General features: G+C 41.8%; 3 protein-coding genes and 1 long non-coding RNA gene across 5 annotated transcripts; 2 read left to right on the forward strand and 2 right to left on the reverse strand.

Annotated features, from left to right (window-relative positions):
• Positions 1–259: 259 nt before the first annotated feature.
• Positions 260–13,704, reverse strand: LOC127476920 (uncharacterized). Its single transcript, XR_007906778.1, has 3 exons — positions 12,958–13,704; positions 6,898–7,007; positions 260–2,233 (listed from the first exon to the last, which is right to left on the reverse strand). It is a non-coding gene; the product is annotated as an uncharacterized LOC127476920 (long non-coding RNA).
• A 185-nt stretch (positions 13,705–13,889) lies between these two features.
• Positions 13,890–55,373, forward strand: INPP5F (inositol polyphosphate-5-phosphatase F). 2 transcript variants are annotated; one of them, XM_051800378.1, is made up of 20 exons: positions 13,890–14,105; positions 28,445–28,525; positions 35,940–36,076; positions 36,705–36,833; positions 37,535–37,702; positions 38,426–38,482; positions 40,007–40,205; positions 41,798–41,977; positions 42,322–42,389; positions 42,832–42,956; positions 44,274–44,351; positions 45,101–45,221; positions 47,152–47,280; positions 48,983–49,100; positions 49,540–49,738; positions 50,720–50,791; positions 50,887–50,960; positions 52,153–52,281; positions 53,023–53,110; positions 53,827–55,373. In XM_051800378.1, the coding sequence occupies exons 1-20, from the start codon at positions 14,009–14,011 to the stop codon at positions 54,959–54,961; spliced, it is 3,384 nt and encodes a 1,127-aa protein (XP_051656338.1). In that variant the 5' UTR covers positions 13,890–14,008; the 3' UTR covers positions 54,962–55,373. The 2 variants fall into 2 exon arrangements, with proteins under 2 accessions (XP_051656338.1, XP_051656339.1); XM_051800379.1 differs by lacking the exon at positions 13,890–14,105 and adding an exon at positions 14,821–14,833.
• Positions 55,374–58,922: 3,549 nt separating this feature from the next.
• MCMBP (minichromosome maintenance complex binding protein) lies at positions 58,923–73,270 on the reverse strand. The gene is made up of 15 exons (XM_051800388.1): positions 73,185–73,270; positions 71,977–72,117; positions 71,630–71,671; positions 71,071–71,172; positions 70,433–70,562; positions 68,940–69,091; positions 68,107–68,207; positions 66,180–66,349; positions 65,173–65,296; positions 63,951–64,068; positions 63,280–63,445; positions 61,398–61,531; positions 60,652–60,816; positions 60,162–60,250; positions 58,923–59,299 (listed from the first exon to the last, which is right to left on the reverse strand). Exons 2-15 carry the CDS (start codon positions 72,049–72,051, stop codon positions 59,173–59,175), a joined length of 1,695 nt encoding a protein of 564 aa, XP_051656348.1. The 5' UTR covers positions 72,052–72,117; positions 73,185–73,270; the 3' UTR covers positions 58,923–59,172.
• A 472-nt stretch (positions 73,271–73,742) lies between these two features.
• On the forward strand, positions 73,743–97,259 carry SEC23IP (SEC23 interacting protein). Its single transcript, XM_051800377.1, has 19 exons — positions 73,743–74,322; positions 77,394–77,920; positions 79,277–79,466; positions 80,939–81,132; positions 81,457–81,546; positions 82,814–82,934; positions 83,228–83,317; positions 83,977–84,118; positions 85,043–85,251; positions 85,863–85,981; positions 86,582–86,752; positions 87,126–87,221; positions 87,388–87,591; positions 88,257–88,412; positions 89,050–89,152; positions 90,351–90,536; positions 91,497–91,659; positions 93,509–93,609; positions 96,161–97,259. Exons 1-18 carry the CDS (start codon positions 73,758–73,760, stop codon positions 93,588–93,590), a joined length of 3,408 nt encoding a protein of 1,135 aa, XP_051656337.1. The 5' UTR covers positions 73,743–73,757; the 3' UTR covers positions 93,591–93,609; positions 96,161–97,259.
• The last annotated feature ends 45,680 nt before the right edge of the window (positions 97,260–142,939 follow it).

A 142,939-nucleotide genomic window follows, 5' to 3' on the forward strand; every position in this document is an offset into this window, starting at 1 on the left:
ATATGGGGCTCTTTATCTCCCCTTCTTTATATTTGACATCTATTCAAGGAATGTGCAACGTTCTCTGACGTGTTCACAACAAATACAGAAATCACTGGTAGAGTTTGCACTACTGGATAACATTGTTGGAAGTCTTGATAAAAAAAGCTGGAGATAGAGATGAAAATAATTAGCTTCTCCTAATGAAATACGGTACCTATTCTAGGAATGAGGTGAGCAGGCAAGAAACTGTAACAAACTGTGAGGTATTACTGCTTCTATTTTATATATTTGGTGTACCATGATCTGTCTGCAGGGCTGTTCAGCTGCCTTCACAAATAGAAAATGATTTTAAAAAATGGGGGGTTATCTGAGTTTTAAAACACTAAAAGAAATACACTGAATTTAGCAACAAAGGGGTGTGGATCCGAGCTTGGCTTTGCTGTGTTTCTGCAGCCCCTGACAGTGAACAGAGAAGATTTGCAAAATCATTTGGTGAACTTTGAGTTCCCACCCAGTCCTGTCTTGTCAGGAAAGCTCAGCTCCTTCCATTTGCAGAAATGAGCAGTGTCTGGAATAATTCCCTCACGCAATTCCCACAGGGTTGGCAGGCAGATAATGTGTTTTCCACAGCCCATATAGATCTGTGGCAAAGAACAGGAGTCATCAGCAGTCTCTCGCCTCTCCAAGTGCACAGCTCAGAGTGCACAGTCTGTTAGTAAGAGCCATAATTTTTAAACTGGGCGAGTTTTTCTATTTTTTTTAATAAAAATGAGATTAAACCAAGGAAAACCTAAAGCAATGTTGCCCAATGGCCAAAAATACAGCAATTTTTACTTCCAAAGGACTGATGAAATGATGACACATACCCTTAATTAGGCATTTGACTGAAATCATATCATTTACTTTAAAACTTTAGAATTCTGTAAGCATCTGCTGATGCTGAAAGTGCACAGAAGCCTGCCAAATTTCAAATTGTATTATTTAAGTATTTAATTCAGTTTCAAATGTTTGAACTGGTAGCTACCAGTGCATCTTGACTAAGGTTAAATCTTGCACATTAGAGGTATTTTATAATTCTTATCAGTAGTTACTTCAGTATGCTACTCAGTGTAGTATCAGGACTGCAATGTAACTGTATGGATATATTAGATTACACTGAATAAAGGATATAAGTAGGGTTGGATAACAATATCATAAACAAATATTGCTGCCTAGAAACAGCTGGCATAGATACATTAAAATATTTAAGGTACCTTTAATATTAACTACCTAGCAACAAGTCCCTGATTACTTCAAGGAAAACAGGCACTACTAGGGAAGGCAGGAATCATAGCAATTATTATTCTTATACTTCTTTTTTTCCCAGTAACTATTAGACACATAACTCTTATTATATAACATACAATTACTTGCATAGGGAATCCCTGCCTTAAATAGTTGGTGCTTGACTACACTAAGAACCAATATATGGCTGTGCAATTACAGGATGTGTATTTGATGGAGCTGAGGAACTGGCTCTCTGCATTACTGGGTCAAGTTCCACCTCTGGCTCTGATTTACAGTGTGACCACAACAGCTCCCGTGCCCACAATCCCTGCTGAGGTGCTTGCAGTGCTAAGGCAGTTGTGGCCCAGCACAGGCAAACACAGTCTAAGGCACCTTACAGGACAAGAGAACCAGGGCAGGAGGTGTCTCACCTGCCCTGACGCTGCTCCTGTCACTTAGTCCAGCCCTGTGTTACCCCCCCAGTGCCCTGGCAGGAGGGGGCACAGCTGGGCACCTGCACCACCATCAGGTGCCCTCGGTGTCCTTGGCAGCTCCCGAAGGCAGAGCTTCCTCCTGCGGGTTTGTAAAACACCCAAAGGACCGTGATGGAAAATGGTTTCCTGTCGTGGTTAAGAGAACTTTCTCATCTCGGGTGTGCTCATCCCAGCAGTGAGTAAACACGTTGGCAGGATGCTTTCCTGCTGTGGTGGCAGGCTCTGGGATGTGCCTGCATTCCTGTGATTTCTTTTCAAAGCTTTAAAAGGTGTCAGGTTAATGCAGGTTTGCAGGGTGTTGGAGGCCTTGGGTTCCTGGTGTTCTAGTTGTAACAAACATTGACACGTCCAGTATTTTAACAGCCAGGACACTTTGAGATTTGGCTTCCAAACTGGGTTTTGTAGAACTCTACTTGTACATGACTCTCTCAAGCTTCCTATAAAACCAATGAACATTTCCACTTCAGGACCTACATGAAGACAGTAATCCCCTAGCAGTTTTACAGTTTATAAATCCCAAAGAAAGCCATTGGCTCATCTCTGCATCTCTTTATTCCATAACCACAACTCTAATCCTCATTCCAAAGCTTAACTTTACCAACAATCCTAATCCATGAATCTCTTTGCTGCCTAAAGAACCCGAGGACATTTATGTAAAAGACTTGATTTTTGTATCAGTTCAAATGGACATTTCAAGTGTGACTCAAGCAGGTCATGTGCAGAAGGCACATCTTGGCAAAACCAAGCTCTGAGAGTCTGTCAAATTTAAAATCTAAGCCCTTGAAGTTACCTGGGCTTGAGCTAAGAAACTTGTTCCTAACTAACTTGATTTGCTAAATAATGCTCTGATAAAGGCAAAACCCACTCAGTGGAAGAACTCACAGTGCCAGTGAATGGCAATTTAGTATTAATCAAACAGGTTTTGAGACAGAGGAGATTCAGATCAGATATCAGAAAAAAATTTCACTGTCAGGGTGCTCAGGCACTGGAATCTGTTGCTCAGGGAGGTGGTGGGGCACACCCTTGACAGGTTCAAGAGGAGCTGGGTGATATGGTTTAGTGCTTTAGTGCTTTAGGGCTAGTGCTGGGTTGACAGTTGGACTTGACCTTAAAGGTCTCTTCCAACCTTGATGATTCCATGATTCTGCACAGGTGCCTCAAGAGAATGGGCAATGACAGCATAATTATCGAACCCAGCACACTCGGGGTCATTCCATACGGTGACAAAGTGGCCTTTCTCAGGGCCGGCTGACACAGGTGCCAAACGGGGCCCGACGGCCCATCCCGCTGTGACGTCACAGGCCGTGACGTAGGAGGGCTGTGGGCAGCAGAGGGCTGTGGGCAGCAGAGGGCTGTGGGCAGCAGAGGGCTGTGGGCAGCAGAGGGCTGTGGGCAGCAGAGGGCTGTGGGCAGCAGAGGGCAGTAGCGCCCCGCGGACGGCGCCGAACGAAAACAGGGATAGGGAATGGGAAAATCCCAGCCGAGGGCAGCCTAGAGAGCACCGGCACTCACTGCATGGCGCTTCTGGCCAGAGCACCTAATGTCATACTGGTCTGATGGCACAGAAGCGTCATTTCCAGCTCAGTGCGGGGGTTCTTATCAGTGTAGCCACAGACGGCTGAAACCCTGCAAACCTCCAAACTGCGAAATATGAGCGGTGTTTAGGCAGTGCCAGCACGATGTATCAGTGATTTTTCCTCCTATAGCCCTGGAAGCTCTATGTGAGGTTTCTGAGGACCAGAAAAATACAAAATTTCAGCCCTGCTGTTTAGCAAAGTGCCACTTGAAGTGGAAGGTTGGACTGAAGATCTCCAGAGGTCCTTTCTGATCCATCTACACTTCAATTTCTGAAAGACCCATCTTAAAGGAACAAGATGTTAAAATCACAGTGAATTATTCAGTACCCCTCTCTATTTTCAAGGGAGCCGTTTGTCCAAGCCAGCCCAGGTCAGAACTCGTATAAGCCACTTTTCCCCTGAGATGCAGTGGTTGCACATTCATTCAAAGTGACCCATGGCACCAACAAAAGCTACCAAGGAGCCACAGCAGCCTGACCCTAAGGATTGCTCCAATCTTTTTGGAATGATAGCTGATGCAGCCTTCTCTTGAGCAAACTGGACTGTGTGAAGAAGATGTGTAAAGCAGAGAGCAAAAATCGGTCTTTGTGTAATGGAGTACTGCCCACACAAATGAATCCTGCTGTCACAATTGTTAGGGATTATTTTTTCACCTGATTTCCATCTCGGGGAACTTTGCACGCTCCTCCGTGTACTTAGGAAGTATTTTAATTACATGATTCCAAAGTGTTTCCAGTCATAAAATATGTGGGTATAGATCACATTCCTATTATTTCAGTTTACAAGCAGCACAGCAAATTAGTTGCAGTGTCAGTAGTATAACATAAAGATGTTGATTCCCAGTGCTTCCCAAATTCTTTTCCCCTAAGCATGATACAGCCATGGCAGGATATATTTTTTATTTTATCTTTTATAAACTGAATTCAAATACATTAAGCAAAACTGATACTTCAAATTACATACTCCAACTGAGAATCAAATCCGTGACCAGAGTTGATTTTGTTAGTGTTAAATTGCCTTTGCCTTTAGATGCTGTATTTGATTAAGAGTAGGGCAGTAGCATCTATTTTTAAGATTGTTAGCAAATTTAACTAGAGTCTGTGTTTATCTTTTTCTCTGTAATTAACATTCCAGCTTGAGGCAAATCAAATCGGCCAAACAGAACAATTGCATGTGTAATGCATCAGTTGGTCTCAGAAACCTTATTTTAAACTCCTTTAGTTGAGCAGGAAAGTTATTTGGGGACTTGCTCATTTGTTTTCTTGGTTTTTTGGGGCATTTTTTTTTGGCACATTCAGTGCTGCTGATTCTGTGAAGAGGTAAGGATGGCTGAGGGGGAAAAATGGAATATCAGCCTTTCTTCCCTTTTTTGGCTGTTCTCTGTGTCAACCTTTTTCCTTGCATTGCTTACAACAGTTGCCTAGTAAAAAAAATGGTAAATGGCAAAAAACTCTTATGAAGGAGGCTTTCTTTTCTTCATTAAAACAATAAATTGGGAGGCTGTGGCCCAAACTTTCTGATGAAGCATCTACAGCCTTAAGGAAGTGCTAGAATCCACTGGCCTAAAATGTGAAAGTCCTAGCATTTCTCAGGTGGGTCTGGATTCTGAAGTCCAATTGGCACATTATTTATAATGAGGCAGGTCCAAATTAAATAACCCCACAAGAGCTGCAGACAGGACATGACACTCAGACTGTCACTGTGGAGACTCAGAACCCAACTGGAAGTGGCACAGAAAGCAGAGAGGGTTAAGTAGGATGAGTGCTGCAATTCCTTGGAGCTGGCAAGCATTGGCAGCTCTGTGGGGTTGCTGCACCTTGGCAGAAGCTTCTACTGCTCCTTGAGAGGTACCTGCAGGAGACAAGAAAGACAGAGTGGAGGATGGATGAAAAGAAGGTCCAGGAAACGTGGAGATGGGCAGACAGACTGAGATTCAAGAAAATAAGATTGCAACAGATCATCCTAGGCTGAGATTAGGAAGAGATCACATTCCCTCCTTCCTGCCTAACCTGTTCTTAAACACTAGTGGTGGATATTGCCCAGCTGATGTCACTGAGCAGTCTATTCCCTTATTTATCCAAAGGCTTTGTTTCTGTCTAACTCATTCTTGCTGTGGTTATGCTCACTACTCCTTGGATTTTCTGGGATAAGACCTGGGATTGTTCAGCCTCAAAAGACTCAGGGAGGATCTTTTCAATGTGTGTAAATACCTGATGGGAGGAAGAAAAGAGGATGGGGCCAGACTCTTCTCAGGAGTATCCAGCGAAAGAATAAGAGGAAATGGGCACAAACTGAAATACAGGAAATTACATTTAAAGTTAAGATTTATTTTTTTTCAGTGTGAAGGTGGTCCAACACTGGCACAGGTTGCCCAGAGCAGCTGTGGAGTCACAGTCTTTGGAGACTCAAACCCCCCTGGGCATGACCTTGGGCAGCCTTCTCTCTCTGATCCCACTGTGAGCAGAGGGGGTGAACCATGAGCACCTTCAACCCCCACCATTCTATGATTCAATGACAGTGGACAAAGAAACCAGTTATTCTTGTCCTCTTTCCAGCAATTCTTATGTATTTCAAGACTGTTCCTGTTTCCCATGAGAAACTAGTATAAAGAATCCTAATTCTTCAAATCACATATCACAGCTTCTAAAATTCAGATTACCCTTGCTTTCCTTTGGCCTGTTTTCTGTTGGTAATTGTTGAAATGATTGTATCAGACTAATAAAGTGTTCCCAGTGAGGTCTGACTCATAGCACAGTAAAAGGATTACAGCACAGGTCTTACGTACAATGCTCCTGTGCCTTCATTGTACACTGGATTTTTTTTAACCTTTTTGTTACTGATTTCTTGGTCAATTTATGATCTAGGATTACCCCAGAACTCCTGATTAACCAACTGTTCCTGTGTTTGTATTTATACAGATGATTATTGCTCTTGGATATTTTTCTCTTGCCAGATATTTCATTTGTTTCAGGTAATTTATTCACCTTACCACAATAATCTCATAATGGAATCCCAGTACCCAGTGGGCTCTCTGACCCTTCCAGCCTGATAAATTTACTGTGTACCCTTGTTATTCCATTATTGGGACATTGATAAAGATACTACCAAACTCATGCACTAACCACTAGTAACCACTCTACAAGAGAAAATTCCCAATTATTGGGACTGTGGAGGTGTCATAACTGGGCTGTGTTTCCTTAGACAGTTATGGGAAAATCACAAAGAACAGGATCAAAGATCATATTGAGTGCAAATGCACACTATTGCCCAGGATTTCTGGACTCTCATAAAAAAGGAAAGGATGTTGATTCAATCTCACATTTTTTATATTAACTGCTTCTTAACACTTGCTCATACTTGAAAGTACACACTTCAAGTATTTTTTCTGTTCTTTCTTTTTTTTTTCATTTAAGAAAAGGGTCTGACTGACCTAAAATTCTGTGAGCCTTCCTTCTTTGCCTTTGTGAAGGTCAGGATGGTGGCACAGATTCCTCAATATGTACAAAGCCAGAACCTCCCACTGGTTTCACAAACATTAGAAAACAAGAGTAAATCAGGAGCCCAAATACTTTTCCTACTTTCTGGGGATTTGCTCATCCTCTGGCAGTTTTCAAAGATCTGAACTCACTTCTCCAAGGTTATCACACCCCCACCTGGTCCTACTGGACTGATGACACACTGTAGACTCCTGCAACAACACATGCTTGTCATTTTTGCCTTCAATAATTACTCAGAGATAGATCTCTCTCCTCCTACATCCTATATGCTGTAATGGTGTATATGGCAGACAGGTTACCTTTATAAATGAAATGGTGCCTTACAATTCTTCCTGTGCCTTCCCCCCAAGAGGTAATGGACTATTTATATGTAGTTTCTAGGATATTTTAATTTTTTTTTTTTAGGAATGGCTTTGACCTTTTCTCAGAAACATCTGGCAAAGCTGAGTCATCCATGTAGCTGCATAACTCATAGCTGTCATAGTGTTATAGCTCTCTGATTTATCACACATAGTCATGCAGCTAGGGTATAAAGCTGTTATAGAAATGCAGTATTAAATGGTTCAAATAGATAGACAGATAGATAAATAAATAAATGTTGTAACATAATTAAAATGTCAAACAAAGTGAAGGCACATTGCCAGGTGTTACACACAGCTCTGATTCCACCTTGATCCACTCCAATCTTGCTTCTCACTGGCATTTCCCTCCACAACTGTAAAACCTGACTGACTCCAACAATAGTACAGAACTTCCCTGATTTGTCTGAGGTGTGATTGTTCATAAATTTTATTTTATTATTATTTACAGAAAAGATAGAACTTGCTTTCATTTATCTGCATATAAATATGAATGTAATGTCTCTCACCATGGCAGTTTAAACATTTTACACTTGTCAATGTAGTCAGGCTCTAACACTTCTGCACAGTAGGGAACAAATGCTACCTTTATGTAAAAGGGAGGTACAGAGACCTTGTTATTTATTCAAGGACAAGGACTCAGATTTTCAGTCCTCTTCAGTTTCATGTCTATCTTCCTTCCCTAGGTTTTACAATGACCTACATATCATTGCCCAAGAAATGCAAAGCCAGCAATAAACACTTTTAGCCTGCATATAGCAATGATCATCTATTCCAGTTACTCAAGTAGAGAACACATAATCTCACAGGAAAATAAAGGTCTTTTAATCTTCTGGTTTAGCCCTTGGAGAGTCATAAGAATTCTAATTACCGGTGGAGTACTTAACTGAGCATCAAGAGCTTGAGGATTGCAAAAGCTATACAGGACTTTTTTATCCACGTGCCACAGATGAAGGAAAAGCTGATAAGTGCTTTTTGCCCTAAATTATTGCCTAGCAGCTAGAGATTCTGCTCTGGGGAGGGAAGGGCTCAGTGTCACTCTTCAAATGTCACACATCCCCACTCCTCTCTTAAGTACTGAGTGTGTATCTGCAGTGTAAATGTGGTGTTACATGGAGGCTGAGGTTCTGCAAGCATGAGTTCTGCTGGAGACCCTTGGGTAGGTGTGGCACTGAGGTTTGATTGTGGCTCTGTCTGACTGAATAACTGTCTGACAGAATAACTTCCCTGCCAGGGTTAAAACCAATCACCTCCTCAGCCATCAGCTCTGTGGTGGTGAATCTGGCTACAGAAGATCTTTGGGAAGGTGATGGCCACTGGACAAGCTCCTTTGGATGGCAACCTGTGAGTGTCACCACAGGGCTCTGCTGCTCTGACATGGATTGGATTCCTTCCAGTTGAAACAAAACCCAGGAGAAGCACTGCAGGACTGCCTCTGGTGTGCTCCAGTTGCTAAGGGGTCTGTAGGACACAACTAGATCTGATCTTAAATAAAGCCCCTGGAATGTGGATACTTCAGAAGCTGGATCCTCAGTGCCAGCTGTTTACTTCTCCAAGTCCTTTCCTACTCTACAGCACAGCTTCCTAGAGTAGGCAAGGTTGGCTTTAGTGTATTTGTAACATAGACATGAGCAGATTTGCTTGGCAACTCAGAGTGAGTGACACTAAAATAAGTCCTGACCCTAAGAATTCAGCTCCCTCTGTTCAGTAAGGACCAGGTAAGTGCACTGTTGCTCCAGTTACTGTGATCTGAAGTCCAGTTTCATAAACAGTGTTTTAGTAGGTTATTCTGCATCTGCAAATTCAGTTCACAATATGCTGCACAAGTGCTTGTGGCTATCCAGTGCTGGCCTGGTACAGGAATAGAAACACACAGCTGGGGAGGAGGAAAGGATTATTTAAGCTGGTTTTAGCAGTATTGTTGCTGAATGTCACAGCATGTCAAACCTTACTCTGAAGAGTTCCTTCTGGAACAACTTCTGGGGTAAGGAAAGGAGGATTTGACCCCAAGGTAATTTATTGCATAGGCTTTTGCTGCAGCTGTACAGGTACATGTGCTATTTTAAAAACACAGTCACAATATGCAGGATGAAGTCAACCAGAGTGATCAATATAAACAATTTGTATTAAAGTTTTATTAATTGAATGGAGTACTAAAGTATGTTTTCCATCACAACATGGTAATGCTTAAACTCTGGAATCCTGAGCCCACTGGCTTCCTAGCTGATCAATAATATCTTGTTATTTTATGTTCCATCCCTTATCATGTCATTCTGCTATTAACTTTGACTTTTGTACTGGTTCTGAATCTCTGGAATGTGAACTGCTCTGGCTTTGCACAGTACTTGGCACAGTGGGGGTCCTTATCCATGACTAGAATTCCCAGGCATGGCACTAATGTAAACCATGCCTAATAATTCATAAATATTGTGTACAGTAATAAGTGCCAGGAGAACATGGAGCAAGAGGAAAGTGGTTTTTAAAAAAACCACTTTTCCTGCATTTATTTCCATCACTTAAAACTGACAGGTTTTTGCACTGAATAACTAATACCTTTCCTTCTCCTCTGACAGCCAAAACCAGTGAAAAGTGGCAAAAAGGAAAGTATAACACTTCAGTACTTGGCAACTCTTGCTGTTCTTCAGGCCCTATTTGATGCTTGGTCTCAGCTGCATTCACAGCACAGGAAGTTACTTATGCAAAGAATGGAACACAGATATTTTGCTATTTTACCACCTAATTGCTGTAATACTAAGAAACTGCGTGGTCATATTCAGAAATAGAAACAGAAAGTATGATATATCTTGAGGGAAAACTAAATCCAGTGAATCCTGGTACCATCAGAAAGATAACAGTGTTGTTTCTATAATATTAAAATAGAAAAAAAATCAGGGAAAGTAAAGCAGCTTCCAAAATTGATTCAAATTGGTTAAATGGTATCAGAAAAAAAAAACAAACCCACTTTTAAAAATCTTTTTTTTCTTAAATGACATTACATTCCAGTGATCCAGAAATTTTACTTTTCGTCTTTTCTAAAGGCAAAAGTTTTGGTGGTTTTAACGTGAAGTATTTTGCTCTTAAAAAATCCAACCCAAATTAAGAGTAAAGAAAGTCAGGCAAGCTCTTCCAAAGGGTAATAAAACCATTATGCTGTTTTTAAATCTTATTTTACTGAATACATCTTCAATGAGTTGCAAATGGATTTCCATCCCATTTTTCATTAAATTTATTCTCCTCCACTCCCAAGACACAGAACTGAGAACTCTGGAATCACCAACAAAATTGTCTTTGAAACATTTCCACAGCAGCCCAAATCGTGACCTTGTGCCACCCTAATAAAGACATAAGTGCTTGTGAGGAAGCCTGTTTTAGAAACATTTCCACTGGAACTTTCTTTATCAAACGCTGGTCTAGAAAGGAAAGTCTCTTGTAAAGCAGATGTGTAAAAGCCCACAAAAAGGAGGCTGTTGTGTAGAGTTCCTGAGTGCTTTCTGGCAATGGTTAATTGGCCTTTAATCAATGAACAGACTGAAATGAGGCTGGGGAGCAAAAACTACAACCTACTTTGGGAAGGACTTTCTCTGCCTGAACTGGTTTATACTCTGTACACTTAGAAAAATCACTGGAAAAGCAGCATGGCCAGGTGATCACATAAGGAAAAGCAAGTAGAACCTGCTTTAAATTAGATGTGAATTTTAAAAGAACGAAGAACAGCCTTGGAGAAATTCTGAATTCAATATGGCCTTGGTATAGTATAAACAGTATTTTAACTGATGAAGGCAGACCAACAGCACAGTAAGGAATCTTTTCATGGGCACTGGCTTGGTAGCCTGCAAAGTGCAATTTGTAAATGTAGAATAAAAGAATCACAGGCAGTCAAAACATTCTCATTTACTTTTTGAAAATGGTCTCATTGATTTGCTCTTAACAGCAAGTGCAACAAAGGGAAATCAATACATTGTCTATATTGCAGATATTAACCACATACACATGGCTTTGCAGGGAAAAGGTTACTGTCTTCCTAGTGCCCAGTGAAATGGAATATTCCCATTGCAAGTAAGAGATTTTCATGGGGAAGGAGGAAATACCACAGTAGCTCTTCCTTTAGAGATAGCTAGAGCTGCCATATGAAACAGTTATTTCAGTGGAAAGAAAGCTAAAAATAAATTCGGGCAAAAATTCTTGTGCTGATCTGCTTTCCCTGTTTTTGAGTGTGTTTTCATTTTCATGCCAAAAGCTAATGTTCATGCCAGTGGTTTTGTGTTTTTCTGTTATAAAACACAACATACAAGTATTTTCCAGAGTATTTAATATTGAAAGTACATTTGCAGGTACTTCTGAAATGTTCTAGTGACCACTGCTGGCTGTCCCAAACAAACCTCTTTTATCTGCTGTATTGCCAGTCAGCAGACTTTTGTTCTGAGGAGGTTCATTCTCAAAACCAGGCTTTTCAGAGGGTCTCTTTAATTCATAACATAACCCCTCTAAAAAGCACACAATAGCCTTTTCAGAAAAGTATTTCAGAAGAGGAAGGTAACTCAAAAGCCCTTCTTGCATCAGAGTTGCAAAGCACAGTTAGATTAAAAACTGACAAGGCGTATGAAGGGTAAGAAAAAAGGCTTCTACAGTTACTACAGCATAAAAAAAAGAGATGACCCACGATTTTTCTGATGTTTGATGGCAGCTACCAGGAGCATGATAGCCAAAAAAACCAAAAAATAATTCCATGACTTCTTAATCACAGGCGTGTAGAAATAAAGTTCCTCACACTCTCTCCAGTGTCATTCCAGAACTGGTATCCTTCATCTCAGGAAGAGCTGGGTGTTCATCCAATCTATCCAGTTAATTGCACTTCCAAGTATGGCCCTTCCCATTAATCAGCATTTAAACTTGAAATCAAGCAGGGGGCAATCAGGTATTACTGAGATAGCTTGACTAATTGTCAGCCTGTGCATTTCCTTACCATTCATTAGCCAGTGACAGTGAATTGCAAAAATGCAAAATTCATTTCCCAGTTTTTTTCCCCCTGTGCTGACAGGCTCACAAAACCAGCACCCAGCTGTGAATCTATGGAAAACACACTGAGTGAAAAAAGAAAACCCAAGGTGGGGGGGAAAGCCCTGATCAAAGCGTGATCAAGGGCAAAACAACGTCTGTCCTTGAAATCCCTGCAAGCATTTTAATGGCAACCCTGCACATTGCACTACAGCACTGAACTGCTCGGGAAACGCACCCAGAATAGAGATGATATTGCAAGTGATAAATATTTAGGGAATGATAGTGCAGACTAAAGGCATGGGAGCAAAAATAAAGGGGTGTGTTTTGACCCATTGAGTCATTCAGTTCTGAGTCTTTAAACCAGAAAAGTTCTGGAACACATGCTCATCTTAGAAGATGTTAATGTCCGATCAAACGTATTTAATTTATATATTTAAAGTTAGGCATGCACTTAAGTGTTTTTCTAGACTGGCTGCTCAGAACTTTCCAAAATCAAGCTCTTTCCTGGGTCTTGGATGTTAACATTCTATAAGGAGATTTCTCATTTCTTACTGTCCTTTAGTCACATGTCTTGTAGCATAAATTATATGAGTAATACATTTAATGGAGAAATGTTGTATGAGAGAGAAAACAACATTTTCAAAGAGTGGTTTGAAGGTAGTGCTGTTTTACTGCTGTGGGTGTTTTAATAATAATTGGTGACTATTTTTATTTGTGAGTTGAAGAGGCCAGCCTCCCCAGCAGCCCACCCCTGGGATGGCAGCACGGCGGCTCTGTCACTCACCTCCCTGGGTGCAGGATAGGATGCTTTCTGTTTGTGTCCACTTCTTTTACAGCCAGGAACTTCAGCTCCTGTAATCAAACAGAAGCTCTGGGACCTGTGGACGAGCCGTCAGCAAGGCTGGAAGGGACTGGGGCAGTGACAAATTTGGTGGCGCATTTCCCAGTGTTGCCCGGAGAGGGGACAGAGGGAACGACTTGCCCTTGTACCAGGAGGTGCTGCCTTCTGTATAAACATCTAAAATGAAAATGAGTCCTGTGCTAAGGTCCTGGGAGATTTCCTTTCACCACTAGTTACCCACTGTATTAACTCCTGCCTGTTTCCACCAATAATTACAGTCGCTCCCCCACGGGAAAAGCTGAGGGGAGATGGGGCTGAAGGGAGTGGGATGAGGGCAGATAGGGCTGAGGGGAATGGGCTGAGGGGAGAAGGGGCTGAGGAGGGATGGGGCTGAGGGGAGATGGATGGGGCTGAGGGGAGATGGGGCTGAGGGGAGTGGGATGAGGGGAGATGGAGCTGAGAGGAGATGGGTGAGAGGAATGGGCTGAGGGGAGACGGGGCTGCGGAGGGATGGGGTTGAGGGGAGATGGATGGTGCTGAGGGGAGATGGTGCTGAGGGAAGATGGAGCTGAGAGGAGATGGGTGAGAGGAGTGAGCTGAGGGGAGATGGGGCTGAAGGGAGATGGGCGAGGGGAGTGAGCTGAGGGGAGATGGAGCTGAGGGGATCTGGCTGACGGGAGCGCGCGCGCGGCCCCGCCCCTCCCAAGCCCCGCCCCCCGGCGCGGTCCCTTTAAGCGCGCGCGGGCGGGGCCGCGCGGTGTCACGTGCGGGGGCGGGGCCGGAGCGGAGCCCGCGCTCGCGCCGGCGGAGGCAGCGCGCGCCCGCGCCGTGCCCGCGCCCCGCAGCGGCCATTCCCCCTTCCGCCCCGGGGGCGCGCGCGGCGGCGGCGGGAGCGGCGGGACAGCCCCGCGCGCCCCTTCCCCGCTCCCTCCTGCCCTGCCCTGCCCTTCCCTTCCCTTCCCTGCCCTTCCCTGCCGGCGGGATCCGCGCGAGGATGGAGCTGTTCCAAGCCAAGGACCACTACATCCTGCAGAGCGGGGAGCGCGCGCTGTGGTGCAGCCGGAGGGACGGCAGCCTGCAGCTGAGAGCCGGTGAGACACACAGACACACAGACACACAGACACAGACACACAGACCCCCGGGCCGCGCCCGCCGCCCGCGCGGGGAGCGCGGCGGGCCGGGACCCCCTCGGAGGGCGGCGTGTCCCCGGCGGTGCCGCCGCCCCGGAGCTCGCGGGACCGGCCGCGGCTGCCCCCGGGCTGCGGGAGCCGCGGCGGGTCACGCGTGTCCCGGTGCGTGTCCCGGTGCGTGTCCCGGAGATCCCGCCGGTCCCACACCTCTCCGTGTGTTGGTTTCTCCCCAAAATGAAGCGGCGCTGCCCGGCTGCGCTGCGGGTGTGACCCCCATAGTTGCCGGTGTCGGGAGGTGTCTGGTCCCCCCCCGCCCCGGGGGAGCATCGTGGGGCGCGAAGGGCCGTGTTTGGGGTGGTGACAGCCTTACATAAGGGATGCTCCTGGCGGACGGGAATCGCGGCTGTGAGCCAATGTGCCCCCTGGTCGCCTCCACCAGGGGAAACCGAACAGGTGGCTCCGCTGGGCTGGGGCTCGCTGATCGTTAAGGTCCGTTCCAACCCCTGCCAGGCTGTGACTTCTGAAGCGCTTCGGAATTTTTTGGTGGCTGTGTGATGGCAATTACAGTGCTGCGTATCACCCACTCTCCGTATTAGTATCAGGCTGAAGGGAACGTTAACAAAAATTGAGACGGAGTTGTGTTAATGGGAATTTTGAAACAGTGGTGGTTATCCTGTCCTGCCCGGGAGGTCGGTCAGTAAAGGTGTCCATAAACCGAAATACCGCCCTTATAAACTGTCTTGCTTTGAGTAATATGGGCTCCCTGCCCATGGCATGGGGCTGGAACAAGATGATCTTTAAGGTCCCTTCCAACCCCAACCACTGTATGACTCCGTGATTCTCACGTGTAGCTTTGATGTAAAGGATCACACTGACCCTGCTTCTGTGTTAAAGGTGCTCTAAATAGCTGTGGGTTTCACCAAACATGTGGCAGGTTGCACAGATGTTGCTCACAGCTTTCTAAAATTGGGATCTGTGCTGTGGCAAAAGCGGTGGCTGAGTGTGCATGTGGCCAGGTTGGTTGTCTGAGTACAGTGCTTTGTGAGCTTTTTTAAAAAGGTTGGACAAATTTATAGGTACACATCAAATGCCATTGTTATCTGTGTTTTCCCAAAGAACTGTTTTTCATACTGCTTGTTTTATGTTTTCATCCTTGAGTTGTGTCTTGTCAATGCAGTCTGTTTGTTTGTGTCTCTTAGACAAAATTACAGTGTGTGTCAAGTTAGCATGACTAATCCTAGTCTATCAGCTCCACTAACCCAGCAGTACTTTGATTGCTAAGTGATCTTACAAAATACTTGATGTTAAGCTAGCAAAAAGCACTGCTGGTCAATGAAATACATGCTCTCACAGGGTGCAAAACCCCCCAGCCCCTCAGGTTTAGATTTGTGATAGCTGTAGTTATCTGCATAGGCATGAAAGCTCTTACTTGACCCAGACTAATAAAGGCACAAACTAATGAGCTGCAGTTCTGGAGACTGGTGTTCCAATACTTTACGAGCATCAATCCCTTGTTTTCATGCAGCCATTGCTGTGTTTGTTTATTTTTTCTTGGTGTCCATTAACTTCCCGGAGGCTTTGCCAGTGCCCAGCAGTTTGTCTGTGCTGCTCAGCAGCATTTTGCCCTTAGCCTGCCTCTCCATTTTCAGCCAGTTCACATGTGATCCCTCTTGTGTGTGACCTGCAGATCAACGAGAGGTAATGTGATATTGGAGTCTCTTGGTCTGCTTGAAACTCTTGATTGTTAGTCACTCTTTCTCATTCCAACCTGTTTGTAGTTTAGTTTTTCCAACCCTGTCTGTGGATCATCTTCTTGGCAGCAGACTTTAGGAGATGAACTCCCTTAGTATGTTAAATGTAAAACCAAGAAAGAAGCAGTTATCTTACAGGAAGTATCTCTTGGATCAATAGCTCTTTCTTGTATTGAGACAAAGCTGCACATCCTCAATTTTACGGTTTTATTACATTTATAATCGAGGCCACTGCCCGGAAATGAGCAAATGGATTTCTGTGTGATGAGTCATTGCCATGTTAAAAAAAACAAACAAAGTCATAACTTGTGTTCGCTGACATGTTTAATAATCTGTCAAAAGGCTGTAATCTAACTATGTGTCTCTGCTTGTTGTTGGAGGCCTTGGTTTTATTCTGTCCCACGGAGGCTGCTCTGAATTAATTGTTGTGCATTCATGGATTGAAATAGATAACAGTGGTAAACCTTGCAAAATATTGCTTTATATGGTAGGTCTGAATCTAAAGGGCTGGTGATAAGCTTTAGAATACTCTCCTCCCTCAACTATGAAGGCATGTTTAGAAATTTGCTAATCTTAAAAGCTGTATTTTGGACCTCTTTGAATCGTGGAGATAACAGCTTGAATAAAAAAAAAGGCAAAAAATCTTGTTAAATATTTGCCTTGAGCAAAGCCTGAGGTCGGCCCTAGTTTGAAGGATGTCTGCTTGTGTTTACAAGATGTTTCTGGTTTTTTTTTTACTCTCTAAAATGAAAGCACTAATGAGTCACCTGCAGGAAATCCATTACTCACTTTGGCATCCTGGATTTTTAAGGAATTTAGCTGCCTACAGTGTATTGTTTTCAGTGTAGTGAAAAAACATGTGTTGTTCAGCCATGCCTTAAATACCTTCCATCAGGTCTTGGTCAGGATTTCACTCTTGAATTACTCTGTGTGGCTACTCCTGACTGGTAGTTGTACCCAGGTTATGCACAGACTTTTATTGATGGTGTTGGTATAATTTATGTGTTTATATTTGCCTGTGTATACATGTATAGAAAGGAGCAAAAGTGTTGAAGGCATTAGATTCTTCTCAGTGTTTTCTTATCAGTAGAAAAAGGAATGAGACTATGTTGTGTCGTGGAAACTTCTATTATCATTGTGTTGGCTCCAGGCAGTAATGTCGTGCTAAATAAGGTTGGGAATAGCTGCCACTAAAACTGTCTCCAGGAGTTATGCTGCCTCCCACCACCCTGGAGAAAAATCCCTGTCAGATACTGAGTGGCACACGGACTGGAATTACTCCAACACAACTTTTAGGGATGTCATGCTCAAAGTCTCCACAGTTTCCTCTGCCTGTAAGAGTGAGGTGGTGTTAAGGCGTGTCTTACTTTGGAATTGTAGATAGAGGCAAATGAACATTTGTCTGTTTTAAATAAACACTTTAGGAATTTATTTTTACAGTATTCATTTTCATCTGTTGAAAATGGTTGTGAACCAGCAACTGAAGCAATGCCTTTTAAATACTTCCAGTGAGGGACATGTTGCCAAACATTATTTTCAGAGTATCAGGGGACAGATTTGAGGATAAGTTTGACACTGTCTAAGTTTGACAGTGTGATATCTTTTCTGAAATAGAAATCGTAAAGCCATCTAATATTCTAGCATTTGCTTGCCTTCTCCTCAAAGGCATTACAGGAGTTGTGTAGAAATCACTTGTCAGGATTCCTGAGCTGTCCTTTGTGGTTGCAGACTGGAGGAGTTCCTTTGTGTGCAGTCTCATGCCTGAAAATGCTCCAGTGAAGGCCTTGAACTAGTGATGAATGGTGTAAGGAGTGAAACCACTGCTACCAATACATATATTGGCAAATTTAAGGCTCCAGAGTAGTCCTGGGCATGGCTCTGAGGGGGTGGTGGCCTGAGTGCTAACTCATGCTGCTGAATGATTTTATGTAAAATTGCCTTCCTGAGTTTCAGCACTATGTCTTGGAAACTGCCTGTCTATTCTGGGAAACAAATTCCACAGGAGGCTGCAGCTTTGGAAAAATCCTCTCCATATTTCAAGTCACTTCATAAGGAACCTCAAGCTGTTTTTTTGACACCTTTTCAGCTGCACTGGTTGCTGCACTGCTTCTCACCCTTGCTTGCTCATCCTGCTCCCTCTCTTCCTTACTCTTCCTGAGCTGTCAGCACCACGTACTCGTGGCATCTGTGACAAACCAGATGTCAGAGCTGATCTCTATTAGCTGCAACCCAGCAAGGATGTGTGCTGAAATCTTGAGCAGCTGGGGCCCTGGTGCTGCTTTCTCCTTCTTGTGCAAGAGAACAGAGGGGACTGGGCTGGGCTGCTCTGTATCCTTTGCAGATTAAATATTATATACACTAGTCAACGTTGTAGCTTCTGACTGTGAGGCAAGATCTTCAAATGTATTTATGAGAGAGAAATTATTTTCTGCTTCTAATAAGTAAGGTCTACTTTGCGATTTTATCCATGATTCTTTTTACAGGGCATACTAAACCTGAAACTGAGACTTAACGTGGGTTAATAGTGTGCTGCAGCCTAACCTGGTGAGAATTAAATAAATCTTGAGGTCAGGGGTTTCTTTACTTTCTTGTTGAGTCTTAGCAGATGACAAGTTGTCTTTCTTCTTCTTCTTTTCCTTCTATGAAGAAGGAAATGCCAAGCTTGTCCCAACTGAGATGCACAGATGTCTTGGAATTCCTGCCTGTGCTGAAATGGTTTTAGGTTTTAAGGACATGAAAAACTTCTCAGGCTTGATATTCTGGTGTTGCTGGTTCCTTCTTTTTTAGATTCATTAAAATGAATCTAATTCAAGTGGATTTTTGTGCCTTGAATTTTGCTAGCAGAGGTTAGGCTCATCTTTGATCTCATGGGTTAGTATTAACTAAATATTGAATGGGAAAGTGCAGACTAACTGCAACTAAAATATTTAGAACAGAAGATACTGACTTCAAATAAGAAAGGTCTGTATCTGTACCAAAGGCTTGTGTCTTTTTTCATCTGAGAATACTGTTATTCTTACTGGGTTCTTTCACAGTTTAACAGTGTGGCTGGTATTTCAGTGCTGGATGTGTGAGGAAACATTAAAACTTTAATGTTTTTAAGTTTTAAACTCTCTGAACTGCATGAAAAGGCAGCCATTTATTTGATGTGCTACCTGGGCTTTTCCAAAACAATTATTGTAGATTGAAATGAGATTTTTTTAATGGTCTTAAACTGATACTGTTAAACACACAGGAGAGCCCTTGAAGTTGTGTTCCAGAAAGGAAGTTCATGCTGTAGATTTTAAGGTGAGAGTTTTTTTAAGACTCTTCCCTGAAGGTTTTGTGTGACTTGGGGGAATGATTTGCCGGGCAGTGGGACATTTGCTGGGTGAAAGAGTGGGACTGACAATAGGAGAATATTTTCCTTTGCTTCTCTTCCAAAGGGCTGCAGCTGCCACAGGAGCCCTGGCATTCAAGAGACTCCAGAGCAACTTCCACTCAATATTTCCCTATGGCACTTCTCAGATGTTTAGAGTTTTTATTTGGAAGAAAATTCTTCAGTGCAGTAGCAAACATGTCTCAAATAAAGCTTAATGGGTTTCAGAAACTCATTCTTTAGGTTTGTATATTGACACTCATGGCCCAGAGTTTGACAGAATGTGCTTTTTACCCTCAAATGTCTCAAAGATTTGAGGCTTCTGATGAAAGCTTTTTTGTTGGTATTTAGAGGCATTGGGTTTCTTTAATGTTATAAAGAACATGAATTTTTAATGTACATTGAAGTTTTTAGAGAAGATGCAAATTTAGAGTTGCCAAATTTGTTTTTCATTAAGTGTTAAACTTGCTGTGAACTTGTGACTCAGAGTGGCTCTGCTTAATGAATATTCTGGATGTTATAAAAATGTATGTTGTTATTCTAATTGAGAATATGCACGACTAAATCTGTGTTTCTTGAAAACCCACTGTCCTGGTGTGGTAATCTCAACTTGATCTAGGATGATTTAACTCCTCTCTTTATTTAACTGAATATCAACAAAACCTTCTCCTAATTGATTTTCAATTGTGATTTAGCCACAGCACTTACTTTTGTGAGAATCACATGCAAAAAATCAGAATCAGGAACTAACACTTGTGAGATAGAAGAGGAAAAAACAGAGTCCACAGAGGAGGGCTGTGCTATGGATATGTGCAGGTTTTTCTCCCTTGATCTGTTTAAACCTTCTGTGAAGTGCTCTAATACCTGTCTGTGGAGTTCACCCAGCTGATGGTCACCAGTTATTTGAACTCATCATCTCCACAACTCCCTAGTTGTGAAAATCATTGCATTTTAATTGTTTTTGTAGAAAGCAAAGTAATGGAAACAGAGTATCAAGAAGAGAAGAAATTATTGGATATGTTTCTAGGGGAGGAATTTGGAAATAGTGCAAAACCTGTTTTTTATGAAAGCTCTGCTTTAGTAAACAGGAGCATTAATACTTAATCCTCAGTTGTGTTTTCTTGTTCCAAACATCTCTAATTACTTCCCCAATAAAAACTGGGAGAGAACTGTTTTCCTGAAAAGCTGAACCAAAATGAATGAAATACCAGTTGAACACTTAGCTTTTCCTTTTAAGGAAGAAGTCTTGCTTGAATAGAGCCCTGAAGCAGTGTCTGCTGTGTCTCTGAAAAACTGAAAGCAAGGCACTTGAACATACTTTGAGCTGGAAAACTTAAGTTCTATTTTGAGCAATTTAGCAAGTCTTTATCTCTGATAAAATATTAGGGATAGTAGGCAAAGTCATGCTGAGATGCTGAAGTAAATGGCACAAAAGATGCCAGCATTGTGCACAACAGAATTCCGAGCCAAATTTGAAAGTATGTGACTTTGCCTGAGAGGTAGTTGCAAAATGTAAATGGCAAATATGCTGGTCTGTCATTAATTGTTAAATTTCAGTTTTTCTCCTTGTCTGTTGCTCAGTTTAGGGAAAAAAGCAACTTTCCTACGTATGACTGATGGTTAAGTTTTTCCCTATATTGACGTGCTTTCCAGTAATGTTTAAATGATATGTTGCTGCTTGTGATTTGATTAACTAGTCAAATTGTCCCTAACAGTTAAAAAAGAAAAGAAAATAAAGAGGGAGGATATGTGTGGTGTGTGTGACACGAAATCCTTTACTCTCTGTTCCTGAAACACATGTGCCAAGTTTTTGAGTATAAGTCCCTTATTTAGTGCTGGCTCTTTCCAATCCATAATTCTTTTTGTGCTTTGAGTCTGATTAGATGGGCAATCAAAGAGGGAAGTTAATTGTGGTGTCAGAAGAACAGGTGACAGCGAGGGAAAACTTCACCTTGCTTAGACTCGGCTCACCACGCCAATGCCAGTAATGCTCTCATGGCTCTTAAGAAGCATTAGCATAAGTCAGCTCAGTGATTAGCAAAACAAACTAATTTCCATAATTGTGAAATCCTTCTGCTCAGTTAGTGTTTATATTTAAATTTTTGGAGGCTAGGATAGCTTTCTTGCATTCGTCTTCAGTGAGCTGCAACTGAGCAAACTTTGAATAGAGTATCCTCAGAATGAGTGAACACAGTGTTTAAGCTGTCAGTTTTGTAAGGAGGTTTGAATAAAATCTTTCTCCTTCCTGTTTGACAGTTTCCTTCTTGCAGAGTAAATAGGATTTAAAAAAAAAATGCAGACAACCTCCTGCTTTCTTAGCTTTCAGGGTATACCCACGAGCAACTTGAGCTTGGCTGAAATACCAGCTGGAAAAGGGAATGTGTGTTGGTGTGTAATAATATTAATCAGTGCAGTGTTGTTGCTTTTAGAAGGGTAAAAGATATTATTTCCTTTCCTGTATTGCTTCTGAGAAAGTGAGTGTTCACTGGTGCAGTTCAGCAGCGTGAAGAATTAAGGGAAGTTCTAAAGTGCATGAAAACCCCAAACCAACCAACCAAAAAACCAACCCTCTGAGCTTCAGTGGCTTGGCACACATTTGCATTTTAGAGTCCCTGTTGGGCAGTTTTCTGAACAGTATTTACAGGTTTGTGGAAGGGTTGGGAGGAGCTGATCCTGATTTCTAGCAGGTGAAATGCATCTGGCAGCTTGTTGCACACTTTTAGCCACCTGCATCAGTGGTTTCTAAAAGGGGGTGCAGGATGAAAATATTTTATACCGTTAAAAAGATAAGAGAAACACCATTTTAGAAGTGTTTTATTTCACCCATCAAAACCTTCTGGGTTTTGTACGTTTTATAATGTGTTTAATATTAGTACAGTAGAGCATGTCAATAATTTATAAATAAATACGTGTGTATTTGGTGTGCATGCTAAAATATTTCTTCTCCTGGCGTGGAAAACTGATAAAGTTTGGAGGCCACTGATCCACAGGGTCAAGTTGTGTTTGGAGCAAACAACTGGGAGCAGCAGTTTGTTGCCACTTGCAGTACAGGAGTTCCTTGTGCAATCCCATGTAACACTGGATACTCTCCAGACAACTGAACATTTTCCGCATGTTTTCCAGTTTCCCAAGCAGTGCCTGGTGACTCGGGGGATTTTATGGCTGCAGCAGAATACAAAGAAGTGTTTCTCTCTCAGAACGAGTAGTAAGGATTCCTTTCTTAGGTGCTTTCTCTGGGACTTGCACCCTGCTTTTGCAGCAGTGACACGAACTTATATTTTCTGCTCCCATCCCCGCTGCTTTTAAAGTTAACACTTTATGACAATTAAGAGCTTGTAATACTAAGTATCTTTCTGCAAGTAGCTTAAATACAAATGTAGCAATCTGTGTTGAAAGGAAAACGCAATTAGCCTAAGTTTCGTTTGCATAAGTAGTACTTTATTTCCTCCAAGAGAAAGAAGTTCAACTTTATACTCTTAAGTCTTCCCAGTTAATTTGTAATCTCTTAATCCTGGCTAATATTTCAGAACACTGTTCAAAGATGAGCTGGAACTTGGAAGCAGACTTTCTTTTGAAAAGCCACAAAAGGTCATAAGGGTCAAATAACTCTAATAATAAAAAGTCTTGCCGTTGTCTTTGATCTAAAGCAGACACAATTTAAAGAAAAAAAAAATCAAATCTATTTAAAAACAGGATTGAAGTTTTCTTCCTGCAAATTAACCCTTCAGGTGCTGAAAGTTACATGAGCAGAGCAGAATGATTTATTTGATATACAGTGAGTTATTTTACTTCTGCTGTGTAAATTTCTATTGCTTGTGCTGAGGGGTGAAAAATGATTGAGATCTGCTGTTCTGTCAGATTGTGGGAAAAGTCTTTAAGCAATGGCTTGTGTTTGTGTGTGTGTTCATACACTCACACATAACCTGGGCTGTGTTCAGGGCCGTGGTGTGTGGTTTTTATCTGAGCACAGTGACAGGAAACACCTTCTAGCTGAGGTCTGTTCCTGAAGGCCAAGGAAGGCTGAGGGAGATAAGAGGTGTATCCCCTCCAAGCTGCAGCAAGGTTGACAGATAAATCATAGAATCACAGAATCAGCTGGGTTGGAAGAGACCTCAGAGATCATCCAGTCCAACCCTTGATCCAACCCCGCCGTGGTTCCCAGCCCATGGCACTGATGCCACATCCAGTCTGTCCTTAAACACCTCCAGGGATGGAGAATCCACCCCTTCCCTGGGCAGCCCATTCCAATGGCTGAGCACCCTCTCTGCAAAGAAATTCTTCCTGATATCCAACCTAAACCTCCCCTGGCACAGCTGCAGACCCAGCCCTCTTGTCTTGCTGATGGTTGCCTGGGAAAAGAGACCAACCCCCCCGGGCTCCCCCCTCCTGGCAGGGAGTTGCAGAGAGTGAGGAGGTCTCCCCTGAGCCTCCTCTTCTCCAGGCTGAGCCCCCCCAGCTCCCTCAGCCTCTCCTCACAGCACTTGTGCTCCAGTCCCTTCACCAGCCTTGTTGCTCTTCTCTGCCCCTGCTCCAGCCCCTCCATGTCCTTCCTGAGCTGAGGGCCCAGAACTGGACACAGCACTCCAGGGGTGGCCTCACCAGCGCTCAGTCCAGGGGCAGAATCACTTCCCTGGCCCTGTTGGCCACCCTGTTCCTGAGCCAGGCCAGGATCCATTGGCCTTCTTGGCCCCCAGGGCACACTCTGGCTCCTGTTCAGCTCCCTATCAATAACTGCAGCTCTGTGATGGACTGAGGCAAACACCAGCTCAGGAGTATGGGCTGGGTTCAAGTGGGTACAAGTGAAATGGTTTTTCCTCCTGCTTTCTCCCCAAAGGAAGCTGAGAGCTCTTCTCCAGACACAATCCTTCTGTGTTTATCCCAAAGCAGCAGTTTGTTTGTTTTCTTGTCAGAATTTGTGCCTGACCTTGGATCAGCTCAGCTGGTGGTGGTGGATCGGAGAAGGAACCAGAAAGCAGTTTTGGCTTTTGATACACTTCCAAGTTGCTTTTGTATCACCTTTATCAGGGTTATGTTTGTGTAACCACAAAGCATTAAAGAAACTTTATCTGGTGTTTGGTGGCCCTGCATGTCTGCTGGTGAGCTCTGAGGGGGGGTGGGGAAGGAATCACATCAAAGCTGCTTTTGTTCAGAATTTGTGACGGAAGCTCCATTGTGCTGCAGCTACAATGCTGATACAATCACTGTGAGTGGTAAATGTGTTGTCAGGGATCCTTAATCTCTGACGGGAATCGGCAAAAAGAGGCAACATTTATTTCAATAGCGTGAATTTAGTTAGTGGGATAAGGGAAGGAATGAGCAATTTTGTGCTTCAGGATGGAGACTTGGTAAGCAAGGACATAGCTCAGAGTGTTGTGGGCATGTGTTCAGGCCTGTCAAACTGGCAGTTCTCTCAAATTAAAATCTACTGAGGACAGCAGAGAACTCCTCCAGTCAGGGAAAATCTTCCAAGGAGCTCGGCTCACTGCTCATAGTGACTCTTTCTGGACATAGATGCTCTGAAGGACAATGACAATTTTGAGACTGCTCCTTATCACCAGCACAATACTGTAAAAAGTCTGTTTCAACAACGTTGTGTTGCAGTTTAAGGTTGATAAGTCTTTGTTCCTGGCTATTTGAGGTTCCAGAGACCACTGGTACGACATCTCTAGGAAGATAAGTTTGTGTGGGGAAACAAGAGTAACTGTGTTGATAAAAATTGTATTTCACGCTATATCTCAAAACATTCAGTCTGTTTTGGGTGTAGAGGAAAGTCTGGTGTTTCCTTTGATAGGGCCTTGGGTAGTTAATTCTTATTGATAGGCATTTCTGTTAAAAAGAAATAAAAATCAAACTCAGAATGTGTTTTTGTTTTTTAGCATTCAGCAGTCAGAAATGTATGCTACCCTAAAACTTTCAACTGAGGATTTTCATTTTTGTTTTGTATGGTTACTTTCCCCCTTGGCTTTAAAAGAATGTGGATACCTTTTGTAACACATCACTGTCTACTAACTTATGCTGCCTCTTAAATTCTGCTGTATTTTACAGTCAAAGACTAATTCCTACAGGAGATATATATAAAATAATTTACATAAGCAAAGATTAATGGTTAAAATTTTCAAAGATGCAAGATACTGGCTGGAGGTTGCTGCTGCCAGATTTGCCAGACAGACTCAGTGGCTGCAAGAGAACAATCTTGAAGAATTTAAAGTGTTAGAAGTTAGAGACAGCTTCTTCCTATCTGGAAAAAATAGGACTGCACTCGACATGAAACCCCATTTTCTTTGGGGGTGTGTGTGGGAATGATATTTAAACCTTTCAGTTTGTTTGGTTCATCCATCCCACATTTCCAGAGTTCACTCTTCAAGAGCAAGAGGTTCATGTGGGTATTTACTGTTGTGGTATTTATTCAGCATGAGTGGGTGTTGGCTCTGAGCTGAGATATGGCTGTCACACAGGAAGCTGAACTATAACCAGTAACAAAGCTCTAATCAGAAGGTTGGAACCAGATATGTTTTTATTTTGTTAAGACAGCTTGCTTGCTTTGATGCTGTCACACATACTTTCCTATAGAAAGTTCTCTGGAAATAGTGTAAGAAAAAAAATAAATCTTGTGACACTTTCACCAAAGGAAGTCAGTGTGATTCCACAATTGGTATTTTTTCCACAGCCAACAGGCATTTCTCTTTGCATCTAAGTTTTCTTGGACACTGAAAAAAAAATGTTAATCTCCTCAAATGTTGCTAAATATGTGTGGGGTTTTTTTCCATATGTCCTGCCTCCCCCATAGAAAACTTTCTTAAAACAGTCAGCCTTCAGCAGTAGTAGTTTGAGAATCACACTTGTCTCAAGAGCTGGTGCTGCCCAGCTGGTGGATCCATATTTGCTGTCTTTAAACTCTTAAAGTGGAATGTGCATTTAACTCCAAATACATGCTCCTCTTTTCCAAAGCTTGTCTGTGCTTTCAGTCAAAGTTTAGAGCCGTTTCTCACTGTGCCTCTACTCCTGTGGAAGTCTTGGATATGGTGTGTTATATCCAGGGCTACCTCTGCTGTCTGTGCAGTCCCTGATACCAGTTTTCTTATGTCCTTTTCTTAGACAAGTCACTCTTGTTTCCTTATACCTGTAATTAGACCAAAATATTTTCTCATTGTTTTAATTGCTTGTAAGCTACTAGAAGAAAACATCACTTGCTCTCCAGAGCTTTCCCACCAATATCTCTTACCATGGCAGGAGTGTTTTAAACAGCCTCAGGTGGTGGTCTGGGTTCCTGGCTTTGTGACTGCCATGGTAGACCTTCCCTGGTTTGGTTCTTTAAATTCCTCCTGTGCCTGGCTTTTTTTTTTTATGGCTGCCTGGTGTCTCTGGCTGGTTTCTGGCTGTCACAGGGGAACCCAAATGTGCAAGGCAGTTGCAAAAGCAGCGAGAAGCAGATGAAGTGTGAGACAGTGCAGCTCTAGGAGAGGCCCGAAAGACCCAGCTGGGATTGTGTGGGTGAACTGGGAAAGAAGGTGGAAGGCTTGGGAGTGAGGGAAGCTGTCTGGGTTCCTCTGCTGTAAATCTGACAGGGAAGATTTCCCTCTCAGCACACAGATGTTGTTGTGTGTCACTGGGAGTGAAACTGGGCTCAGGCTGTTCCAGAACTTGGTCTGTATGAGCACAAGTCTCCGTCAGGAGGATACAAGATGTGTTTTAGTCCTTCAGCAAGGCCTGAGGGCAAATCAAACTGTTCACTGTCATGCCCACTGTCACTGATTTCCTGGTGCTCCACTCTCTGGATTAGTCTCCCAAAGAAGTTCATTTGATTCCTGCATTCTGTGCATCCCAAGTAACTCACCCTGCTCCAGTGGAACGGGAAGAACAGGAGTTTGGTTCAGGCTGGTCCCACACGTTCCCTGCAGCTCTGCCCTGCTCCTGCAAACATTGCTTTAAATTCTGCCACTGGGGGCTTTTAGCTCTTGCCTGTGCACAGGCACATGTGATCTGTCCCATTTAATCAGTTCATTCCAGATCTACCCTGACTTCAGTAGTTTCTGTTGATCTCATGGAAATGCTCATCTTTAATGGGTCTGGTGTATTATTAAAGGTTATGCTGAAAGTTAGAAAAAAAAAAAAGACGTGCTCTTGGAATATCAAATTCTCAATTACAAAGTTTCAAGGAGGGTACAATGCTTTAAAATAAGTGTGTAAAAATAATCACACTATCAGTTGTCACCTGCAGATCTCAGACTTTCAAGAAGAAACCAAGGTCTCATAAATAAAGTATATGTAGGTAGGTGATTTGTACTCTTACACTGTATGACTTTTTCCTTTCAAATATTCATCTACATACACCAATAGCTAAGATACTTAATTTATCTGGGTGTTAAAACTGGAGAAACTCTTTTTACCTTGGAACAAGGGCATTTTGGTTGATAAGAACAAACTTGTCCTTTGTGGTACAGAAAAACCTCTTTGGGCTTTTTCTGTACTACAGAGATATTACTTGCTTTTAAGGATTTGCTTTCACTTTAAAGATTTGAGTTAGGAATTTTATTCTTTCCCCCACTCTTGAATCCTTGAACAGGTACTGCACTGTTAGAAACTCTCATTGCCTTCTGCTTTCTCTTCTGCTTCCTACGTGTTTCACTGGAATTTAACAGCAGGAGAACCAGAAACCTAAACCTTAACTTTGTGTGCTTCGATATTCCATGTAACTGTGGAGAGTTTAACAGAAGAGGAAGTGTGTGTGTGTGCATGTTTATAGAAAGAGGATGTGAAAGTAATAGTGATGGGATACTCTGGGAGGGAGCTGGGGTTGAGAGTTACCATCTGCTGCCTTTTTGAGGCTCTGTAGTTAACTTGGTGACCTGTATTCCATTTCACTATAGCCATGTAAAGTTTTGGTTACATTACAAATTCAACTGGATATTAAAAGAATTAAATCTCCATTAAACACATTACTGTAGCCCTAAGCTACTTCTTTTCCCCCCTCAAACATCTGGGAAATATCTGGGGTAGGGCTTTAAGTTGGAAACTTAGTAATTTGGTCACAGCTAAGCAGAAATGGAAGAGCCTGTGCATCATCTTATTGTGGGAATTATGATGGGTTTTCTACCCTCTGAGGTGGGCAAAGTGGAGAGAATGACCATCACTGGGTTAACTGTCCTGTTGAGTTTGCTTTTCAAAAACAGGAGCTTTGTTCTTTTTTGCAGCCACTGATCTTCTGTTGGCTTGGAATCCCATTTGCCTGGGCCTTGTAGAGGGAGTCATTGGTAAAGTTCAGCTTCATACAGGTATGTGGTTAGTTCTGTTTTGATGGGTTTTTTTTATTTCTGTTATGGTTTTTTTAATATTTATTTTATTTACCACTGAATTTGTTTTAAAGTCTGTGGTATTACAAATAATACTGCATAGCTGAAATGGAATGATGTAGTATTCTATACACTGGAGGAATACTCCCCAAATATATGAACTTGTCAGAGTGATTATATTACAGTTGATTATATTATAATGCAAATTCCCCCTGTTCTCCAGTGTGTGTGTTTTGGTTTGACACTCATGTAAAAATAGAGAACTGCATTTGCAAATAGTAGAAACTTGTATTTGAAGGCCTATCTGAGGCTCTGTGTGAGATTTATAAAATTCTTAAGCCCCTTTTGAATAATCCTTTTGAGGAGATTCTCATTGTTCTACTGTGGTACAAGAACTAATGATGGAAGTTTTAACAAAAGGATAAGGCTTGAATTCTCAGTGCTGTATAAAAACCTGAAGTATAATTGCTACGTTGGTAGATGAATTTTGGAAAGCAAAAGGAACACTTTAAACTTGTTTGTAGGTAAATGACAGAGCTATAAAATTAAAGCAGGTGTAGAATTCATTGCTATTTTAATGATAAGCCTGTTTCTAACTGATAGTAGTAGTGTTTTCCTTTAAAATAAGGTCAGTGCTCCTTTAGCTTTATCAGCTGCAAATCCCTGAAGCTGTAATAAATATTTATTTTGATATAAACCAGCTGATACTTCTACCAGTGGAGCTCTGGATATCTATTTACTGGCAGGTAGGAAAGGCAGCCATAAACACTTGCTGTGTGCCATTCTTTTGGTGAGTGCATTTCAAGTAGTGCCTGGCAATATGATCAATACAGGTAAAGTTTCAAGTGTGTTCCAGGAGAGCAGGATGTGCTGGAATGGATCAGATAGATGTTTGTGTTCTGTTGAATAGAGACAGCTGAGTCAGGGGGGCAGTGTCACAAATGGAAAACAGGGACTGGAACACACGAGCAGTGTTGTTGGTCAGCCCAGTTCTGGGAATCACACAGCTCTGGAGTTACTGTGACCCCAGGGTCACATGGGAGTCATGGTTCAGAGCCCATCTCTCCATGGAGTTCATGATCACATCCTCTTTCCAGCTGCATCTCTCCATCTTCTTTGAATCTCACCTGATATTTTGGTCTGTGCTCGTCCCACAGAGCTGTTCACCCACCCCTTGTAGCCATTTAGATTTGGCTCCCCACCAAGTCCCCAAATCCTGCCAAAAGCCCCCTCCCCTTATATGAAGGAAAGGGAAGAGTGGAAGAGGAACCAAAAGACCCAAAATAAACTGAACTAAAGCAGTGTATATATATATATGTATGTATATATATATATATATATATATATATATATATATATATATATATATATATTTAAACTTATGTACAATTGCAAAAAAAACCCCAAACTATTTACATATAAGAAAGAGAAAACCCCAACACCCCACAGCCAAAACAGAAAACCCCATATACGCAGATATACACAGCTAATAAAGAACTAACAAACCAAAATTTTAATTCTTTCTTCAAGAAGACAAAAGCCACTGTACCAGATCTCTCCAGTCGGATCAGGAAAACAACAGGCCCCAGCAGGGCTCACTCCTGGATAAGGGACCTGCTGTCTGCAAGTCCAGGGGAAGAGAAGAGGGCAGACCCTCCTCTCTCCTTCTTGTTTATGCTCTTGCTTACGTACAAAATAGGATGGAATACTGGGACATGAGCACTTCCCTAGTTTTGACCTGGTCACCAGGAAGGCCTAAAACCCAAAGCACTACACCCCTTTTCAGATCTGATGATATGAAGCAGTTCAGTCTCTGCCATCTCCCTTTCTCTGCTCCTCACCCAGGTTCTCTGTGCTGTTCAGCATGTGCTGGTCATGATGAATGATGGCTGAGCTCCAGTAATGACCTCTCACTGCTCTGGGAAAATGCTCAGTGACTGGTTTTGTTTTTTGTTTGTGTGGGGTGTGGTGTTTTTGTTTTTTAAACCAAGCACTTGGGTGCACAAAAGCCTTGCCCCCCTTTCTCTCTAGGGAGTCTGGTATAAAAGCCTTTTGAGGGGGGAGATCTCAAGTACTTTTTGGAAGGTTTTAGTATATTATGGCAACTGAATGCCCTTGCATGTGTGCTTATTGTGAGGTGCTTCCTCTGCTTATGAAATCTGAGTTGAAACTTTCCCCAGCTGTGACACCTTAACAGGTGTCAGCTTGCTGTTGTCATGCAAATTAAGATTATCAGGTAATAAGCCTGATATCTGCTCTTCTTTCCATGTGTCCTATGGAACTGTTGCATCAATAGTGCTCATCCAGGCATTCCACTCAGCTGCTGCTGAGGGCAGTGGGAATGTTTTGTTTGGTCTCTGCCTTGTGCAGGTGACACCACCACAAACTGTTCTTGTGGTAGATATTCTGGTATTTAGTGATGCCACTGCCCTGCAAACCATGTTTTTTTTCTACCATTAAACATCTGAAGAAAGAGAGCCTCCAGCTGTTTGTCCTTCTCTCCTGCTGCCTTGACCTGGCTGACATTTGCTGATAAGTGTTCTCCCTTAGGTGAAGTCACAACAAGGGGCTGGCTGAGACATCTCACAGAGATCTCTTGAAGCCTGTTATTGTCAATGAACTCTCACTTGATCATGTTCAAGTGTAGTTGGATGTTTCCCTCTGACCAATCCTCCAGCAGTCTGTAATAGTAACCTGTCTTCATTACTTATTCTGGTATCAATCTTTGTCACCTGGAAACTTTATCAGCAGGAGCTGTATAAATATTTAACATTGCTGGACCATTATCTCCAGACTTGGAGCTCTGTGCTGCAGGGGCTGGGTGAAATGTTTTTTTCACAGACCTGACCTGCAACAGGAGGACTTGCTGCTCTGATTTCTTCTCCCCTGCCCTCAGGTTATTAACATCAGAACACTTAATTTGAAATTCTTTTGGTGAACAAGAGTCCTGTATGGGCTTGTCCTACTCAGAATTCTGTTATTAGCTATTATTGGAAAGGAATATTGGTGTGTTTTAAAAATGCTTAGCACATCCTGACTAATGCTGGAAACTTTAAATGCCTTTTTAGGTGTTGAAATTGCTACCAGTAAAGCTGTCACTAACCCTATATGCACTTTAATATCTTGGGCATAGATCCTTATATGTTCTTGAAAGATTTGCTCATGGCAGAAATGCTGGAGTGGTCTAACACAACCTTGAAATGTCCCTGTAACCAATCTTGGGCTGTCTGTAATTTAGCATTGAAACACCCTTGTCAATATGCTGTAACTAGGGATGGGATTTAATTTACTCTTAATCTTACAGGTTTTATTGCTTGACTTGTACAAAAGAATCTGTAGGGCAGCTTCTACCAGGGAAGCAGTCTCATAGGAACCAGCAAGCCAGTATTACATGGCTTATTTTTTTAATTCTTTAAAGAATTTTTGACATGAGTCAGTTGTATAACTGAAAATAACTGTACACTCACACTGGAGAGGAAAGTCTAGTGAAAGTACCATTTGGTTCTTCCCCAAACTGAATTTCCTTAAACATGCAGGTTTTTTGGGTTTTTTTTGGGGGAGGGGGGAATTCCAACCCAAACAATAAACCCTTGATTGAATATTGGAATATAGGGATGTGATTGCTTACCATTTTCTGGCCTTTCCTAAGATAACTTGTAAGAAAACGCAGAGTAACAATGGGAATAGCAGGAAAAGGATTTTAGGATGTACTGTGGAGCTGTTACTGAAGCAGATCACTGCACATTTTCTTGGTAAAGGTGCACAGTTAATTCTATCTTTGCATGATCTTCCCAGATAGAGGCCAGCACATCTCTTGCATAAAGTGTCTCCTTTACAGAATATTAATTTTGTTTTGTGGCCCAGGCAGTGCACATGCATACCCAACATAATTGAAGCTACTCAATTCCTTCCTAATTCTATTTTGGGATTTTGATGAAAGAAGGTTGTGTTACTTGTTCTTAGGATAAAAAGTAGATCCACTAAAATGGTAATGGTAGCCTGAAATGGAATCACTGGTGATCAGAGACTTCTCAGCAAGTTGATCAAACGTTGTAGTGCAAGAATATGCTCAGTTGTATATCCAACTATAACCAAAGTTGGATTCCTTGGCCAGTTCCAGCAACTTCCACTTAACTCCTTCACTGCTGCCCCATTTTCCTGTTTCTTGGTCAAAGGACACTCCTGTGCAGTTTAATCTCTCTGCTTGTATCCATTCTGTGAGTTTTTCCAGTGCTGGTTAATTAAGACCCAGGTTAAATTCTGTTACCAAGGTTCCCTAGACTCTGTAAACAGGAGGGAAGTGGAGTTCTTCCTTCCCTATCCCCAGGAAAGGAAAGCTTTTTTTGTCAGCATGCCTCTGAATCTTGATAGAAACAACTGTTCAGCATCTGAAATCTCTCCAGTGATATGGAACTGAACTTCCAGCAGCTTAAAGCATTCTTTCTGCATGCAGCCAATTTTTAAGTTGTTCAAGTAACAGAAAGGATGAAAGTGGTAGCACAGAATTTCTTGGCTAAAATCAAAATACTTGTAAAAAGCAGCATTTTTAGTAAACTCCTGTACAGTTTAAAAAAAGTTGCTGCAAAGGCATTTGGGGGAAAGTAAATGCTGGATTGTTTGGGAAGTGTTAGAGAAGAACAGCAGTGCTGTGCTGACAGTGTTGAAGCAACAGAGGAACTAAATTTCCATTTCAGTGCAGAATGGGAGGTAATAGCTTCCTTTAGATACAGTATTTTAAGGTAGTTTTTACCATCTGCTCTGCCACAGTCCATGAAACACTACAAATGAACATCTGATTCTGAGAGATGATTTCAAACATGCTCTCCTCTGGACTGGCACACAGCTGGGGTGTTCTCTACACCCCATACCTCACACACTGAGTAGGCAATTGAGTTCTGTGGAACTGCCTTTTTTTTTATTGTGCTGCAGAAGCACATATTCTGTGCTGGGATTCAGTTATTTAGATATTGCTGGTGATTATAATGTGCTGCTTTTATGGCTATTGTTGAAGCTTTTACTTCAGGGCATACTTTATCTACATAATTACTTCCTGACTGTTTGCTTTTGATCTGCTGGGGAATTCTTGTTTTCTTTGAATGTTCTGTGGCTCTGGCTACAATACAAAGAGTTTTGAAATGCACACCAGGATGACATTTGAGTGCATTTTAAAAAATGACAAAGGGATACAGAACTACTTGGTTTATTAAGCTCTTAAGTTCTTGTTTGCTGTTGCCAGGGTTTGTCAATATAAGGTCAAGTGAAGAGTAGGCAGAGATTTTTCTTTTCCATTTTTTTTACTATGGCATATCTGCTCAGAAATACCTTTACCTTATCCTTATTTCCAGTAGAACTCTCCTGGTTAATTCACTGGAGCTCTAGATGGTCTCCTTGCTTAAAAGAGTACCTGTTTTGTCTGACTTACACTGGTGATCTCACAGGAGAAAGTTGTGTGGCCAGCCTTCCATAGGTGGGAATAGATGAGATTATAGGACTCCCCAACAGGAATATCTGTCTGGATGCCCTATTGTATTACCCTTCTGTTAAGCTTGGATTGCCCTGGGCTTCCAGAGACTGTTGTTTTTGCCTACTAAAAAGCAATATAGGAAAGGGCAGGCCTTCTTTTTAGGTGAAGTGATGGGCATCTTCATTGTTGCTGGTGTTTTTGGCAGCATTTCAGTTTCTCCTTTTTAAAAGCATTTTCTTATTCATTGGTCTGTTCACTTGCACAGAACCTGTCCTGTTTTCCTCAGCTTCCTTTTTCTTGTTTCCATCTTACCCCTGTGGTTGCTGGAGGCAAAGGCAGGTGTTCCCCAAGTCATGTTCTCTGTACCTGTACAGAAAAGCTGTTCCAGCACCTGCTTGTCAGTGAGGATGACTGTCTTGGTGGCATTTGCTGTCACTCTCTTGTCCTTATTTGTTATCCTGTGACCAGTTTTTAGGAGACTGTGCCTATGTGACAGCTTTGGAGTAACCTGGTGCAACCTCAGAGCTTGAGCAGGGTGACATCCTGGGATCCCTTCTGGCCTGACTTGTGCCTGATCCTGCAGGGATTAGGATTCCACTGCTGTGTTCAGGAACAGTGCATTTCATTCCCCTTCCCCTCCTCCCTTTTTGGGAGGCACCCTCTGGTTCTCACAGCACATTTGTGACTATGAGGACCTGAAATTTTTAAAGGCTTCTTAATGCCCAACGTAAGCAAGTCTTTTTTTTCTAAAGATAGTGATGTAGAATCAAAGTAAGGAGTGGAGTGTCACAGCACACAGTTGTCTGTTTGCAATGACTATTCCTTTTCTTCAGATAAAAGGCACTGCTGGGTTTTTCTGTGTTTCTCTTAAGCACTCAGAGGATAAAATGCTGTTTAGAATTTACTGAGCAAGGAGAACAGGCTTTGTATTTGCTATAAAGCTGCTAAATAGACTTTTCAAAGGCTGTGTATCGTATTCAAAGGCACAATACATGACACAATCTGCCATCACAAGTGTGGAAGCATATTCAAGTCTACCATAGCAGGCTTTTTATACATGAACTTTTCAGTTCAACTCCGTTGGTTTCTTCTCAGCTGGGAGAAATGCTAAGTGTGTATGTTTTTGTGAAGACTTTCTGTGGCTTTTCCATCTCTCTTAACAGAACTTTTGATTCCAGCATACAACTGACATGCTGCTGCTGTAACCAAGGGATTAAAATCCAGGAATGTCCAGGCCCTATTCAGCAGTCAGTGGGAATGTTTGTTGCTCTGTTTCCCTGTCTCACTGAAGTGTTGATGCTCTAACTGCAAGTGTTGTAAATTAAATGTGTGTATGACATGCACCAATATCTTCATTAATTTTTATCCCATTAATTCCTCTGCCACTTCATGCATATTACTTCAGGAATGATTCATGAGGCTTTTAACATATATAAACTGCTTCATGCTGCAGCCCATGTTTGCCCACCAGATTTCTGAACTCAGGAGCCTTGTGATCAGCTGTTACCTGTGTCTGTCTTGTTTGCTGCTTGATGCACAACAGAGGTTGTAAAGGGCAAATCTTTTATTTCTCTCTGAGCTCCAGCTGTTCTCAAATTTTACTGCCAGTGGTGACTTTGGTGGGGTTGTGCTTCATCCCAGAGATTGCTGGTGGCTGGAGATGAAGCAGGGGTAGCTTTACCTCTAGTAAGTCTATGAAATAGTTAATCTTATTGTATTACAGGCTGAATAAGTATTTTTTAGAGTTTGTTTTTTTTATTGCAATGCATAATGACAAATCACAGCAATAGTGAATCATCACTCACTGGAGTCTTCTGGTCAAATGGTTCCTGGCAGGGGTTTTACACTGGGGAGAAGCTTCTGGCAAACTTATCAAAGTAAATGCCTGACAAGACAAATAAAAGCATCTACTAATCTCTCTTTTTTTTCCAGATTTACCATGGTGGCTGCTTTTAATTCGTCAGAAAGCTTTGATTGGCAAACTCCCTGGAGATCACGAGGTTTGCAAAATAACAAAGATAGCTGTGATTCCTCTCTCTGAAACAGAACCTCAGGACCTGGAGTTGGAGGTATGACAGTGCTCAAGGAATTCTGACCTTCCTCCTTCTGCTTCAGTGAAATTTGAACGTGAAATGAAAGTTATTTTTTTTTCCTGGTTGTGGTTTTTTAAATAACATTTTTCGATTAAAAGTATTTTTTAAAACAGAAATCACAAGTTCTGCTACTGAGGGAAGTTACAATAAAATTGTCCCTAGATTTCATAAAGCTTATTGAGAATACAACACTGAACTAGGAGAAAGTATTTTTTTTTTTTAATAGATGCTCTTGCTCTCATCTGATTTTGGAATCTTAATTCTAGAACTTGGTTATAGAATAACCAAGTTATTATAGAATAACCAAGTGAGTGACACCAATTTACAGTGTAACTTGGGTGGGAAGCTGAGGTGGGTCTGGATGCTCAAGTCATGTCAAACTGAGGCAGACATCCTCACAAGCACAGGAGAAAGTGCCTTTTATAAAAAACACAGTAAGAATGAGGCTCTAGATGGAAACCTGCCTGTTCCTCCTGTATTTCAGAGTGTCTCCCTTAGGTTTGTGAGCATCCAAGTCTTGATTTTTGTGGGCTTTAATTAAATTTCTTTTTGGACTTTTTAAAGAGTATCTAATTCTTGGCTTTAATTCAATGTCATTATTTAGCTTTGTAAAAAGCACCATTTTGGGATAAACAAGCCAGAGAAGATAACACAGTCCCCAGATGACACAAAATTTCTGCTGAAGACTCTGACTCAAATTAAATCAAATGTGTCTGCTCCAAATAAAAAGAAGGTAAAGTTTTCTACTGTTTCCTTGGGGTTTTTTTCATAATGTTTGCTTTATAATTCCAAGGTTGTGATGGATGATCAAATGGAGTACTAAGACCTTAAAGAACTAGTGAAAAACTGCAGAATGTGGAACTGCTGTCTTGATGCTCAGTTTAATTTTTTTTGACTTTATTTAGCTGTGGCAATTCTATGATTTTTTTTGTGTTTTGCAATTACATAATTTTGGCAGAATTGCTGATAGAGTTCCTTCTTACCAGGATTACCTTCTGCTGAGATTCTAAACTTCTGCAGATTGTTCTGCATAAACATCTCTCTTACCACACAGAATTGTAGACGAAATTTGGTGCCCAGTTCCTCAGAGAACACCAAACAATCTCATCAAAATGCTTTTAGCACAACAAATCCAAACAATACTTATTAAAATTAGGATGGGTGGCTGCAGTGTTTCTTAAACTCTTGAGATTGAAACATCCTACTTAAATGTTCAGCTCCAGAAGTTGACTGCTTTGAATGGTAAAAGTAATAACATGATATTTTTTGAGGATGCTGTCCCTTGTTTTTATTGTCTGTGCTGGGATTTTTAAGAGTCTACTCCTCAATGGAAAGAGTTTGTCCTAGAGAGTTAGAGATAGCATTTAGCAAATATGGCCTGGACTCTTTGTCACTCACAGAGAAATAAAAAAAGCCATTTTTTTTTTCTTTCAGATTAAAGAAAGCAAAGAGAAAGAGAGGCTGGAGAAGAGATTACTGGAGGAATTGTTCAAAATGTTCATGGATTCAGACTCCTTTTACTACAGCCTGACCTATGACCTGACAAATTCTGTGCAGAGACAGAGCACGTGTGAGAAAACAAACTTATCCCTGTGGAGAAAAGTGAGTGTGTCCTGTTTGATTCTTCCATCTGGGAGATGTGCTGCTCCATGATGTCTGTGCTCCAAACTTGACTGCAATCTAAAGCAGAAGTTGTAACTCCTTTTTCCACTTCAATGAAAACATATTTTCTTTGCTGAGTTATGCAATACTGTTAAACTGTAACAAACCTTTGTGCTGGCTTGGACCAACGTCATTTGTGTAAATAATGGAAGTGATTTTAAACCAGAAACCTCTTTCTTGGTGTCTTTGAACTGTCTCTTTCCATTTTCAAGGTCTTTCAAGGTAACAAAATCTATCCTTCTGTTATAAAAGTGAGCATCTGTCCCATTCTGCTGTATTTTAAGCAGCCTTTACTTAAAAACATAAAACCTGAGTACGTGTGTAGTTACCAGTGGGTTTGGTTGCTCAGGCAGAATTTTGGTGAGCTGAAGAACTTGAGCTGATAAAAATACTTTATAAAAACCTTTAGTCAAACTTGCTAAAAGCTTCTATGTAGGAACTTTGCCTTGGAACATGTTTCATGGAGACTCTCCAGAAACACCAGGATGTGTCTGGTGCAGGACAGGGCCCAAATTCAGTGCAAGGAAGAGGAACAAAAGCCTCCAGCAGCAAGACTGGAACTGAACTGAACACTTCTGAGAGCTGTGTGTGCACCTGCAGTGAATAAACAACTGAACTCGGGTGTCTGATGTTGCAAAACCTGCCCTTTTTTGTCTCAAACAGGTTGATGACAGATTCTTCTGGAACAAGCACATGATTGAAGATCTCATCAGCATCGATGTGAGTGTTTTATTTCTAAATGTATTATGAGAATCATTCTTTAGTTTTAGTTGAAATGCTTACTTAAGGGTTCAGAAGTTTGCTTGAGAACCTGCTTGGCAGACAGGGCAGGATTAGGGCTGTGCCTTCTTCCCCCAGCCTTCTAGTTAGCCTGTGATTGCTGCTAATGAATGAACTTCAACTGAATTTAAAATTCTACTACTATAAAACAACGTAGAATAACTTGGTGTGATATTTTTGTGCTGACTTCTGAAGTTGAATTTAAGTTGTATTCATCTGTGAAGTGGATTATCCCTGGACAGAGCTGAGCTTGATAATAAGGAGGAGCCAGAACAGAAGTAACTCTGAATTCCAAAGTTTTCTTGAGATGAGATTTTTGTTTTCTGTAGTGGAGAGTAGTGTTTTCTCCTTAAACAGAGTAGCTGATCAATGTAAAAACAGTGTAGAACAAGTTGTTCTGAACAGCTATTCAGAGCAAAGAAAACATTTTCCTGGCTAAGAAACACTTAAAGAAACATAGAACCACCATTCTTTCTTCAATATATGATCTCCCTTCATTTTAAACTAAACTTGGAGATAAAGGATTAAGTTACTAACTATTGTATGCCAGTTTAGGCCAAGTCTTATGTTCTTTAAAGATGACAGCAGACATCTTGCTTTATGCCCTGCATCTTTTTCATTAATAATTTAACATAATCAAATGGTTATGGAGTTACAGCAGGGTAAACCTGGATCCTCTAATAATTTGTGTATGATGCAGAAGTTTAACTAGTTGTATTTTTCATGTTCTAAGATATAAATGGGGATATAAATGGTATAACCTTGGGGAAAGAGCTGACCATTGGAGAATCTGGATCTCAATTCTATTTAAGAAATTGATGTTTTAGGGTGGCAGAACCCTGAACCAGTTGATTTGAGTGCAAAGTTGGCCCCTATGAAGCTTATGCTGGTATGTTTTGCTGAAAACAGGTTAAAAACTACCCACCTATATAAATGTGATATAGTATATGCCCACATAGAGGTTGTAACACTACCTTAAAGCAGAAACTAGGTAATAAGTTACCTGTATTTCCTGTTCTATCTGAACTGACTATCCTTGACATGGGAAATTACTACTTTAAGCTTTTAATGTGATTAAACATCAGATATAATGCTGTATTGAAAACTCTGTTTGGGTAAAATTGAAAAAAAGAATTTCTTTTTTTAAAAGAAATTTTAAAAATTTTTTCTTCTGTCCATGGATAGCTGAGAGCAGAGGAGGGCTTTTTGCCTTGCCTTGATTCAACATGCTCCATCTCCACAGAAAAATCTAAAGTTGTTTTCTTTCTTCCTCCTGATTTAAAAGCCTGCAACTGGTGGAGGAAAAATGCTGGTACCACTTACAGAAATAAGACAAGGATATGGCAAACATTTCTTAAAACACAAAAAGCATGAGAAGCAACTGTTTTATAAACATGAAAAAGGGCAGAAAGAATTGTGGGTGATGTAGAACCAACAGGAATGAATGTCTTTTGTACCCTTCAGAATGCTGAAGTGGACTTCTGGATCATACCCATCATTCAAGGATTTGTGCAGATTGAAGAACTTGTAGTAAACTACAGTGAATCTTCTGATGATGACAAGAGCAGTCCTGAAACTCCTCCCCAGGAATCCACGTGCGTGGATGACGTTCACCCCACCTTCCTGGTGGCCCTGATCTCCCGCCGCAGTCGGCACAGAGCTGGTAGGCAGGCTCAGGTCAAGGCTTTGGGGCTCTTCCTGAGCACTGGAGAGGGATGCTTTGGCCTTGCTGCTGCTGGAATAAGTCAAATAAGGTGCAAGGCAAACATAATTCTTCCCTGTCCTTGGGATCTCGGAAAGAAAGATTGAATGGCTCTACAATTTACTAGGTCCTGTTCAACTTCTGTCTTTTATTGAGACATTCTCCATTGTGTCCAACTGCTTTCCTACACAGTCAGGTTTTCAACATGTCAAAAAAACAGGAAAAAAACCATGGAAAGCTTACCCTGGTATGGGACTGCCCTTTGTACCACTGCTCACTTTTATTTAATTCAGTTCTCAGGAACATTATTTGTCAGAACAACTTGGAGTAAATACTTCAGAGTTTCAGGGTAATATCTAGTTTACAGTATGCCTTTTTAATACTAAATTGTTACACAGATACAGGAACTGAATTGCAGAGGGGTAATTTGTTATTCATTTACTTTTACTGTTAATGTCACTGTGCTCAATTGATTTCTAGTCCAGAGCACAAAGTGTGCAGAACTTTCTCTCTTGACACAAAAAGATTGATTTGATAAATTGAGGCAATAGTTTGAAGAATAGTTATAGGATTGTGTGTTTGATTAATTCTGTAGCACATACTTTTAGCCAAGAGTTCAATGTACCTTTATTTTTGAAATACTATAGTTAACTCCCCCCCCCAAAAAAACCAAAACAGAGGAAACACTGATTTAAAAGCTAAAGATACTTCTGTGTTAAGTATACTTATCTTTTTTATTTATTTGTGAATGATTAAGGTTGGGTTTTGCTGTAAGAGCCACTATTGGTGGCAGAGCATAAGTGAAGGGTATCTGATGCTTTAGTCTAAAAGCCTGTCCGATTAAAGGCTGTAACAGTGCTTTGACAATCCCCCTCTAAAGGTCCCCAAGTAGGTATTTTGCACTCTTTTCACTTCCCTATTTCTCACCTCTTCCCTTCCCTCCCATAGTCCTTAGATAGTGCTGTTGAGCCCTTTTTCCAACCCTCTTATTCCTTCCCTGTCCTTTGCTACCACCTGCTCCCTCCTGAGATAGGAATGTCCTCTCCTTTGAGAAAAGGATCTGCAAACACTTCTCTGTTCAATGAGCAGCTCAGGGCTGGCTGGGCATAAAACTGGGTAGCCAGGAGTGCATTAACTCTTCCTAATGTGCAAATTAAAATAAGGAGGGGGAATATTCTGTTTTGTGGGACTTCCTGGGCTGCTTGTGGGATCTCTGAGAGGTGGAGTAAAAATGGCCTTTTAGGGTCATGGAGATATTGAGCACTAAAGTAAAACTTTATGCTAAATGTGACAGAACAGGAGGGAATGTATCATTAATGGTGGACTAGAGATTATCTTTGACTTTGTGGTGCTGCTCGTAGTATGTCAGTAAATAAACTTTATCCGTATAGTCAAAATAACTTTTGAGAAATAAACCAGGGTAGGAGTGACTTCTACCACTGATGATGGATTTTGGCTAGAGCCTGTGTTAGTGTTGCCAAAAACAGCAACAAAAGTTACTAATGTTTAAGTCAAGCACTTAAATATTCCTTTGGCCATTTCCTTCCTGCCAGGAATGCGGTACAAAAGGAGAGGTGTGGATAAAAATGGAAACGTGGCAAATTACGTTGAGACAGAGCAACTGATTCATGTTCACAACCACACTCTTTCCTACATCCAAACCCGGGGCTCTGTGCCTGTTTTCTGGAGCCAAGTTGGATACAGATACAACCCACGGCCCCGCCTGGACAAGAGTAAGTGTTGGGGTGGGATAGCTGAGGATCAGAGTTCCCTTGGGAAGAGATGCTTATGTGTGTGGTGCACAGGGAAAGGGATTAAGCAGGCCTGTGAAAAATTAAATTTTAGTCCCATCTCCTCTGCACAAAAAGCAAAATTGAAGTTTTTGCCGTGGTGGAACAGCAATGTCAAAGTTGAGCAAATCGATGAAATGCCTTTGAAAGGAATTTTGTACAGTGTGTCTTCAGTGAAGCTGTCTGGGTTTTCTAGAGCACAGATTTGGGCACAGTTTAATACATCAAACAGGGCCTGACTGGCTGCTGAACAGGCTGTTTCTGTCTAACACTGCTCTGCCTTGTAGGTGAGAATGAAACTGTGCCCTGTTTTCGTGCACACTTTGAAGAGCAGCTGAAAAACTACAAAAAGCAGGTGAGTGCTACGTGATAAAATAGTAATCTCATGAAAATGCAGGGGATGAAGGTTAATACTTTCAGTTTGTTTTTATTCCTGATGTGTTGTGGTTTTTTAGAAGCTTGTTTGTGACAGTTTGTGAGGTTGGTCCGTAAATAGAATTTTAATAGGTTTTTCAAGTGTCTGTAAGTAAGCTCTGAAAACAATAACTTGTGGGAATGTGCAAACCCTACTCCTGTGTACCTGTCCTGTGAATTCAGAGCTTCTCTGGGTTAAAGTTTGTGTAGGCAGGTAACTGTTAGAGCTTATTTGTCTTGGGTACAATCTAGCAAAGACTGTAACTTCAGCAAGATTTCCTGCAAATCTTTTAACTCCTGAGCCGTTTGTTATTGCATGGTGTATATATCTGAGCAAGCTGTGTAGCAGATGACAAATGTTAACTAATTGGACTTTTGAACAGGTTATTATTAACTTGGTGGATCAAACAGGTAGAGAGAAGATTATTGGAGATGCTTACCTTAAACAAGTTCTTCTCTACAACAATGCAAACCTGACTTATGTTTCATTTGACTTCCATGAGCACTGGTAAGAAACCTTTTAACAATGACCCTTTGCATCTTTTTCTGTTAGCATGAGAGAAGAGTAGAAGGGAGGAGAAAACATTGTTATTATTATTATTATTGTGATTTCTATTTCTGCATGAAACACTTAAACAGGAAGAATACATTTTGTAAACTAAAGCACTATAAAATTTTGAGTTTGGGTAACCAAGCACTGCCATTTGTCATATTGTGTCCCTGACCTGTTAAATTTGCAGTTATTTATTGGGCAAAGCTTGATTGTCACACATTCTAAGCAAGAGAGTTCCCTTAGACATGCTGTGAATGTAAAGCTGTGGCTGACCTGCTTTTTCAAACTGTGTAGCTTTTAATTCTTCTCCACTTCTGTTTCTCTTTGTTTTTTCTATAACAATATGATGGGTTCTTTCAGGACCCTGCTACTGGTTTTTCACCATAAAATACACTGGATTTTAATTGAATCCAGCCCAAGCAGTGGCTGTTTTCCTGGCTGCACTCTGCCATGCTCTGCTGCAGTGCTCACATGCCCAAGCATTTCATCTGTCCCACAGGCCTGGATTTCTGCTGCTTCCCTCCAACTGCCTCTGTGTGGGAGTCAATATGGGCCCTAAACTGTTTTAATCTTCATTTCTGAACGTAATCTAGGGATTGCATCTGGCCTGGCAGAGCATTACTGACTCAATACGTGTGTCATTAGTAGATATTGGCAGAGGGGTGGGGGAAGGGAACTCCCCCTCAGAACAGGGATGGCCTTGGAGACTCCTCTGGACCTGAATTGATTTGATGCTTAATCTCTTGTTTGAAGGAGCTTCTGTTTTCATTCCTTCACTTTTCTCCTAAAAACTTCTGTGGTGCCCAGGACTGTTTCTTTTTTGCAAACTGAGAGTAAGTGAGTCGAGAACAATCCCAAAAAACCGCCTGTGGGATGGGGGAGGAGGGGTAATGTGTGTGGGTGTGTTGTCTGTGCAGTCACTGGTGGAGCAGGACTCATCCTCCCCACCTCAAATCCACAGTCACTGGTTTCGAGACTGTGACTAAGGTGAGAACAGAATGTTGCACATGATGCTGCACATTTTTATTCTTCCTTATGGAAATAAGGAAATTCTTGAGAATTTAACTATTTTTTTAGCCTTTTTCCTTGGATTTAATGGTGAACTGTACTTTAGAAAAGTTCTGAATATTGGCTTCTGTTTCAAGTTTGCTGCAGGAGAGAATGCTTGTCTCTCCCACTTAGCCAAAACACTACCTTTGTGAACATTACAGATAAAATAATTAAAGTCACTGCTCTAATTCAAACTAACTTTTGTGAAATTCTGCATTTTAGCCGAGGAATGAAGTTTGAGAATGTTCAAACACTGACTGATGCCATTCATGATATTATTCTTGACATGAAGTGGTGCTGGTAGGTACTTAACTCTTCTTAGACCACTATGGAAAATTTGTTAAAAAAAACCAAACAAACCCAAACAACAAAAAAACAGGCAAAAAGCCCCCCAACAAACAGTTGATATTTGGAGGCCTTAATCTTGTCATAACTGGTGTGCTTTATATTTCTTTTCTGGTGCCCAGCTTGTGTGTCACAGTTTGTGTTCTGCAGTGTTGGTGCTCTAGACATGTAACAAAAAATTCTCAGATGTTGATTCCTGCCCAGAGCTTATGTCATTTAACACTTTCAGGGTTTCTTGTATTTAATGTGAAACACTGTATTTGACCCACAAACCCTAGAACACCAACCAGCCTTCTGTTGAAACCAGTAGGTGTGTTTGACCTTTGGTCTGTACTGATTAAAGGACATTAAATGAATGTACTGCAGTCTTCAATCAGTTACTCTGATCTCACTGTTCATTTTTATTGGCTTCTGTATCTGAAATTAAATGCCTTTTCTCTTGAAAGCTTGTATTATATATGCAAGAGTTGGGATGCAATTAGATGCTGAATTCAAGTTTATGGCCCCACTAGGATTTATTTGACATCCAGCCTAGATTGAAGTGGAGGATAGGCTGGAACAAGAGGAGTTAATTCAGAGTGGGGTGTGCCTGGGTGATGAGTGCAACTATAAATAGGGTAAAATCTCCTACTGTTTATAGAAGCTGATAAATTACACTGCATTTTAAGTGTCTCAGTGTGCTTTTGTTCTCTTCCTGTTGAAAGGGTTGACCAGGCTGGAGTGATCTGTAAACAGGAAGGGATTTTTCGAGTGAACTGCATGGACTGCCTGGATCGTACCAACGTCGTGCAGGCTGCCATTGCCAGGGTGGTCATGGAACAGCAGGTGTGTCAACTGGGCACTCTGTCAAGGGCCAAGTACCTCAGAACTTCATTGCTATTCACAGAGAAATCTGGGGGTTTGAAAAATGCTACACTAACCTCTACTGAAAAGAATCTTTGTGAAACACTTGGGGAGCTCGAAGCTGAAAGGAATAACATGTAGAAATACAAAGCTGGAAATCACTGTACAACAGTGATGCCTGGTGTCCTCCTTCAGAAAGGAGGTGACTGACTGTCCACATCTTGGAGAGGATTGTCTTGTTTTGGTTTAGTAATTTTAGGCAGTAATGCAAAGTTTAAAAACAAAACATCACGCCCCCAAATCCCTCCCTGAAATGAGAGATTAAGGGACTAAAATCCAGCTAGAAGTTGGATGCTATTTTAGCTGCTTTGAAGTGAAAGAAATACTGTGATGCAGCAAGCAGGGAGATGAGTTTTCTCTTCTGTGTTTAAAGGAATAATTAATTCATGATGTTAATATCCCTGATTGCTGTGACTGTTGTGATGTGGATGTTAGGGAAGGGATTTCCAAGCAGACTGAGGGTCCTTCCTTTAGTCATGTTCCTCTTTGCCTTGCCCCACATTTGCTTTTTGCTATAGAATCTGTGATTGTCCTCCCATGTGAAGGCTTCATAAATACAGTTCTGTTAGAGACTTAATGCAGATTAATAGTCCTGGAACTGAACTTTAGAAGGCTCAGTTCCAGCCCAGCCCAAGCTGAGCAAACCTGACTGTTTAAAGGGAAGGAGAAAGGACAAAGTGGGTCCTTCAATAGGATGAAAAGTGAGTGGCTCTGACCATTGTATCTGGCAGTTCTTGTTTGTCATCTGCTGTTCTGGTCTCCTGACATGGAGTATGGAGGGCAAGGGGAGGGACCTGCAATCCCACAGTTGTTTGGGAACAGGATTTCTCTCTAGGGTAACTCTCGAGTTCAAAGGCAACCTTTCAAAATCAGGAGTGTTACAGATGGTTGTGAAGAGGCTTCAGTGATCACTGAAGTATTAGTGATGTGCTGCATGATTCTGGTGGTGTAGCTGAAGTGCCTTGGAATCAATTCATGCCAGAGCAATGCCCTGACCTTTGCAGGGTGAGTGACATGAGTGCTCCACGTGCCTCACCTTTGCTCTCCCTTGGAGCCACAGCACTTGCTTTCTCTCACCTGGAAACTTTATAGGGCTCTCAAAGTCAGTGAACAACCTTGTATCAATTGTCATCTAACTTGCAAAGAGTGCTTGAGCATTTGGTTTTGGTTGGGAATTGTTTGCCTGTGATCTATTCCAAGTTATCCTTTACTATTATTCCAAGTTAGTGACTGCATTGCAGTTATGGCTGTGCAGCTTTACCAGTTCAGTGTCTGTAAAAAGCCTAAAGTTTATACTGTACCCAAGGCTTTTATCTTGGGGAAAATGAAGTACTGGTTGTCTTGAAGAATAAGATATCTCACTTTCAGTACCAATGTTAAACAGTAACTGTCCAAAATGTGCAAGCATTAATAATAAACCAACAAAAGAAGCTGTTTTTTATTTTCAGACCCTTGAGGTCATGAATGCCTTTGCAATAGAAGACATATTAACTTGTTTATGCATGTTAAAGTTCTGTGATGCCTGTTCTTTTGATGGTTCTCCTTTGAAAAATTTCCTGTATCTTGAGCAATCTACAGTAACTCCAGCTCATTTTTTTTGATGGTTGGCTCCTACATTCATAATTAATATGTTAATGCTGCCTCCAGTGATATGATGCCTAGCAATGAATTAGTGATTCATTGCTTACAATTAATTTCCTCTGACAAATCAGCAGAATGAGCCCCTTTTTCAGATCACAGAGAGTTTAACGACCAAAGCTTGGCGAGCGTTTGCGTTCCTTTTATCGAGCTCTGACATAGAGAATGACCCTTATCTCGGACGTTTTATTAACACACACATGTCAAATTCCAGCTCAAAAAACTGGGTGTGATGCCCCCTGAGCAGCCTTTGCCCGTGAAGTGCAACAGGATCTACCAGGTGATGTGGGCCAACAACGGCGATGCCATCAGCCGGCAGTACGCCGGCACCGCCGCCCTCAAGGTAACGGGGAGGGGGCCTGGTGGTGCCTGATGATGAGGAGAGGCTGTGACAGGTTTTATGTGCACCAAGAAACTCTTGTCTATGTAATAAAGCCAAATATTCTCCATGGGTTTGTTTTGAAGAGGCTTCAGAGTAGGAGAGTGTTTTGTGTCGCGCTCGGCGCCAACCGGAGAATTCCGATTGCCCGGTGTCCCGTGGCACTGCTGGCTGTGTTTTAACTGCATCCTCCTCATGTCTGCAGCAGAGCATAGCTGAGCTGAGGGTTTAGGATATATATTAACCAGTACATCCATTTCAATTTTAGCAGGGCTGTAGTTACACTTTCAGCACTCCTGAGCAGTTACGGTACTTCAAAAATACTCTGAGGGTCTGAAGATGAGGATGTGTAGGTAGCAGGGTGATATTAATTACTTATACCTTCTAAAGAATTAATTAGTTGTAATTAGGAAGAAGTTCTTTACAGAAAGGGTGCTCAGCCATTGGAATGGGCTGCCCAGGGAAGGGGTGGATTCTCCATCCCTGGAGGTGTTTAAGGACAGACTGGATGTGGCATCAGTGCCATGGGCTGGGAACCACGGCGGGGTTGGATCAAGGGCTGGATTTGATGATCTCAGAGGTCCCTTCCAACCCAGCTGATTCTGTAATTCTATGAATGCAGTCTGTTTACCAAGATCAGGCATGAAACTCCTTACATTTTAATTCCTGCTGCTTTGAAAAGTCACAGAATTTGAGGTACTTGCTGTGTGTTTAAGTCACTGGTGGAACACATTTTACTATTCTTTGTATGTGGCATGAGAAAAATCATTATGGTGGAAATGCTTCTGAGATCCCTCTTTAAACCTCTACTGAACTTTGATTAGTTTATTTTAAAAAATTGTAAAAACCAGCCTGACATGCTTGTCTTCATTATGTATATTTAACTTTATCTGAAGCACAGACCTCCATTTATAGATCTAGATTTTCAGGCCTTCTGTTTGAAGATTTCTCTATTTGCTATTGAGGTTCATGAATTAAATTCCTTTTAATTGTGATATTTCTTTCAATTTGAAAGTGAAACACACTTGAAATGTTCTTCAGAGTAGCTGACATGGCTTTTAGAACTGCTCTGTGCCAGTGCTCAGGGTGTCTCTGAAAATAGAATCCTCTAATGAACTCTAACTACCAAAACAGCTTTTTATTCAAATTCTAAGCCTTCTGTGGCCTAGAAACTGGCTTTTGTTTTTGAGGTTGGGAGGGTATGTACTGTTCTCCTTCAGGATGTTCTGCTTGTCTTGTTCTGGTAGCAAAAACATAAAAGATGAAAACCATTTTTCAGTAAGCTCCAGTCTTCTCTCTTGTTTCAGTGGTGTTCCTTTTAGGTTAAAGGCCAAAACATAAAGGGTTTTCTTGAAGTATTCAAACATCACAATGACTGACATCTTGAATGTTCTACTTTAATGTTAGCTGGCATGTGTGTCCAAATTTCTGTTTCCCATTGAATCCTAAATCTGTTGAACACATAAGATTCCCTGCAGAGTCAATGCCAGAAGTAGATGCCCTTTGAAAAATCAATATTTTCAACTTCTATATGAAGTAGTTACTTGTGGATAGTTTCTGAGTTGTCACCTGTTCAGCTCTGAGTCTCAGAATGCCAAAGGTTTTTGAGCTGAGCCTGCTCCTCTCCAGGTGCATCTGTGCATGATCTGCATGTTCTGTGTGACAGGGGGACTTCACCAGGACTGGGGAGAGGAAGCTGGCAGGGGTGATGAAGGATGGAGTTAATTCTGCAAACAGATACTACTTGAATCGTTTCAGGGATGCTTATAGGCAAGCAGTCATAGGTAAGAGTACAATTTCAACTAAACTGAACTGTGGTATTTAGAAAAGTTCATTAAAATCATCTTGGTTTTATTTTTGGACTGATTTTTTTTTTTTTATTTTCATCCTGAAGCTTAAAAGCACCTTGGGTGTAGATAATGTTCATGTCTGTGTGATGGACACCATGAGAAACAGTGGTTCTCCATCCAGGGTTTGTGTGCAGTGTGACTTTGTTTTAGCATTAAATGTCTTGTAGTGGCTCTTTTTTTAGACTAAGTTAAATTTATGTAGCAGGTGTCTCTTAAAATGTTTTTCACTGAAAGCAGTGTAATACCTACTGAGGCAACATTGTATTCAGAAAGACTACCAAGAGCATCAGTAAATATGAAACATTTGGAAGGAATTTGCTGTCTGTCACTTTTAACTTTCTTTCTGGTTTGGTGTTTGATGGGTTTCATTTAGATTTGATGCAGGGCATCCCTGTCACAGAGGATCTGTACTCCATATTCACCAAAGAGAAGGAACATGAAGCCCTGCACAAGGAGAACCTGAGGAGCCACCAGGAGCTGATCAGCCAGCTGCTGCAGAGCTACATGAAGCTGCTCTTACCAGATGATGAAAAATTCCATGGGGGTTGGGCACTGATTGACTGTGACCCAAGGTGGGTTGGACAGTCAGAACTGCTCAGCTGCTGCTGCTCTGACCTGCCTGTTACTGCTGAGGGGAAATGGTTTTGGTAGCTGGGCTGGCAGAACACCAGTGGACAGTTCCACAGGATGACAAGAGTCCTTGAAGGGTTTGAATACTTGCAATTGGAAAAGAAAAGGTCCTCTAAGCATGTGCTTTTCCCAAAGTGCCATTAAAATGGTGCCCCTTTGAAACATCACCTGGAAATGGCTTCAGTCAGTTCATGTTGCCAAAACTGGGGGGTACCACAGGGAGAACTTCTAACCACCCCTAGTTCTAGAGGGGGCTGCTTGAGGAGCTGTTGCTCCTTATTGATTTATAGGGAAAGTGTGACTTGACTTTGGAGCCAGATTAAATTCTTGGGGAATGATTCAGCATAGGAAAGTCTAGATTTCTCTTTGTGAAAAGTAGTGGGTATGAACTAACTCCCCTCCTTATCAAGTTCAGAGTTCACTGGCTTGTAAAAGAAAAATAGTGGTGAGATCCTCTGCAGGTTAAACTTCAGCATCTAAAAATAGCAGAGCAGGTTGTTGTGACAGCTATTCAGGGCACAGACTCATCACCTTCACTGAGTCTGAGGTATTTTTCCATTTGTCTGCTGGCATTTTTAATAGCTTGAGGGTTTTCTATTTATTTTTGGACCTTCTGCTGACCTATCTGAGCTATTAGGCAACTTCAGGTTTGGGAGAGAGTGTTGCTTACATGGATCCACTTACTGTAGGTGATCACACTGTGGCTTGGGAAGTGGCCACCCAATAACTGACCCCCCTGAGTGGGTTTTTCAGGGATTCTGAGCAGGCAGCAGCACCACACAAGATAATGGACCATAATCCAAACTTCTTGTTGTAACATGTGTTGAATTCTAAAAGAGTGTCCCCAGAATACACTGGGCAGGGGTTACAGCTCTGCAAATAAAACCTTCTCCCCTGTGTTTATTTTTCTTCCCTTTCCTCAGTCTCATCGATGCCACTCACAGGGACGTGGATGTTCTGCTGTTACTTTCCAACTCTGCCTACTATGTGGCCTAGTAAGTCACTGCTTTCTCTTACTATGTGTAGTTTATTTCTAGGAGCTTTGATTTAGATCAGTAGGAAGCATTAAATCCTGTTTCTTTTCTCCTAGTTATGATGATGAAGTCGACAAGGTGAATCAGTACCAAAGGTTAGGTCTTGAAGCTCTGGAAAAAATAGAAATAGGTAAGAAAATAATCACCCTGTATCTTTTTTGAATGCTCTTAACAATAGCTGAGCCCTCATCAAAGCATCCTGCAGATGGATTGAAGCAGCAAGCCTGGATGTGTGGCATAAATGCTGGGCAGTTCACCAGGACTGGACTTTCTTGCTCTTAACAGATGCCAGAATTATCTGTTCCCTCCCAGGCCTGGCTTTTGCTGCTGTTTGAAATGGAAACTTTGATCACTGCTAAGGTTCTAAAGTTTTCCCTCTTTCAAACTCTTAAAAGAACCAGGGAATCATCAAACCCAATTTCATTATTTATCAAACAACTTGATCAACTTGTGTAATGAGTCACAGGTTTGTGCATTCACTGCTCTCTTTCTTTGATCCAAAGGCAGCACCTGGCTTGGAATTGCACTTTAAATCTGCTTCATAGCTTTTAAAGACTTCTTTCTCGAGGCTTGATGATAAACATGCTGTTACAAAATCACCTTGTTATGCTCATTTAACTTGGCTATAGAATGTACCATCTGCAGGCTAAATCCAGCAGCTGCTGCTGAAAGCATTAAAGATGTGATGGCTTTGACTTTTTTGCAGATGAAAAAGAGAGGGAAGAGAGAGAAGGGAGGGAAATTTTGTGGCCCCCTGCTAGAGTTTAACCCTCCATTACACAACAGCCAGTGATTTCATCATGTCCTGGCTGTAACTTTCCCTGTGTCTGTGCAATTTTTAAGAATTCAGTGGCAAGGTCTCTTACACAGCTCTGTGGAGATTTGTGACACATCCTGAAGTACAGAAACATGATGTGGAGTTGAAACATCTTCATCTACAACTTGTGTGGTGCTGTAGATATAAGCAGTGCACTGAAGAGAGCTGAAAACTTCACTGCATCCCCCTGGTAGAAATGTATTAGCTTTCCCTTTAATCCTTGCAAGAGCATTCCCTAAAAAACTGCAGGATGTAGAAGGTGTAAAACTTCTATTTGTTGTAAACCATCAGGCTGGATCATACCAGACATACAGGGAGTCTAATTGCTTTTTTGAAGTAGTTGATTGTTTAGTTATTGTGAAAATCTTTCATTTCAAGTGTCTAAAGAAAACATGAAGCTTTTTGTGCTGACAAAGGCTGTCAACAGGTACATATATTTAGGTGGAGTCTCTGCAGCATCTCTTTAGTGTTTGGTTAAAGATTTCTAATCTGATTTTTCTCTCAGGGCCTGAGCCTACTCTCTTTGGCAAACCCAAGTTCTCTTGCATGAGGCTGCATTACAAGTACAAAGAGCTGAGTGGGTATTTTCACACCCTCAGAGCTGTGGTGAGAAACCCAGAAGAAGATGGAAAAGGTTTGTTTCATATGGAAAAGCTTTAGGCATAAAAGTGCATTCTGTATCCCACTGTTTACCTGGGAAACACTTGTTCCATGGCTCTCAAAACTTGTCCTTCTTCAAAAGTTGTTCTGATATAATCCAGTTGTGCAGAGTGGGGAACCATAGAAAACCCTCTGCGTGGCTTCCTGGGTCAACATGTGGATGTTACTGTTTTAATAGGAAGAAAAATAAATTCCAAATGCAGCTTTAAAAAGCAACATGTCTCCTAGAACTAGAGACATTTCCCTGTCCAGGTCTTTACTGCTCCAAAACCTTGCAAAATGAAGTTAAGATGAGCTCCTAAAAGAGCTGAAGAAATTGATTTTTTTTTTATTTTTTTTAGTGAAATCAGTGTCTGGAAATGTTCTTGCTTGTTGTTTAACTGAATTAAATGAACACTAATAAGGGAAAAAATATCACTTCTTACCTGGAGCACTGAGTTTTGTCAACAGGGATTAGAATAAATACAATTGCTTCTCTTCTTCCTATAAATGAAGCAGTGTGCCAGTGATTCACTAAGAACCAAGTATTTAGGGATCAAGGAGAGTCTATTTAAGTTTATTTGTAAGCTTGAAATCTGAACTGCAACTTGTACGGTGAAAGAAAAAAAAACCCCAACCCCCCAAACTTAATTATGTTAAAATTAGACTTAGATTGTGGACTCTGGGATTTTAGGGGTGTTTTTAAGGGTCTGACAGGCTGCTGCTTGGATTTCAGACACTCTTCAGTGCATTGCAGAGATGCTGAGGATCACAAAGCAGGCAATGGGATTGGATGTGCCCATCATTGAGAAAAAGCTGGAAAGGTGAGTACATAAAGGATGGGGACGTTCTGTGTCCACTCCTGCTCTTCTCAGGGGCAAACCACAGTCATGTGATGCCTAAAAGAAATGTCCTAAAAGGATAATGGGGTAGAAGTAAGAGGATGGTCCTGTTTTACCAGTTCAAGTGCCATCTCTTGCATTATTTTGGACACTTGCAGTTCAGACTGTATGAACTGCTAGAAAATGTGCTCTGTAGCACAGCTGTACTTTGTCAAACAAAAACTATTCAGGCACACATTTCAGTAACTCTTTTTCTGCTCTGGGTTACTGTGGTACTATTTCAGCTTCTTTTCCCAGCTGAGCAGAAAGTGCAGCCAGAAAATTTTGTTATTTTTTTACAGGTATTCCAGAGGGAATATTTGCTAAATCTGACTACTGAATACAGTGTACACAAAGTCAGGGTTACAAAAACGGGGAGTTCAAATCTATTTTCTTCCAAAATTAAAGTGCCTGCAGAAACTGGCTGTTCCTTCTTTGGTTACTGTTCTGTATCAACCCTCCTTTTGCTGGTTTGAGCTTGATTAGCTTATAAGGCTACAATATTAGGTAAGGAAAGGATTAAATTAATTTATTTATGTGAGGAAAGAATAACCTAGTAACTAAATGTCCATCTCTACTGTGGAAATAGACTGGAAGACAGTCAATACTTGGTGTTTATAAAAAAGATTGTACATTAGAGATTTATTTCTCTCTTCTAGGAGGAGCAGTAAACCCCACGAGGACATCATTGGCATTCGGTCTCAGAACAGAGGCTCCCTGGCCCAGGGCAAGAATTATTTGCTCAGCAAGTTCTCCTCCCTCAACCAGAAGGTGAAGCAAACCAAATCCAACGTGAACATGAGCAACCTCCGGAAGCTGGGCAGCTTTGCTAAACCCGACGTGAAAGTCAATTTTTTAAAGCCAAACCTGAAGGTGAACCTGTGGAAATCAGACAGCAGCCTCGAGACTTTGGAGAATCCGGGGGCAGATCCCAAAGCCCAGAGTGAGTCCGACACGGAAGGGTCGGATAATGACTCGTTCCACTCCGATGACTTCCTGACTAACTCCAAATCGGACGAGGACACCCAGCTGACGGACTCCCTGGAGAACATAGGCCCCACAGACTACGTGCTGCCCAGCTGTGGCATCATCGCCTCGGCCCCGCGCCTGGGCAGCCGCTCGCAGTCCCTCAGCAGCACGGACATGAGCCTCAGCATTCCCGTCCCCTGCGAGGGGCAGGACTCCCAGGCCGGCCGCTCCGACGGCGAGGACATTGCCATGCCTTCTGCTGACAGCTCAGACATGGAGTTTACCAAGCCCATGGATGTGTACTGCCACAGGTTTGTGCAGGATGCCCAGAGTAAGGGCTCGGATGTCCTGCAGGCCGAGGCTGGTCCTCGGGAGCCCCGTCCCCCAGCGACCCGAACCAGCAGTGACGCGCCCCAGGCGGCGCAGACCAGGGCAGAACCTGTGGGAGACGTTCCTTCCAGGCCTTCCAAGCTGGATGTCCTGTCTTCTGAGCCAAATGCTCAGCTCTTAGCTGTTGGTGGGACTGACCTCAGTAAATCCCATAAAAGCCCCGGCTCTGTGCCCGGGAACCCTGAGACAGGACTCCACACGACTCCCTCTCCCGCCGACGGCGGCGGCAGCAGAGCCGTGTCTCCCTTCGCTAAAATCCGCAGTTCCATGGTCCAGGTTGCAAACATCACCCAGGCAGGATTGACTCAAGGGATTAACTTTGCTGTGGCAAAGGTCCAGAAGAGCCCTGCAGAACCAGAAGCTTTAAATGAAATCAAACAGAAAGAACTGAGGGAAATGTTTACGCAGTGCCAGACGCGGATAATTCAGATCTAGTCGCTAATTCAGGAAGTGTTCTTCTGGTTGTGGCTCTTAATAAAGTACTAAAAAAAAATGATATCAGGACTCACTGTGGCATGAACAGCTACTGGACACTGGGATCCACAAGAGGTGACTTGTTTACAGGCAATGAGAGGTGCAGATGAATTTGGTTCTGACCAAGCTTGAGAATTCCCTCACGAGGTGAGACACAACGGTGAACCCCCTCGTTAAACAGGTAGCTTAGACACTGGGACCCAATAAGCATGCTGTCTATCTTAGATGTGTTGCACAGTTATTTTTTTTGAGACTAATTTTGTAGCTCTTCTGAATTATGTAGGAAGTATTTATACTACAAAGGTGATACTGCACTTCTCTGACCTTACTTACCTTGCACTACACCAGCAAAATAACCTACCGGTAAATGACATTTTATTTATTTTTGGACTAGAGTTTTTACTTGTTTTCACTGAGGTTTTAGATGCAGCTTTCTCTGAATTGTGCCTCTACAATGGGAACCGATGAGTTTTTGTTGAATTTAAATACTTTAATGAGAAAGTGAGATTTCTTTGCTATCCTTTTCTTTTCACACATCCTGGAACACTTTCATCCTGGAACCCAATCTGAACTATCCGTGATCCTGCAGTGCAGATTTCTTCTGTAGATTGTTTTTTTTTTTCCTCCCTTGAGGTGAGGGGAAATGAAACAAATGCCCTTGAGCTGTTTTGCCCATGTTAAAGCAATTCTTATTTCCTTTTTTTCTGAATTCCAAACTCTGCCAGTTTGCTCTAATTTTTTGTGTCTGTGTAAAGCAAGACAAGATCCCCGCCCGTCAGGCCTTGTGTCCCTCTGTGCTATGACTCTTTTGAAGCTATTCTAACTGCCAAGTCCAGACAACAGCTAAAGCAGAAGGCCAGGGTACTGCTTCCTGAGATCAGTGTTGCATCAGAGCATAGTTGTGAGCATCTAATCAAGACCAAATTCATTCCCTGCTCCAGCTTTGCAGGATAAAGCTAAGCATCAACTCAATGCTGGGATAAAACCTCCCCTTCTCTCCGTGTGTCAAAATCCATCAAAATGCTCTTTCCCATAAATGCCTTGCCATGCCATGCTAGTCTAGGACATGCTCCAAGAGCTGCTGTAAGGCAGGACCTTCCTGTGCTGTGGTTTGTGACTGTGACCACCCTGGCAGCCCCAGTGCCTCCGTGTCTCATCCCTGTGCTGTAGATAACCTGCACGTGGTGTCCCCACAGCCTCCTGTCCTGGGGGTGGGGTAGTTCTGTGTCTTAGGGCTTGTAGTGTGTCTGAAACGACTTTATCATCTAACCCTGACAGTCTGAAACTTTGATAAACAAATTTGATTTATTTATTTTATTAAAAAGTGATGTGGGTTTGGTTTTTTTTTTTTTTTGAGTGTCTATACTTGTGGCGATATTTAAACTTCAACTACTGCTGTATTTTAATGTGAGCAATATACATGAGATATTTTAATAAAAAAAGGTGGAATCAAGGGATGGTTTTGGTATGTGATGTTAAGGGGTGTGGTGCTCCAGAGCTGTGGAGGTTTGTTTCAAAGGTGGGTGGGTTCTCTGGGCTTTCTCTGTGTTAGGAGCCACAGAATGGTTGCAGCTGGAGGGGGTCCTCATCCCTCTGCTCAAGCAGGACCACCTGGAGCTGGTTTGCCATGACTATGTCCAGGTGGGTTTGGGGTAGCACAGGATCAGTTAGAAAAGACCCCAGTTAGATGAGTCCAACTGTTCCCCCAGCACTGCCAAGCCCATCACTAACCCCTGGCCCAAGTGCCAAATCCACAGGGCTTTGAACTCCCTGCAGGGATGGGGACTCTGAGCAGCTGCCCAGTGTTTGACAGCCCTCTTGCTGAAGAAATTTTTCCTTAGATCCAATCTAAACCCCACGTGGTGCAACTTGGGCCCATTTCCTTGTTCTGTTTCCTGTTCCTTGGGAGAAGAGACCAACCCCCACCTCTCCCTACCCTCAGCCTCCACGGATGGAGACTTGACTCCCCTTCTGAGCAACCTCTCCTTGTTCTCAGCCACCCCTGTGTCCAAGTGTGTCCAGAGTTCAGGGGGACCCTCCTGTGGGTGTCTGTCCCAGCCTGGCTCTGGCCCCTCTTTCCTCCCTTCAGCCACCACAGACATTGGGATCCCCTGGCAGGGACACAGACATCAGTTCTTTGTCCTTTCCTGCTGTTCCAGCTCTGGTCTTGGGAAGAAAAAAAGTCACAGACACATTTATGAGGGGACTCCTTAGAAAATGCCTCAGCCTTGGTACTTGTAAAGGTTCTGGTACAGGGAGAGGAAATTGCAAATGCTTTGCTGTTATTTAGGTGGGACAGACACTGATCCCTACAAATACAGGGGGATTTTTAACACAGTCCTGTAGGGCAAAGCAATTAATAGGACTAAAGTCACTCTTGTATTCAAAAAAATATGGCTTAGCCAACAGTCCAGGGCATATCTTGGGAAAGAATTCCTGAGCTGCTGTATTGGGTCATTGCTCAGTGATCCAAAAGTATCATGTCATTGAATCACTGAAGGGTTGGAAGGGACTTCAAAGATCACCCAGTGCCACCCCCTGCCATGGGCAGGGACACCTTCCACTGTCCCAGGTTGCTCCAAGCCCTGTCCAACCTGGCCTTGGACACTTCCAGGGATGGGGCCTCCCCACCCTCACAGGGGAGAATTCCTTCCTAATATCCAACCTAAACCTGCCCTCTGTGACTTTAAAGCCATTCCTCCCTGTCCAGTCACAATCCCTCTCCAGCAAAATGTCCTTCCAGCTTATGAACTATCCACTACTTACATATAAGTATACTCACATACTGGAGATGGCAACATGCACCAAACCATCCTCTAACCCAATCTTGCAACTCTGCATTCCAGCCCTGCTGCCTTTTGAAGAGAGATTTCATTTCCTTCCTGTATTTGTTCAGTTGCTTCACTTCACAGTACAAGGCAGATGAAACCATGAATATTCATTTAGTGATTAAAAAAAAAAAAAAGAAAGAAGCTTTAAGTGTTTTGAAAGGGCTCAAGTTTAGGATACACAAATACTATGTTTCATAATACTCATTGTGCAGAGACAAAATATCCAGATTGGCTGTACAGCAAAACCATCATAATTAGAATGGGAAAAAAGCAGCAAAAAAGGGGCTTCCTGTTCACATGATCTCAGTCATGCAAAAACCACAAGTAAAGGTGGTCTGAGCTTAATGGAAATTAGGCAGGAGCCTTTTTTCTTGTTGAGAAAAGGATTAATTGAAGCAAAATCTAGAAGTGGTTCCATCACGGGCTCCTGCAGGCTGTCTCCATACAGGCAGCCCTACTTACTCCAATACAACTCCCAGCTCTGTGCTGGTTTAACACTTCACTACTTAAACCACCCTTGTTAAACCAGTTCTGCAAGTCCCATCTGGGGCAGCACGGCCCCTGAACACCAGCTCAAAGTGTACAGGAATAAGGGTGGAGAGCCCATTCTTAATGCTTCAATGCTATTATTCAAACCCTCTGAACACACTGCAGTGCTGCTGCTGTAAAAGTAAAGTATGTTTTGTACAAGGATGTGAGTGGCATCAATTCTCCAGTCAATGTGGGGTTTTTTTTTAAGAAGTTGTGCCAGAATAAATCTCATTTAGAGATATTTGAGAAGTTAGTCCTGTTCTGCTCTAAGCACAGTAAAGATGTATTTCATACCTAACCTGGACATGGGTGAGATCAAATCACTTCTTTATCCCACAGTGTGATCAGCATTGTGCTGCCTCAGCTCACAGCACAGCACACAGAGCTCTGTGCTGAAGTCAGCACCTCCTTCAGCTGCAGCTGCTGGCCAGCTGGGAGCTCTGAGCCTCAGAATTCCACCTTTCAGGAATTAGAGCACTCATGTATCCCAGAACAAAGCCCAGCACGGCTGTGGAACAAGGGCTCGGGCTTTAAATTTTCTTATTATGAAAGGAAATAAGTTTATGCGACTTCAGTATTAAAGTTTAATATCAAACAATTTGCTCATTGTTACCAATTTTCAATTACAAAACAGGGTTCCAAAAAAATTCCATAAAATATGTTTAAGTGGCTGAACAGAGTTAAGCGTGTTCAGGCTGCGAGGGTAAATATCCATAACTTTTTGGTATAAATTATCTACAAAAACTGGTATAAACAATATTCCAATCTTAGTAGGGGTTCCATCTAGGGATTAGACAGATTTTCAAGGTGTTAAAGTTCGTTGCCATTGACACATTTCTGCTGCTGCAGCCTGGCTTTGCGTTGTGCCTCCAGTTGTTTTGCTCTCAGCCACCTCTCCCTCGACAGCGTCGTCTGCCCCGCGCTGAGCGACAGGAACCTGGGGGAGCACAGACACAGGGGGGGCTTGGGCAGTGCCAGGGGGGAGAAACCAGCACAGTCCCAAACCCAAACAAGGCAAAGTTAGTCAATAAAGGCAAATTTAATGTTATGGTTTACTTCTGGGACATTTTGCCGTTTGAAATCTCTAAGCTGTAACTTCCGAGAGTCCCAAACCAACACCTGAAGACACTTCTCTAGGATTACATTTTGTTCCCAACTTTGCTATAAGAAATTAAAAATTAAAATCTTTTTACTCTAAATTCAGTAGATAACATCACACCAAAAAGGAAATAAAATTAACAAGCCTTTGTCTGCAATATTTAATACCTACAATATTATTTTTCATTAGATGCTGAGGGGTTTTTTAGACATTATGGACAAATATTTTAGAAAACCTATAAGCCAGCACACCAAGTTTTCCCTGAATGGGAGCTTTTCATGTTTTGACTAATTTTTTTGGAAACAGGCAATGTAAAGTTTGTTACTAGTTTTACTTGAGTGAAATTTTGTAACCTTCCTAAAGCAGAGGAACAAAAAATACTGATGATTCAGGAGCAACAGAGTAATTTCAATGAACAATTTATAAGAGCAGTAATTAAAAAAACCACTGCAGGTTTCTCTAGACAGTATTTTTATTTTTCTTGCAGTAACCTAGGAACTAGAAAGCATGGGAAGGAAGCAGGGAGGAATACTTTGCCTAAGAAAGAATGTGTGCCAAGAGGAACGAAGGGAAAGGAGACTGCATCTTGGAGAGCTGGCCAGCCCGGCACAGCTAAATCCAGCTGCAGGCTGAGCATCCAGCTGCAAACAGCAGCTGTCTGGGCAGGACAGAAACAGGCAGGACAAGCAGCAGCACCCACCTTGCCACGAGCAGTGTCTTGTGCAGGTCATCAGCTGTGATGCTCTCGGGGTCGTTCTTGCGCATCTCTACAAAGTCCTCTTCCACTGCCTGTGGACAACAGCGTGGAGTCATGAGCAAAACAGAACCCCCATGCACAGATCAGTTTGCAAGGAGTTGAACACCTCAACTACCTTTACAAGACAGCATTTCAACTCATTGCTGTGCAGAGCCTGAGCAAAACCAGGCTACTTCTCATCTTTGAAAAAAACTGGTTTTCAAAATCAATGTTCCACGTACTGTTTCTTATTTGTACTCTACTTATTTCTGTGAATACTTTACAAATCCTTAAAGGCATGTTCAGGACATGAAAACGCTCCTGGTTTGGTTGTTAGAAAACTTGAAGGAGAATCACCGACAGGGAGAGCAATGGGAAAGTACAGTAACAGTCTATTAAAGGTGCTTTCTATCCAAATATACAGTTGGAAATGTATTAGTGGAGTCTTCCCTACCTTGGTCACTTCATCAGATATACTGTAGTCCAGCAGCCTCAGCAAACTCAGGTAAATTCGGAATTTGTTGAGCACAGATGGGAGCACTGCTGTCAGGAGGCTGCTCATGTACTCCTCCATGTTTGGGGGGATTATCTGGGGTTGGAGGTGGACTTGGCAATCTGACTGAAAGAGAAAATTACACACCATCTCTTGCCACATCCCATTGTTTTCTATTCCAAACCCAATTTACTCTCAAAGCCAACAGAAGTCACTACTTCCCAGAATAAAGGTAAGACAGTTCTTTAAACATTCCACTCTCAGTGTGCAGTCCTCACTGAAGCAGGAGCCAGCTTCACTCAGAGGTAGGAGAGCAAGGGCTCAGCTGATCGAGCTGGAATGCCAGAGATCAGATGGTGGCAAGCTTAGGCTACTCCAGGGGCAGTGCCAGCTCTGTGGCTCTGCTCCTGTGCCCACCACCTCAGACACTGCTTTGAGAGGGGCCCATATCTGCAGCCTTTGCCCCTCACTGGGACTGTCACTGCCTCACCACCCCCGTTCAGCCGAGGAGGGAAGGCCCATCTCCTGGTTCTCCCATGAACAGGTTTGGGGCTGGGCTGGAGCCAGAGGGAGGAGGCAGGAACCAGTGCCAGTGTCACACGTGCCCTGTCACAAGGCAGGGTTCCTGTCTGCACCTGTCCCTGGCAGGGCTGCTCTGGGCAGGCAGCTGCCACCTGCAGTTCCCACAGTTCCCCCCAAATCCGTACCGGCAGGAGGGATCTGCCCTCCGAGGTGATGAGCACATTAATGTTGCAGGGGAATTCCATCCGGTGGTAATTGAAGTCATAATCCACCTTCTGCCAGGTGATCAGATTGCCCAGTGCTGTCACATTATGGACACCTGGAAAAGGAGGAACAAACTCCCTGAGCACTGGACCTAAACAAATGAAGTCAGACCTGATTCGTGTTTCAACCTGTCTTTAACGAGCAGTTACCAGATAATTCCTGCAAGCTTCCTGTTTCTTCTGGGTCTGTGGTGTCTTCCAGATAGACACAACCATTTCTTAAGATCAAAACTAAGGATTCCTCATTCCAAGTCTAAATTTTATCTGGCTTAGTACATGTGTTCACATGTGTTTTTATTGGCCCTACGAAGCCAGAAAACTATTAACAGAGAAAAACCAAACCAATCTCTCCTCAAAAGTGGACAAAGCACAACCCATTTCATTTCTATAGCATTCACTTGCCTTACATGAGACTAAGTTAGTTAAAATATAAAAAGATTGACAAATTAACTGGTTGACTCTTGGAATTCTCTCTTTGAAATACCAACATGTACCTGACAAATTGAATTTTTCTTCAGCAGTGTTACTGCATCAAATCACTCATCTACTGTTATGGTTTTGCTTTTAATCAGTTAGTATTAATTTACTATACTGTAAATAAAGGCAAAGTTAGTAAAAAAAGGCAAATTTAATATTATGGTTTACTTCTGGGACATTTTGCCATTTGAAATCTCTAAGCTGTAACTTCCAAGAGTTCCAAACATCTGAAGACACTTCTCTAGGATTAAATTTTGTTTTCAGCTTTGCTATAAGAAATTAAAAATGTTTACTTTTTTACTGTAAATTCAGTAGATAACATCACACCAAAAAGGAAATAAAATTAACAAGCCTTTTTTATCTGCAACTTTTAATACCTACAATATTATTTTTCATTAGATGCTGAGGGGTTTTTTAGACATTATGGACAAACATTTTAGAAAACCTATAAACCAGCACACCAAGTTTTCCCTAAATGGGAGCTTTTCATGTTTTGACTATTTTTTTTGGAAATAGACAATGCCAAGTTTGTTACTAGTTTTACTTGAGTGAAATTTTGTAACCTTCCTAAAGCAGAGGAACAAAAAAATCCTGAAGACTCGAGAGCAACTGAATAATTTCAAATAATAATTTATAAGAGCAGTAACTAAAAAAGAACAGAGCAGGTTTCTCAAGAGAGCATTTTAATTTTAAAATGAAGTCACTTGCAGTGATTTCCTCTTCTTTAACAGAATGACAGAATCTCCTGAGCTGGAGGGGACCCACAAGGATCATTCAAGTCCAACTCCAGGCCCTGCACAGCACAGCCCAGGAGTCACCACAGAGACCTGTACTGTGCTTCTCCGTTACTGAACTTTTAATAGGTACAACTCATCTTTTATGTAAGTTAAAATTAAATAAATAGTCTAAAGCTCTGCAGAAAGCACACTACACAGCTTATAAGACAGAACCATCACTTTTTCCCACACAGTAATAGCAATCTTTTTATTTCCAGTTCTTAGCTGAGTTCTCAGGGGATGGTTTCCATATATACAGGAAAAGTGCAGAGCATAAGGCAACAGCATATGCTTCCCCACTTCAAGCATTACCACAGGAAACTGAAAGGCCATTCTAATTAATCAGAGTTATTTTGGTGATAAAGAATTACCCTAATTTGTCCTAAGTTGACTGAGGAGGCTGCAGGCCAGCAGGGAGCTTGTTCAAAGCAATGAACTAAGGACAGAGTTCTGTAACAGATCATCACCACCGGGACACAATTAGCATCAGTCTTAAAACACGTCAACTTTGAACCTCCCAGGTGAGAGCTGAAAACCCAGGAAGTGTCTACCTGTTGTGTCGAGCTGCCCTTGCTCCAGCTGAGTCTCATCCACCACCAGGGAGGTGTTGCTGGCCAGCTGCAGCACCCCAGTGACCAGGCGGTTGGCGGCGTAGTCCTTGTGCGGGATGAAGCGCGAGTGGTTCATGTTCTCGATGGTCATCTGCAGCCGGTGGGACTGCAACAGCAACACACCCAGCACTGAACACCTCCCACAGGAGAACCATGCTGTTCACAGCTCCCATCCCCTGCCCTGCACAGCCAGGAGGAGCTCAACAACAAATGGTTTATTGCAGCAATACCGTTGTTACGACCCCAAATTGAATTACTATAGAGTTTTCTGCAGAGCGGTGTCCACAAACGTGGGAATAAACCAGAATGGCACCCTAATTAAATGACCTAAATGTCAAAATATGAATCCAGAAAGACAGAATAAAGCATGCAGCATCTGTCAGTTCAATACCTCCGAGGAGAGGATTTTATTCCATATTCATTCTAGATGATGTGGCACATAGAGACTTGAACATACAGCCAAGCCACATCTGTGCTGTTACCTGCTCCCTAAAAGGGTAGCGGGAGCCTTCATTTAAGCAGCCTGCCTTAGAAATTAAGGAATCAACTAAAGTGCTGTTTTTTGGTTGAAACAAGAAGAACATGTCTCCCCAGAAACACTGAAGGCTTACTGCTGGCACCAGCTGCTGGATGATGCGGTAGATGTGCTCGGTGAAGATGCTGTTCCTGGGACATCCGCTCAAGTTGACCGTGAATTTTCCCAGGGGAAGCACATCTCGTCTTGCATAACTGCACCAAAACCAACACAGGTTAGACAAGGCTCTGGTTAACACTGAACACAGGTATCACTCAGCTGGAGTGTTGTGTGGCACCTCTGACAGCCAGGATTTCACAGGGGTAACAGCCATCTCTTGTTCCTGCCCCAGCGCCCAAGGACTGAGCCAGGTCGAAGCTGCTCCCGAAGGCTTTGCAGCACTGCACAAAAGTACATTTCCAGTGCCTGGGATCCTGCCATGTGCCTTCCAGACCTTCTGTTCTCCTTGGACTCCATTGGTACTCAGTAAACACACTTTGCTCTTTTCCTTTCTTGTGCCCAATCTCAATATCCCTGCTTATCAACTTGTTCATCTCCTTTACCTGCCCTCAGCTTTCCTCTCCCTCTTCTCCTGTGTATCTTCTCCCCATTCTCGACAACTCTCAACCTTTTTGTGATACCAGCTAAGAAAGAAAATACATTCTAGTCTAAGTGTCAGAGCATTCAGTCCCACTAAAAACAATGAAAGCAGAATCCATTTGAAGACTAAAATGACTAACATTAAATTGGAGCCTGACAACTAAGCAAAACACAGTCTGAAGCTTCACACCTGAGATTTTAACGAGTCATTTCATCCAGTGACAGTTTAAAATCAACATAGAAGTGAATTTCTATCCCATGCTAAATAGGGGTCACTTGAACTTGCCATTAAACATGTTAGCATTTAATTAACAAATTCCCAGAATGTATCTATCAGTATCTTGTAATACCTAAACAGTAATTCCTGCAGTAAATGCTGTCTCTGAGAGGTCAGTTCCATGTCCTACTCATTAGAAAAAGCTAGAGGTAAAAAGATGTTTCCATACCTCTGTTAAGTGAGTCTTAGAGAGTTTGTCCAACTCTCAAAGGAACACCAAAAGGATACACTGGCCTTTTATCAATATTTACTGTTATTTCACACAATGAAATCTGCCTCTGTGTTTACTGTGACAGGTCAACTCTAGCTGGACAAAGTACTGCTGAAAAAAGTACTATTTGAGCTGTTTCTGCCATTTATTTGCAGATTGGTGAAGAACCCCATAAACAGAGATGCCTTTTAAATGTTGAATATTTAAATTCTCAAACATCTAAATACTCACACTGTAGAGATGAGATGCAGGATAAGGTATTCAGCAGCCAAACTGTCTCCCAAGAGGGCATGGGTGAGGAACCCCAGCAACTCTGCTCTCACTGGTGACAGCTCAGACATAAAATTAGAAACAACTGCCAAAAAAACACAAGACAACAAATGTCAGAAAATGTGCTGTTTCTCACCCTCTTCCCTCTAAATCTTACTTTCTATTACAGTTTGATGAGGAAAAATGTTTATTCCAAAGCAGTCGAGGAAAAAGAAACAAACATTCATTGTTTTTTCCAGCTGAGCAATTACTGGCTTTGGATAACCTGAATCACTCAACATTTCCTTGGGAATGTTTTTTTTTTTTAAATTAGATACTGTGTGATACTGTGCATTTGCAGAATGCTACAAAGTTTGGAGCCAAATTTCTAAAATAATAGCCCACCCATTTAATTTTAAAGGTGGGAAAAAACCCCCCTTACATGTGACACAGCTCAGGACAACCAATACAAGGCACTCAAGGAAGAAGATTATAAATATCAAAGGTCTGCAAGCAATAATTCAATGACAAAATCACAGCAGTCAAACAAGCCACAAGGAATAGCACAGTCACTTAAAACAGAATTGCCTTGTTTTCTGCACAGTATTATGATCCTTCATACTGTCAGTATGTTTCTTATTTCCACTGTCATACTGATTTGGAAATCTAATTTTCCAGCAGTTCACAACTCCATCTGAAAACTAATCAAATCTTATGGCTGAACAGCTCAGTAAAATCCTTGGGCACATCGAATGCAAACCCAAGTTTCATATAAATCACATTTATTTCAGACAAGTAAAACCATAACCATGACACAAACACAAACACTTGCATCTTGTTCAGTTCTGCAGCATTGAATGGCTCCTCCATTTAACAAGATTTAAATCCAAAGCCTGTTGTTGAGGCATTTGCCTCTGAGCAAAGCAGTGTTTGTTCAGCTGTGCTAGGAAATGTGCCCAGTCCTGTGTGCCCAGAGCTCAGCTACTCACAGGTTTTACTCTCCTCTTCCTTAAGGCAGGCAGGCAGCAGTGGGTTAATGTGTTGCAACTTCTGGGCCAAAATCACATGGATTCGGGGCACTAAGGAGGCAGGAGGGCTGTGCACTCTCTGTTCCTCTGCTGTGTCCATACACTCCATAGGATCAAGGGCTGAGCTGTCCCTAGGAAAGGGCACAGCACAACTGGGCTTAGAAACATTCCCCAGGAATTCCTCTCCCTCTGACTGAGGGCAGCTGGAACCAGGCCAGGAACGGAACAAACAACATCCGCTCCAGCTCCTGGGAACTCCTCCCACAGGCAAAATACCCTCTTCAGGATTTTTATAGACACCATAAATACCAAATCACAATTATATAATGGTACAGAAATGCCCAGAAAAATCTGGATTCTATTATTTTCAGAAAATAATCAAATAGCACTTTTCTGGAAAAAAACCCCCAAACAACAAAAAACAACAAACCAACCCCCCAAAACCAAACAAACCCACATTTAGTATTTACAGCATTATTTCATAATCTGTAGCTTCAAGTACAATGTTACACACTGTTCTGTACAGCATGTACAGAATGAAGTCCAAACAGTAACTTTCAGGAAAATAAGGTCGTGATTTATTGCATTTGCCTGTGTAGGAACATGTGGGATTTTCTTATTCCACTGGGTTCTGGAGCCTGACAAGATCTTCTAGACTGTCACATAACAGCTCAATCACTGGCTGAGTAAAAAAATTATGAGTAAATTGATCCTAATGTACCTCAGCTCAAACCTGGAGGTATTAGCTCTTAATTTAAAAGTTCAGATACAGGAGCTTTGCTCTCCCAGAAGATGCCTAACAAAATTCCTTCCAGGTGGTTTTCATTTGCCATGTAGAAACTAAAGTCCCTAAAGTGACTACATCAGATGATGCTAAAGTTTAGCACAAATTTCATCAACTTGTACTGGTTCTAAAAGCTGACAGGATTTACAACCTCAAAGCCACTTCAGCAGTTCACCAACACACTGTTCACCCCTTTCCATTAAACTTCTTTTGTTTGCACTCCAAACATTGTTAAATGCCACCAGTTTGTCTCTTTGTGACAGAATGACACTCAGGGAGGGAAAAAAGACAACCTGTGACAGAGCAACTGAGCTGTGAGTCTGGGATTAGCTGTCACACAGATGATAACCAAGAGCAGCTGAGTTAATTTTTAAGAAGTTGGCACTACAAAGGATTCACACTGCACTCTGGATATTGTACTGATCAGAAGGATAAACAAAATCACCAACAGAAATAATTCAGAGTGCAGTGGTTCAAGACATCAGTAGTGTTTATGTTAGACTGGACAAGAGTTTTGTTTTAAAAACTGATTTCTTGGATTAGTTTGTATTTTGTCAGACAAGTAACTGCAGAACAGCAGGTGAAAGGGGAAGTTTCTGTCAGTGGCACAGCATGATGATATACCTGAATTAATGAAAAAATCAGCCCAATTTTTACTCAGTTTGATCACTACCACTCTTCATGCAGACATGCAAACATTTTTTTTTATACTCTTCTGAAATGTTTATGGTAACAACTTTCATGGACTTAACAGTTACTTCAAAAGGACATTTTGTACTTTTAAAGCTTATTTGAAAGCTTGTTCACTATTCACTCATTCACTGAAAGTTTAAGAGGCATGAAAGAATACAAAACATTTAGCTATAGAAGCACTTTCTGCTTTATGGACTGTACAACCTAAAAAAAAAGATGTACTGCATATCCAAGGGTAAGGATGGACCAGAGCACACTGGACTTAGTTTACAAGACACTGATCTAACATTTTCCTTATCAAGTTTTTTTTAAGCAACAAAATTCACCAGTTGAGCAGAACTGTTATGTATTTACACATTTCCTTGTCGGCTCATTGAAACAAACATTTCCTTCACGTGAGGGCAGCCTTACCTCTCCTCACTGTTTACTAAGCTCAGCACTGGATCCACGGACAAAACACCATAAACCTCCAGCACATCGTTGACTTTGAAGCTCTCCCAGCTCTCATAGACCTGTCCCAGAAGGAAACAAAAGACAGAGGCAGATGGGCCAGATGCAGGATGGAAAAATCTCAGGACACTCAAGTGTGAGCTGAGAACAGCCTGTGTGAACAGGTCTCTCCCAGCCCTTGGTTTAACTAAGCTTACATTGGAAAAGTGAGTTTCTATCATCCCATTTTTTTTCTCTTAGCATTCCTTGCCACACAAATGTAAACAACTATATCCTGTTTTATCAAGATCTGCTGAATAAGAGAAGTCAGTACAGAAACAGCACAGAAAGCTTGTGTTGAAGTTTCATAGTCAATATAGCACAGTAGTGAATCAAGGACTATTTTAAATTCAATAAACAAATGTGTAGTTTATTGTTTCTTTCAGCTTGTTCCATCACAACTTTTTTCCTCTAGAGGAAAAATCCTAAAAGCAGAAATTCCAGCTACACCCTCAAGCATCTAGTACTGAAGTTTTGTTTGTTTTTTTTTTTAAACTGTGATGAAAAGGTGCAAACTAAAACATGCTGCTGAGGGATTTCAGCAGTTCAAATGCAGCACTCAAGAAGAGAAACAATGTAATAGTGAAAAGAAAGAAGGCAATGATCTGTAGAAACAAAATTATTGACTGGAGAGACAATTTCTGTGCCCATAAACCTGTCTGCAAGACTAACTACTTACATTCTAACATGGGATTCTGTTTGCCTCACTGAGGGAGACAGAACCCTGCTCATCATCCCCTCTCCACTTCTGTTACCTTGACAAGACATGCTGGTCCCTTCTCTCCTGGCAGTGGAAAATTTAGGTCAAGTGGAGGGGAGCAGTTGGGAGAAATGAGATGATGACCCGCAGGAGCTTCTGTTTCTAATCTCTTTGGCTCCACACATCCATGGATATCAGCTCCACTGCCTGAAAAACACAGGATTTGTAGGCTCTTTAAACAGCAATGCAAAACTGAACAACTTTCTTCAGGGAGCAACATAGAATTAAACTAATTTAACAAGACATTTGAGGCAAAAATGTTTAATAATGCACTATATTTGACATCCAAAAAGTCTCACAAATGCATATTTTATATTGTCAAATTAAGTGTGAGAGTACTGGTAAAGATCTGTGTGTCTTGGAAACCCAAACGTGGCCAGAAATCTGATTTTCAAAATGTAATGTTTATATTGGGTGAGTGATTTTTCTTTAAAGTCCATAAGACTGCAAAGGTAATATATTTCTGCACTTCAAGCTAAAAAACCCAGATAGTTCTTAAAGATATGCATAAAGAATCAGTTTACATTAAAAATCTCTGTAGATTTTCAGCAGTAAAAATCTGTTCTACAATTGATGAGTCCTGGGTACAAAGACAATCCTGTCTATACTATCCTGCAAACTGGTAAGAATACAAAAGGAAAATCCTGAGTCCAGCTAATGAACCCCACAGACACAGAACACTGAACCAAAGAAAGTAATAACTTCTCCATTTTTTTATCTTTAACAGGACCAACAACTTAAACTAACCACTTCCTCTTGTTGAAAAGAAAACTTGCCAAAATCTTCAAGAGCCCCATTCCAGTTTAAGAATCTCCACGGATGAACATCAAAACAAACAGTTCACAGACTGATTACAGCATAAGTAAGAATTGCACACTGCCAGTGTTGAACCTCTGAAAAGGTTCAAATGCTTTCTTCAGGGTGCTACAAGTGCCTGACATGGATCTTGTTCCTCTAGGAAGTTGGATTAGTAAATCACATTGGAAAAAAGGGAAGGCTGGAAGATATTTGTTAGATACACACTCTGTAGCAAAGCAGCACCTAATTGACATGGAGTTCAGCTTCAATGTACACAGTAAGGCCCACACATGGTGTGAGAGACAAAATTTCCCTCCCATTACTGTGAAACCTGTAATGCAGTGGGAAATTAAACACAAACTCCTCAGGTTCAACCTGCTGCTCTAAATTGTTTGCGTGCTGTCCCACACCAGAGGCAGTGCACCAGTGCTGCTGTACAAAGGACTGCTCTCAGGAATGAGCTCCACAAAGTCATGCCAACAAGTCGTACAGCCCACGTGTAACACTGTAGACTCTCCCACTCTGCTTCAGATCAAACCACTGATGACTTCAACAAAGCCACCAAATTAGTTCTGAAGGCTGCACCAACACCAGTGATTCAAAACAGCTGCAAATATTTCAGTTTTTAAACCAGAAATTTTTACAAATTCTGGAAAGACATCATCACTATTCATCAATAGCAACTGTTACCCATATGCTGCTCCTTCTGTTTGGATGGATGCAGGTCCATGTCCTCATCTTCCTCATAGCTCCTCTTGTGGCGACTCGGGGTGTAGGAAGTTGAAGGGCTAACTCGGGCTTGGCTGGCACTGATATAGGCGTGGAATTGGGGGTTAAGGACAACCACAGACTGAGCAGGGACAGCTCAAGCACAGCAAGGTTTGGTTGTTTGCTTTTTTAACAGAATTCTAGTGTTCTCTTTTGAGCAAGATGTTAAAATAATGAATTAAACTGTTACCTAGATGTCACCTCTTCAGACACACAAATAACCTGCTGCAGGAGTCTGGAGAGTCATGGATTTGTTGAAAACAGACACTAAAAACCACCAAGTGCTATTCCACCATCAGCCTCTAAAAAAGGGTTTTTTTTCCCAGAGAACATGCTTGTGGTCAGGAACAAATCAAAAATGCAAGAATTTTCTCTCCCACACCTCATTCATCTGCATCCTCTTTGTGCATATAACACACCATCAGTTTTACCTTTCTTCTCTTTCTACACCTGCCACCTCACCCTGATTCACCGAGAAAAAAGAAACTTTAAGCAAACTTATTCCCTTTAATGTAATTAGTTGGTGATCACTGATTGTATAACAGAGTCAAAAAAGATATTTCTTTCACCCATGCAGATTCCCCAGGCACTGGAACACAGTAGAGAGTCTGTCTCTCTGAGGTGACTGTTTGTGAGGAGTTCAAATCAATCTCCTGCTGAGGCTGGAATACCAAGGGAAATTCTGTTACAAATCTGATTACAGGTTTTTTTAAAGCAATCCAATACATTCAGTTACTCAGCCAGAAGTTACAACTAACATACTCATGAAGCAGTGAATCCAAACAGTCTCTATCTGCAATGTTTTGATTCCAATTGCACAGCACTACCAGAAGGAGCTGTTTCCCACAGCAAACACTTTCAAACTCACAGGCACTCCCCCCTCAAAGCAAGCAAAACAAATTTTAAATAAAACAGGAACAGCTGGAAGCCTCCTGAAATTAGAATGCCAGGGAGCAGTTATGAATACTTTGCTTTCCAAACCTGAGATTAATTCTGCATTTCAAGAGCAGTATCCTCAGGAATCCACAGGCAAGTACCAAAGAAGTCCTATCACACTTATAAATGGCAACTTTCCATCTAATATTTCATCTCAAAATTTGTGTAACTTGTGTAACTTACCCCACATTCTGCCACATCTCTGTATTTGCCAAAATGCAAAACCTGTCAAGAAGGAAAAGGCAATGCAGTCATTCTTTTTCTGAAGGAATCCTGAGCAGGAATCACATTAAAATCACTGCAGTCCAAAATCCCACACGGATACACTGCCAAAGCTTTCCTTATTTTAATATTTTCTTTTCTCAACAGAAATATAACAAGTGATGTATTAGTGATGCTATTTGAGTCAAACACACTTATTACTAAATAGTACCCAAACTCCATAAGTTTAACTTAGGAACTATAGAAATATGAGAACTAGAGTGGACAAAATGATAAGCATTTATTAAAATAATCAGTATTTCACTTACACGTGCATTTGTGTTTGGGTCAACTGTTTCATACACTCCCATGTAAAACTCAGGATCAAACATGTCTTGAACCATGCAGCGAAATTTCACCAGACTGTTGGGTTTTAGGTAATGTACAGGAACATCATTCAGTGATGGAACCTGTAAAAAAAGAGTTTATTCTACACAACTGGTATCTATTAAGCAATGCACTGAACTAAGCCAAAAGCAGGTGGTGTAACTTGAAATATTGAGACTTGCAATATGAGTAGAGTTTTCTAAATCTGAAGATCAACTTGTTGAAAAAACCCACATTCAACATCAAAATGCAACAAAAACCAGAAGTGTCCCTATAGGAAATGGCATTTTAACAAATATATATCACCTCATGTTTCTCTTCAGTAAGAAAATGTGCTTTCAATTCCTTCTAATGTTGTCAGTTTGACTTGATTTTTCCCACTTTGATTAAAACTATGATTGAAAAATGATTAAAAATATGATTGAAATATTAAGTATGGAATCCTCACGAAGAAAAAAAGAAATCAAATAATTTTCATCTGTTTTCTCAGCCATAAGTAGAACAGATTTGATGTGAAACTTTCTAGTCCCCCCAGCAATGTTCCACGATGTCATTTTTGCTACGGCCTTTTAAAAAAGCATCAGCTTTTGAACTCACCTGTGCACGTTTTATTTTTAAACCTTAAGCACAGCTTCCCTGCTGAACTGCACAAAGCCAGCCCAACAAAGCACAGTTTTAGCAGAAAAAGCGTTTTGTCCTAAAACCTGAAAGCCCAGGCAGCTACTCCTTCAACCCACACAGAAGCTTCCAGCATCGCGATAAAAACCTCACGGGAGAAGAGGTTTACAAGCAGCAGTCGGGAAGCTCGTGGGGCACAGAGGGTAGGGACAAACACTCCCAAAAATGACAATATTTGTCAGCTCCTGCCATCTACTGACTGTGCTGCAGAGCGGCAGCGCCCGGCAGGGACGGCCCGGGGCAGGAGCTGTGCCGAAGGCAAGGCTGAAATCCCAGCCGGGAGTTCACAGCCCGGCTTCGCACACAGGTTAAAAAAAGAAAAAAGCAGCCGAGATGTAAATAACATATCCTTAAGCCTGGGCCTGAAATTCGGCCCTGTGCTTATCACGAAAAGGAGGAACTTCTCCAACAAAATGTAAACAACAACGAGACTCGAGGAAAGTGCAAGTCTAAAAGAATCAAACGCTCTTACCCAATTAGTGGCATTATTTTCTTTTAATTTTTCCTTGAAGTATTCGGTTACCTTCTTTTCCCAATCAGAGTTTGGAACATTTTGGGCTACAAAAAAACCACATTTACACACGCATTAGCACCGGTAACAGACCTCTATCCAGCATTCTCACAACACAGCGAACAAAGCAAACTTTTCCTTCTATTCTGGGGAAGCAGGTGCAATTTAGACTACAAATGACTGCATTTTAGTGTAATTTATGCCTCTTGTAACTCATGACTTCACAATTTACAGGCTTCCAGGCCAGACAAGACGCACAGAGCCATTCTCGGGAGCGAGGAAAAGCTCCACAACGCCTCAAGGAGAAAGGGAAGGAGCTGAGGCACCGCTTCCCGCGCGGAAGGTTTTTATTTCCATAACCTTTTAGTTAAGATCGAGCCTAGCACAGAAACAGCCGCGGTGACGGCACTGGTTAACATTAGCAGTGATCGGTGTGGACAGCACGCGTTGTTCCCGAAATCCAAAGATACACAAGATACGCAAGATATACGAGATATAGATGATATATATATATATAAGGTACGTGAGATATATATGAGGTACAGAAGGCACACAAGCAGCCTCGCCGCTCTCCCGCCACCCCCCCGCGAGGGAAAGCCCCGTCCGGTTCCGGGCGCCCTCAGGGCGCTCCCGCTCGGGCCGAGGGGACGCCGGTCCCGCCTCACCGAAGAAGCCCTGCACGATGCTGAGGGGGTTGTTGAGCCAGTCGCCCACGCACGGCATGGCGGGGTCGCCCCTCGCCGCGGGGCTGCCGGCTCCTTGCGGCCGCCGCCTCCCGCTCGCCAGCCCCGGACGGGCACGGGCACTGCCACTGCCGCTTCCTCCTCCTCCCCTTCCTGCGGGAATGGCGGCGGGACCCGCCTTCTCCCCCCTCACGGCTGCGCGCGGCCGCCGCCGCCATCTTGGGTGAGGGCGGAAGGGGCCGGGGCGGGACGTGGCCGGGGCGCGGCCATGGCGGCGGCGAAGGCCGGGGGAGGCACCGCCGGCACCAACACCAACCTGCTCTTCTCCTCCTCCGCCACCGACTTCAGCTTCAACGTGCCCTTCATCCCCGTCAGCCAGGCGCCCGCCGCGCCCGGGCCCGCGCTGCTGCCCACCGGTACGGAGGGAGGGAGGGAGGGAAGGGCGGTGAGGGGTCCCGCCGGTCCCGCAGCCCCCGGGATGGGCTGAGGGGTCGGGGGAGCCCCGGGAGCCGGGCGGGGCTGCCAGGGGGGCTGAGGGCCGGGACGGCTCCGTTCGAGCCGGCCCCGGGGCTCTCCCAGCCCGCTGTCACTCGTGGTGCCTCAGCGCAGACGGGCTGCTTGGGCTCGCATATTCCGCTTTCTTGCGCTTAATTGCTTGTGCTTCCTTGTGTTCGATGATTGTGTGTTCGGTTTTTAGTGTCGGGGCTGAGGAGAGGGGGCGTTTGTGGCGTTTTCAGCTCATCGATGTTTCAGAACGTTCATTTCAGCCATTTAAAGGTCTCAGTGCTGAGGGTGTACTGTCTCAGTGCTTCCATTCAGGGTGTACTGAGTGATTTCACTGTTTTTAAGCTCCTCTCCTATTCTGCCTTCTGCTTTCCCCGTGTGAAAATAGCATGTTAAGCGGGCCCCTAAAATATCCTTGCTAATTTAATCCCGGTTCTGTTATCCTTTCCCTCTAAAGCCCTGATGGTGTTCCCAGCACAGCTTAAAATCTGGTCCTCCAGCACCTTCAGACGAAGGAATGGATCTTTCTGGGAATGTGTTCAGTCTGAGATTAAAGCCCTAAACATTAGAAATGCATCTATAAATCAGATATTTCAAATTTTACTGCACTGTACATGTTGCAGTTGGACTAATGACCTTTAAAGGTCCCTTTTAACCCAAACTGTTGCATGTCGAGTCCAAAATCCAGGACTTCATTTCAACACTGTTTTATCTTAGCTAAAATAAGTACTAATATGGCTGGAAATCAGCACAATCCATCTCTGTAGATATAATAAAATATTAGCCAAGTATGGCTTTGAAACATTTTTTTAGATCAGCTATGTTTTTTTTGGGGGGGGGGGAATAAAAGCATTAGAATATTATCCCTACTTACCTGAAATATCTAACTGGGTGATGTAGCCAGTGTATTTCCTGCAGGTGGAGAGGAGTGTTCCCAGTGAGGAAGTGGATTAATGTCACTTGTGGTTGTCTGGTGACAGTCTGTGAATGAGGAGGGAGGGAGGTACAGGAGGTTGACACAGTCACAGCTGAAGAAAGACTCTTTTGTACGTGGGGAGGACATTGCCCTTGTATGTCAAAGCTGTACATTCATTTTTTTAAATTGACAGGATGTGCTTGTTTTACTGCCAGGCTGGGCTCATGTTCCAATGTAGTGTTTGCAAAATTAGAAACAGGAAAGATAGAAAGTAACGTATTGTATTGTAAACCAGCACGTATATATACACACACACACATAATTTTTGTTTTGGCAGAACTTTTGTCAGTCTCATTTTGCAGGGAAAGCTGCAGTTAAACTTAATCTCCAAAACCTAGTTGAAATTGGAGAACAATAGGTGTTTTGTGAATGGGCATTTGGTAGAGGCCCTGGGAACTCTTCAGCACACTGCTACATATTTAGGGTGACCTGACACAGTGAGGTGAATTGCCAGTTATTTGGGAAAGCTGAGTGGAGAGTGTGGTGTGCAGTAGCTTCTCTCTGTTCCACGGTGTTTATGAAATATGGAAGTGAGGTGGATTTTGTTGTTTAGAAATTGAGACCTTTTATTTAGCATAAATGGCCATTCTGCTTGTAGCTGGGAGATAATCCCCAGGCCTGACTTCAGAGTGGTCACTGCTTGTAAATGCTTTCAGCATTCTCCACGTGATGGCCTACACACACAGGTTTGGGGTTGTTCCTCAGAGTGGGGTGAGTGCTGTGGGTGAAAGCAAGAGAAGCTGGTAAGGTGTAAGGTAAGTAATTGGTAAGGCAGGGGATGCCTCAAATTGGCACTGTCTGCAAAGACTACTAAATAAAAGATGGTTAAAATAGTTCTTTTTAATCTTGGCAGCTGCTTCTTTTATGATTAATTAATTAGAACAGCAGCCTCCTAGGGAGACTCCTCCGTGGATTCCCCTGTACTCCCTTGATAGTCTCTGGTACAGTTTTGTTGGCTGTGGATAAAGACATTTGTTGTTGGCTGGTCTGGGGACTGAGTATCAGAGAAGCAGCAATACCTTTGGGGTGTCTCCCCCACAGCCTGGGGATCATTTGATTGTCAGAGCAGATGAAACACAGTTCTAACCTCTGCAGATTGCACTGACTCCTTGCAAGGTGCTGCTCCCTCAGCAGGCAGGCAGTGCTGCTCAGGCCATCACAGGTTTAGCTGAGCTTGCTGTGAGACCTCTAATAATGTCAACCCTTTATTTTTTCCACTTGTTGCTAAATCCCTGTCAAGCAGAAAAGTGTGATTGACCAGAATTTGGTTTGTTTTCTCAATGGCCTTGTACCTTTTTTAACCCTCTCCTGCAATTATGCAGAATGAGGATTGATTTTTCTACACCAGAAATTTAGCTTTTATGCCAGGCTAGAGTAGGATTTTTAGGGAGAACTGGAGTAAATCCTACTCATCAAGTCACTTGGGATCATGAGTTATGGCCACCTTGCAAGTCAGATGAGAAACCTTGTGAGGGCTGTGCTAAAGGAGCAGGCAAGAATGGAATGTTTAATCAGTAGGTGTGGCCTATTTAGGAATGTTTTTAAAGTCTAATTTTTTATTTGATCTTGGAAGTCTGAAAATTAAAGCATAAAACCCTGTGCTTAATGATTGGTTCCATGGGGAAAGGGGATGAACCAAGGCTGCCCTTGCATTTGTGAGGCGTAAGTGAAGTTGGGAGGGATTTTAGTACCTGCCAAGTTGCCTTGGGAAGGTCCTGACTCCAATTATACTTTGGTTTCTTATTTAATGTTTTTAATATTTGTTGCTTATTCTGTGTACCCTGACTGACTTATGATCCATTTTAAATGTTCTTGAAGACTCTGTATCTTCTGTTTCATTTTATGACGTGCTTGATCACCAGAGTTGTACAGGCTTTGTAGTACTTCTGGCTTTCTGGAGACCAACAGTTTTGGCAATAGCTGCTAATGTTACAGAACATTTTGACTACACACAGCAGGTGGTTTGAATGTCTCACGGTGTCTCTGGTGGTCCTTTTGTCTTTGCAGATGATTCTGCAGACGTTGGGGAAGAGGACAGCTTCTTGGGTCAGACTTCTGCCAGCCCCAACCCACCACAGACTTTCAACTATTTCTCTCAAGTGCCCAGCAGCAGTGATCCCTTTGGAAGTATTGGGCAGCCACCCTTGACAACTGCTGCAACACCTGTGGGAGCACCAGCCTTCTCCAGGCCTCCAACTTCACCTCCACTCGTGTCTGGGTCACAGGATGGGCAAAATGCCTTTTCACCTCATATTCCCAATTCCCAGTCCTACAGTGCCCCACCCACCTCCCAGGTGGGAATCCCACCGTACCAGAGCCCTCAGCAGAGCTGTCCCCCACCCACCAGTGCTCCAGGACTTCCCCCAGGAACACCTCAGCAGGGCTACAACCCCTACAGACACACCACCCTGAGCAGCAGAGCCAACCCCTACCTCACCCCGCCCCAGCTGCAGCAGAGCCATGCCCCTGCCCACACCCCCTCCTCTGTGCCACCCCTGCAGATGTACCAGACACCTCCGGGGCCTCTGACACAGGTATGTCTGTCTGACACAGGGATGTCTGTCTGACACAGGGATGTCTGTCTGACACAGGGATGTCTGTCTGACACAGCTAGGTCTGTCTGACACAGCTGTGTCTGTCCTTCCCCATGGCCTGGGGCACAACAAAACCACTGAAGTCACCTATATTCGTCATTCCTGAGGTCCTGCTACCAGAACAAAACAACTGAGGTCACTGTCCCCTTTCAACTCTATATTTTACCTTTGGAAGGTTTCTCTTCTCCACCAAAAAAAAACCCCAGAAAAAGTCTTGAGCCATTTCTAACAGCAAAATTTTTTTCACTAGGAAAGAGAAACTAGAAAAGTTTCTTTTCTGAAACTGTGTTGTTTCAGGAAAACTTCCTGATTTTTGAAGTGAGTGTACTCTGAGGCTGTAGCCACATGAGCTTCTGGGGTCAGAAACAAAGGCAGGTTGTGAAGTTCTGTAGCTCTTTTCTGTGGGTTTCTGAGTTTGCTGAGTTTCAGCTGTGCTGCTGCATTGTTTGTACCTCTGCTGTAAATGGGGTCATTCAGCCCTTTGCAACATACAGGCTAAAATCTCTTTTCAAGCTGGTTTTGTTGGTGAAACCAGAATTTTTTGAAACTAAGTCACGTAAAATTGTCAGCAAATTCTTTGAAACACGTTGGTTGAGGATTTTGTGTGATATAAAGCATTAATCTCCATCCTTTTTTACCTTCACAGAAACATTATTCAAATAATGCAAAGGAGTAAATAATAACCTGACATGTTGGCCTTGAAAACAGCAAAAAATAGTTTTTATTTTGCCTGAGCTATTGCTATATCTCCCTTATCATAAATAAAGAATGTAAATACATAATGACAAAACAATGCAAAGACAGTAGAACCTAAACAATCTGGAGTTTTAGATTATATAATTTCAGAACTTCTGTTTGTTTGATTTATATATTGTACAATATTTTCGTGGTTGTTTTTTTCTTTCATTAAATGTATCATCAACCAAAGCAGTTGCTACTGCTGACATCACTTGCTTATAGTTGTACTAACTGGATTTTTTGTACAGTTTGCACAAAATCAGCTTTATGTAGGCTCTAATCCCTTTCAAAATCAGCTAGTTTTACTTGGCTGCATCTGAGTTAGAAATCTGCCTGTTGTGATCACTTTGCAGGATGAGAGCTATTACTCAAGTGGGCACTTGCTAAACCTGACAATCTTCATACAAAAGTGTAATTATGTGTAAATGAATAATGAGAAGAACTCATTTTTATTTTCATGCCAAGTTGTGTGGCTGTAAGAAATAAGCTCAGCTTGAGTTTTGGAAATGGAAAGCTGTGTGAGGTTGATATATATTTTTATTGCCCATATATTTTCAGTTTCCACAGTCCCAGCTCCAGGCTGCCAGGCCTGCAGGTCCCCTGGTCCCAGCCCCTCCTGTCTTGCTGCACAACCAGTATGAGCCAGTTCAGCCACACTGGTTCTACTGTAAGGAGGTGGAGGACAAGCAGATATGGATGCCATTCAGCCTTCTGGATTCTGCAAAACTGGAGGAAGTCTATAATTCTGGTAAGTTCTGTCTCATCCAGAGGGGAACAGAAGGACTGAAAGGAAAATACTGGAGTAATGGCACTGCTGTATGAGAGGGTGGTATGGCAGTAATAAGGAAGGTTAATACATATCTTGAAGATGAATTTTGTGCCACTTAATTTATTTCACTTCCATTATCTCTTGCTTAATGCCTTCAGTGTTGAGATGTATCATCCCTGGTGGATACCAGAATTTCTCACAGAACTCCTGATTATCTGTGTCTTGGTTTGCCTTTTTGTTAAGCTGTCAGTTCTGGAATGAGTTATCATCTCTGGGGATTTCTCAAAGCTTTTTGGTTGTGTGCAGAGCATAAAGAAGTGTTTTAGAAGCAACACAGCAGTTGCCTGATATTCTGTAGTTTCTCTTCATGGGATCAGTGTTGGGTCCAGTTCTGTTTAATATCTTTATTGATGATTTAGATGAGAGGATTGAGTCCACCATCAGCAAATTTGCAGATGACACCAAGCTGGGGGGGAGTGTCAATCATCTGAAAGGCAGGAGGGCTCTGCAGAGGGACCTGGATAGGTTGGAGAGTTGGGCTCATTCCAACAGGATGAGGTTCAACAAGGCCAAGGGCCGGGTCCTGCACTTTGACCACAACAATCCCCGGCAGCCCCCTGGGCTGGGGACAGAGTGACTGGAGAGCAGCCAGGCAGGAAGGGAGCTGGGAGTGGGGATGGACAGGGAGCTGAACAGGAGCCAGAGTGTGCCCAGGGGGACAAGAAGGCCAATGGATCCTGGCCTGGCTCAGGAACAGGGTGGCCGACAGGTCCAGAGAAGTGATTCTGCCCCTGGACTCAGCGCTGGTGAGGCCACCCCTGGAGTGCTGTGTCCAGTTCTGGGCCCTCAGCTCAGGAAGGACATGGAGGGGCTGGAGCAGGTCCAGAGGAGAGCAACAAGGCTGGGGAAGGGACTGGAGCACAAGTGCTGTGAGGAGAGGCTGAGGGAGCTGGGGGGGCTCAGCCTGGAGAAGAGGAGGCTCAGGGGAGACCTCCTCACTCTCTGCAACTCCCTGACAGGAGGGGGGAGCCGGGGGGGGTTGGTCTCTTTTCCCAGGCAACCATCAGCAAGACAAGAGGGCTGGGTCTTCAGCTGTGCCAGGGGAGGGTTAGGTTGGATATTAGGAAGAATTTCTTTGCAGAGAGGGTGCTCAGCCATTAAATGGGCTGCCCAGGGAAGGGGTGGATTCTCCATCCCTGGAGGTGTTTAAGGACAGACTGGATGTGGCATCAGTGCCATGGGCTGGGAACCACGGCGGGGTTGGATCGAGGGTTGGACTTGATGATCTCTGAGGTCCCTTCCAACCCAGCTGATTCTGGATTCTATATGATTCTATATGATTCTATAACTGTTCTAGTGGTCTAATATTGATCCCAGACGTGACTGGGGTGAGCGAGAAGGAAGGCTGTGTGTGTGTCAGTGTGGTAACTGGTGTGCCTCGTGTGCCACAGTCCAGCCTGACCCCGAGAGCGTGGTGCTGAGCACGGACGGGGGCCGCTACGACGTGTTCCTGTACGACAGGGTGAGGAAAGCCGTGTACTGGGACGAGGAGCCTTCGGAAGTGAGGCGCTGTCTGTGGTTCTACAAAGGAGAGAAGGACAGCCGGTTCATTCCTTACACTGAGGATTTCAGTGACAAGCTAGAGGTTTGTATTGCCTTTACACAAACTGCACCAAGACCTTAGTTCGTTGTATTAACAACCTTAGAAACACTTCTCTCTGTTTCATTAAAATGATTGCCAGAATGCAGTTTCTGGAACATAAGTAAGCAAATCTTAGGAAGGCCACAGTGCTCATGAATCAGTCCTGCACTGCTGTGACCTAAATCAACTTAGGCACTCTTCATGTGACACTTCTTATACAAACAAAGTTATGTAAATTATAACTGTAACATTACAGATGATGCACAAGGCCAGAAAATTGCTGAGGAGAAGACATCCTGATTTTGTGTAACTTATTTACTGTTTCAGGCAGAATATAAAAGGGCTGTGACTACAAATCAATGGCACCGGCGACTTGAGTTCCCAAATGGGGAGACCATTGTTATGCACAATCCCAAGGTAATAGATTTTGGCAGTTTTATCTCACAGGATTCATTAGGGATGAAGGAGCAAATGGATGGAAGCATAAATTGAATGCAGTCTTAATCTTGATTGATACTTGTTTTGGATATGTGTGCATTGAAGATATAAAGTTTATACATCACTCAACTTCTGCTTGCCTCAGTGTGCTGCCAGGTGGTTAACAGACAATGCTTTCTGAGACCCAAGGGGAATAAGGGTTTGCATGATAAGTATTTGCACTAAGCATAACTAGCAGCAAATGGTAGGCCATTTGAATTAGTTTAACCTCATACAGTCTGTACCTAATGAAAGATAATTTAAGCTGAACTTTCATGTGGAGAAGAGCATTAATCTAACTATAAGGTAAATAGTTCGTTTATTTAATCTGTGAGAAGTTTTCTACTGTGGCTATTTTTAGGCTGCAAGAATGTATAGCAAAACAAGCTTTAAAAGTTATTCTAAATATTCTGCAAACAGTCTCATGTTATTAAAACATGGACTTCAGCCTTGTTGAGTGGTGCTGTTATCTGTTCACTTATCACAGATGTAGTAATTAATAAATAGAACAAGCCAAGGGCCAGAATCATGGTTGCTTCTACTTGAAGCATTTAATAATGCTGGTTAAGGAATTGTGTCCAGTAAAAGCCTAGAGAAGGAGCACTTAAACCACTTGGTGTCATAAATATGAGTTCAGACTACAAGTGTAAGTCCTCTAAACAGCTGTACTACTGAATTCCTCACTTCCTAGTGAGGAGTTTCTGGACTACTTCAAATGCTGTTGTCATTCCCTGAAAAGCACTTCTTTTTTTCTGTTTTCTCCTTGTGATACAGTTATTGTAAATCAGGTAGTATTCAGTTTCCTCACATAAGGAAGAGTGGATACTGGGCACTAGGAGAGAGGAGCTGGAATAATGCTTGTCTGAGGAGTTAAAACTGTTCAGAATCCCTCAGCAGGCCCAGCTTCTCCAATAAGTGTCTACTTTTGTCTGAGTGATCTGGTTTCTCTTCACACTAATGAAGATTGTCTGTGGTTTTGGAGTCTGATTTTAGTGAAGCTGTCCCTGCTCTGGGGAATGGTCTTAGGGTTTTCAAGGGCTTTTTTGGTTATTTTTGCATATATGCTAGCTGAAGAAAAGATCTGAGTTTCAGATGCAAGGTAAAGCAATGGAAAAGTGTGTTAAACTATGCAGTGCTTTCAGAATAACAAGTCTTAAGGCTTTTTGTGTTCATAATTGGTAAATTACAACAAATGTATTTGCTGCAGGTCATAGTTCAGTTCCAGCCTGCTGCCACACCAGATGAATGGGGCACTTCTCAGGATGGTCAGGCAAGACCAAGGCTGGTAAAACGTGGAATTGAGGATGACCATGATGAGATTCCTGATGGTATGTGAGCCCTGGAGGTGGGTCTGCACTGGGACCAGCTGGGTTGGGTCTGTGCAGAAGCTGGACAATATGGCAATGCACTGTTCATGCCTACAGTCTAAAGGTTGAAGTTATTCCTTAATCTAAGCTGCTTGAAAGAGATTATGTGGTTGTGGGGTTTTTTTTAATCAAAAATATCCTATGGGCTCTGTTATGTTCTGAATCATAATAGGCTTTATAGAGTTGCTTGACTCTAAACTTCACTCCTTCAGTACATATTGGCACTCTGAATGTTTTATTTCCTTTTTTTACAGGAGAAATGTCCCAAATTGACCATCTGGTATTTATGGTTCATGGCATAGGTCCTGTATGTGACTTGAGGTTTAGAAGCATTGTTGAATGTGGTAAGTTTTGGCTTGTATAATGAGTAGTTGTGTTCTTAACTGTTTAAATGTGGTTCTCTGTAGCTCATAATCAGATAAGCAAGTAGTTTGTTGTTTGTTTTTTTTTTTAAAAAAAGTCCTTAGTGTTAAGAAGCTCAACTTCTGGTAGAATTTTGTCATGATTATTTTCCAAAAGCAGAATCTGTGTTTTGTCAGACTTGCAGCTTTACCTGTTAATACTAGTCCTCAATATCAGACTTGCAGAGTGATTTGGGTCTTGAGATCTGTGGGGTGGTTTTTTTCCTTTTTGTTTGTTTGGGGTTTTTGCTTTTTCTTGTGTGACTGAATGTGTTGCTTTGTGTGGTTTGTGTGCAAGGAGTGGTTTTCTGTTTGCCTTTTTTTTTTTTTAAATAAATTCTAGTACAACTGAGTAAATTAAAAAAGCCCTTTCTGGTCATGGAGTGAAAATCTCATTGTGAGATAAATCAAAGCTTGCTAGAAAAGTCCATTTTAACAAAAACATGTATTTTCTTATTGTTAGAGGGGTAATACTTGAAAAGATATTTCCAGTTGGCAGTTTCCATCATTTGTATTCTGATTATGTGTGAAATTAGGGGGGAAGAGGGAGTATTACTTAAGTACTGCTACTATCAGACTTCCATTATTGTTTTTCTTTGCAGTGGATGATTTTCGGACTGTTTCTCTGAAGTTGCTGCAGACTCACTTTAAGAAAGGTTTGGAGGAAGGTAAAGTGAGCAGGGTGGAATTCCTTCCAGTTCACTGGCACAGTTCTCTGCATGGAGATGCAACAGGTGTAGACAGGTGAGTGTGTTGCTTAATGTTGAAAACTTCATATAAGCTGTTATTTAAGAGGTTTTGGAAAGTGGAGGAAAAGAGCAGTTCCTGTGCTCTGTGGGCTAGATGAGTAAATGTGTGACTGGGTTACAAAAGAGAGTTGCTAATTTCATTTAATGAGCATTTTGATAAGGAGCATTGGGAAAGCTGGCAAGGCATGAGGGATATTTTCTCTTGTTTATTTTCACACACACTTTTCAGGAAAGTGGCCAGTGCATGATACATAATGGTGAGTGTGTAGGGGTGGTGATGGTAAGTATGAGGTGGTGAACATGGAGATGTTTTGTCCAGTAACAGGTTGTACAATTTAGAATGGAGAGTTTTTTGTTCTTTTCCTTCCTGCAGTCTGAGTTTGACTCTGGGAGGTGTCAGGATCCTGTTTCTGAGGAAGGCATCAAGCCCTCTGTCCAGTCCTAGAGGAGCTCCTGAATTCTGTTAGGCTACCACTCCTACCCAAATATAGGTACTTTGCTTCAAAAGAAAAAAGTCCTTGGCTCAGCTGCCTAACAGAATTCAGGATTCTATGATTCTAATTTTGTGTGTGGGTTCTTTTTCTCTTCCACTTCAATCTGCTCACAGAAGTTCTCTGTAACTGTGTGAGAGCAGTGTTGGAATAGAAAAGAGATTATTTCAGGCATTCCTGCAGCCTGGAGAGAAAAAAGGGAGCTGTATCTTTCTCGAATATGTACAATCAGCAGGTAGCACTAATGTATGAATATACAAGGCCAGAAGTCTGTGTTTTTTAAAAAAATGTTTTTAGAGACACTTTCTGTAGAATTTACATTGCAGTTCTAAGTGGAGTGACATTACCTGTCGCTTCAAAAGTTAACGAAGTCCTTATCTGTGTTTCTTAAAAGGCATTCAACACTTTTAATGGTTTTGTGTTACCAGGAACATCAAGAAAATCACTCTGCCGAGCATCGGGCGCCTGCGGCACTTCACCAACGAAACGCTGCTCGACATCCTGTTCTACAACAGCCCCACCTACTGCCAGACCATCGTGGATAAAGTCGGCCTGGAAATGAACCGGCTGTACGCGCTCTTCATGAGCCGCAACCCCGACTTCAAAGGAGGAGTCTCTGTGGCTGGGCACAGCTTAGGTGATTGGTTTAGGGCTCTTTGGGACAAACCAGCATTCCTTCGTTAAGCATCCAGCTCAAAAGAGCTGTTAGCTGACTAACAAACACCTCCCAGGAGCTGAGTTTATCAGGCTTTGAGAGAAAATTAGTACTTCATGCCTGAGTACATTCTCCCCCTCTGTCGTTTCCTTCTTGAAGACTTAGTATCTAATTTGCATTTAAAAGCTGACAGCTTATCTGGTGTCTTGTTAGGTGGGTGATTTCTGTGTCTCAGAACCCCCACTTAGTTAAATTACACTCATTTTTTGGAAGATAGAATAAGTGTTATAATGACATATTGACATGCTGGTTTGGGCTGGAACTTTTCCTCCAGCTTGGCAAGCAGTCTCAGGTGTTTAAAGAAAGATAATTTAATCATGGCAACTACATAAAGCATGAATGGAGGTGGGGGGGAAAGGGCTTGCTTTTAGCCAAGAGTAATTATGTTCAAATTAATAGGTGGGTATTTTATTTTAATTCAGCCGTGTTTTTTGACCAGTCTATTTGATGTTATTGCATATAAATCTTCCTTGAGATTTAGGGACAGGAATACCTGGCATTTTTCCCAAGTCAATTTTAATTTCTGTTTCCAGGTTCCTTAATTCTCTTTGACATATTGTCTAACCAGAAGGACTTGGCTTCATCAGTGAATTCTGGGCCCTTCTCTGCTGTTAATGGGACTGTGAAGGATGTGGCTGTTCATGATAAACAGGTAATTTGCTACTAGTCTTTCCAGCCCAATAGACCTGATATTTCCAGCAATTTTTTTCTTAATTTTTCAGAATTTATAGCTGAAACATGGTTGTGGGTTCTGATAGTACATTTGAACCTGTTCATGGAATTTGCAGTTTTGTAAATACTGTCAGTTCTCAGGAAAAACTGTTTGCATCTTGCTCAAGTTCCAAGTGGGCTGGTAATGGGATTTGATCATGAACATCAGCTTTGACCCTTGTGAACATGTACCTTGGTCTTAACTGTATCTAACTGGTGGGGGAGGTGTGTAAGAGGGAAAGAATCTGTCTGTGCTCAGGGTGGAAATGGTGACCAGTTGTTTGGTGAATAAAAGGAAGTATTTTTAAGTGTCAGAAAGCTCAACAAAACTTTTGTCTCTCTTAATAGTCTTTAAATATTTATTTTGCTGGTCTCTTATAAGAGGAGAATTTGCATCCCTCTTCACTAAAAGTGGATGTATATTTACAGAGCTTGCATGCTAATGTTTTTAAGAGAAAGGAATTCCACTTGGTTTGGCTTGCTGCACGTCGATTTTTCACTATTAGAGGATGTGATTCTGGTTCTGTGCTGTTTTGTTAAGATGACTGAAGATAGCAGTTCCTTGGGCTCCTCCATTGCCACATCTGGTGATGACCTTTGTGAGCCTGAGCTGGATGAGGATGCTGCCACTTTGCAGAAGACTCTGGAGATGCTGAGTTTGTCGGAGTATGTGAGCACGTTTGAGAAGGAGCGGATGGACATGGAGTCTCTGGTACAGCAGTGCTCACTTGGCTTCTGGGGGCTGCCCAGGGGGTGGGGTTTATATCTGGGGTTTGTTGTTGTTTTGTTCTGCTTTTCCTTCGAGTTTAGTGACCATGAGACACGAGAGCAGTTGCAAAGATAAGATAATCATGCATGACTTGAAGCCTGAGTGTTAGGTGACTCTTGTCCTTTTTTCTGGGTGTGGTGCATCCCCCCCAGTTTTGTTAAAGCACTTTGTTTCATGTCTTCTTAATGTTTTATATTTTCTATAGCTTTATAAAATGACTTAGCAAATTCATAAGTCATTGCCAGTAAGAAATTACATGTGTTACTAGAAAAGTTATGAAGTGTGCTTTGATTGTGTGTGTTTGCTGTTTCTTTAGCTCATGTGTACAGTTGATGACCTGAAGGAAATGGGGATACCTCTTGGACCAAGAAAGAAAATAGCTAATTTTGTGAAAGACAGAGCAGCCAAGCAGGTAAATACATTTTTCAGGAATGAAATAAAACATGATCAGGCTTCCTTGCTGTGGAGTAGCTTCTATTCTTGAACACTCTTCTTAACATCCTGGATATATTAAAGAAGTTTTGATGACTGTGAAATAAGCTTTTGTTTTGCCCTAACTTTGAAACTTTTCTCAAAAGGAACAGAAGAAAGCAATAGCAGAAAAGAAAGCAGTGCTGGCTGCCACACTCCAAACTCAGGAAGACACCCAGAAAGCAAAAGAGTCAGTTCCTTCTGTCTCCTCTCCAGAGGCTGGTCAGCACTCGAAGAGGAAACTCCCAGTTGGTGCATCTGTGTCTTCTGTCAACATTGACTACGAGTATTTTGAAGTAGGAACTGGCCAGGTGAGACTACATCCATTTAAATGATTTGGACAATCCTGTCCTTTTCTTTGTTTTTCTGTTTGTGTGGGGTTTTTTTTATGACTTTAAAATTATGACTTTGGACTACCTCCCTTGGTTGTTATACAAAAATGATGTTTACATAGAACTTCACCCTTTGGTGGGAAGGGGGGGCTGGGAGGGTGGGTTAGATTGCTGAAAAGCGAAACTTACTATAGCAAGGTTGTCACTACAGTTGATTTTTAATTCCAGCAGTGAGTGAGCTGTAAACACGGTTCTGTTCCAGAAGCAGAACTGTGTGAATGACAGAAGATTGAGTGACATCAGATTAAATGCCTCTGTGGCTTTACAGTTAACATGGTCGCCTCAATTGATCCATTTATGCTGTTATATTTAAGGTTTACCTCAAACTAAACTTAAAAACTTCCTTGTTTAAATATTTTTTTACTTTTTTATTTTTCCTTAAAAACCCACTTTAATATCATGGTATCAATATGCACTAGTACTATGATATTATTATGGAAAAGGGCAATGCAGCTGAAGCTTCCTGGAAGTGCTGTGAGCATGTGGTTGATTTAATACAGAACTTGCTTTTTCCTTCCTGGCTAAGCATCATATGACTTAGCTGGCAGTTCTGAGAGATTCTGTGTCTGATTTCTGTCTGCCAGGTTTCTGTGGTTTACAGTGCATTGGACTTTGAACCAGATATTTTCTTTGCTCTGGGTTCTCCTATTGGTGTGTTCCTGACTGTGAGGGGGGTGGAGAAGATTGATGAAAACTACAGGCTTCCTACCTGCAAGGGATTCTTCAATATCTATCACCCAGTGAGTAAGCAGAGCTTTTGAGATCTCATTTTAGCTGATGCTGGTGACAAGAAGTGTAGAATATGAAGTTCTAACTTCTGAGCATTACATCTCTTATTCCCTTACATACAGTTCCCAAAACACAAAACCCCCCTGACCCATCTGACATATTTATTCCACATATTTGTAATCTTTACTGCAAAAGTGAAGTAGGTCTGGCTATAGGTTCCATACCTATAGGGTTGGTTTGAAAATATTTGCCTTGTTTCTTTTCAGAGCTAAGGAACTTTTTTCCCTCCATTAATTTCAAGCCACTCTTGTAGATTTTTGTGCAGTGTTTGTGTTTTTACATTCAGTACTTTTGTCCTGTGTCATCTTGTTTGACAGTTCAACAGTGACATGTTGAATAGAGATCATCAGAGTGCAAGAAAATCTTGCTGTTGTGTTTCCTCATTAGAATCTCTATCTGTAGAACAAAACTGAAGTAGTTAATGAATCTACTTAATCTTATGATTAAACTAAGTTTCTGTAAATTCAGATAGTACAGAATTAAAAAATGGGTTTCTATTAATCATAACTAGGGATTTTTTTTCACTGAAATGTGATAATTAGAATAATTTCTAAGATAACTAAATGTCAATATGTTGTTTCTCAACAGCTTGATCCAGTAGCTTACAGGTTAGAACCAATGATCATTGAAGACATGGATTTAAAACCAGTTCTCATTCCACATCATAAAGGCAGAAAAAGACTTCATCTGGGTAAAAAGAAAACTTATTTCATATGGATCTCATTTTTCTTATTGCCTCATTTGATGCATTAGAGTTTTATAAAATTTTAAGAGACTAATGAACATTCTTGGATATCTGACACCCTGTTTCTCCTGGACATCAGACATGATTCCACCCAGTCCCATAAGTTGGGCATTCACAATTTGATTCAGAAGTAATAATGATAATTCCTCCAGATTTGAGCTTCTCATTACCCAAGTTCCATTTAAAAATTGCTGCACATTTCTTGTTCACCTTCATTTCTAAGATGCTGTCAAACAGACACTAAATTTATTGGTTTCTCTTACCTTGCCCCTACTGACCCCCGTGATGTGTTTTACCAGTGTCTGTTCAGGATTGCAAACCTGGAGGAAAAGGTGTTTCTGCAGCCACTGGGCAGGGAGTGGATTTTGTTGCTCACAGGCACCCATCAGACCAAGGTGCTCTTGTGAAATTTTGCAAACCTAATAAGGAAAGTCAGTTTTGCTGTTCAGTTGACAAGATTTCTGCTGTACAAGTTCACAGAGCCCTCCCTAAACATCTTCAGGCACTCAGGTGGAGCAGTTCTGCAGAATGGTACTTTAGAGTGAGTCTGCTTTCCTAGACTAGACAAGATACTTGTTCAGGAATGTTCTAGTTTACAACTCTTGTATTGTAAAGAACTCTCCTTCATCCAGCATTTCCCAGCAGTGTGAATGTCAGATTGTTACTGGGGACACAATTCCTGAGCTGTAGCAGAATTACAGGCTGAGGGAGTGCTTCTCCAAATTCACTACCACTGCAAGAGACAGTGGCAGCTCTTCTGGTCTCTTCTGCTGTGCTGGAGTTTGAAATTAGTCTCTCTCTCCCCTTCCTTTTGTGTAGGGTGTGAGGAGTGATTGTGGGGGGTGATGGAGCTATTTATGTCATTTATGTGGACCCTTCTGCATTTGGAGACTGTTGAACTGTTTCCTGTGCTAATAGGTTTTAACTCATTAACCCATTCAGTGAGAAATCATTTGTGTATTAATTGCATTTCCCTTAATCTTTTTGAATGGAATAGAGAAGCAGGAAACACATTCATGACACAGCAGGCCTGTTTCTCCTGGGAATTGAGATATTTGTTAAACAGAGTTTCATCACTCTGGTTTTAGGTTGTAATTTTAAATCCTTCTGTATTGAGATTTTTTTGTTGTTTGTTGTTTTTTAGAGCTGAAAGACTCTCTGTCTCGTATGGGCTCTGATCTGAAACAGGGCTTTATCAGCTCTTTGAAGAGTGCATGGCAGACCCTGAATGAATTTGCCCGTGCCCACACATCTTCAACTCAGCTGCAAGCAGAGCTGGAGAAAGTAGCCAACCAAATAAAAGAGGAAGAAGAAAAGCAAGTAGTAGAAGGTATGTGGACACATTATTGTTTTACCTCTAACTTGTTGAGCTCAAATTAATTGAAGCTTGAGTATCCCAGTGACTGTTTGCTATTGATTTTCCTGACCCTGCTAAAGAGACCTCTCTGCTAAGCACCAGGTTCCCACCAGAGCTGCTCTGTCACTCTCCCCCTCAGCTGGAAGGGGGAGAGAAAATCCAATGAAAGGTTTGTGGGTTGAGATCAAAATAAGGAGAGGTCACTCAGCTGTTATTGTCATGGGCAGAACACACTTGACTTGAGAAAACTGCTTTAATTTGCACACTCTTTCAACTTTCTGTTAGAATGGCAGGTTTCTAAATCAGGTTTCTAAATCAGGTGTGTTTTCTTTCAGGGCAAATCAGTATGAATAAATCTTTCCATGATTTATTCTCGAGTAGTTTTCTACTGAGTTTTTTGGGAGGAGCTTAGAAGCATTTAGGTGTGTTCTCTAACAGAATAAAAATAAGTTTAACTCAGGTGTAAATAATACCCTTAATAATAGCAAGGGCAGGATTGCCAGTTGTGAATTACCTGTCTGTGTTTGGCAGTGCTGGCTTTGTCTATTCTTAGAAAGACAAATCACTCCTCTTAGTGTGGATTGAGGATAGTGATTGACACTGTGCAGGAGAGATGTAAAAATAAGTCATGTCAGGTTATTCACTCATAGAATGACTGGATCTGTGTATATATAAAACAGTGGGGTTTGTTCTGAAAATTGCTCAGCTACTGCTTTTCATGAGGCCTTTTTCAAACAAACTGTTTAAACTGTTATGAAAGAAATAAGCCTATAATTCCAGTCACCTTTCTGAACTGTGCAGTTCTGGCCAGTTCTGGTGGTTGTTATTGTCTTATCTCAATCTCTTGGACATTTTAGCAGGGGAAATTTCTTGATTATAGTCAAGCAGGCTGTGCTTGGAAATAGTTTAAACCTTAAACTCTTGTCATTTTAGCTGAGAAGATCACTGAAAGTCCAGAGCCTCCAAAAGATGAAGATTCCTCAGTGAAGGTGGGAATGCTGAATGGGGGACGTCGGATTGATTATGTGCTCCAAGAGAAGCCAATAGAAAGCTTCAATGAATACCTCTTTGCTTTGCAGAGTCATTTGTGCTACTGGTAAGAGGAAATACTTGTGATTCTGTAAATATTGCTTAAGGTAACCAGTATATATGAATGTCCAGGAATGGCAGGCTCATCTGATTTCAGAATTCTGTGTGAGTGCAGGGTGCACGAATCTATCATCGTGTTTGTACCCAAGACATTGCATGCTGTTCTCTTGACCTTTGACACTCAAAACACACATTTTTGGCTACTATCATTTTCAAAACAAGGAGAGCTCTGTAAGCATTTTGACAACTGTAGTTTTTCAAATCAAACTGTTCATGGACTGCAATATGTAGTAAAACTTAATTGCCATTTCATGTTGAAATGACATTGCTGGATGCTCTGCTATCAAATATTAACAAAAAAAGAAGAAGAGGAAGGCAGAGTGGAACTTCCTGTAAATTTGGATGGTTATGATTGACCACTTTTATGCAGTGGTTGCTTGTACACAGAAAGAAAAAATTATAGAACAAGAAGCAGAGTTTGGTGTCATCATGTGGTCAGAGCTGTAGTGCAAAATTGCTTCCCTGGATTTGGATTTATTTTTTTTAAGGTGCTTAAATATCTCAAACAGAGAAAGATATCATTCCACTTATACAAATAGTGCAACTCCTGACCTGTTGCATTAGCCCTGATGAGTTGCTCTCTTTTTTTGGTGTGCCATTGCATACATTTTCTTACTGTCATAAAATCAGGTGCACATGAAAATCCACAAGGTGTGGAAAGGCAGAGCACAAGACCAGCACACTTGGAGGTCAGCTGTGAGCTGAGCTGAGCAGTGCTGGGGAGGGAGGAGTGACTGCTCTTTTCTTTTGAGTTTAGCAGGTGCTGGACAAATAGTGCTCTACATTCTTTTTGAAGGGTTGACTTTCACTAGCTGATAATTTTAGAAGCAGGCATTTTCCCCAGAAAATGTGGCATTGAAGCGTTTCCTGAAGGATCTTTATATTCAAGCCAATATCACTCACCCTCAAAGCTCAGGAGCTGCCCGGGAAGGGATTCTGGAGGCTGCTGTGAGCGCTGAGCTCTGCCCAGACGCCCCAGTGGTGGCAGTGCCGTTCCACACGCTGGTTAAAGGCTGGAGAATTCTTTGCCACGGGGTGGCAGCCGCTCACTGCCAGCTCTTTAAAAACTTGCTGCACTTAGCTGGGGTTTGTCATTCGATTAGGGGAGATAAGCCCGGTGAATAATGACCCAAATGAGAGAGCTCTTTTTTGGGGAATGGTGAGAAAAGCCTTAAATGAAATGCTGGGCGTGTTAAGAGAGAGCAGAGCTCCTGTGCTTGATTGTGGAAAATATTTGTAGTCCCTTAACTTGCATGTTTAACTCAGTACTGATGTTCTGTAAATTATGTTCCTCACATTTGGAAGATCACAGTCCTGAGCACCTTAATCTCCTTTGATGTCTCCCTCTGTCACTTATTTTAAAAAGCACAGGAAGCTGCCCTCATCTAACTCCCACAGCTTTGAAACTTTGTTAAAATTTAGGTGTTTAACTTTTTTATTTTTACAGTGCTCGTTTCATTTTTATGTTGATGGTGTTTATATGGGTTTAAATAGCATTTTACAGATGAATCAGAAAATTAAGTCTATTCATGTCAAATTTAAATTAAGATAGCCTGAAGGTTTGATTTCTGAAAATAAGAGGCAAAACAGCCACTTGGGAACATGGCACTTGAATTATATTAAACTTAAAATTATTTGAGAACTATCTTACATTTTAATGGCAAGGAAGGGAGGAAGAAAGTCTGGAAAAGTAGAATGTATTCTTTTTAGAGAGCTGAGATAGCATGAAATGACTTCAAGAATTAGAACATGGACCATATTGAACTAACTTTTTATTTTTTTTTCATTCTTCCTAGGGGTTCTGAAGACACTGCCTTGCTGTTCCTCAAAGAGATTTACAGGACTATGAATATCAATCCTGAGCAGCCACAGCATTGATGTCTAGAAACAGGAATTTGTAAGTTTGCTCCAGTATAACTTATGGACTCATATCAAATTCAGCTGCTTTCCTCTGAAGTTTAAATTACAAGGCAGGCAGCCATAAAATGTCATTTTGATTGCAAAAACAATATCTAGACTTGAATGCAGGGGTTGTCTTCGAGTTCTTTCCCTCTTCATTCCCAAAAGATATCTGATGTTGGTAGTTTTGGTCTGGGATAATAACCATCAGTACAAACATGACCAAAGCATGATTTCTCTTTATCATGCTTCTCCCTCAGTTCATTTGTTCAGTGAATGTTCCAAACCAGGAAAACTTGGAAAACTTGGATCTGTTGAAACTTCATTTACAGTGCAGTAGATTAAAGAACACCAACAGTGTTTCCACTTCTTTAATGTCCATATTGTTGACCAGTGGGGCACGTGTATGACAGCAAAAAAGCTGCTTGTCTCCCAAGAAAGTGTTAAACACTGATATTGATAAATTACTGAAGTATTTTTGTTTTATTATCTTTGTATAGATTAAGGATTTCAGTAGAACAAGGGAAATGACACAGCATGGAAGTTGGTTCACTTTGAAAAGAAATTAATACACAGTATGATTGAGTATCTGAGATAGAAATATTCTTGCAGGTATTTTTATTTTAAGATATGTGTTTCCTAACTGAGGATCTGTATTGTACCAGTTTGGATCACTAGATGTTGTAGAAAAGAATATACTCTCTTTTGAGAGGCAAGGAGGAAATAATGTGCACCTTGCCTTTTTGGAAGGCAAGGAATCATACAAAAAGAGAGTTTCTGATGTATTTCTCCATTTTCAGAAGAACTGATAATGCCAAGCTACATAAATACCCAGCATGAAGAGAAATACTTGACATTTCAGAGGACTATTTGAGGCATCTTTCACTGCTACCATACAGTTTTAGTAGTCTTTTGTAACAGAGTGCTTCTGATGGTCAGTTGATAGCATCTTTTTTTAAAATGAAATGTCAGGGCTGATCAAATGCATTTTTTAAAGCACAGGCAAGTGAAGGAAAAGGCCCCATTTGGCTGCACACTGTGCCAGTGGTGTGTCAGCTCTCACACTGGCTTAGGCAGTGTCTCAAGGCAGAATTGCAAAATTTTTTCTCTCCTTCTCTTTCTTTATGACCACTTTGGTTGAAATCATATGGAGCTTATCGTGAAGGAAAGGCCTTTAAGTGCCTTTGCAGGAGGGGAAGGGAACGTGGTAATTTATCTCTACAAAGTAGTTTGTTGCTCAGCTTCAGCAGGCTCTGGCATAATTGTGTTTTATCACTGAGAACTGCACAGCTGGAGGAGGGTTTAGCAGGATGTCACACAACAAAGCACAGGCAGGGAAGTCTGTAATTCCATTAGGAATTGCTCAGAAGGCCCCTCAGCACTTGGTTGACTGAGCAGTGTTTGAGGCTGGGATTCAGATAGCAGAGATTTAAGTGGGAGGGCAGTAGGGCCCACTGGAGGCACTACATGACAAGAGGTGTCCTGGGAATGCTGCACACTGGGAGACCAGGATCTTTTCCACAGGAGAAGAAGTGTCTTTCCATACACTGTGTAAAATATTATCACATAAATCTCGAAGTACTGAAGTGGAAAATTCTCCCCCAGTGTTAGTCAGGTAGGGTTGGCATTGGTTTTTTTTCTCTTTTCTGTTCTTTAAGACTTTCAAATGTGAAGGTAATGGATTATCCAGCAGTGCCTATGACAGCAGCATCCATTTCCCTACACAGGAGCAGAATATCTGAAGAAACAGCCCCTCTATTTGTGGGCTGCTCAAGGGGAAGAGTAAATGCCAGAGGAGCTCTGGGCTCCCTCATCATATTTTCATATTAATTGATTGGAGTGCTGAGACCTGACCACTTCCCTGCCTTCACGTGCAGAGCTGCCTCTTGCTGTCCAGTTTGATTTCCTGGCTGCTGGTGCAGATCCCTTTAACTTCTTGGGGACTGTGGCAATTTTGGAGTAGATAGAAAATGAGCAGAGGCAGGCTAAGGGAGGAGCTGGATGTTTGGTTTTGTCTCTGATTGTTTTGCTTCTGAGACAGGGATGGAGTTGGCCCTTTCTGGGGGTTGTTACCTTTTGAGTTTGACTTTTATTTTGTATCAGTGACTTGATTTAGCTCTTCTAGATCATCCTGGAGCTGGTCTTTGTGAAACACTAATACAGTGTTTCATGTAAACAGTGTACTAAAGCTTGGATGTGTAAATTATCACATCGGGGTTTTGTCTCTATTTAGAGTAGGATAGTTTATTACCATAAGTTAAAGAATCTAATAGCCAATTAAAATGCACAGTGAATGACATCCTATTAGCAGCTGTTGTGAGCTTTTTCTGTTTGTAATTGTAATTGCCAATTTGTGTCCACAGAAAGTATATTTCAGAGGCTTATTACATTAAAAATTTGATTAAAAACGTGTACGGATTTTTAGATCTTTTTGAGTCCTCTTGAAATGGAATGTTGGCATGTTTAATTTTATTAGTACTGCTGCAGGAATAGAAAACTTGATATATTTCATATTTCCAATATGCTCATGTTCTGTTTTCTCTGCACAGCCACACCTGTTGCTCCCACAGACCTGGTGAAAAACTCTTTGGAAAACATCTGGTATTTTCATATTTACACATGACAGGATAAGCATCAGACTTCTTTTTTTCTGCCAGTGCAGAACTTGCTCAGATTCTACCTTCTTGTGTCACTTCAAGCAAACTTAAATTCCGAGGTGCTCAGCACTGTCCATCAGGAGATGGATGGAATGACACAGTTCTGATCCTAAATCAGTTTAATTGTACAGTTGCCAAGTATAAGGTGATCAGTGAAGAAGTTTATTTTGGCATGCAAATCATTACTTCTCCTTCAGCTCTCCTGTCTCAGCTGGCTGTCAGACATGCTCTGCCTACCAAGGCAGCTTGTCCTCATTAAAAAGGACTTGGTGGAACAGCAATAATCTGTTTTTCTTGACATGTTCGTTCGTCCACCTTCAAACTATAAAATGTGAGCTGTAGTTATAACTATCTTTAATACAGATCACACAATCCAGTTCATATTTACTAACAATTAGCAACCAGAATCATTTTCTTACTATTGTAAGTGTGATGGAGATTATTTTATAAAGACCTTTTTAAGCCTCTGTTAAGAGTTTTACTGTTGCTTTTTTTTTTTATAAGTAAAAATGAACTTTTGACTTTGAAAATGTTAGAAGTTTGTTACAACTAGTTCAGTGTTCACATATCCTGAAATGAAGAACAATTTAAAATAACATTTTGATCTGGTAATTACAGAATTAGAGACTGTTCTGAGTTAATTAAGGCAATTTTAGTGAAACCAGACTGCAGTTGGGAGAATTAAAATACTTACCTTGATCTTGCAGTCCCACATCTCAAGACAGTCAATGTAAATAGGATCCTGAAGCTTAGGGGTGCTGGATAATAATCTGGATCCAGACCTACAATCCAGGCTCCATTTTTTGTACCAAAGTTGAAATGAATTGGGTGGTGTGAAATCCTTGGAATTCATGTCTCGGAATACTGAGCTGCTGTACCTTTCCTTGGGCTCCAAGTTACATACACATTGTGGCTTTTCTTAATATTGGTGATTTAACCTTACTACTGACTCTTTGCCTCTGTTATTGCAGTAAATGAATTCTGAAATGCAGTATGTTTATTTTTCTTTCCTTGATATATGTAAAATACACATTATTGTGTATATAATTGGATGGCTGTAATTAAAAGTACCTTACTTCCAGTGGAGTTTACAACAAGGTTTTGTATTTCTTCACAGAAAATAGGTTGGAAGAGACCTCTGGAGAGGTTGCTTAGTCCAACTTCCCTGCTCAGGGCAGGAGGGCTCAGGGTCTGGTTCAAAGCTGGAGATCCTTTGCTTCTCTGGGCCCTATTTTAAACTTTGCTTTGGTTGCAAATTCTTTTTCTAATATAGAGTCAAATTTCCCAGGTGGAGCTTGTATCTGTTGCCTCTTGTCCTTTCTCTGTGCATCTTCAAGAGTCAAGTCTCTGTCTTCCCTTGTGCTCTCCTGATTTTCCTGTTTGGCTTCTCCAGCCCAAGCACTTTCCATGGCATCTCCTGCCTGCCATACACTGTGACCCTCTGGGCATCTTGGACTTGCTTCAGTTTATCAAAGTTCAACTTGTTCTGGGAAGCAAGTTTGCCAAAGGAAGCTTTTTATCCAAAATATCAAATATATTTGTAAAATTAACCTCTGAAGATAAAGTTTAAGTTTTACAATCTGTTTTGTTAGTTAGAATACAAAATATATACATACATATATATATATATGTATGTATGTAAACAACAAAAACTCCACAACCACTGGCCTTATTTTCCTCTGAAGTATCATAGAGTGGAAGGTTATACACTTGTGTTTATCAGCCTTGTACAACACTGAATAACCTGAGTCTCCTTAAACAGCATTTTTTGAGGAGCTGCTGGGCTGTGAAGGATCCCCTGGGAGGGAACAGCAGCACCAAGGAACAGTAACATTTTATGAGGTGTCAGAAGTGCTGTTGCTTGGTGCACAGGAGGATGTTGCAGGTGAATGAGGACCATCTGGAGTGGAGGGATTGTTTTGGGAATATAGCATAAAAATCAGTTCTGGTTATACAAACAAAAAATTGCCTGCAGCTACAGTAACTAATCAGTGTTACATCTTAAAAGCATGGGGAAGTTCAGACATAAAGGAAGGAAAAATTACAGTGTAACCTGTAATTATATAAACCACAAGAAAAATAAATGGAATTTATAGAGTGATTTTATATCTGTTATAGATTAATGTATTACTTCCTCAGCAGAAATCATCCCAGTGTGCTGCAATAAAGTATTAGGCAGGCCCTATACAGCACAGCTTCCAATATATGCTGCCCTAGGCTTGCTGGCTTTTTATTTATTTTGGTAGGTACTGTGATGCACAGTTAAGCAGATAATGCTAATTAAACTTTAATTGGTCAATCCATAAACAAAAACTGAAAGTTTTCCCTGTCATATTTTCATCTGTGCTGAAGTGATTGTAAACATTTAAAAAAAGCAAAGCTCTGCAGTGCTGAAACCATCCCTGGGACAGATCACACCCAGCACAGTGCAAAGACAAAACACTGCCAGTTACTCACAGAACTGTGTGAGTAATTCTTGGTGCAAAGGAGGGCATTAATCACACCCTGTGTTGCTCTGTAGCTTTCCTAAAGACATTTTCTCTGCCTTCCTGCTCCTGAACACCTGCAGTGATGTTTGGGAATGGGGTTATCCTCACAGGCTACAGCTGCTGTAGGAGGACCTCCACCCACAGAAACCTGCTCAGCTGGGGCCCTGATGAGCTGCTCTGATGCCACCTTTGTCCTGGGGCTGGTGCTCTGGTCCCTTCATTTCAGCAGCAGAGGTTGGCTGAGCTACTTAGATCAATATTCTTACAATTATCACATTCCTGCCAAGTGTTCTTTGGAGGATCCTCTGAGCAAGGTGCCTTCTCCCTGCACTGCTCTGGCACAGCCCCACTTCTGAAATGGGAGAGAGTCTCTGTGCCCTGATATGTGTCTGAAGACATTTATGAAGATGTGAAGACTTCTGACAACATAAGGTGCTTTGTTTGGTGAAGGTGTCAGGAAGTAAGTGGCTTTACACCCCTTCTGTGAGGAGAGGGGACTCCTCCCAAGGAGTGACACTTGTGTGAGGTGTGTCACTCCTGTGGGGGTCCTGCTGTGTGGAATGGTGTGGAATGCTGCCATGTAAGCAGGTATGTAACATTGTGTTCATCTTATTTTGTATCTACACATCTGGTAAAATGCAAATTTTTTGAAAAGAAGTTCACTGAAGGATGAAAGTTCTCAGACTGTGTCTTTTCCATAAGCACTTAATCCTCAGGGCATTACAAGAGAGAACATGTGCAGGAACCAAAGGTTGCTGGTGCAGTCCCCAAAGCCACAGAAGTAGTGAAGGGCACAAAGTACACTGTGTAGGATAAATTGGAAATGGAAAAACAACCCAGGAAAATGAAAAATTAATCACTTTGCAGTGAAGGGTCCCACCTCTCTGGATGCTCCTTTCAGACCCTGGTACAGCCCAGTTTTGCATTGAGGCCTCGTGTGGAAAATTAATCTTCAGGTGGAAATTTTTATGAATGAATTCCAAGGAAATAATCAGAGCCTCCCTAAGAAATCCAGCACCTTCCCTAAAGATTGCTGTTTGGATGAAATGAAATCTTTCATTGAAAACTTTTCTTTTGGAAAACTTTCTGTCCCCTGCTCCTCTCCTGCTGTTCCAGGAGCCGTTGCTTCCATCAGTAGGACTGTTTCCTCTGGGAACACCTCCTCACACATCTGTTCATAGAAGTAGCACACTCAAATGATTTCTCCTTGTGCTGGGAGATGCCTGGCATAACACAGAAAATTCCCAGTAACTGTGCTAGAGCTGTCCTGGTCCTTTCCCAAAGAATGTTATATTAATATTGATAACTTTGGTCTGCAATAGGACAAACGTGTTACAAACTCTGTCTAAAATGCTATTTCCATAATAATATTCTCCCTGATTTCTTTCTGCAGGTGATTTTTTTTTTTCTTGGCATGAATAATAAGATCTGGGATTTCATTTTTCCTAAAACATGCTCAGTTGGTGCCAGTGCCAGGGTGCTCCTTGGTGGAGGCTGGATGTTCAAATATAAGAGGAGGGGGTGGTAGAGAAGCAGCCCTTTGCAGAGCTGCATTTCTCTGACCAAGCTGAGTATTACTGGACTATTATTTTTAATCATCCCTTTGAATTAGGATGTGTTAGAATAAGAAGAATTCTTGTTTAAAAATAGGAAATATCATTTCATGTGCCTGTTCTCATTTCCTGGTGTTTAACTGAAATGGTGAAAATCGTTGGCAGCTGCTTTGATTTAATAGGAGCAGTTTGTTGTACAAAACCATAAGCTTGGCTTTAGATTTCTACCTGATTTTCATAACTGTAAATCAGGATTAACTTCCCCAAGGCTGATGGAACCACTCCAGTGTAAATACAGTTACAAACAGGCTTGCTGGGACTCAATTCTCCAGCCTGTTGAGGTCCTGACTGGCAGCACAACCATCACCCAGCACTCCCATCATCTGCACTTTTAGGGTTTATTCCTAACTCTAAAACAACCTGTGGACAGAAAAGCACAAACTGCTGTGCCCTTTGTGGCAGAACCCAAAGTCCTAAGGATTTGCCTCATTTCTGCAGTGGAAATGTTTAGTGACCTGAGCAGAGGTGACCAGGGTTTGCTCACAGTGCTCAGCTGAGCTGTTTGGAGGGTACAAGGACTTCATAGAATGCACTCTGCTGAAGGTGAAATGCAGCTCTCCAACATGCACCAGGGATGGTGCTTTCAGCTCAATGGCTCTTAAAATGTAGGACTCTCCAGGCTTCCTTTACATATGGAGGCTGTAAAAGGAACTCCTTTTATATATCAATAAAATAGCTTCAGATCTGTATAAATTCAGGCAATCAAAAGTGAAGTGTGTCTATTTAAGAGATGGCAATAGAGGACAAAGGCCTGAGGGGAGAAGAAACCAAACAGTTGACCCTGTATCTCACCTTCTGCCAAAAAAGTGTTCAAATAACTGTTAAGGTAATCTTGTTAAAATGGCCCCATGAATACACCTGAAGCAATATTTATGCCTGAGACTACTCTGAGTGCATGAGTAGGGGAAGAGTTTCTTCACAAACCAGAAGTAGCTCACTTGAGTGTAATCTGAAGTCAAGTTTTCCTAAGCCAAGGCTTGTTATGGGTTTTGTGAAACATTCAGTTATTCATCTGTTTGTAGCTGAGAGGACTCAGGGTGTTCTCTGCATTGCAGGATGTTCAGATATGATTGTCCTTTCCCTGGTTTTTCTGTCTGCACAAGGGACTAAGAAAATGCAGCTCTGAATATCTAAATAATGAGCTCCAGCAGCCTCCAGGGAGGGTCTGAAGTGGTGTGGGAGGGAGCAATGGAAGGGAGCTGAGGGAGAGACAGAGCTCAGGTTTCTGCCAATACAAAGTAGCCACCGCAGGGGAAGGGGAGCTCAGCTACTCATGACAAATCCTTGCTGTCTGTTTTTTTTCCCCTTGGCTTCTCAGTGGAAGCTACACATGGAGAAAATACTGACAGTGCTGCTGAGTGAAAAACAGGAGCTGGACCTGGGGAGTAGAAACAAATCACCTCCAAAACTCTCTCATGAAGGTGGCAGCATTTCTGCAAAGTATCTTGGCTAAACGATTTGTTAAAAGATCCTTTTTTTTATTTTTGCAGAGATGAGCTCTGTTAATAAATAAGATTGGTTTTGCTTTGCAGGCCACCCTTTGCACAAATATATGTGGTTTTAGCCACTGGGAGCTCCTTCACTGATGGGATCATGTTAGAGGTTTATTGACTGAGGTGTAGTGACAGCTCATATTGAAGGATCTGTGAAATCCTGTCAGGAGATAACACACTCAGAAAGCAGTGGTGTCTGACAATAGGATAAAAAGAGCTCTTAACAAAAACTATAAACTGAACTGAGTGACCACAGGACTAACAGTTAGGTATAAATGCATAGGTACATATTACATGTGTGTGCAACAAGGCACCTGTTTGACAAGTCCTGGTTTTGAGGGCAGGAGAGGCATCTCCCCCAAAACACTGATGCTTGATTTGCAAAGAGGCCAAAAACCTCTTTGCCCTGGAATCCCTATAACCTTTGGAGCAGGAACTGCCCAAGCAGGAGCTGCAATAAACTGAGTTTGGCTCTCGAGTCCTCCTGAGCTCAACCACCTGTGCAAAACTGCTCTGGGCACCCAGGTGTTTTATTACTCACAAGCTGGAAGATGAAATAATGAAGTGCCAAATACATGTGCAGTCTGTGGGCTGCTGCTTTACTTTGATAATAGATCCCAAATCTAACCTTCTCTCCAAGAGGAATTATACGGGTTATAAACCCTGTGAAATACACTGAACTGAAATACTCTTGAGTTATTTTAACATGTCCCCAAAATATTTTTAATATGACCTTGATGTGGTGCCTTTCTTTTAAATGGCATTAAGTTCAAAATTCCAGCTGCAGCAGACCACTGACACAGCAGGATCCAAGGCAGGGTAGAAATGCATCTGTGTTGTGTTCAAAAGGCTGCTTTTATTGTGACTGAACTTATTAATTAGTCCTCCAAGCACCCAGATGGTGTTTTTACACATTTTAAGTAGAAACATCACCCTTGTGAGCCTCTTTCCTTGCTTTGACCACTCAGCTGCCTGCTTGGGTGTGTCTGTGAGGCCACTGGGTGACCTGGGCTTGGGTTAAAAGTAGTCCAAAAGAAATAATTTATCTGGTGCAGTTCCTGGTTCTGCTGAACCAAACAACTCAGAGGAGACAGCTTGGGCCAGCAACACTCCTGAAAGGAAATGCTTGCCAAGCTGCTCCTTGGGAGCTTTGCCTGGCAACAACTGCCAGTCCCAAATCCCTGGGTATAATTGTCCACACTTTGCAAAATATCCCTTTTATCCTTCTGTATTTATCCAAACAACCCCCATTTGTTAGTGTGCATCTGACACTGGAAAAACATAGGAAATGCATTGACAGTCTGGGAATAGCACTTGGAGCCATCACTGAGCACTCCTTAGGAGCAAAGAATCACCCCTTGGACATTCCCAGCTTTTTTATTCCAAATATGTACTTTAAATGCTGAGCCCTGAGAGGGAAGACTTAAATCTCCTATTAGGCCAATGAAGACACTTAGAAAAATTATCTTTGCATTATCACCTTATCAGCTGAAGTTTCTAGCACATCTTCAGTCTCATATTTTTATGTTACTGATACACATAAATTGTGGGTAGTTAGTTAGATAATAATGTCTGCTACCTTTGGAGATACATAAAGATCTATTCAGAGGGAAATAAAAAAAAAAAAAAGGAAGAAAAGGTAAAGTTGGAGAAGGATGAGCCACAGGTTAGGGCTACATTTTGCTACTCAAAAAATCTCCACTGGAATCCTTGAATCACCACAGACACAAGGCTTTATTACACTGTGCAATACAAATGACAAAAGAAATTCAGGTCCAGGAGTCCTCCTGTTTTACAGCCTGTGCTAAGAAACATTCAGGAGAGAACAGACTGTGTGATAATACTTAGGTGATAAGTGTGAACATTCTAGAAGCCTTTTTTTATTATTTTAGGTAAAAACATGTAACAGAGTTATTATGTGTAACAAGAGCTCCTCAGGTATCTGGCCAGTATCTGTGCTGACTGTCCTGCTTACCAAATATCTTTTGCATTCTTCACTCTGACCTGCTTGTTATAATGTATAAGGGATTTTTGTGCACTGAAGTCCATGGGAGGTTTTAGCCAGGCAATATCCTGTTGACTACAAGCCCATATTCCCAGCAAAAAATATCAAATACCATCAGCACACTTTAGACTGCATATGTGTGCTGAACTCACATTGTGCCTAATTTGCTGATAAATGCACCTTGTTAGGTACCACTTTCTCTGCATATGCAGTGACCTTTCCTTGTGTTTCAGCAGGAGGTTCATAATTAAAGTAAAGGATAATTAATGGCCTAGCTAATCATATCAGATGTTGCACTGGAAATACTGAGGGTAAAATAATTAGAGCTCAGCTTTAGTACAAGTTAAAGTAATCTGTAGGCTAAAAACGTTGTGGGGTTGAGCTTGGCCACCAGTGAAACTCTGGGAGTTTGTAGGAAGGACAGAAGTGTTTCAAAGCAGACATAAATTCAGTGAGCTCAACACCAGTGCTCTCTCAGCCACAGCCCTGAGGAAAACTTGAAAGATCCTGTGCTTTCACTACCAGGGGTCAGGATTTTGAAGCTGTGGCAGGAAGGGGAAGGAAAACAAAAGTTTATACAACCTTAACTGCTGAAAATTGTTCAGAAAAACAGTATGAAGAATAGATTTGGGAGAAAAACTGCAAAACCTTTTGCAGAAGGGTTGTCTGTGTGAGCAGCTGGACCCTCCTCAGCACCCTGCTGTGGCTGGGCAGCTCCTGGTCTTTACCTGGCACCTTTGAGGGCACCTTTGGTGGGAGAGCTGGGGTGCCCATGGCCAGCACACTGTTTTTCCTCTCTCTGCTGCACCCTGGAAGGTGACAGTGGCTCCAGAGGGTCCCCCTGTGAGGAGCCCCCACCTCCACAGCTCTTTGTGCCACCACTAAATGCACCAACCACAGAGGCTGCCAAAAGTGAAGACCTGAGATGCAAGAATCATGGAATGGTTTGGGTTGGAAGGGAATGGGTCATCCCATTCCACCCCCTGCCATGGGCAGGGACACCTTCCTCTATCCCAGGTTGCTCCAAGCCCCGTCCAGCCTGGCCTTGGACACTTCCAGGGATGGGGCAGCCACAGCTTCTCTGGGCAACTTGTGCCAGGGCCTCCCCACCCTCACAGGGGAGGATTTCTTCCCAATATCTAATCCAACCCTGCCCTCTGGCAGTCTGAAGCCATTTCCCCTTGTCCTACTACTATACACCCTTGTCTAAAGTCCCTCTCCAGCTTTCTTGTAGCCAGAGATGACATCCTTTGCTCCCTCCCCCTCTTGCTGCCAGGACTGCCCAACACTCCCCTCATGCTCTGGGCTTCTTACCCCCTCATCCTGCCCAGGCAAAATGCCCCATTTCAAAAAGTCTTCCTTGCCTGGTGCATTGTGTCCTAACTCCCTTCTCGTGGTCCCACTCAGCTGGCTCATGTGCAGGGCAGGCTCAGCTCTGCCCACTCATGATGTGTCTGCAGGGAAATGAAATAACATCTTCCTTGTGCTGCTCTTCATTCCAGCTCTCCACACGTGTAACTCTCCAGTGCTTCCTGGCAGCACCCTCTAATCAAAATAATATTGTTTTTTTACTCTGCCCACGTTTATTATGATGGAATTTCCACTGGGAGAGAGCAGCCAGTGCAGCAGAATGTTGCTGTAAATCTGAGTGAGACAAGCAGGAGTCCACAGCATGCACTTGGTGATGTTATACCATATTAAATGCAAATACTGGAGCAGGAACATGCAAGCCATCAGTGCTGTGAAGAAGGAATCCCTGTCAGCAAACTGATGGAAAAATCTCCACTGTCTGCTTCAAAGCAGATTTGATCATTGCAAATCTGCAATTTACAGAACAAATTAGGCTTTGGAGCTGAAAATGTTGTTTCTACCTTAACTTATGGACATGGAAGTAGAGAAAGCACCAGAAGTAGGGACAGATGGCTTGTCATCTTTGTGGGCAGTTCCCCTAGGAATGCACCAAGTTTCAAGCCCAGTGAATATGTGCCACTTGTCAAGATTTGCTACAGAGCTCCACAACTTCCAGAGCTCCCCAGGAAAGGTCCATGTGAGGAGCATAACCCTCTGGATGAATGTCTTTTCAGCTACCTGAGAGAGGGATCAGAAAAATCCCATTGGAATATAGAGGGAAAAAAGTCTCTCCTGGAAGCCTGATGGACCCCAGAAGTCACACACAGCACCTCTGAGGACAGACAAAAATAGCACAATTTCCTTTGTGTCCCCTGTGATTTTTTGGTGCTATGTCTGGCTCCAAAATATTGCTGGCAATGTTTTAAGGAGGACTTACTGCAAATAAAAAGTGTTCCTGTCCAACCTTGCCCATTATCCAGTGGTAAACTTTCTGTGCCAGTGGCAACCTGCAGTGCAAAGGTGATAAATGTCTCATTCCTTGCAGCCTTGAGGGCACTTTAAAATAACAATGAACTGCACAGTCTTTACCTTTTTGTGCTGAGTTTCAAGAAAGGATTCCCTTAGGAGAGAAAGGACTTTCTTAAATTCTCTTTAGTAAGGGAATTGCAGTGTAGATTATTAAGGACTTCACCTTCAGCACAGCATTGAGTTAAAGACTTAGGGCTGAGCTTTCTGCTGATAAATATTTCAGGCCTCCAGCCCTAACAATGGAGCTCCAGCAATGCCTGCCAGCAATAAAAGCAAACCTTGAGTTTACCTTGGCAAGACCCTCACTTTTTTTCTCTCCAAAGCTATAAAATGCTAATATTAGCCCAAATCCACTGCTTCTGAACAATGAGCTTCCAGATTCAATTAGTGCATCGTTATTAATGTCCACAAGAGACTGATTGTAACTACAGTTCTTAATAAGAGATGATGACAATGCCTTTCACTCAAGCAGGGATTGTGCTCATGAGATACCCTGCCCTGCAAAACAGGGCCCTTGGTACTGGATGTCCATGGTGCATCCTGCAAAAATACCAGGTAGCTTAAAGCCCTCTGCAGGGGAATAATGGCTTTTAGAAGCTCTATTGATATTTGCCATTATATATATATATATATAATATATATATATACTGCATATCTTGTTTAATTCTTGCTTTTTGAGTCTGCTTGAGCAGATATTAATTAGGTATTTTTCATGCCCAGTACTGAATGTGAGAAGTACTGCATAAAATGATGATTAATCACATCAGAAGTGGAAAGTCAGTTGAAAGAGAATGGGAGTTTTTTTAGTGCTTCAGTAGGATTTAGATGTGGCTTGGCATGCTTTTGGAAGGCAAGTCCTGCTGAAAACCTCCTGCCCTTGTCTCCTTGGCCAATTCAGCCCACACCTCTGCAAAGACAGGTCACAAAAATGTAAAAAGAAATGGGTGTCCAAAAGTCCTGTCTGAACGTGAAAATAACCATGGTGGAGTCTTCCTTTTAAAAGAGCTGAGATGTAAAGGGGAATAGAAGTGTTTATTGACATTAAATAATCAGGCACAGGAGTAAAGGAGGTCAAATAAAATACTGATGTCTCTGATGCAATGACTTGGTTTGCAGCACAAACCCAGTGTGCTCACACACTCATGTGTTACACAGGTGGGTCTTAATCCATGTTTTTATTCAGGAATAGGGGAAACAGAAGTTTTAGTGCCACTGTGGGAATGAATCCAAATTTATTCTTTGACACAGGAAGCAAAGACCAGCAGCAAGAGGTTTTTGCAGAGACAAAAATGTTGGGTGTGACACGTGTGGTTTGTGCCAGGCCCCTCCCCAGCCACCAGCACCTCCTGCTCAGGAGGATTCCCCCCCATGGAAATTTCACCTGAGCTGTTTTTTGGAAAGTAAAATTTCCCACTGGATCCCTCCTGCTTTCCTCAGGCACATTTGCACTGGCAGCAGATGGTTTTTTTTCTCAAGAAGCAGAGAAATCAGAGAAGCAAAGGAAAGGGCTGGGTGGAAATTCAGTCCATTCATCCTCCTTGTCACCCCTGTGCCATCCAGCTCTCTTGTGTCTCTTGGGGGGACACAAGGGCCATTTAATCTCTTGGAAGGAGGAGTTGATGAGCCAGAAAATGAACGAATTATCAGCAAGTGCAGCCAATCCATGGCAGAACAATGCATGCAATGTTGACCTTGGGTGAGAGAATTCCTGTGTGAGACGTGAAACCAAAATTGACTTTTTTCCCCCCTTCTTTAGCTTTAACTCTGAGCAATAAGGAAAGAAATACAGGCTGAAATTCTAGTACCTGCACATGTTTCCTCCTAAATGGTGCTGGTGTGCCTGGACATGTCCCACAAGGCATCTGTGCCTTGCTGACCACAGCCCCAGGCTGGAGTTGTCTTTTCCTTTGGTACATCCTTCAGCTCCTGTTGGATCTTTATTCCACAAATGAACTCTTTCTCTTGGTACTCATGTGGCCATGGGTTATCAAGTGCACTTGAGTGCCTGCAGACACGATTCCCAGCAATGTGCTTTGTCTGGTTTCCCACTTGAGCAAAGTGGAAATGTGGGAGGAAGAACGGGGTGAGGTGCTCACAGCCCCTTTGCAGGTGCAAAGACACAGAATCCTGGGATGGGTTGGTTTAGAAAGCTCCTTAAAGATCATCTTAAAGTTCCAACCCCCTGCCATGTGCAGGGTTATCTTTTTGCTCAGAGGATTCATAGGAATTTACATGGACTTGGACTTACACAGGTTCTGTTTCCATTCACAGCCTTGTGCTGGGGACTGGAGTTTTATGCCTGTGTTGACTATTCTGTCATGTTGGTCTGGAAAACCAGATTTCAGAAGTTTTCTCTCTCAAACACTTCAGTTGTACCTGCTAATGTTGTCAGATAACTCGTGTTTTGTGAGAAGGCAAAATACATTTTATAGGCTCAAATATTGATTGAACTATTTTCTTGCATTTTCATTTTGTTGAAATGAAATGAGTGGTTTACCTACAAACCTCTCTGAGCACTTCACATATTACAAAACCCTGTTAAAAACCTGACATTCCAGAAAGCAAAGTAATGACAGATACTTTTATTGCCCAAGACACCTAAAGTGTGAGTGGTAAATTACTGAGGAGTAAATCAGATTTTAAAAAAGTTGTTTCAGATTTAATAACATGGAATATTATCAGAGGCACATGTAGGGTTTTGTTTTAATAAGATTTTTCACTTGTCAATTTAAGAAAAAATAAAATCCATACTTTAGAGGCAGGACAGCTGTCACAGAATATGATGCCAAGAAAAACAAAACCCTGTTTAAAAGGAGAGTGGTTATCCTGTTTCTTCATTTCTGTGCTTAGCAGCATTTAATTCCTGGAACTATTCTGATCCTGATTACACTTTACATCTAATCATAAAATCACTCCCTTTGGAAACTCTGTCTTTTGGCATGTTGTGCAACTAACATTATTCATGGGAATCCTAACTCAGTTATGTGCCCATCAATCACAGCTTCTTTTGGATGTTTTTTAAATGTTTTTTTTCTTCTTTCTTCTCTTAGTTTATTGGTTTCTTGTCAGAAATGGAATATGGCATGACAGCTCCATTTATATCTGATACAGAACATGAAATTGTGACATTTCTATTATCTCATAAGACTTAAGATGTAGTAGCTGCAATGTGTTCTTGGAGAAAGCATAAAATTACACCCAAAACATTTATATAAAATAGATGGGAGGGAACTAATTAACACAGCAAACTCAACACACATTAAAATTGAACTTTATCCAAAATACCTCATTCAAATATAAGTAAAGAATTAGAATAAGGTCCTTAAACTGTTTGGAAAAAAATTGTTACCCAAAAACATTTACACTGATGAGGAAAGTACAGCTTCTAATATTACCAGTCAGCACAGGATGATGTTTTTTCTCCAGTATAACTGAATCATAAAACTATAAACTTACCTATACAAAGTGACAGGACTAACAGTGCAAATGCATTGTTAAATGCAAACTTTGTACATAAGAAAGAATCAGGTAATTTTACACCACCTTCAATATCCTTTATAAATGAAGCTCTGAAAAGAAGTTCAGCCCAAACTTATTTTTCAGTCCTGCTGGTTCTGTAGGAGCAACAAGTGCCCTTTTAAACAGCAACTTGGCACTTCCAGGGTGAATCCAGTTACACTCAGTGATCTGATCCACCAAAGAAGTTTGCTGTAGAAGTACCCCTGGACTGTGCCAACAACCAGCATCCTCCTTCTGGACATTGCTCTGCTAAAATTTGAGCTATTCCAGTGTGCACAATAGGATCAGTTTTCTCCTGCAAGCCAACAGCCAAACAAGAGAGCAAATAAAATTGCTGCAGGTGGTCTTTGCAAAATCATTAACTGTGATTTTACTGCCAGCAACCATTGTTGTTTTAATTTTCTTTCGTACTAACACCAGGAAGGGGCAACGTGCAGAGCCTGGCACACAGCAACTTCCACCTGAACAGGAGGAAAAACTTCTTCCTGGAACAGCTTGTCCAGGGAGGGAGTGAAGTCTCCCTCACAGGAGATATTCCAGAACTGTCTGGATGCAAACCTGTTCCCTGTGCTCTGGGATGATCCTGGGAAAGCCATGGAACACTGGAGGACGTTTCATGGTGCTACAAAATTCTTCAAGCTGACAACATTTTTCTCAACCAATCTGAAGAGGTAAGAAGTGGATTTCCACGTTTCTTTTCCTGCCACTGTTTTAGCAATCTTTTCCCAGCAAAGCTGCTCTGGGCTTCAGTGGCAATTCAGTGTGTGGGTGCCTTTATAACCTGCAGCTGGGACTCTTTGATGTGAGAGCAGAAAGATCAAAAATTACATCCCAGATCAGCTTCACTTCTCCCTTTTGGCTGCTCTTGTCCTTCTGTAACCATTCAGCTCATGTGGAACTTCAGCCAGTGCTCTCTGAGAGCTGCAGGAATACATGTAGGGCCTGTCTCTGCCCCTTCTCCCTCCCCTCCTGAAAAAAAGAGCAGATCGAGGCAGTGGAGAGGAATTAAAAATGCTGAAAGCTGCATCACTCCTGGACAACTGTGGAGCTGATTTCCAGCAGCCAAGGACCTGGCAGAGCTTGTCTGCAGGGAGCTGCACCTCCCACAGCATGTGCCCCTGGAGCTGAGCATCACAGGGACCAGTGACACTCAGTCCCAGGTCACTGTGGCACAGCCTCTTTGTCCCTCTCATTAGCACTAAACCAGACTGCTGTGCTTGCACATGGCCTGCTTTTCTGAGCAAATGACAGAATTGTGTGTGTCACCATCCTGAGGGCACTAAAAAGCCTTGGAGACACCAACCAGCCTCACCTGGGGCCTCCACCCGCAGCTCTGGGCTCAGGGGTTCTGTTCAAGCTCAGCCTGGGCCTAAAGAATGAGGGTGTTGGGAATGAAATATGGGAAATTTTGGACAGGTCTATCATCCCACTGAGTTGCTTTGACTTTCAGTTTGATTTTAGGTGCTGAAGAAAGCATTGTGTTGACCCAAAACAGCAAAAAGCTGCCCCAAAGCCCAGACCACAAGAGACAAGAAGATATTAAAAAGAAGCACTTTCAGCAAACTATCCTGGATAATTATGCTGATGTGCCCCAGTGTCATTAAAGCTGGGGGGGGAGAGATATTTAGGGGAGTAGGGAATTGCTGTAATGGATGTTTGTGCCACTCAGAGCAGTGCATGTGCCACTGGTGATGGCTCCTTTTAGTGCTCTCTCCGAAATTCTCTCTGAACTCATCATATCCCACACGTTCCTCTGCTGACATCCCAGCCAGACCAGCATACTGATGAATCCAGGGCTGGGGAGAAGCTTCCAGCAGTGGATTCCCAGCTGCAGTGGACTCAGCAAGACAAGGAACGTGGAATGAGCTGCCTCCTGCTCCTCCAGTCTGGGTTTCATGGGTGACTTTGGCAATTTGCAGATTGGCATCGAGGGGGTGGGTTCTGCTGGAGAATTATGGAGCAATGGCTCATTTCCAAACCCATTTTGTGTTCCTTTCTTCTTCTGCCTGCTTTGCAGGAATTGCATGGGTTATTATGGAAACCTCTGCACTTCCTGAACACAGGAGGATGAAATTATCTTTATTTTCCAAAGGATATCACTCCTGCCTGCCCTGTACACTTGACACATATTCACCCTGAGGTCATTCCAATGCCATTATTGCCACTAGGAATTAAATGGAGGTAAATATGAACCTCATGTTGTTTTCTTGATTGCTTATTTGCAACTGTGAGGCTTAAAAAAAAAGGAATGCAAAAAGCTGTCTGATGATTTTACCATGATTCAGAGGAAAATATGTCCCAGAAGACTGGTTAATCATGCTTTTTTTGGGGTCAAGGGCTCAGTGTGTTATGTAATACTTACCAGGGTTCATTGTCTTTTGTTAACATCAGTAAAATTCCTGCCAGGTGGATTTTATCTCCAATGTGCTAAAAACTGATGTGTTTGCTGCCTGTCTTTAGTCTCAGTCTGAGGTAACTCACTGGGAATGATTGCCTTCCTCTTGATTTATTCTGGAATGAAAGAAAGGAATCACTCTCTCCTTTTCTGTTCTAAACAGATACCATATCAGTTTAATTTTTGCAAATCCTGTCTTCTGAGTGTACACAGAGAAAAATTCCTGCAGGCAAAGAACTTAACGAATGGTTGCTGTGAAGCTTTGTTTAAATTAAGAATCGTGTCAAAACTGGGGGATTAGAGCCCCATCACTTGCTATATTTTTAATATATTTTATATATATATATATTTAATGTATTTACTGTATTTTTCCTTTGAACCCTGTTTTTCTCATCCCAGCTAATGATAATAAATGGGCTGCCAGCAGCAATGCCACCACCTGTTGGGCCTCATTTCTCATCCCCTGCCACCAGCAGCACAAACAGAGCCACAGAGCTCCAGCAAGCAGCTGAAGAAAAGGAAAAAGGGCAAACAAGGACTCCTGTGTCCAGGAGTGACTCCTGTGTCCTGCTGTGACTGAAGCAAGAGCAGAGGAGTGTGCAGGGAGACCTGCACCTCATTTAACCACAGAGCAGCCTGCTCAGGCAAGGGGTGACCTTGGAGTATGGCAGAGCTGGACATTTCTGAGCAAAAAAACAGGTATATGGTACAGTGTTCAGCTGTTTGGTGCCAGCTTTTAATGTCAGACATCAGCATTTCCATGAGAAAAGCAGAAAGCCTCCTCTGAAAGCACTCCTTTTAAAACACTTCATTAAAGCATCAGTGCTCACCAGGCTGCTGAGGTTGGCTTTGCACGTTACCAGCAATCCCAGTCTCTGTTCTCAGAAGGGAAAATGCCCATCTGGCAGGTTTAGCTATTAAAAGGAGTAATTAGTATTACCTGAAGTCAGTTAGTACACTTTGGTTTATTTTTAAATACAGGGTAAATTTCATTCGTAGAAATTCCTGGTCCTTGGTTTACTAGGACAGATGATAAAGGGCCAAAAATATAAATATGCATAAATCTCTTTCCTGCATCCATATATAAAAAACAATCTCTAAGATGGTGCAGTCTACATAGCTTACAAAAAAGAGACAAAATCAGCAAATGAGACAAATTGAAACATTGATGTATATCACTATGGCATTACTATAGCAAAAAAGGTTAGGTGTTCAAGTCCTAAATATTGCCTTTCATGAGTTTACCTTGAAAAATACAGTATTTTCTTTCCTGTTTCCCTCTAAAGGTTAAAAAAGCTGGGTTTCTGCAGTTAAATAAATGCACAGCTCCAATGCTGTGTATTGTTATATTTCCAAGCCATCAAGATTTTTTTCATTGGGGTAAATCAGTCAAAAGTCCAATTTCTATTGTTATTTTCAAATTGCAGAGAAAGAACTGCCTGTAGCAGCTTTGTTATTGCTGCCTGTCACTGCTGTGATGTGATTGTGTTTTAAAAGTCCAGAGTATGAACATACTGGAATTTGCAGGTTCCTGTAGGGGTTGGGAGGCACCAACGAGTGTCCAAATTTGATCCCAGTGCAGTCACTTGTTTTTGTGAGCCAAAGGCTTCATCCAAACCCTGTTCCCATTTCCCTCTCAAGGCAATCAACCAAAATTAACAACAAATCAGCTTTCAGAGTAGAGATTGGATATTGGGAAGGAATTCCTGGCTGGGAGGGTGGTGAGGCCCTGGCACAGGTTGCCCAGAGAAGCTGTGGCTGCCCCAGCCCTGGAAGTGTCCAAGGCCAGGTTGGAGCAACCTGGGCTAGAGGAAGGTGTCCCTGCCCATCACGGGGGTTGGAACTGGATGATCTTTAAGGCCCCTTCCAACCCAAATCATTTTATGATTCTGTAAGCAAAACTGGATACACTGAATAATAATGAAATGAATGAAGCCAATTTAAAATCCGACTGTTAGAGCTGAAAATAATTACAAAACCAAAAGATAATAGAAAATAATGGTATTTACAGCTCTAAATTTGGCTCTAAATCCCTCAATGAAATCTCATGATAGTATTCCCTATAGATTTTTGCTTTTTCATCTTTGTGTTGGTTTATCTGTTTTCTATCATGCTGCTCATAATCAATAGTGTGCAAAAGTACTCTCTCTGTGCATGCATTAAATATTGATTTGGGACATCCCAGCCACAACTGCATGGGGCACATGTGCCACCTACACCCCCCTGCAAAATGTAAGCACCCAGAAATGATTCAGTTCCCAGGGACCTCCATCAATCACAGGCTAAAACTCCAGTGTGGGTGAGGAGAAATGTTGTCTTCAACGTTTGCTCTGAGATTTTTGATTCCCTGACTTGAACCTTTTCAGTTTCTCACCACATCCAGTCCTTATTAGCGTTGGGAAAAATTGTTTGGTGTTGGGAAAAATTGTTTGGTGTTGAGAATTTCATTTGGGTCTGCAGGATTTTGCAGGGAAGAGAGGGGTTGTTATGATGTGGCACCTGAGTCAGAGCCCAGTAAAAAATTCTGGAGTAAAAATATTCACCTAAGGGAACAGTGACTGAACTTAAGGAGAACTTTCCTACTAAGTTAATAGATAATACAGGGATTAAACCCAGAGGGTCATTAGTACAGCTCAGTAATGCAGTTTATACTTGCTAAGGACAAGTAGAATCCAAGTGCAACTCCTTATTCCAAAGGCATTGAACCTGGTTGTTTCTTCTGAGATTTCTTCCATCACATGGATGAGATGCAGAGCCCAATAAAGAATCCTGGAATTAAGGATTTTTACCTCAGGTGGAGTTTGCTCCAAAGTCCCACATCTGATATCCTTTAAAACAAAAGGGAATTCTGGCATCTGATTGATTCTGGCCTCTATAAATTCCTGATCTGCTGCCCTGGGAGGGGGGGATATGCATGGCCTCAGCATATCCCAAAAGTCCCAATTACACAAACCCAGTACTTTGCCTCTTCTCTTGATATTTCTCTATTCCTAGATGCCATTTTTACAGATTAGAAACAAATATACATTAGGGAAAAATGGTGTGGCCTTAAACTCTGTCCTCTTGAGCTTCCTGGGGAGACCAGATCAGAACTGGATGACTGGTATTGAGTGAGTTCCAAGCTGCCTATTAATGTTGAAAACCATCTGTTCTTTGATATACTTTAAACAGAGACCTAATTAAAGTCCTGAAAGAGAGTGATGCTCACAGAAGTTTTGTTTCTTTTTAAAAAGCCCTCTTATAACCTGTGCTTTTGCAATTACTGTTTTTTTCATCCCTTCCTGTTGCTGACATCCTTTAAAACACTGATTCAAACAGCCTGAAAGTTAAGTATATTTTGAAAACTGTGAGATAATCTTTCATACTTCTGAGTGAAGGAATCATTAGCACTGCTAAATGAGGGAAGGAGAGGAAAAGAATCAAGTTCCTTCCAATCTAGACATGGACTATTTTGTGGAGTACACACAAATGTTAGTGCTGCAGTTCCTTGTGTCAGCAGCTTGCATTGGACCTCCTAGTCCAGTACCTGGACAAAAGTTAAAAGTAATATATACCAAATATATCACTAATAATAGAAACAGTGCAGCCCTGAATAAACAGCAAACAATAAAATTTCTCAGTTCTATCAAATTCTTTTTGGAACAGAAATCACTCTATTTTTTTGCAGTGACTGTTTTCTGTTTTATTCTTCTCTCACGGGGCACACCCCTACCCTGTGACTTTTGCCCTGCAACAGGAGTAAGAGGAAGAAGAAAGGAAAAACTCGAGAAAAATAATTACTAGAAAGCCTGCAGGCAGGTGGGAGCAGCAGCTGGCTGGGACAGAGCTCATTCAGCTGGAGCAAGAGTGGGAAAAAGGAAAAACTGCTGATTTCAGCCCTCAGTCATCAGCCTTTCACGGTTGAGGATGACCCAGAATTAGGTGCAGCCTGTGTGACAGTGGTATGTCTTCTCCATTCCAGCTTTTCCTGTTGCCATGGTGATATTTCCCTGGGTGATATTTCCCCCTTGGTGGGACACTGTGATATGACTTCAGGATTTTATGGAGCTATGCTCCCTTTAGAGCAAGGGCTGCTCTGAACTCCCTGCTTGGGGGAGATAGAGAAGTGGGATCACCAATTCTCAGGTTTGTGTGACAGCAATTTCTTTGAAGTCAAACAGTTCCTAAAAGCTGATGTTATCTCTTTTTTTGAGTGTCCTTAGAGCTTTAAAGGCCACGACTATTATCAAAAAACATTCCCTTCAACTCGTTTTATCTTCTGCTGAGCTGGTGTTGGCCTCCTCTTCTGGGCTAGAAATTCCAGAGTGGAAGTTGCTTGGTATTTATTGCATGGATGAGCTTAAAATATTAAAGCTTATTTTGCTAACTTTGAAGAAGCACTTCCATATTCTTATGCGACTTTTCTTCCAAAATAATCAGAAATGAGTGTTTGGAGCTCTACAGAAATCATTTGACACTCCCTGTCAAACTCTACTTACTCTGTGTCAGGTTCTTACTTAAAAGCCAGCCAGTTCTATCACACCAGCTTCAAATTCATTTTAGTGACCTTCTGCACATGAAAGAAAGTCAGAATTTTCTTTCAGCTACTCAAGACTTCAAGGTTTAGGTTTCTTTTGCAGTACCTGTCACTAAATTCAGCTGGCAGTGGCTCCATTAGGATTATTCTCAAGCCTTTTGGGTCTGGAAAACCAGGCAAGTAAAAAATCTTTTTTGATACCGAAGGAATTAAAAAGCACACCTTAAATTTTTAAAACACACGCCTTCCAAGGGATTATTTTTAGCCCATTAAAATCAGTGACAATCTACCCCACAGCTTTGATGAGTGTCAGGCCAGGCTGTGTCTCCTGGGCCCTTCCTGACACAGTAAACAAAAACTAATGAGCTACAATTAAAATCACATTGTTTACCACGTATTATTACTTGGCAGAGATGTTTTTTGCTTTCAAGTTAAAGTGTTGTTCTGTTCTGGAAAGTCACTCTAAGAGTGGCACTGGGAAATGGCATATTTATTTGTCACTTTGCTCTTCCCAGATGAGTTTCCTCAGTTCATGAGCAAAAAAACCCCCCTTTTTTTCTGCCTTATCACTCGCCCTGTCAATGGCATATTTGAGAGGGAATTTAAACCATGTCCTTCACTGCTTGTGATTCATCATCACCGAGCATGATAAAGCCCAGGGAGATCCCAGTTGAGATAAAAATGCAGATGAAAGGTACCTGTTGTAACCCTGAATTAAGGATATATCAGAGATTTGGAGCACAGCATTCTATGTTGACTCCAATTACTTTTCCATCTGGTGTCTGGGAGCTAATTCTGGAAGTGTTTATACATGTACTTAATCCTCCTGCTGAAAAATTCACTGTGGTAAGTGGAAGCCCCCTCTAGTCTGATTATTCCAGCTCTCATTTTCCACTGCTTTTGTAAACTGTAGCTATAGAACTCATGTTGTGGGGGGAAAAAGAAGGACATAAGGAAAGAAGGAAGGAGGGAGGGAGGGAAGGAATAAAGAAAGGAAGAAAGAGAAAGAGAAAGAAAGAGAAAGAAAGAAAGAGAAAGAAGGAAAGAGAAAGAAAGAAAAGAAATAGAAAGAAAGAAAGAGAAAGAAAGAAAAGAAAGAAAGAGAAAGAAAGAAAGAAAGAAGGAGAAAGAAAGAGAAAGAAAGGGAAAGAGAAAGAAAGAAAAGAAAGAGAAAGAAAGAAAAAGAAAGAAAGAGAAAGAAAGAAAAGAAAGAGAAACAAAGAAAAGAAAGAGAAAGAAAGAAAAAGAAAGAAAGAGAAAGAAAGAAAAGAAAGAGAAAGAGAAAGAAAGAAAAGAAAGAAAGTGAAGAAAGAAAGAGAAAGAAAGAAAGAGAAAGAAAAAAGAGAAAGAAAGAAAAAAAGAAAGAAAAAGAAAGAAAGAAACAAAGAGAAAGAAAATTAAGCAAAATGAAAAAAGCCCCCATTTCCTTCTAATTCTAACATTGTCTGTGTCTCAGGTCTGGTTTCCAAATCTGCTCTGTGCACAGACACCCTCATGGACTGTCTGAGCTCCCACTTTAGAGAGTGAGCTAAAGACAGTTCTTTAAAGTAAAAATATAAGTTTTAGGTCAAACTGAAGGTGCCTAATCCTTAATTTGTATGAGGTCTATGACAGGAAAAGGGTTGCAATGTAGAGAAAGACATGACAAATGTTTAAAATTGTTGTCATTTTCCATCACACATCTGAGTTCCTCTAGAGCAGAGTCTGTTCCCAGGTCCCCACAACAGTGCTCAGGATCACTTCAGGGCTGCTGGAATTACACAGTAAAAACACTCATTTAGAAAATTTACAGACCCACAGTCACCAACCCCTCATGGTGACACAGTACCTGGGGTTTTAAAACTGTCTGGCTGAATAAGAGAAGATAAATACGAGGAGGAGAAAGAACCTGAGGGCAGTTTGGCAGCTCTTGCCTCCCAGTAAACACTGAATTACTGAGTGGTGGTGCAGAAACAAGCAAGCTGGGGGCAGCAGGGATTGATCCCCCTTTGGATCCAGACTCCATCGTGCTGCTGGAGAAGGGCAGGGAATGGGAAGCTCAGTATCCTTGGACAGAGCAGTAAGTTTGGGTGGGAAAAGGAGGACTTATTAGTTTATCCCACTGATAGATGAGTCATTCAAAGCTTCCAAGCACAGCAGGCAGAAAGGTTGGGTTGTTTCCTCCACCCTGCCTGGGGCTGGGTGAAGACATCCCTCTGTTTCAGCCTTGTTCATCCCTGTGTCCATAGTTCATGAGCTGCTCTGTCCCTCCCTGAGTGGTGCAAAATATGTATTCTGCAGAATATCTACTCTGCACTGCCCAGAAAGTCTGTGCATTCTCACAAGAGGAATATTTATTCATCCACTCTGGGTCTTAACATTCCCTTTTCCACTCACATCCACAATATTCCTTCAGGTTCATCTTTAGGAACTCCACTGCTCTTTGCTGCTCAGCTGATGTTTGCTTGCCCTTTTTAAGCAGTGTTCATGTGTGTTCTGTGGAGCAAGACTTGAGCTGAAGCAGTTGTAACATTCCCAGGACTTACAGCCCCGCTGTGTGTGCTAAAATTAACAAACAGCATTCAGAGCACTTTGAAGAAGAAGGGCTAAATTATGCTTCATGTATAAATCTGTGCACACAAAAGACAGATGAAGGCAGTCCCTGAGCTGTCAGCTGCAAAGACAAGTTAGAACGTGACAACATCTGCAGTGACTGCCTGGGAGCACAGTGCTGGCAAATGGGACCTGATTGCAAATCGATCTGTGTTATTGATGACAAACTCAAATCAGGTTTGCCTTCGAGTAGCACCATCCACGCTGCTTTAACACTGATTAACTGAGCTTGGCACAGCCAGGCTGGAACTACCCAGCAGCTCAGTGTGCTGCTCAGGCTGGGAGGGGAAATCATGAGCTGAGAGAGCTGCCAGGCAGAGAATGGAATGTCACATCCACTCCCAAGGCACCTGAGGGCTTTCCTCCCCGTGCTGGAAGTGCATGTGCTGCTCTGCTTCAATGTCCTGCAGGGCAGCAGGGGAGAAGGAAAGAAAAAGAAATGAGGAGGCAACACCTGGTTGATGAGAAATTCCTGACTCTGGTTACAGCTGCCTGTGTGTCCATTTTGTAAATGAATACTCTGCAGAATAAGTCAGGGAAGATGAAGTCTCCAGTTGGCTGTGGACATGATATACTAATGGTTCTGGGGCAAACAACTCTTTGTGGACATAAATCTGATTTTTCTACGAGTTCTGTTACAACCAGATTTTATTTGTGCAGTGGAATGCTGCACTCCATTTTGCTCTGAGCAGGATTATGTCTTTAAAAGTTCCATTTTCCTTCTCTGAGAAAGGAGAGCGAAGCAACCTCATGGAATGGCAGCAGAGTGCCCAGGGAGGAGCTGAAGATAACTGTGAGGCATCATCTGTTCACTGGCAAGGGCAACACGAAAAAGTGCAGGAGGAAAACCAGCTCTTCAGTCATATTTCCTAATCTGGAGGGACAAGTGGGTGTGGAAAGTAATGACAGCCTGTAATAGCCTTGGCCAGCCATCTGGTAGGGGCTTCATTTGCTCTGTAAAATATAGTGAGATTAATACTGAGTTCAGAAAAAAAAAATGCTGTCTGAAAATTCGGTCATGAAAATAGACTTCCAGGAGGAGAGAAAATTTCTCCCATCCCAAAAACATTTGTAGGCATGGAGGTTCTCTGTGTATTCATATATGTATGTAGCACACACACACACATATATATATTAATTCTTTAGAAGATTAACAAAGATTTCAATAGTATTCTTGTTATGTTGTTGAGCTTCAGTGGGTTAAAAAACCAGTGACAGAAAAATAGGAAAGGTTTGAATTATATCCTTTTTACACACTGAATAAATTGAAAGACATATTGGCACAGTCTTTAATCAACAGCTCTAAAGTAACACTTGAAATGCTGTGAAATCAAATATTAAAAGTTTCAGAGATGGCTGGGTAGCACAAGGGGCATTTCCCAGGCAGCCAAACTCAGTCTGTCTGCACCTTGGAACATCAGCTTTCTGGAAGGCTGAGCTGCAGGAGGCTCATTTCTTTCAGCACTGATTATCTGCTGAGGTCTCCATTAACCTGCAGCTGTGCCATTTCAGCTCAAAGCTGGAATTAACTTGTTTGAGGAATCTTCATGGAGCTGCTTTCACTGGGAAGTGAAAATATCCAGCGCGTTTTTATCCTACAGTTTGTTGTGCAAAGCAACAGCCCAAGAGTTGCCAAGTATCTCATCATGTTTTATGACTCAAGCGTTGAGCCAGGATGGAAAAACACTTTCTGGTGTGTCAGAGTGAGGATAGATCAGTGAGACAGTTAATTCATAGAGTCATAGAATGGTTTGGGTTGGAAAGGACCTTAAAACTCACCCAATTCCACCTCCCTGCCATGGGCAGGGGCATTTTCCAGTAGACTGGGTTGCTGAATTGCTCTGGGTAAGGTGGGTTAATGGGATCTCTGCCCCCAGGGAGGTGCTGGGCCCAGCTTGGTCAGTGGGCTCAGTGATCTGGAGAGAGCTCATGCTACTCTGGAGTGACTCCTGAAAAATCTGTAGGTGTCAACCAGGAGAAATGCTTGTGGAAAATGGAGAGCTCCATTGAAACTGGCCCTGTGTCAGCTGGGGCTGTGGGGTCAGCTTCAGGTTAGATATTGTGAGAAAAAATTCTCTTTTATATTTAGAAAGATGGCATAAACTCAGGGAACAAAGAAACAAGGAAGAATTTATTCAACGAGTTGGGTCTTTCTCACGCTGAGTTTCTGTGGAAAAAGACCCCTTGGGCTTGCACCTTATACATTGTATAGTTTCACAAAATCTCATCCTTTTTCAGATAAGTTTAATATATTCATTTTTGCCTAAAAAGGTTTCTTTTCTCTGAAAAGGGGCTTTCCCTTTATCTGGATTGGCTGCAAGGTGTCCCCTGTCAAAGCTGATGGATCTTCCTTTGTTCTTAGCCCAAAGAGAAAAAAAACCCTGTGCACAAAATGACCCCAAAAGATTTTAATTTTTAGGAACTTTTGCATTTCCCTGATCTGGCTGAAAAAGACCCTGATACTCAAGTTCAGATTTTTTGGAACTTGGATATCTTACAACTTCACGATACGCCTATGTATATAAAAACCCATGTTTTTATTTCTCATAACATGGTATCCTTCTGGACAAGGACAGAGGAGGGAGATTGTCTGTGAAAGCAAAATATCTGGGTGTAGTTGTTCGTTGTGGGGTTTTTTTGGGTTTGTTTTTTTTTTTTTTTTAAACATTTATATATCACATGCCAGCTGAGTTTTGTTCCCAGTGCTGGAGTCTTCATGGGACCTTTCAGTTATTGAATGTTAATTTAAAGTGGGGTATGGTTTCAGTTAAAGGCTGAAAAAGAGGTCATTGTGGACATCATTATATCTGTAACCAGCCATTGCAGTTGCTGCTGAATGCTGTGTGACTGCTGGCTCAGGGAACTGGGGTTGTTTCAGCTCTTCTGAAATATCTGTGGCACTAAATAATACTTTTTTTCTCTACCATGGTTGTGACTTAATTGTTCTTAGTAATGCGAAGAGTCTTCCTGTTGTATTTTATAACCGTTGCCTTATAGCTGCTGGCAGATTTCTTGTTATGGCAGCTATTCTGTCTCCAGTGGTCCTGGTAGCTTTAACAGCAGAATTTTGGGAGAGGTTGTTTCTATACTTGGTTCAAGTTAGTTGCATAATTGGTCTTAAAATTGCAGGCAGTGCTAAAGCTGTTTCTGCTTTTATAGAGTTCAAGCTGGAATTTTAAGGATAGTTTTTGCTTCCAAAAATTTTTATTTTCAGCTCACAAGTGCTAGAAAATAAATTACAAAATTGTCAATTAAAGTAATAGGCGTAGTAGATTTTAGCCATGTAGGTCAGTCTGAATCTAGAAGCTTGAGCAGAACCTTCCTGGTTGCAGTTACACCCACAAAGATTAAGCATTCAAAAATAAAACATCTCAAAGATCAGGTTTTGTAGCAATTCAGTATTTACTGTACTCTGAATAAAGATGGTCTCCAGCTGTAGAAAATGTATTATTAGAGAGAAAAAAAATCTTCATCTGAAGAGCAGACATACCACACTTTCCACATACACTGCAGAGCATTTTGGCTTATGACTGAACTAAAATATTAACTCAAGCTCAACAAGAATCCTGGGTGTTGACTTGACACTAGTTTGAGGTGCTGACTACCTCCAGAAATAGAAAGTATTCATGTCAAATAACTTCTGTGTGACTTTGTCTTCAAGATTTTTCCCAATGTTTAAAAAAACGAGACAGTATTCACACCCTAATATAACGCTCACTTTTCAAGTAGTTACAGTTTTTATCTTGGTTTGATGCTGATATTGAATTGCACCTTTAAGCTATTCAAAACATACACCACGTAAAAACCTTCTTGAACCACTGAAACGTAAAATTTATCAATGCAACAAAAAAAAACTCAATGTAAATATTTTGCCCCTGCATTTTCTCATTTTATATGGAGTGGCTCTGCGCTGCCATCTTGGGGCTTGTTTACTTCCGGCGGACCGGAAGCGGATGTAAGGAAGCCGCCATATTGGTCATGGGCGCTGCCATCTTGGGGCTTGTTTACTTCCGGCAGACTGGAAGCGGAGGTAAGGAAGCCGCCATATTGGTCATGGGCGCAGCCATTTTGTTGTGCAGGGATGCAGCCATTTTGTTGTGTGTGGGAGCAGCCACTTTGTTGTACCACGTGGCTGACGTCGTTCCGTGTGTCTCTAAGGGCGTCACCTCAGGATGAATGACAGCACGAGCGGCCATTTTGTGGAGGTCAGTAACTGTCGCCATTTTGAATATGATGACGATGACCAACATTTTGGAAGGGTCTGGACTTGTCGCTGTTTTGTAAGTTAAAGCTGGCGCCATCTTGGAATGGGCCTCACGTGCTATTTTTAAGCTGGCAGGATTTTGTCACCATTTTGAGACTCTAATTGAAATGACGCAGCAATTAATTCCTCAAGCTTTTGGTCTTGATCTTTTCCCGATGCCATTACCATGCTTCGACCGCGACTCCCTTCCTTTTCTGTTGATATCTTATTTAGTTTTTTCTGCTCCAATTGTTTCAAAATGTTAACGACTGGTCTCCATGTGATTACCGCTTTAGCTGCTTCTTTGTCTCCCTTGGAAATAGCTCTCCATAAAGAAGCTCCTATTTTGTCCCAGTCTTCATAATTTAGGTTTTCTGGGACAGTTTATCTATTTTTATTAATCCATTTTGCTAAAGATTTTAAGAAGCTTTTGTCTAAGGGATGCCCTCGTTGCTTAATCAGGCTTTTTATACGGTTGTGCAATTCAGTCTCCATTTTCGTCAGCACTTGCTAGAAACTCAAACAACTTTTGTTAGCAATTGTCAAATATTTTGTTGGCATCCTATACTGCCTAATACTTTCCTTTATCCAAATGGAAGATGACCAGCAAAAAAAACCCTCCCTGTTTGATCTCCTTTGAATAAAAGCCAGCAGGTGACCACTCCAAATGCAAAAAAATCACTTATAAATTCAATATTTATATTAAAACAGTTTTTAATGTGTTCAGACTGCAAGGGGCATCCAAGTTGCTTAATAGGAGATACTAATTTCAAAATATTTTTTAATCATTTAAAACATCAATGCTGATATTGCTTCTTATTTTTGGTTCTTGTAACATGGGTATTATACAATCCATCTTTTTGCTCATTATCACTCCCAGAACAGAAGAGATTAAATAAAAACATGCATCAGGTAACAAAACAGCTTTGTAAGTTTTGATGTTTATGGCACAGAACCTCATAAACTCAACCTTAAAGTGTCTTGTTGGTGTTAGACTCTATATAAAGATTTAGCTTTTATACTTTCATTTCACAGTCTATCATTTGCCCATTACAGGCTTGTTTTTACTGAATTCCCACTGCCTTTCATTTCTTTTTAAAAACATTTTCTTATATACTCATCTGAAATGTCTTTATGTCTGCATGCTGGGAACATCCATATTTCAGCTCCCTTTGATGATGTTTTTTATATTTAATTCGTGTGCTTTTCATATTTGGTGCACTAATTGGCTTTTCACAGTCTGACTTTTCAACTCTGCATGATAGATCTCAGTGCATTAAAACCATTTTTACCCTTGTTTGCTCCCCCACTCTGGGCTTAGTATTTTTCCTTTTTATTAGTTCTGTACCAATCCTCTTTCCTGTCAGGAATGTGTAATCACACAGATCAAAACTATTTCAAATTAACATCTTGTCCAACTTTTTCCTTACTCTATCAAGGCTAATTTAAAGGCACATCAGCCAAATCTCCTAACTTATTTAAGTTTGTTGTCTAGGCTGCTTTGCTTCTCTTTCAGCACCAACTTGGGAGTGTTGTCCTCATTTATAGCTTAGAGGGTAAAAAATAAACAACAGAAAGAGAAATTATTTTGAAAAACAGCGAGGATTGATTTTATACCTCACTTGAAAATCTTGGAAGCCTGTGGAGAAAGAACAAAAAACATGTTGTTCTTTAAAACATCTTGAAAAATGATAAAACAGGGCCACAAAGATGCTCTGAGGGCTGAAGCACCTCTGCTGTGAACAGAGGCTGAGGGGGCTGGGGGTGTTCACCTGGAGAAGGTTCCAGGAAGACTGTAGAGACCCTTCCAGTGTCTAAAGGGGCTCCAGGAGAGCTGGAGAGGGACTTTGGACAAGGAATGGAGGGACAGGACACAGGGAATGGCTTCCCACTGCCAGAGGGCAGGGTTAGATGGGATATGGGGAAGAAATCCTGCCCTGTGAGGGTGGGGAGGCCCTGGCACAGGTTGCCCAGAGAAGCTGTGGCTGCCCCATCCCTGGAAGTGTCCAAGGTCAGGTTGGAGGGGGTTTGGAACAACCTGGGCTAGTGGAAGGTGTCCCTGCCCGTGGCAGGGGGTGGGATGGGATGATCCATTCCCTTCCAACACAAACCATTCCAAGGTCTTGCTCAGGTACCATCCCAGCTTCTCTAACACCATGTAGAGCACAGGGCCCTCAGCCCCTGCATGGACCTTCCTCCCCCAGACCTGCACTCCCCTCTGCTCCCAGTCCCCTCCTGGCCCAGGGCACCATTCAGGGCACTCCTGCTGGTGCTGGTGACCAGCACATCCCGGGAAAGGGTTTTTATTTCAGCTGCCAGTCCCGAGAACAGAGTTTGTAGGTGAGGGACAGGCCAGTGAGGAGATCACTTGTGCTTTCAGGAATTAGAGATGAGCATTTCTCAGACTGAACTCCAGCACGTGCAAGGGGTTGCACAGCTGAGCATCACCAGGAGCTGCTCCTTTAGCTCTGGCTGGTTCCACATGGTGCAGTCTCCAGACTGCTATTCCAGCTGGGCTAATGGGATTAAAGAGCAAAAAAGAGCTTTCCCCACTGAAGTAAACAGAAATGACAGGCTGAATAATATGTAGCTTTTAAGGCTGTGTTTTAGATGGTTCAGCTGTCAGAAATTTTGCCCCGTTTGTCTCAAGTCAGAATCTTTTCCACTTAAATTAAAATGACATTGCTGATTTATGCAATCAAGGCAAAAGTTGGAGTGAGTTAGATGGTCTTCTAAGGTAATCACTTAAAAATATCTAACAGAAATGGAACTGCTTGCTTAAAATAGAGAAAACATAATCTATTCAGGAAAAAAAATGCTTTTGATGTAACCATCAGCATGCAAGTGCAGAGTAAGCTGTGCTTTCCACAGCATCCTCCATTTGTTTAAATGCAATATGAGATGTGAAACACTTTCAGGAATGTTTTTACACTCCATTTACTTGGTTTGCCTTTATGTATTCATGACAGCACTGCACACAGTTGTTGTTTGCACCTTGCATTCGTTGATATTTTGTCCAATACTGAAAGCAAAATTGTCTGAATGACAAATATAAGCATCTAAAACAGGTTGGGAAACTTATCTTTAATAGTAACTAACTTGGATTTTGACAGGCACTGTGCCATAGCCACTCAACATACTCCTGTCTGAAAGTATCATCATTTTACTCAGGTATATCAGGGAAATGTCTGTGTTACAAATATCTAATCAGATTTATTTGGTCAAATGTACTTTGGGCCGAAACCAAAACCGTACATAAATGGCACATGAATTTTCTTCTCTGTAACAAGAAAAAATTTCATTGTTTAAATATAAATTTCAGAAAAAGCCCTTGGGTTCCTTTCTCACATATATGTGAATAGGTCACAATGTTACAGGGTTCCAGTGATAATCTTGTAAGTGTGGCTTTCAAACTCAAGTGTGTAAAAAAAATTCTTACAAACTTTCTGAACAGGAGGACAGGTGGGGTTTTGGGTTTGCTTCTTTGTTTTTTTCTTTTTTCTTTTAATTTTTTTTTTAACCTGCTATGCTAATGAATTTTGTAGAGAAAAAAAACATTTTTTGAAAATATCTCAGCGTGGTTTTAATTTTTTTAATTTTGCTGTTGGACAAACTTGCTGAGCAAGGCAAAATTTACAAAGCTCTTTGGTGCCAAGTTGAGCTCAAAAAAGTAATTTTCTCTTCCAAGAAGAAAATGGGATCCACTTTGATTCCATGAATAATAAGCCTACTGTAAGATTTCAGCTTTTTTTTTTTTTTCCATAACTATAGAAGTGCTTAAGAAGTTATAATGAACCTTGTAACTCTGAACAGTTTCACCCAAATGCCATTTGCTTCAGGACAGACCCTGCCCTCACTTGCACCTTGGAGCTCGAGGCTCGCAGTGAAATTGTTTCTAATGATTTCAAATCCCAGTGATTGACTCCTGGAAAGGCTCAGAGCTGATACTGTGACAAAAGAAATTGAAACCTAAATACTACCTTTGTTGTAAGTTTGGATTCAGGAAAGCACCGTGGCATTTTATCCCTCCTTCGTTTTTAAACAGACTCGTTTGTGTGGATGTCAAAACCAAATAAAAGGAGCAGAGTGTCTGCCACGCCAAATACAGTACTTATTTTGAGACTTGCTTTGCCAGTAATGATGCCATTCTTCCTCTTCTGGTTTAGGAAATGGGTGCTTTGGGAGGCAATGATGTGTGTTAGCAACAGCTTTGTGAACACTCATTGCTGCAAACAGTAGTTCCTCCTATTTATTGGTCAAAATAGAGAAGAGCATCAGAATTTTGTGATGTTGTTGGTCCTGCTGCCTCAGTGCAGTGCAGTCACCCTGCACTTTGTGGCAGCAGAGTTTAGTAGTTTGTTTCCCACTCTAAAAGCCAGTGTTTCTGAGAGAAAATGATGGAGTAACTTTAATAAAATTAATTCAAACATATAGAACCATAAGAGATGAGGCATCTGACGTAATAGGAGCTTTTAGTCCCCAAACCAAATCACAGTAATACAAAAAATGTGCAATCTCTGAGACAGAAGCCATTCCCCACTCCAATTTGGCGCTCTGGTGCTTAGTTTGTGTGCCAGACTTGCTGGCCAGGTGAAACCAAGTAATCAGTAATCATCCCTAACTCCCAGCAGCTGATTTAGAAACCTTTTAGGCAAACAGAGAGGGAGCTGGGTGCTTGGAAGGAGCAGGGAGGTCTGAATGGCTCAGCTCAAAAGAGGTTAGTGTTGATTTTAGCTGTTAGTATATTTAATTTTTGGAAAAAAAATTAATTCTGAAGTGTTATGTGGAGGTTGATGAGGAATTTGCTGTCATGGTCATTGTTGGGTGGTCACTGCATTTGTTAGGCTGCTGAGCAGCCCTTGGGACAGGATATTTGCAGGGTGGGCTCCTGGCTGGTGCAGGGACCAGGCTGGATGGTTGGAGTTGGGCTTTGGGCTCTGCACAGTAAATTGTTTGGTAATATTTTACAGTTGAATTTACTACTGTCTCAGGGAAGAGGGAACAATTCTCCAGGTACCAGCACTGGGTTGCTGCCAGGCTCCTTCTGTCGAGCTCTGTCCTGGCAGGGACAGGCAGGGCTGGGGCTGTAGTTAAAGTGCATGTTTAGATCTCTTTAGTTTTTTTACCATTTTATCCACCTTTGCTTTCCTCTCACTCTGTGAGCTGAGCTGGTTTAGAAAAGGCAGGCTCAACATTTGCTGCCCTTCGTGAAGGTTTTTGAGAAGTAATAAACTAACTAGAAATTGAAGTAAAAAAAACCTCTTTCTCTAAACCAGGCAGAGTGACTGGTTCCCAGTTCAACCCTGCCACTGATGTGCTGGTTGGTGTTATAGCTAAGGTACGAATTAGGGAGGGAGTTTCTCTGCAAAAGACTTCTGCTGTTTTTTGTAGTAAACACATGATCACTACCTCAGCCCTCTTACCCCTTTCCTGCCATTGGTTCTGTTAATTCATCCTGTGCTGCCCTTAGGGCACAGACCCGAGTTCCCCCCTCTGGGTGAGGTGTTTGGGCACTCGCTGCTCTCCCCCTGTGCTGTGCAGGAGGGCACAGGCTGCCTTTGGTGGGTTCCTGGCATGGGCTGATGGGTTCCACCTGCTCTGGTTTCTCTCCCCAGCTGCTGTGCCTTTCCACCTGAGTCACACGCTGGCAGTTTGAGTGCTGGATGTTCAGCAAGTCACACAGCCTGGGAGAAATATTACCTGCTTCCCTGGGGTTGACAGGGCTTGAAAGGAAACATTTGTCACAACAGTTCCCTGTTTTCTGTCCTTTCTTTAGTCTTCCTTATGCATTACATTAAAGCAGAGAAGTGGCACGAGAGGGAAGGGTGATGAATCTCTAATTGTGAGCCTCTCTGATGGTCTTCCTGGGGGCCCATCACACACCCCGGGGCTGCTCTCCAGCACATCTCCTCCTGGCTTCTCATCACCAGCACTTTGCTTTAAAGTGAGACCTTTCATCTGAAGCTCTGCTAGAGCTTTGCAAACACCCATTAGGGCTCCCAGCACTCAAAAGAACAAAAATTACTGTTACTTGTCCTGTTATAACTTGTGTAAAGGGAAAGCAAGAATTTAAGTGCTGTATTTATTATCATGCAAATATCAGCATTTAAACAGAAGCCTTTAACAGAGGTTTCGTCTCCTGGTGGTCAATGAAAGATTATTTTAAAATATTTTACTTCCTACAGGTATAATCACACTGCAGTATAGTCACACAGCAGTAGTGTAGGGAACAGTTTGGGTTTGACAGGCACTAGAAGTGTCTTTGCAAAAGCTCTGTGGGATGTGGGGAGCTGCTTTCCCAGTGAGTTACTGGAGACATTTGTAGACTTTGAGCAGTGAACTACACGAAGTCCTGAGGAAAACCTCCAGGGCCGAAAAGAATATTAGCTGAAGCTACCCTAAAATCAAGTTTTGAAAAGTCACAGAATGCCTGAAAACAGTGATAAGCTTTAATATTTTTCCCCACTTTTTTTATATGAATATAAAGATGGCACTCTTATCATTTGATGGACTGGGTGTCTATTTGGTCAGAGTGAATCTAAGTGTAAATTTTGTTTCCCTGGGGCTGTTTTTGAATATGCCTGTGTAGGGCCTTGTTGCTGATTCAGGTTTGCAGAAACTCTGCTGCCAGTAATACCACAATGCCAAAGTTTTTTTGTAAAGCTCCATCTTCACACCATTTTCCCCCTAAGATTATTTTTACTAGCACTAGTTTGGCTCAGTGCTTAAGGTCAATCAAAAGGGATCCATCTACAGCTTTCTGCTGTGGTTCCTTGACCCATAGTCTTCATTTTTTGCCACTTTAAGTACTTCTTTCTAAATTCTTCAAACTATATTCCCTTCCATGAAACATTTTGACTGCAATTAGGAAAAAGGGTGTTCTCCAGCTCACAGATCTGGTGTTTCTTTTAACTTTGAAGGTGTTTTTGGCATCAGGTCTGTTTATATTGCTGCTTATGTGAAGTAGCTGATGGATTATCTAAGCTCCAACAGGCAATTCCACACTGCAAAGACTTACTTACACTGATCATAGGTCAGTAAAGTTAGGGCAGTGGCATCCACTCTAATTTCATATCTTTCATGTTGTATGTGCTTTTCAATTTTAATAGGATATATTTTTGCCACTGTTATAAAATTCACCTCCTTTGTTTTGGAAAAAAAAACTGTTGTAAAGAGACAGCTCTAAAAGAATAAACTCCATTTTCTTCCTGGTGTGGGAGGTTTTGCTGTTACAAGTTTTAACTCTGGAGCTTCTCCTTGGTAAGACAGAATTGACACAGAGGTTTAATCTTGTTACTTCTGGAATCTTTGGAAATCTTGCCTCTGATTCATCCTCCCCAAGACTGAGGCTTTTAGGAATATTCTTTAGGTTGTTCTGGGTGTGTAAAGCATTTGAATAGTGAGTGATATATTTATTTTTTTCTTTCCCAGACACCTTGTGTGATATATAGAATCACTGTGTATTTAGGCATATTTCATAATGTTGAAATAAAACTAGCTTAGCTAGTATTTAGATCTTGGTGTATTTCCTCAACAAGGCCCATTAAAAAACCCTCTAAATAAACCAAATGTCTGTGTAAGCCCAAACTGTAAATTAGATTTGAAGGCAGAAATATGTCAGCTTTGAAATATTTCTCCAGGCAGCCCAATAAAAGGTTGGGAGAGTCTACTTTGGTTTATTTAATTCAATCTGGAAAAACAAACAATAGTCTCTAAGCATCCTTCTTTTCACCCAAATGGCTGTTTTGCCTCTGTAAGGTAATGGGTTTGTGGTTTTAGGGGGAATTCAGGCCTGGAATTCTGCTAGCAGTGTATCCACATATTTCACTGTGGTTCTCTTATATTAACGAGCAGATTTAATTATTTTTGCTTACAGATGTTCTTTCTCCTGAAGAGAGACACTGCAAGATAAATTGCAGAATTAGTAGATTGTTTTAATTCTCACTCACTCCTAAATGATTCTTTTCTTTTTCTTTTTTAATGTTCTTGACATATTTTTAATCATGTTTTCTCACTTCTTGTGTTTTCCCAGAGAACAATATGGGGCAGTTCATAATAAAACTCTATTTTTTTTCCTCAAGTTATATCATTATGAAAAGAATTTAATAAGGGACTAGTCTTGGGGTGTTTGCTGTAATCAGCAAGTTGGTTTTCATTAAAAGGAAATTAAAATTTAATGGCAGAATACATGACCTAAATTCTGTAGAGAGTGCACAGTGATGTACTTCTGTGAAGGCAATTTTACTGATCTAGTGCAGGTCATTTTAGGTTTTATGGCAACTGACTGATAATCAATTGTCCCAAATTAATTGTGCTTTAGGATGGAATTGCTATTGGTAAATACCTTTTTGGAGGATTAGAAAAAAACCTCTTCAGAGGAAGAGCATCCTCTGCGAGAGTGCCAACTGCCCAAAGCAGTTTGGGTACCAGTTTGGACACTGGTTAGGGTGAGGTTTGGAAGTAGAAGCTCTGGAGTTTGAAATGATCAGTCTGATTTACAGACAGACTGATCAATCCCAGTACAGAGTCTGATGAATTTGCTGAACCTGGTTTGGTCCCTGGAAAACAGTGATGTGAGGAGCTGCTTATATAAGCAAGATTAGCATCTGTGCTCACATTAGCTGGAAAAAAATTAGGAAGGTTATTAATGCTTGAAGTCACTGACTGAAATTAAAAGGAAAAAAAAAAACCTAGCCCTTAATGGCACATCCAGGCTGTGGTGTAATTATGTGCATCACCCTTTCTCTGATTAAATGTGATTCAAGCTTCTGTTAAAGAAGAATAAAATCATCATACAACAATAAGAAACCTCCCTGCCTCCCCCCTTACATGTTTCTGGTTTATAAACTGCTCCAGCCCCAATCCTACAGAGCTGTGGGACAATTAACCCCCTCTGCCTTCCTGCCTTATTTGAGTTGCATCATTAAACTCGTATGTTTAATAAGTTAGATGGGTTTCAAGGCCTGTGCACCTTTGATCTCTTCATGCTGCTGGAAATGGGAATAGCTGGTTCATGTCTCCTCAAGGGTTCTGTGCCCTCTGTAGCTACAGCCCATGTGTGATAAGGGATGATGGTGGGGCAGTTTTGCTCTTCTCTGGACCTTGCTTTGTGCTCAGGCCTTTGAAGGATTAATTAATTAATCCATTAATAAGGATTTGGAGCTCCTTATTAATATGGATAAAATAGTATCATCTCCCCCCTCTGCATTGAATAAAGTGATCAAAAATCTAAATCATTGTTTTTATGTGGGTTGTGTGTTTGGGTTTTTAGATAAACTTTTTTTTATGTATTAATATACTGGATATAATTATGTATTGCTCTGTCTCTAATCTTTCAAGCTGTCATTAAATTGAAGAATGACAGGCTTCTGAACATGGGACAAATCTATCTCTGAAATTAAGCACCAGAAGACTGTACAAACACTAAACCCAAATTTAATGAAGGAGGAGTCCAGATGGTTGAAGGTAGACTTAGGCATTCAGAATATTCCACATTACAATTGCAATACCGTGCCCAGGGACACACACTGACGCTCTGGGGAATTTACAGATGAGATGCTCTGCAATCTGCTAGGAAGGATAATAGTCACAGGGTTTTATTGTCACAGAAAAAGCAGAGTGTCTATTGAAGAAAACTAATTGCTGACAGTTTTTGAGCTGGCTTTGGTGCACGACACATTTGTTCTGCCCTGTAGAGTCTTGTTGCAAAAATAAAGTACACGTGCAAAAAGAAACATATTGCTCCAATCTCCATGGCATTTATGTATAATTTTCCTGAAATGAGTCCAAGCTTCCTTTGTCTATTCAGGTGCTTAGTTGGCAATATGGTTCTTCCAAAGGTTCATTTTCAATGCAGGTCTGGCAAGGCAGCATTGGATTGTACAGCTTGGGTCCTGAACAACACAAACCAATGAGAAAGGCTTGAAATAAATAACTCTGGAATGCTGCTCTCATCTGAGAGCAAAGAAAGAGCTGTAATTCAGGACCCTGACCCAGAAGCACCTGCAAAGAGAAGGGAATCCCCCCCAAACATCTGTGTTTCTGATCTCCAGTGGCCACTGTAGCACAGCTTTGTTCACAGCATTTTTCTCATCCTTCTTTTGTCCTTCTCTTGCTGAGAAAAAATCCAGCAGGCAGCGTTCCACAGTTTGTTAACTTGGCAATATAACTTTAAAACCTGCAAATACCCACTTCTAACTGACTTTAAACACAGTTCAAGTGCAATCCAGCTGCAAAGGGCTCATCTGTGTGTTTAACATAGGTGGGGTTTGTGCCATAGGCTGGTTCTGAGCACTAATATTAGCAATATATTCTTAATAAGACACTTATAGGTGTAGAAAATTTATGCTGGAGTTCAATGGCTTGTTGAGGAAGGAAGGAGATTCTGCAGGTTCTGTGAGGTGCTTTTGGAGATGTGCTTCAGAGGCATCTGGTGTGTTTTTAATTTTTTCACCCATTCAGTCTTATTATTCACTCCCCTCCCAGTGAAATGGGGCTTCAGGTCACTCAATTTATCCAACTTTTGACCCCGGTGTCAGAGGAATGTTGTGGTGAGCACTGGAGTGTTCCTGCTCAGTGAAGGGCAGCTACTGTGTCATGAGAATTGGGAAGTTGTCAGGGCTGTGCATGGGTGTTGAAGCTGTATGAGAGAATTGAGCAGAGGGACAAAGAGAAAATGTGTTTGTGGTAAATAATTAGTCCTACCTGCTGTTGTTGGGCTTTGCTGATGAACTGTGCTCTTCCAATCTGATTGCATTGGCTTGGGCACTGAAAAAAGTCATGGTTGCCACTGGAATACCTTTGTCAGTGTGGAACACAACTGAGTACATAATTCATACAGAAACAGAAGCAGTTGGGCATGAATTGATTGAAAGGAGCCTGGGCAGTGCCTCCTGGGATCTGCAGAGTCATGCCTGGGCTCAGAGAAGAACCAGTTTTGGTTCAACAGGGGAGGGATGAGAACATTCAAAGCTGTGAGATTGCACAGGTGTGATGACCAGTGGTACTGGGAGTCTCTGCAGTTCAGTCAATTAGAATGATAGAACAGTTTGGGTTGAAAGGGACCTTCTAAAGGCCACTTAGACCAACCTCCACTCATCTTTAACTTGATGAGATTGCTCAGAGTCCATCTGACCTGACCCTGAGTGCTTCCAGGGATGGGGCATCCACCACCTCTCTGGGCAACCTGTGCCAGTGTTTCATGAAATAATCCCGACAGGGTAAATGTTTATAATTTTTTCTCTAAGTAAAATAAAGCAAAAATTGTAATAACAAAAAGTTTAGACCTCGGAGAAATTATTTCTTTGCAATATTAATGTAGAGGGCAGATAATGTACCAGGGGGGTACTGCCAACACACTTTTGATAAAAGAATGAGTGTGGATTATAGGAATAAAACTATTCAACCTCCTCTTGGCACCTGCTCTAATCCATCAGAGCTCTGGAAAATTCAGATGTATGAGAAACTCCTGAAACAAGGCAATCACTATTCCTTTCAGTGCCTATTTTAAAATTGCATGGGCTTGGTCATGGGGGGAAAAAATAAAACAAAAGATCTGCAAATGGTTACAGATTTATCTGCTGCATTATTTAAGCAGCTCACATCTGTGAGATGGGTTTTAGAGCTGAAAATTGATTTCTGGACAAAACAGGGATCAAAGAGGTAAAAACTGGAATTCAAACCGTGTTTTCTTCAGCAGCCAGACTTCAGGCAACTGTGTGGTGGGAAGGCTGAGCAGCAGGCTGAGCTGTGGTCTGATGATAGGATAAATTTGGCTTTTCAGTCCCTGATGGAGGATCAGAAATGCTGTGACTGCACGACACAAAGCTCTGATCAGAGAGAACTTGCTCAGAAGGCTCAAGTTTTGTTTAAAGGAATGTTTATGGATTAACTTTGTAGCGGGGAGGTTTTATGCAGTGCCTGAAGCTTTGTCAGGGGCCATCAATTCAACAGAAAGTAGCATGAAATTCAGGCTGTGCTCCCTGACTAACCAGAAATGCAACTGTGAGTCTGTGTCTGTACAGCTGATGATTCAGTGGTGCTCTGGCCACATGGAAAAAAGCCCTAAATTCAAGTCCTTAAGAATCATGACTCAAGGATCTCAGCTTCCTGCACACCCCCAGAAAGGCAATGTGTTAAAGGTGTTTAATGGTTTTGGGGGGGTGCTGGTTAAAGGTGTTTGCTTTTGTGGTGGTTTCTTTTTGGTTGCTTAAATTTCTTTGGTGTGTGATTTGGTTGGTTGGTTTATTTGTTTTAGAGAGATGTTTGCTATTTTTTTGGAGGAGGATGCTTGCTTATAGGGGGAATGGTATTTTGAAGACTTAGGGTAAAAGCTTATAGACTTATTTGAAGACATATAGGAGCTTGTCCAGAGAAGGGCAATGAAGCTGGTGAAGGATTTAGAAAACATGACTTCTAAGGAGTGGCTGAAGGAGCTGAAGGAGTTTGGAGAAGAGGAGGCTCAGAGGGACCTCATTGATTTCTACAACTACCTGAAAAGACATTGTAGTGAGGTGGGGGTTGGTCTCTTCTGCCATGTCCAAGTGAAAAGATGAGAGGAAATGGCCTTAGGATGCCCCACAGAAGGTTCAGGTTAGATATTAGAATTTATTTTTTCGTTAGAACAGTGGTCAGGCATTGGAATAAGTTGTGGTGGAGTCTCAGAAAATGTCCAAGAGGCATCTGGATGTGGCACTTTGGGACCTAGTTTAGGGGTTATTATGGTGGTACTGGGTTGATGGTTGGACCAGGTGATCCTGATGGTCTCTTCCAACCCTGATGATTCTGTGGAAGTTAAATGTGCCTTTAAAAATCAAGTTATTGATTCTCTATTAAATGACACCTGGGATTTCCAGAGAGGTTACACCTGACCCTTGAGAAGATTTCTTTACATATTGCATAGAATCTGTTATTACACAATTAATCAGAATCTAGTAAAAACAATTCCAAAATGACAGAACCTTTCCTCTCTAGGTCTTCCAGCTGAGGAAACATTTCTCTCACCCTCTTTGTGAAAAAAGCCTTTAGTTACACCCAACACCATGAATTTTCTTGCTCATTTTGTTTTTTATTTTGCCTGTATCTAGTTCCTATTTTCTCCTATGACTATTTTATTTACTGTGTACTCCTGTCTCTGGGTCTTGCCCTCATGCAGTGTTGATGGCTTGTAAGGGAAAATCAGCATTTTATGAGAACACTGAATGAGTAAGTACTGAGCTGGGCTGAAGTTTAATTCTGTATGATGGAACACTTGCCACAGAATTACCTATTGCACGGTGTTCTATACATTTCATGTTTTTATGCACTCAGAAACCTATCAGCTTCAGAAAGGGGGAGAAAAGATGTGCTTCTCATGATTGCCCACTGAAGCTCTGAGGGAACAAGCAGTGTCAGCAGTCACAATTGCACAATTTTGCAATTTATTCCTGCCATGGCTTTAAAAGTATTTTAACATAATGTGTGGGCAGGGGGAAACTTGTCTGTTGGTGCATTTTCCTGCTCAAGACACAGAGTATCCTCACATGGAGCACCAATTGCTGTCAGCTGAGTGAAGCTGGCAGGTTATAGTGTGTCTGCTCACAGCTCTAAAAACGGCAGTGTGGGGTCAGAAACCAAAGAGAACTCCCACCAGGGTAAAAGAGAAAGATGGCTTGTCAGAGCAATGAGCTTCAGAGCTTTTTAAATTTATTATTATCATTTATTATCAGATTTTTTTTTCCCCCCACTTATATATTGTGCTACTCCTTATCCACGTGGCCCAGACACACGGGCTTTTATTTCACTGGTGCAAAAGGTGTCACACAGACTGTTAAGGAGCATAATAGCTTAAGGGGTATAGTAGCTTAAATTTTGATTTAAGATTTGGTGCATGTCTCCAAATCTTTGAAATTTTTGTGTGATTTGAGAAATTTGCAGGAAATATTATTCACACTGATGCTCAGGGGGTTCATGAGACAATCTTTGTGGATATTGAGTCCTGGGACATAAGAAGTCTCCTCAGTACCAGACCAGTTACTGGTTTTGCTTAATTATCTCTTAACTCTTATTTCTCCCTCTTAACTCTTATTTCTCCCTCTTAACTCTTATTTCTCCCTCTTAACTCTTATTTCTCCCTCTTAACTCTTATTTCTCCCTCTTAACTCTTATTTCTCCCTCTTAACTCTTATTTCTCCCTCTAATTCAAATATATTGGAAACATGTATTGCTCATGGTGTAATTTCTCCCTTTCTTGTTTTTGTTTTCTTTGGTGCTGGGTATGATGCTAATTGCCTGGAAGATATGTCATTTTTTTTTGGATAAATGAAAGAGGGGAATATCAGTGCTTTGAATAAGGAGGATATTTCTGCCTTTACAGAGAGGTTAAGCTCTCTGCTATCTCCTTGACTAAATTAGTCCTGTCAAGGGTGTGAAGAGACTCTTGGGGGGGGGAGAAAAAAAGTTTCTGTAAGAAATGCTGTTCGCTCTTTTAAAGAGAAAGGGCAGTGAACTGAAATTTAAAACAAATCCTTATATTTAAAGCAAATTTAGGAATTAATTTGTGCCTTCAAACAGTCTGTTGTGGTCACCCATCACCTCTGCCTTGTTCTGACAAATGGGATCCACTTCTTGGCTGCCCCTGCTCTGTATCAGAAAGGCTCTGCCTTTTACATCCTCTGTGGAAAATCTGTGGGATCTGGTATCTCATGGTGTCAGCTCCAACAAATCCTAGAGGACTGACAGGGGAAACTTTCAGTCTCTTGGGACTTCCATTGTATGTGCAAACTGAAATCTGGGAATTTTTAATTTTCTTTTTTATTATTTTTTAATTTACTAAAGAAGGTCATCTTATTTTTTAAAATTCTTGATGTGAGAACAAAAAATTAACTTGGAAAGAGAGATTGTGTTCAAAGAAATAACAGCCTTGGCATATACTTAACATTAAACCTTTTTCTAGCTGCAGTTTAAAGCAGATTTCAGGCCTTAGGAGTGAGAAGTGAACATTTAGCAGCACTTTCTCTTAGGGAGCTGAACATCTCCTTCCTGATCTCTGTACCTTGGGAATTTTCTGCTCAATTCACATGAAGCTTCAAAGCACAGATGCATCCCAAACTCCTTTTTTTTTTTTTTCTTCTACTTTTGTGGGATCAGACTTGCACCTTTTTAATGACAGTGAAAATGTAAATAAGACATTTCTAACTTTGAGGGATTCACCCCTCAGCTGCCAAAGGAGGGTCTTTGCAGTGTCACTCCTTCCACACGCACTTCAGACTTGCTCAAAACTCACACTGTGAATTTTTTATGTGTCCATAACATTTTGCTATTGTGCATCATATGTTTTATAGGCTTTGTGCTCCAAACAAGAATAAAACACGCTTTGGACCCAGGAAAAAAAAAGTTTGTTGAGTTAAGCTACTTCCCACTATTGTAGAGCATATTGGTTTTGTGTGTCACTGTGTTTTATTTATATATTTTCAGTAGGTGGAACACGATAAGATCATGTACCTGTGGTATTTTGTGGGATGTAACATTTTTATCGAAGCAATTATGAAATGTTTTGTCCCTTGCCAGGCTGTTTGAGTGTTGGGAGCGTGAGCTGATTGTGTTGTTTCTCCCTTATTTGTGATCTAGTCCTTTATATGATTCATCTTTCTGTCTGATAACAGCACAAATCTTGATTTAATAGGGGGCTGGCTAAAATCCATCCTCCCTTCCCCACCCCTGGAAGTGTCCAAGGCCAGGCTGGATGGGCTCTGAGCAACCTGGGCTAGTGGAAGGTGTTGGGGGGTTGGAACTGGATCATGTTGAAGGTTCCTTCCAACCCAAACCACTCTGGGATTTTCCTGAAAATCTGAAATTCCCAATTCATCTGCCTATTTGTGCCCTCCTAAGACAAATAACTCCTTTTAGATGTCACACTTAACTGGTACAAAGCTGGAATGGATGGTCTTAATCCACTGCATTTAGTCAGTGAAATATAACTCCTGTAAAGTTTAACACTCCAGGCAGAGAAGTTACAAATAAAATTAAAACTATTGTTTATTGTAAAACACTACTTTTAATGCTATTTTTTCCCCCACTTTTCAGCCTTGTCCTGTTGCTGTTCTTGGATTTACAGCAATGGCAATTTTGCTCTGTATTTTGATATGCAAAATTGCAAAAGAAATACTTGTCCTTGTCATTGCAAAGGTTATAACAGAGAAACCAGTGGTAACTCACCTGATTTCACCTGAAGATATCTCCAAGCAGTTATAGGAAAATGATGCATTTCTGTCAGGCCATTAAGGGAATACTTTGGCAAAAAGTTGTCCTTCCGTAAGTCTTGTTTTTATAGAGCAATTGTAATTAGTCAGGGCTGCTCCCAGTGTCAGCCAGGAATCAATGTGCTTCAGGGAAATAATTCAGATGAGTTTATTACTTCCCAGTTTGGACTGATGGCAGGTCTTAGCAAACTGCAGCAAGCCAAAGAGTTTGTGAGGAGATGAAAACACAAATTTTATTACTTCTGAAGGTCAGAGCGTATTAAATGTATCACAAATATACAGAAACAGCCATAAAATGCAAATTTTCTTCCTCCATTAGGCAAAATTTCCTCTAACATTTATCCAGTTGGGTTTTTTGACTTGGCTTCTGCTGAAATCAGGTCTGTCAGATTTATTTCTGGAGTGGCTGAACTGGTGTGAGTGGTGAGTTCACAGAGATAAAATGTAGTGACTCTTTATTTTTTTTTCCCCCAGTAATGAGGAGTAATGGAATTTTTAAAATACAGCTTTTGGATTCTTTTTCCTGAAATCTATTTTTTCTTGTTGAGGGGGCACAAATCTTAAATTGCTGCAGCAGCATAAAGTGAGGCATTATTTTCATTCTTAGCTTAGAGGTTCAGGTCTGCATGTGACAAACAGAAAAGATGGTCAAATATTTTGGTGCTACATATATTAGCAATTATTGACTGATGTGCAGCCCCTCATGGACTGGAAGGATCCAGGTCAGAACATCTTTTTTCATGCTGGCATTTTGTCTTTCACATTTACTGACTTAAAGTTTCTGGAACACTCACTTAAGAGATTAAAGAAACATCAGTAGGGTTGTAGGTAATGACAAAAATCCCCCCTATTTTCCTCTCCCCAAACCCCAGTGCTTTCCCAGCATATTTTTCACTCTTTCACAGAAAGAAAGAAGTCTAAAAATAAGAATTGAACAGGTCCTTGGAGAGAAAAAACATGTAATCATAACTTACAACTCCTGGCATTTTTTTTGTCTGAGGATCTGTGATATGTTTTATGAGCATTTTATCTCTCCATAAAATGACTTTTAGCTGCTTGAATTCACATGGTATGTCAGTGAAATATTTTTTGGTTTGATACCTTATTTTTTTTTTTTAATAGTTCTGGTCTGTAGGGTTATTCATGAAGGCCATTGGAAGCTTTTTCTGAACAATAGGGCTGCCTTTGAGTAGGCTGTGCATTCAGTTATCCACTTGATTAAATTAGAATTAGAAACTACTTAGAGTTTGCCTTCAAACAACTTTTTTTAATTTTATGTTATTTATACTAGAGTTTTCTTTGGCTTGTTATAAAATTACCAGTGAATTTTCTTATGCTTTGTTCTTGAAGAAAACCCAAGAACCTGCAAACATAACTGATTTACTTCAATGAGGATGTTTTTATCTGTCTTATATAACACAAAATAAACAGTATAATCAGGGTTTAAGTCCAGAACTTGGGGTTTAAATTAATAATCTCTTTTCATTCTCTTCTGTGAATGAAAGAAGAAGGTTGTCAAGTGTTCCTGTAGCTTTTGTGTTTGAAGAGAACTAGAGAAATTTGGGTACTTATGCAAGGTAGCAAATTGCTCTATCTCCCTGTTCCTAAACTCAATGTGTACACAATCCTGTGCAAGAATGAGTGAACGGAAATTTATAAAAAGTCAGGGTTTCTATTCTGATCCAAGACTTCTGTTGGAGAAAGAGCTGTTTCTGATGCTCCTGGTGGAGCAGGGGAGAGGTGGGCACCTCCTGCTTTATGAAATATATGACATGATGAGGACCTAAATATGTTAAGGATTGTGTGGTGTTAAGTATTTAAGCGTGAACTCCATAAATTTATTGTATCCAATTAAGACTTGACATCAAAGCTGAAGTTTGGAGGAAGCTTCTTGCTCTGAACCACCTATTTTAAAGTCAGGCTTCTAATCTGAAGTATCTCTCTAACCAATGGAAAATGATAGGCCCTTGAGCACCTATTTCTATTCAGAGAGAAAACAGGGTGAATCATCCTCTGGCTGAGCCTTTCTCCCTGGATTATTTTATTTTTTTGGGGGGTGGGTATGATGGGAGGTGTCAGAGAAGGCATCAGGTCACTGTTTCAGACAGGGAAACGAAGAACAAGAACTCTTCAGCCTGAAAGGAAAAGCTGCAGCTTGGTAACTTCAGTGCAGTTTTTTGCTGTAGCCATCACTCATGAGCCTGAGATGCAGGTAACACATAATACTAAATATGTAGTGACTAGCATCATAATGTTTCTTCCTGGTTTTCTACTGCAGCTGTTATTAAATTACTGAATTTTTCTACCTCTGTGTCTGACTGCTGTCAAGGGGAACAGTCTGCCTGCTGTGATGGATGGCAGCTTCTCCCATCACTGCCTCCTTCTGATTTCATTTTCCAGGCATGTCTACATCAAATTTTATTATGAAAGATTCTTGCTTTGTGATTTCATTATATGGCAAGAAGAAAGGACTAGAAGCACAAACACTTTTGTAATAAAGCAATATGTAAATTTTCAGATTCATGCTCTGAAATGCTCACTGACTGAGAGAAAAATGCAATGCTGGAGGCAGAAAAAGGCAGCCAGGGGAATTATGAGTTAAGGCCCTGGAGAACCCAGCTGAGGTCTCTGCCAGCACAAATAGGCAATCAGAAAAACATCTGTCCCAGAGGCTTTCAGATTTATAGCCAGCAGAAGCAAACTGTGCATTAGGAAAAGGTCTGAGGGGACATGACATGGCAGTGACAGAGCCAGCCACAAGAAAATGGGGACACTTAGACCTTCTGCTGCTCAGGGAGGCTCAGCCCCTCTGCTGGGTGTGAGGCAGAGCTGCTGTGCTGACCCTGTCCCAGGTGCAGGCAGGCAGCACACTTGGTGTTCCAAAGCCTCTGCTCCTAAAAACTGGAGAGCTCTTTCTGTGGGAAGTGGGCAGCCTGGCACATCAGCACGTGGGCTGGGATGTTCTTGTCTCCAGAGTGGCCAAGTCCTGCAGACTCCCACCCTGAACCCCCCTGAGCACAGAGTGGGTGATGATGGATTGTTCCATGGCGTGCTGTAGTTCCTTGTTGCCTTTGGGAAAGACTCATTTAAACACATTATGGTGTGTTTGGTTCTCTCAGCCACATCCCTTGGTGGAGGAGCTCTCCAGACACCTGAGCTTCACCAGCTTTGCCCACTCATCCTCCAGAG

Source organism: Manacus candei, unplaced genomic scaffold, assembly GCF_025592945.1.
Source record: "Manacus candei isolate 608988 ecotype Guabito, Panama unplaced genomic scaffold, ASM2559294v1 h1tg000050l, whole genome shotgun sequence".
Classification (NCBI taxonomy): Eukaryota; Metazoa; Chordata; class Aves; order Passeriformes; family Pipridae; genus Manacus; species Manacus candei.

Coding starts and splice junctions, on each gene's coding strand:
- INPP5F (XM_051800378.1), top strand. CDS start 14,009: ATGGAGCTGTTCCAAGCCAAGGACCACTACATCCTGCAGAGCGGGGAG. Junction 36,077..36,704: donor CTCAGGACCTGGAGTTGGAG/GTATGACAGTGC, acceptor GTCATTATTTAG/CTTTGTAAAAAGCACCATTT. Junction 52,282..53,022: donor CCCAGAAGAAGATGGAAAAG/GTTTGTTTCATA, acceptor CTTGGATTTCAG/ACACTCTTCAGTGCATTGCA.
- MCMBP (XM_051800388.1), bottom strand. CDS start 72,051: ATGGTTCAAGACATGTTTGATCCTGAGTTTTACATGGGAGTGTATGAA. Junction 71,173..71,629: donor GAGATGTGGCAGAATGTGGG/GTAAGTTACACA, acceptor TTGGTATTCCAG/CCTCAGCAGGAGATTGATTT. Junction 69,092..70,432: donor ACAGAAGGAGCAGCATATGG/GTAACAGTTGCT, acceptor TGTGTTTTTCAG/GCAGTGGAGCTGATATCCAT.
- SEC23IP (XM_051800377.1), top strand. CDS start 73,758: ATGAGGTACAGAAGGCACACAAGCAGCCTCGCCGCTCTCCCGCCACCC. Junction 85,252..85,862: donor TGTGGCTGGGCACAGCTTAG/GTGATTGGTTTA, acceptor TTCTGTTTCCAG/GTTCCTTAATTCTCTTTGAC. Junction 87,592..88,256: donor TTGAAGTAGGAACTGGCCAG/GTGAGACTACAT, acceptor TCTGTCTGCCAG/GTTTCTGTGGTTTACAGTGC.